At 43.0% G+C, this 144179-nt stretch overlaps 1 protein-coding gene across 1 annotated transcript; it reads right to left on the bottom strand.

Annotated features, from left to right (window-relative positions):
• Window positions 1–39683: 39683 nt before the first annotated feature.
• Window positions 39684–133883, bottom strand: BMP3 (bone morphogenetic protein 3). The gene is made up of 3 exons (XM_069237427.1): window positions 133376–133883; window positions 58998–59896; window positions 39684–40459 (listed from the first exon to the last, which is right to left on the bottom strand). The coding sequence occupies exons 1-3, from the start codon at window positions 133602–133604 to the stop codon at window positions 40268–40270; spliced, it is 1320 nt and encodes a 439-aa protein (XP_069093528.1). The 5' UTR covers window positions 133605–133883; the 3' UTR covers window positions 39684–40267.
• Between the last annotated feature and the right edge of the window lie 10296 nt (window positions 133884–144179).

The raw sequence follows: 144179 nt of genomic DNA, 5'->3' as shown, positions 1-144179 counted from the left end.
GATGCTCATGTAATCTGTTGTTTCCCACCCTATCCAGATTTCTCTCATGAAGTGGATGGACTGAATAGAGCTCTCTTTCATAATTTTGCTAACCAGTTGCAGCACTTGATGGGTTTGGCTGGAAATCTTCAATGATGGACATAATCCCCATAAATGCCACAAATTACTCTTGAGCTAACATTTTGGCCTGTTCACTTCGCCGAATGGATGAAGAGCAGCTGCCTCACACTCAATTCCGACAAGACAGAAGTCCTCATCTTTGGCTTCACCCCCTCCACATGAAATGACTCCTGGTGGCCCTCCGCATGCTCCGAAAGATCTACAAATGGATACCCACCGAAACCAGGAGAAAAGTCACCCAAGCCTTAGTAAGCAGCAAACTGGACTACGGCAATGCCTCCTCCGCAGGAACCACTGCGAAACTCCAGAAGAGGCTGCAACGCATCCAGAACTCCTCCGCATACTTCATCCTGGACATCCCCCGCCACTACCACATCACAGACCACCTGAAAAACCTGCACTAGCTCCCAGTCAACAAGAGAATCACCTTCAAACTCCTCACCCACGCTCACAAAGCACTGCACAACACTGGACCAGAATACCTCAACAGATGACTCTCCTTCTGACTCGGCATCTCCGCTCCGCTGACCTCGCAACCATCCCACGAGTCCGCAGAACTATAACCGACGGTAGATCATTCTCGCACCTCGCCGCCAAAACATGGAACACTCTTCCCACTCACCTGCGCTAGACCAAAGACCTCCTTACCTTCAGAAAACTTCTCAAGACCTGGCTGTTCGAGCAGTAGCAGCCTCCCTCCCGGGTGAGTAGTGCGCTTTACAAATCCCCCGATTGATTGATTGATTGAATAAATGGACGTTGTCATGGCTTTTGTGATACGGCAACTCTTTGTAAACATAGCCTTGATAGTTGGTTATTGTGTCTCTACTAGTGACTTACGAGGAGCAGGTAAGCTGCTTAGGTGCTTTTGGGTGACTGTGTCTGACCCTTTTGCTATTCTGAGGTAGCTGCTGGTGATGACTGCACACTATGAGCAGCAGTCACAGGGCTGCTCCACCTGATGCGGGCATCTTCTCCTTCACCACCAATTTCTTCTCTCTTACAAGTGGCTATCCTTTTTAGGGGCTCTTCTCGCGATTGCATGTTGATTTTTCCAGCTAGCTAGTTGGGCCCAGTACATAAAGACCACCTGGCTTACCACAAAAAAACTATTTTGCTGCAAATCAAGCCCCTTATGTGGTCTCAATGTAAGGAAGTCTCAAACTAAAGAGGGGAGCTTTCTTCTTGTGCCAAAGCCTGAAAAACATGTTGAGGTGGAGCTAGGCAATTTTGTTTGCCTTTTGCTAGGATACTCTGTGACTGCAGTAGGAGTGGTGACTGGTGTTGCAAAAGGTTTTGGGGGTCATTAAAAGATGGAAGCAAGTGGTGTTGGTTCAAAAGAGATGACCTGTATTTCCTGTTTCACTCTCCTCACTACAAATCATCATCTTCTTCCTCACTTCAAAGTCTTTCAGGAATCTTCCTTTTCCCTTGTCTCGTGTGGTGTGTTTTGGTTGGGTTCAGTCCATGTCAAGATCATTAGAAGTGGGTCTTGGAGAATAAGGGAGAAGGCTCTTTTGTTTCCATGTCAGAGATCGTGATGCTCATGTGTAGTCAGCGCTCTGCTTAAATCCTAGCTCCTGAAAATCAGGGGTTGCAGATTATGGTTTCTGTTGTTGACTTTATTGACTTTCCTGTGTCAATAAGTCAATATTTGCTGCTGTGACAAATCAGTTTCAAACTCACTTCTTTCAACGACTGCAGTCACTGTAGTACTGTGAGATATGGGCTTTGGCGGTGGTGTCATCATTCCACAGTGATCCTCCCCACAGCCTCCTCCTGCCCAGAGGAGTGTGCACAAGTGCATTGCATTTCTGGAAAAAGGATGAGGGCTTGATGACGGTGGTGGCACTGAAAAAGTACTTCTCTTCACTTGTCACTTTTTTGGCAGGCACCTCCTTCTTTAGCTTTAGGGCCATCGTCTTTACTTGTATAGGTTAGCACTCAGCATAAGCAGAAGCACTTAGCAAAGGACTCTGGTGTCACTGTCAGCTATTTTGTATACTTCTTTCTGTCTCAGTATTCAGGCAAAATGGTTAGAGAATTGACAGTAGTCTGGAAAGTGGTGCTACATTTTCACATTGGCAAAGCCAATAGGTATTGCCTTGTTGATGTGGCTTTGCCAAAGGTTTTTGCTAATGCTGTGCAGCATTGCCAACAAAAAAAAAGAAAACAGAAAAAAGCACAATGACCCAACCACTACTGGGGGCTGGATTATTCTGTATGTGTGCATGCATGATAAAGCATGTGCACCATTTCACCATGCATGTATATACCTATGGAATGACACGGAACTATATATTTTTTTGACTTACCAGTCAAAGGTGTGGGGCTATACTTAGATAGGTAAATTAAAAATATATATTATTTTGTACAAAATTGCTGTCCAGATAGCAAAGTGGTCCTCCAGCAACTGCCCTCCCCTCCAAAAAATAAATTAAAACGACCACCAGGGGTTGGGAAGCAATTGAGGAGTGGGTGTGGCATAGATTCATTGGGGAGCAGTGAGTAGTGGGAGAGCATGCATGTTAAAATATGCTTTGGAATACAGAGTGGCCTGGCAGCAAATAGCAGCTGCAGGGCCTTAAAAAAATTAAAAGAAAAACAAATATGTACCCTTGACTACATAGCCCTTCACCACAGTGCACATGGACCCCAATCTACAGTGCCTCTGACAGTCCTTCCAGCACCTTCGAAATGATGACTATATGATAGTATAAGATGTGATCCAGATGCCGCCATCAGATGACATCATCTCCATGTTCACAAGGAAAAGACGCCTGTATGTCCAAGAGTGATTCCGGATACTGCAAATTTTGGAACACTGATATTACGCTGGATAACATTTGTTTCAAGTTCAGGGATTTGTCAGTCATACTGTGTTGCTTTAGATTCTAGATTGCCATACGGAAGGAAGTGCAGCATGTATGGAATCTGATTTTATGTCAGCAAACCAATGACAGAATAGAGGGAAGGCATGGAACTCAAAATGGTAAATAAGTTCGAGTTCCATGGACTTTTTAAAATGGCAACATTATAGGGCATCTGGCCAATAAAACATCCATAGGACTTCCTTGTTTACATACTCTTGAACAGCACATATTTAGACATTCCAAGACATTTCAGGCATGATTATAATTTCCTATGATTTGCAGTTGGCTGCCAGAATTTTCCATTTCAGATGTTTCCATTTGGTTTAACATCTGGTCCCTGAGGCTTTACGAACGTTCTTGCTGCTGCTGTTGCTCCTCTGTTGCATGTAAAGGGTTTGTAGGTGTTTCCATATTTAAACAATTGATTAATTACTATCTTTTCCCTTTTATCAAGTCTATGGAAGGTGCCTAGGAGGAGTGGTAGATGTTGACAGTACATGGATACATCCCTTAAAAGGCTAAGTATTGACTTTCATTTAATAGCACATTGGTACTAATATGCCATCTTCAACACCTTTTGTCATCCCTGTTACAAGAGGGTAATTCTGGAGTCAGGTAATTGTTACATATTCCAGGATAAATGGCAGTCATCCTTTGTGTTGTCTATTGGGCAGATTTCATTTACATCTTTTACTGGATTTCCTTCAGTCACAGTAGTCCCCAGTTTCTCAAGATTAGGATGCCATGACCAGGGTATCTTCAGAGCTGGAAAACGTTCTTCTAGGGCTGTTGACACCAGAGAATCAATTGTGAGAAAGTTCTCTTCTGGATTCTAATCCAATAGGACTAATGAAAGATGGAGGGTAGGAGGGTTTAAGCAGTCATAGGGCTCAAGGTAATTGTCCACTAATGGAGGTAGGGCGTTCTTCCAAATGGAGTCAGATCATCCTGCTTGCCCCTTTTCCCCTCAATTGAAGGTCAAAACAGACAAACATGACCAGTGACTACATAAACAGACAGGCTGGGACAAGGCCTCTATCAGAGAATTAGGTAGCACAGGAGATCATCACACATCCAGCATTTCACCTCATGTCTTTAATGGTGATGTGATGTGTCTTCTGAGAAACGAGATTAAGCTTCCAAACCTCCTGAATCACCTTTTATAGTCCTTGGTGCATAGTTGACATTACCCAAGTGTGGTTCATCAAATCCATTGCAGACAAGGGCTTCTGTGTGTGAATTCTTCTATTCTGTTCAGAGCTTTCCCAGGATTCAGATGTTGAAACTGTCAGTTTCATTGATGTTTTATGTATTTGCTCCAATCTTTCTCCTTCTATGAATGATGTCAAAGATCCAGCAAGAATGGGTACAGGTGACTCAATTTCCTCAACTGTTTCTGAGCTTCATTTGGTTCTGTGTAAACAAACCTTTGGATCTCCTTAGGCTTTACCACCTGTCAACTTCACTACTGCACTAATCAGCCTAAACCTTACAAAGTTTTCATAGAGTGGTTTTCTCCACCACAAGGAATGTTCAAGGGTATTAGCTATCTCCGTCCATCAAGGATTTTGGCCTTCTACCCTGTGCTCTTTTAATCTCTTAATTACCTTTTTAGTTTGGAGTAGCCCTATAGGTTCCCATCTCAGTTAGTATGAACTTTTTAAGAGCCTGGAATTCAAAGGGATCCCTGCTAAGATTAGCATCCTCCACTGTTTATGTACAAAGGCCTGCAGTTTGTGCTTTTCGGGATCCATAATCAGATTTGCTAAGCCTCCTGCCTCTGGCTGTTGGGTCCTAAAATGCTACTAATTCGGAGATTGGTTATTCATTCCCCATGTACTCTATAGGGCCTTCTATTCACCCTGAGAGCCCATCTTGAGAGTCTCACCAAGATTCCTTCCAGGGTGTTGATAATGCAGATATACTAATTAGAAATGAATGTTTAAGTAGTTTGAGTAATTAATGTAGAAAAATAATGTGCACATTTGAGTACTAATAAAATGAATAACTTGTATGAAATATAGAAAAACGTATTGAATAATGTAGTAGTATGTCATATTGAGATATATAACTTATGTTTTGCATTATATTCTAGAGCTAACTTAGCCGAAGTTGTTGCCTAGTTTGCCAGGCCTTGTGCAGAAGTCGAATATTAACGCGCAATGTAGAAAAAGCTAATGTGCTGGACTGACCATGAACCGCTTATTGTTTAATAAAATCTGCTCAGCAAAAATCCTGTGTGTGAACCACGAACAGGAGATGATGGAAGGAAAGTGTGTATCCATATCAGTGTAAACCATAGTGGATGTACCTCCCCAAGACTTAAACAATGGAGATACTGACTGGAAAAGAAGATGCAACATTTTCAATACCTGACGAGCCGGACGATGAGGACATCGTACAATGAACCCATCGACATCCTGAGAACTGTGCAATATTAGACTCCATAGATTTGGAAAATTAAGATAATTGGACAGAGTCATAACTAGTGATTATTTGACCAATTAGGAATTGGGGGATAGTCTGGGCGACTTTGATATAATGCTAAGGGGGAAAATGTCAGAACAGATGAGAGGTGTTGGGAAGATGTCCAGAGAGAGAGAGAGACGCCAAGGCGATTCGAGATTCTGTCATTAGGCTCATGCTCTTCAGAGCCTGATGAGCTGCTGATCGATTGATGACCTGAAGACGAAGACTGACTTTGTTGCTGATCCATATCGTGGATAGGTAGCTATGACAATGTGACTGAATTAACTTTTGTGCCTTTTCTTCCTAGGTACCAACTGCGCTGTTTTCATAAGTTTTTCTCTAAGCTAGATGTTTTTTTCCAAATTCATGTTTTAAATTGTTTTCGCATGAAGTCCCACATGCTAATGGTAATCTGGGTTAGGTGAGGTACCTATTCTAGACATTGACAACTATAGTGACAAATGATTGACGGACTGATTTCCTGAACTCTGCTACTCATGTTGATGTAGTCGCCTTTGATCCATTTATTGACCTATGCTACTGCTTTAGAATGTACTCTGATGCAAGTTTTGATTAGATTATGTTTTTGGCGCCTTCTAATGAATTAATACAGGTTTGCTTGAATAAAGTTTGAATTAACCCCGTGACTTAGTATTTTAACTAATAGGGAAATTAAATTGATAAAACGTATATTGAGTTGTGGTTATTCATGACTGAATGTCATGGTATGATGTTATTAACTGCTGATTAATGTTTTGCTTAATGGTTATTGATTTGTGTATTGGTTATTGATGAACATTGGTTACACCGTAGCTAGGATACTACATGTGAATCAAAAGGTTCATCGACCTACACGCGTCCCCTTATAAGTTTACTTGTTAAGGACCAGGCGCGCTAGCAGTTTTTGGTAGCAGAGGATGGTTAGTTTCCTTGGAGAAGTAGTTATGTGGTGACCAATGGTTATGGTGGTAGTTTGAATTAGGGTTAGTTGTTCATTATTATTGTGATTCAGATTTTGTTTTTCATAATGGCAATTAAAGCAAGAATGATGTCCCCTTAAGCCCAGAAATGACTTTCCCAGATCCTGGATCCTGCAAGTAGAGTACGGTATGTCCTCGGCGTTTTAGTGATAATGCGAAATTGGTAGATTGCGCTTGCAAAGGCTTATGCAAATCGCAGGTGAATTGTGACATATGTGAGGAAAGTAGGGTGTCTGCATACTCCAGTTGAGGTTTAGTAGGAGTGTGCGTACTCCGCAGTATGAGAGTAGGGAAGTCGTTGAACTTCACATGTGTGTGGCGCTTTGTGCTAAAAAATTGTCCGCGTGGTTGTTGTTGATGTACGGACCCTGCGTGGTCTAAAACTCCGGAGTATATTGACAAGTGTAGGAGACACTTGGTTATATGTTGTAATCTGTCTCGTTTAGTACGTTGATCGGGTGTGGTCAACAAGACGGTTTGTGAGTTAAGTGAGTAAGAAAAACTTTTGACTGAGATTTGGCGAGTCCTATGTGCACCAGGACAGACTCATTGATAAGTTGAGAGTAAAAGTTGCAGATCGAATTTTGCTTGCGAATATGGGAGACTGAGAAAGAGGAATAGCTGCATGAGCGAAAAGGCCATCAGTGAAAATCCGTGAGGTCTCTGAAGCAATTGTGTACCTTCCTGTAGTAAACCAGCAGGTTTGTTTTTGGTTATTGTTTTTTTTTTTTTTGGTTAGTGCTTGCAATAATTTGCATTAGTTTTGTGTGAATTGGAGATTAGGAGAAGAAGCCGCAAGACTTTGTCGGCCTCAGTGTGTAAGTGTGAAGTCAGAGTGAGCTGCGCTGCGCTGGGATAGGTTGGTTAGTAAGAAGAGTCGCAAGCGGATTGGCAGCCGTCCGTGAGAGACAATTTGGTTGAGAAGGCGGGTGAAGGGAATGCTGGGAGTATAAGTCATTTCCTTATTGAATTGAATAGAAACAACAGAGAAAGATTACATTTTTCAAAGCGTTTAGGAGTGCCAGGAAGGGTGATACATACGTTAAGGCGACAGTGGGGAAGCCTACCCCACAGGAAAATTATCTGGCTTATATCGAGTTGAAGGAGCGAGGTGTCAGAGCTTTAGCATTTCCAGAGCATGGAACGTTTAATTTGAGAATTTTGGATCAGTTGCGGATGACATTGTATGAGACAAAGCCTCTTCCGAGACCAGCACAGTTTGAGGTATTAGCAGTTTGGGAGCTCATAGCGAGACAACAAGAAATCAAATTCCAGAGAAGAATAAGGAAGGTAGAGAAGTCTCTAGCAGAGGCAAGGTGGGATTGGGAACAGAAGAGGTGGAGAACAGCGACATTGCAAGATGTTAAGTTGTTTCCTGCTATCACAGAGGAAGATGAGTCGGAAGGGAAAGAGAAAACTAGCAAGAGTGATAAGAGTTCGTCAGGGAGTAAGAAGAAGAAAAAGACCTACGTAGAAGAGGAAGATTCAGAAGTTTGAGGATCTTATTATTCAGGTGTTGAGAGACCGACCTCCACCATATGCGGTGCATGAGGGGGGTCCAAGTACTAGTTCTGCTCCAACTGCCCCAGCTCAAATGTTGGGGACAGTGTGACCAGTGCAAGCAGATAATGGACAGGTACAAGGGTAGTGCAGAGTGCTCCTAATACAGTGACTACATCGGTAGTCCAAGCACAGATGCACCCACCATCGGTGCAGAGAATTTATCCAGAGATACCGATTCTCGAGACAACCTCAAACCTAGTGGTACATACGGAGCAAGCGGCTCCTAGGCAGATGCTAGTTCAGACTGAGCTGACTCCAATGTTGATGCCTCAGGCATAGCCAGAGGGTTTACCGAGGTTTACACAGTCAGATTTAACACCAGTGATGAATCTGAGCATGGGAGAAACCCTACCACAAAATGCAGGTGTCAGAGCACCACCAGATGCAATATCGCTGCTAATTACTGTTGGTCCAGCTGTAGCATTATTTCTGCAGAAAAAGCCGATTGCAGGAGAACAGGGTGAAATGTCACAAGGCCTCATGAGGAGGGGGGGTGAGAGAGCATGTGCAGGTGGTTTCATCTATGGGTCAGACCTTTGATGGATCTAGGCCACTAATGGACCTTGGTCCCCTTGTTGGGCTTCCATATGCTGTAAATGGCCCGAGTGTAAGTCACAGCTTGAAACTTTTGACACCGCAAACTCCAGGTGCAGTGGTACAACAGGTGCCATTGCTGAACGCAAGTAGTGTTTCATTACATGGACTGACAGCACAGCAGTTAAATGAATGGTTAGATAGTCTGAATACTCCACGAAACACATCCAAGGGTGAAGAGCAGATTGATCGTGTGAGACTGGCTACAGAAATAACTGAACTAGTCGAAGGATCAATGGGAGTGAATAGGTTAGAATACTATACTGAAGAAGAGCTGAGATACTTGTGTCTGAGAATTACGAGAGAAGTGAGAAAAATACATCAGAAATTGGCAGACTTGGCAAAGAAAGGTGACATTGAAATTGAGAAAACAAAGCACTTAAAAAGGAGTTACAGATTAGATTTTTAGGCAAAAGATTTTTAACACATGGGATCAGCAGGGATGGAAGCGCATCGTAAAGAACTATTGCAGAGTGCCCAGATCTGGGGAGCATTAGAGAAGTGGGAAGGCAGATGGGCAAGGAAGAAGGATAAACGAAAACGAGAATCTCAAGAAGGGTCTGAAAGTGTTCAGAAAGAAAAGCATCCAGTGAAAATGTTACCAATGAGGGAGATTCCAGGAGGACAGTTTGTTTATGTTCCTTGGCAAAGAAGTGATATTCTGTCATTCACAAATGATTTTGCAAAGTTGAGGGAGAAACTGGTTGAATGGTATAAGCAGACAGATAGATTTGTGAAGCTTTTGAAATGTCTGTGGGAAGACCTGAATACTCTGTTGGAGATAGTAGGGTCAGCTGATTTGTGGGTTGAATGCAAAAGAGCAGTAGATTGGCCGATGAGTGAACCGGAAAGAGATAAAGTTACAGGTGCACCAACACCCGAAGTGATGAAACATTAATATACTGTGATTGAATTCCTGAAGACGAGAATCTCGCCTAAAAATATTGACTGGCAGAGAATTGACTGGACAGTGCAGGAGGTAAAAGAGTTGATACATGCGTACTATAAGAGGTTGTTGAAAGCGTTCAAGGAGTACAGTGGCAAGGAAGCGATTGAGCCAAAGGACATGCTACACTTTGTGTTCAGGTTTGTGGAAGGATTGAGACCTGAAGTAGGTCAGATGATTAAGAGTCATTTGATTTGTTGTCAAGCAAAGCCGATTGATGAGGTGTTGCAGTATGCGAAATACTGTAGTGATGAAATTGAGTTAAAACAGAAGAAGTTGAAGGAAAAAGCGATGGTGATGCAGATTAAGGCGGCTCAAACAGGAGTGCAGGGAGCTTTAGTGCAGGAGATATCGCAGCAGTAGGGAACTGTTATGTTCCAACCCCAGGTGAGAGGTAGAGGACGAAGAGTCAATATGAATCGTGGTCCAGATTTGAATGTGGTAGTGGTTCAAAATGATGTGCAAGGGATGAAAAAGATGTTGCCGTGTCATTTTTGTGGAAACGTGGGACACTGGAAGCGGGAGTGTCCGATGATGGTGCAGGATGGTGTTGTTCAGCAAAGTGGTGATGCCAATACATTGCAAATTGTAAAAGTTCCAAGAATGAGAGGACTTAATCCGAATTTCCAGAATAACATGAATCAAGTGTAGAATGTTCAACCCACACAGCAGGTGCAAATGCCTCGTGCACAAATGAGACAGTTGCAACCAATGCAGCAGCAGATTCCTATGGTACCTAGATAGCAAATGCAGATACCTCAAGCCCCGATAGAACAGTAACAGATGATGCTTAATTAGCAGGCCATGGGTCAGAGACAAGACAGTAGTGGTGACACAGTGCACCAATTCCCATTACATATTGAGAATGAAATAAACGAATGGATGTGTGATAGTTCGGATGAGTAGCTATGCATGCTTGCAGCGTCCCTAGAGGTAGATCAGAGAGGACCTTTGTGAGAGGAAAGGTGATGGGTCATATGGTCTCATTTCTAGTGGACACAGGAGCTACACGCTCTACAGGGAGAAGTGCAGAAGTTCCGAATTTACCTCTTTCAGGCAGAACAGTTCAGGTTGTGGGGGTAGCGAATAGACAGTTGATAAATCCGATCACAGATCCAGTACAGGTTGGGAATGGAAATTTTCGGGGACTGCATAAACTTGTAGTCTGTAATTCCAGTCCAGTATCCCTACTGGGAAGGGACTTATTATGCAAGACCAGATGTTCGATTAATTGTTTAACCGCTGGAATAGAGGTTCAGACGAATAGTGATGATGAGGAAGAACAAACTTCTGAAACTGAGAATGAAACCACTAATGAAGAATACCCGTTGTTTGAGTTTTTCCCGATGTTTACTGTGAAAGAATTACATGCAGCAGACTTGCAAGGAACAGTTCAGGAAAATGTGTGGGACCTGACAGGTAAAGACATGGGTTTAATAAAGGGAGTGGAGCCAATTAAGATCACTTTGAAGCGAAATGTAGTGTTCCCGCAGCTTCCACAGTATAACATAACACAAGATGTACTGATGAAAGTGGCGCAGATAATTGGAGATTTTTCTAAACAAGCGTTTAGAAAGAAGTGTTGAGCAGTCCATGTAATTCACCGATAATGGGCTTGAAGAAACCTTGTGGGAAAGTACGAATTGTGCACAACTTGTGAAAGGTAAATGACATGGTGGTCAAGTGTTGTCCTGTGGTGCCAAACCCAGCGGTAATATTGTTTCAGATTCCATACGATGCAGAATGGTTCACAGTGGTTGATTTGTCACAAGCTATCTTTTCTGTGCCTTTTCATGACTATAGTCAGTTTCTTTTTTAGTTTCAAATTCCTGGATAGAGTCTACAGCTGGTGCAGGCTTCCTCAAGGGTACACGGAGTCACCGTCCTTGTTCAATCAGATTTTGAAAAATAATTTGGAGTCACTGGAATTGCCATACCAATCGACTCTTGTGCAGTACATTGACGACTTACTGATTGCATCCAAAATGAGGGAAGAATGTAAGTATGACTCGATTGCCCTGTTAAATCATTTGGGAAAATTTGGACATAAAGTGTCACCTTTGAAATTGCAGTATTGTCAGAAGTCAGTGAAATACCTGGGACACCAAATTGAGAAAGGGTCAAGGAGAATTTCCAGATAAAGGATCACAATGATATTGCAGAGAAGTCCCCCGACTTCACAGAGAGATGTCAGGATGTTTCTGGGAATGGTAGGTTATTGTCGTCAATGGATTCCAAATTTTGCTGAGATTGCCAAACCGTTGCAGCAGTTGACACATAAGGATGTTACAGATCCCATTACTTTAGTCCAGGATCAGATGAAAACGTTCACTGAGTTGAGAGATAGTTTGTGCAGGGCTCCAGCATTGGCAATGCCTGATTACACGAAACGATTTACATTGTTTTATCATGAACATGATGCTTGTTCTTTGTCTGTCTTGACACAGGTCCACGGAGGTGCTTATCGCCCAGTAGCCTATTTTTCAGCGACCTTGGACCCAGTTGCAGCAGCCCTACTGGGTTGTTTGCGTGCAATTGCCGCAGTTGGTCAAAGCCTTTCAGAATTTGAGGGAGTAAGGATGGGATACCCTCTGACAGTAATGGTACCTCACTCTGTTGAGATCTTACTGACAAGGACGAAAACACTGTATTTGACTGGTGCCAGACTGAGAAGGTATGAGACGAGCATTCTAGGTGCTCCAAATGCAACATTGAAAAGATGTACAGTGCTGAACCCAGCAACCTTACTTCCAAGTGGTACTGTTGAAATTGAAAAAGAAAAAGACATTGAGCATGATTGTCTTGAGGTAACTGAGTTGTGCACGAAACTCAGACCTGATATCAGAGATATACGATTGGAAGAAAATGACCAAATTGTCTTTGTTGATGGCTCATGTCTCAGAGATGGTACAGGAACATTGAGAGCAGGATATGCTGTGTGCACAATTACAGGCACTTTAGAAGCTTCTTGGCTTTGAGGTGTATATTCTGCACAAGTAGCAGAATTGGTAGCTCTTACTAGAGCGTGCCACGTATGTGCAAGATTGAGAGTTACCATCTACACAGATAGCCAACATGGATTTGGAATTGTCCATGATTTTGGTCAGCTGTGGTTGCAAAGAGGTTTCCTAACCTCTACTGGTACACTAGTAAGAAATGGCGACAGAATAAAAGAGTTGCTGTATGCAATACAGCTACCTGAAGAAATTGCCGTGGTGAAATGCAGTGCACATCTAAAAATACAGGATTACGGGAAATGGACATGAGGATCAAGTCACAAGGTTTTGCGCATTGAACTGTATATCATTCAAAGACAAGTGGGAACTGATGTCAGAAGAAGATAATATGTGTGCAAGTTTTGCATTAAAAGTGATCTATACGTTAGAAGAGTTGAAAACACTACAGAGTAATTTTCACAAAGAAGAGAAACAACTTTGGTCCAAATTAAAATGTGTTCAAAGGCCTGATGAGCTATGGGTTTTGGAGGAAGGTCAGGTAGTCCTGCCAAATAGTTTACTGTCACAAATGGCTAGGTACTACCATGGTCAGGCACACATTGAGAGGGATGCCATGGTACGTCTGTTTAAAATTGACTGGTTCAATCCTAAATTTAGACAGGCAGCAGAAGCAGTATGTCATCTTTGTATAATCTGTCAACAACTAAATGTTGGAAAAGGGACAGTGGTGAATTTGAGCCACATTGCGAGAGCAGGAGGTCCATTCAGCAGAATGCGATTGGATTTCATTGAGATGCCTGCGTGTGGAGGTTTCAAGTATGTGTTGGTGATTGTGTGCATTTTTAGTCACTGGATTGAAGCATATCCCACAAGAAGGAATGACAGTCTCACAGTAGCAAAGTTGTTGCTTAGGGAGTTGATACCACGTTTCAGGTTTCTGATCTCTTTAGAATCAGATAGGAGAACTCACTTTAACAACAAGGTGATTAAACTCTTGTGTGCAGCACTAAACTTTGTGCAGAAGTTGCATTGTAGCTATCGACCTGAGGCATCAGGACTAGTGGAACAGATAAATGTTACCGTGAAATCAAGAATTGCTAAGAAGTGCGCAGCTACGAATCCAAAGTGGCCAGATGCATTGCCTTTGGTGTTGATCCCGATGAGGAATACACCAGACAGGAAGACAGGGCTATCACTCAATGAGATCCTTATTGGCAGTGCAATGAGATTACCAGCAGTTCCAGCTAATGCACTTGTGAATATTACAGATGATATGGTGTTGGATTACTGAAAGGGTCATGCTGATGTGGTTCACTCTTTCTCTCAGCAGATGAAGGCCACTACCCTGCCACCTATCCATGATCCAGGGCACAATCTGAGAGCCGGCGACTGGGTCGTTGTCCGAAAACATGTTCGCAAGACGTGTTTAGAGCCACGCTGGAGAGGGCCTTACCTGGTGTTCCTAACAACTTATGTGTGCAGCACTCCCGAACTAGATTCACACGAGTGATACGAAGAAAGTGGCATGTCCACTGGATCATGAAGAAGAATTGTTGAGAGCACCAACAGTGAAACATGTTGTCGTACCTGGACCAAAAAAAGAACCAAGAGAGCCTGAAATTTATCAAGAGCTTGTGGAAGATGGTTCTATTACCCCTGTAAGAGACGAGAGTGAAGAATTACAGGAGGGTGCGGAAGAAACAATCTCCATGGATACAGCAGGAGAGCTTAGCTCAGCAGGGGTTCTCCCAGAAGCAGGCAGTGCTGAGAAGCAGACAGAGCAAGTGCCAGACCAAGAAGGGGAGGGAGTTGAGACTGATCAAAGTCAAGGTGATCCGACACCTCCTGAGCCTGTTGCAGGTCCATCAAGAGAAAGCACCATAGAGAATGAGAAGGAAAATAGTCCAATTCTGAAAAGAATATTAACAGAAGGATTTAGAAAAGGAGATAATTGGCCTGAATCGCAAGTAGAGAAAAGAAAGGAAGTTGTCATAAATGAAACAATAGAGGAAGAAGTAGATACTACGAGAAAATGAGAATTGAGTGAAGGAGAAATAAGTGGTGATCGAAAGTTGGAAAGAAAGAGAATAGCAAGTCGGCGTTACGAAGGTCCTGAATGGGCGAATGCAACTACTAATGAATGGCAACACAAGTTTATGTCCTTTTGTTTTGATAGTGAGGTTCCGAGTCAGTATTTTGATGTAACTTGAAGGTGAACAAGGAGCTGAATTGTTGAACCAATCTGAAATACCTTCAAGAGACAGTTGAAACTAACCCGAAAGAGACATTGATAACCTGATTTGACATTAAAAACCCGAATGTGAGAAGCTTCTAATATATTTTGTCAAAGAAAAAGGGTTCCTGGATGTGAGACTGAACTGTGAGAGAAGAATTTTTCCCTAATTTGGGGTTTTTACTGCACTTATATAAGGGTTAATCTGCTTTGTGATTCTTTACAGATCATGGCGGAGTTGAATAACCAAGTTAGGAATGCTAGGCACTGTAAATATATGATCATTGGATTGGTGATTATGTGTGGGACTTTGTTTATAGTAGTGATTGTGGGAATGTCTGTTCTTGATGTGAAAGGAGCCAATCGTACTTCTGCTCCTGAGACTACTACACTAACAGCTTTAGAGAGGTTTAAGTTAGATGTTTTGTATTTGCATGACTATACTAATGCTCAAGGAGAACATCTTCTAATGTCTTCTATTGTTTGTTGAGTGAGTATGTTGAGAGGATGGATGCAAGGGATTGTCTTGTGTGTATGCAAATTCCTTCATCAGTAGAGGAAGGAGTTACGTACCACAGTCTTCCACTAATCTACGGAATAAGCTGTAGTCTGCTACTAACAAGGCTCTATAATCAAGAGTATATACAGTATTTTTATTCTAATTATGACTTGGTGTTTTCGTTTGTTCCTATTAGTAGGTATTTGAGTAGAGTAGCTAAAGATCATGATATAGTATTAGTTAGAGGATTCTTTGAGCCTACACTAACATTTGGAATTTACGCGCATAGCAATAATCTCACATGCTTCCTTACACCTTTAGAGAAAATCTTTTTAGGACATACTGATGATAGGAGAAAAGCATTAAAAGAGAAATTAGAAAAAGGCTTAGAGAAAAGGACTTACAAAAATGATTATGCTTACACTACAATCAAGACTCAAGGGAAATTAGCTTTAGATGCATTACATGTAGGGAAGCTTTGTATATATGGGCCAAAATCATGCACTGACACTTTATTTGTGGGGAAGAGTGAATGTAGGCATGTGTTTTTGTTTCAGGGTAAATGGACTTCTATGTTGAATGGTCAGGACCCTGCGATTCCTGGTATCTATTATGTTTGTGGACTTAATGCTTCTTACCGTCTTCCAAGAGGATGGTATGGGACAAGTTATTTGGGGTTAGTTTTCCCAAAGATTTATCAGATAGATGACTTAAAGAAGTTTAAAAAATTGAGTGAATTACATCATAAGCGATAGATGAGGGAATCCTCTTCTGCAGTTGTGGGAGATATATTTGGTGCGGTGATTCCTTCACTGGGAGTCATCCTGAACTCGATCAAGATACAGAAGTTGTCTACTATTATGGATAACATGTTGTCAAATTTTACAGGGGCAATACTCTTGATAGATACTGTATTAGCTGCAGATAGAGCTATGACTCTTCAAAATCGTCTTGCTTGAGACATCCTTCTAGCGAAGGATGGCAGAGTCTGTAAAATGATTAATTCTAGGCATTGCTGCTCTTACATACCAGATAACAGTAAAGATATAAGAGACTTACTCACTATCCTGACTAACTCAAGTAAGGATTTAAACAAATTGAAGGAACCAGGTGTTTGGGAAAAGGATGGAGAGGGATTTGCTTCAGTGGGAAATTGGCTTAGTAACATTTGGAATGGGGTATTATTAAACATTTTACAGGGAATATTAATTGTGATTGCTTGCATATTAGGATTATGGGTTCTTGTAAATTATGTCAAAAGATTAAATTGAAAAGCTCTAAAAACAAGCTCTAAAAATAATCAGAGGAGGGAAGAACAAAATAGAGAAAGAATTTATAGGGAGGATTTGAGGAGAAGGCAAAATGCTGAAGAGACGGAAATGTGAAACTGTTAAGAGTGAAAGTAGTGTAATGTCTTATTTAGTCATCAGAGGAGGGACTGATAACTCAGATATACTAATTAGAAATGAAAGTTTAAGTAGTTTGAGTAATTAATGTAGAAAAATAATGTGCACGTTTGAAAATTTACCCTCGGAGAGCGATCACCAAGAGTCACAAATGTACTAATAAAATGAATAACCTGTATGAAATATAGAAAAACGTATTGAATAATGTAGTAGTATGTCATATTGAGATATATAACATATGTTTTGCATTATATTCTAGAGCTAACTTAGCCAAAGTTGTGGCCTAGTTTGCCAGGCCTTGTGCAGAAGTCAAATATTAACGCGCAGTGTAGAAAAAGCTAATGTGCTGGACTGACCATGAACCACTTTTTGTTTAATAAAATCTGCTCAGCAAAAATCCTGTATGTGTGAACCACGAACAGGAGATGACGGAATAAAAGTTTGTATCCAAATCAGTGTAAAGCATACTGGATGTACTTTCCTAGGACTGGAACAATGGAGATACTGACTAGAGAAGAAGATGCAACATTTTCGATACCTGACGAGCCGGATGATGAGGACATCATACAGTGAACCAATCGACATCCTGAGAACTGTGCAATATTAGACTTCATAGATTTGGAAAATTAAGATAATTGGACGGAGTCATAACTGGTGATTATTTGACCAATTAGGATTTGGGGATAGTCTGGGCGACTTTGATATAATGCTGTGACAAAGGGGGAAAATGTCAGGACAGATGAGAGGTGTTGGGAGGATGTCCAGACAGAGAAAGAGAGACGCCAAGGCGATTCAAGATTCTGTCATTGGGCTCATGCTCTTGAGAGCCTGATGAGCTGCTGATCGATTGATGACTTGAAGATGAAGACTGACTTTGTTGCTGATCCATATCGTGGATGGGTAGCTATGACAATGTGAGTGAATTAACTTTTGTGCCTTTTCTTTCTAGTTGCCAACTGCGCTGTTTTCATAAGTTTTTCTCTTAGCTAGATGTTTTTTTCGAAATTCATGTTTAAAATTGTTTTCGCATGAAGTCCCACATGCTAATGCTAATCTGGGTTAGGTGAGGTCCCTATTCTAGAAATTGACAACTATAGTGACAAATGATTGACGGACTGATTTGCTGAACTCTGCTACTCATGTTGACGTATTCGCCTTTGATCCAATTATTGACTTAGCTACTGCTTCAGAATGTACTCTGATGCAAGTTTTGATAAGATTATGTTTTTGGCACCTTCGGAATAAAGTTTGAATTAACCCCATGACTTAGTATTTTAACTAATAGGGAAATAAAATTGATAAAACTTATATTGAGTTGTGGTTATTCATGACTGAATGTCATGGTATGATGTTTTTAACTGCTGATTAATGTTTTCCTTAATGGGTATTGATTTGTGTATTGACTATTAATGAACATTGGTTACACCGTAGCTAGGATACTCCATGCGAATCAATTTATACGTGTCCCCTTATAAGTTTACTTATTAAGGACCAGGTGCGCTAGCACTGTCTTTCAGTGACAATGGCACTTTCTTTTATATTGTTGGCACTTTCTTTTATATTGTAATTGCCTCTTATACCCGACTGAAGCACTTTGTTTATCAGTAGCATGCTACTCCATTGGGAGTGATATGGACATTCAGCTGCACAGACCAAGCTAGATGCTTGCTGTGCCATGTCTGCTTCATTTACTTGATAAAAGGTGGTACTTCGAGCTGCTCACACTTTGTGGTGTAAAGTGTCAGGACACTGTCAACCTGCCAAGTGTCACTCATTAGTGGTTAGACTAACACAGCTAGGTGAATGTCCACACATCACTGTACTCAATCCTAATGTCATGAAATGATGATATTATACCATTTACTCACTGTGTGACAGGCAGTCAGTTGTGTAAATTATTATTTGTTACTGTTGAACTGGGGACAGTCCATAGACCAGTGTTTCCCAATCTTTGAATTATGTGACAATCTTTTTGTAGTACAGGGAGTGTGAAAGGAGTGGTTCTGCAATGTAATTTTTTGTAACACAGAAAAAAATGTCAATACCTGTAAATGAGCTGTACACATTCAGTAGTTAGGAAAGCAAACATGAAGCACTTCTTTGTAACTCTGAAGTGTGACTGAAACAAAGATTTTAATAGGATCAAAACAGATCACAACACTTTACTTGGTGATGCACAAATGATATTCACTGAAATAGTGTGCAATACAGTTTTATCAATAAAACTGTATGTCTTTGCAAGTTTAGTGGCAATCTGAATGGTAAATGACAGTGCAGTACCAGACAATGCTTTATTTATATTAAAATATCACTTGCCTCTTGTCCATTTTAAGCTAGGTGGGTCATGAAAGTTTGCAATTCTGAAAATTGGGTTGTTGGTCTAAATGGTTTGGGAAGCACTGCAATAGACGTTATCATTGGTTGCAACCAAGAGTCTATGTCGTGACTTTGCTGGACGCCTCATCCTCTCCCTGGCGCTGGTGCAACAATACGGGATGTCTATTACCTGGCACAGAATGGCCCTGCTTGTCCATCAGGAAAGGCACGATGAGCTGGCAAAGCCTGTCCCAGTCAACTGCAGTGCACCACATTTCACTCAGTTACACACCAACTGAAAGTAGGGGAAAGATGTTTTCATTTATAGCACAACACAGTGTAGCAACCATGGGTGCTTCACTGTGTTGCGCTAGGAGGAGAGAGCAGGTCAGCACCATATTTATAAAGATATGGTGCTGCTGCTCTCTTCCCAGGCTCTGGCACTCTTTCGGCCTACCTAATGCCACACACATACACACACCTTTTTGCAGATTGGTGCAAAGGTTTGTATATGTGATGTCTAGTACATGTTTTGTTGTGGAAAGGTACTCTTCCAGTACAAAATACGTTTAGGTGCATTTTAAAACATTTCTCATATTGTATGAGTGCTGTACAGCACACATGCAATGTGTGAAAACAGAAAGAAAAACATTTCTCCTTTTTAGTACCTGCCTTGATGAGGTGTTATTTTTGGTTTGAAGCCCTCTCAATGCTGTTTAGAAGATGAGGTTTTGTGTCAAAAAACATGGGTGGTAGAGTTGAAATGACCCTGTACCACAGTTGGGATGCCCCCTTAATGCAAAAAGAATGCAAACTAGGGCAGAAAGCTCTGTGTGTTACTTTAAGAGCTACTTTCCAGCTCAAAACTTTTTTTGTATGAGCAGGTACATACTTTATTAAAACTTTGGATAGGTGTAATTATGTTTTGTGATTCCCACCACGTTTTGTTGCTATGTCTGCCACAGAGATTTTTTTGTGACCTGGGCCTGTCCCAGAAGCTAGTCAGTGCCTTCTGACAGTCATACAGCAGTGAACTGCTCAGGGTCCATTATTATTTGAAGTAATTTACTGTGTAAAGTCAAGAAGAGTCACATTGGTACAACTCAGTTTGAGTTGGTGGTTGCTGATGGGGACCACCACACCCAGACATTTATTGAGAGCAAGATGGGGGGAAGTGGGATGATGGAGGAAGAGAAAGGCAGAAAGGGAGAAAGCAGAAACCTGCAAAAGTGAGATCAAGGGACAGTGACTGCCCGATAGTGGATTAAAGAGGCATAAGGTCAAGTCAAGACTACACAGCCTTGATACTGGGTGTTGCAAAATTAAATGAAAAAGCCCAGGTCTTCTGAGCAGAGCTTTGGGCACAGGCACTCATTGTTTTACAAATTAAGTACCACTACAGCTATTGTCACTGCTCTGTGTGAGGTAATAACTGACTCACACTTTCCTGTGCCAGTTCACACAGATAGCTGGTCCTGCAGCCTGATATGCTGTCTTTCTCCATTTTAGCATTCTCTTTAGAATACCAAGATTACTTGAGAAGATTGATCTAACACGATTTCAGAGTAGTTTTTTGCGTTGGAAGCCAATCTACTAAAGGCCTTCCTATTTTATGACTTTGTATTAGTATCGATGTAGCTAACCAGAGCATAACCTGAGAAATGCCTGAAAGAGCAAGTATATAAGCATTCAGGCAGTCAAATGTCAAATTGCTCACCTTCGGGCATATGTTTATTTTGTGATAGTGCTTCCAGTGTGGTTGGATAAGAACATGTTTGAATATCCCAAAAGCACACCATCTCCAGTTAGTTACAGAAGAACAAAGTCTGAAGAGAGTCGAGATTAGCTGGTTTAGGTAAAAATTTATTTTTTTATTGATGCATTGTTCCCAAAGTGCCTTAAATAACTTTCCACATTGTAGTGCACCTATTCCAGGTCATGTTAAGGGTTTTGCATGTGTCAGCAGACTCCCTGTGATCCCAAGCTAAAATGAGTGTGCATCTGATCCAGTCTTTGTAGTAATGGCCTGGCACAATTGTAGTGCCTTATGCACTTGTGTATTATATATACACATTTTCTGATAATCATATTAATCTGTGCGTATTGTATTATTTAATAATAGTAGGTGGCTGCATTTATTTTTAGTAAAAGCCACACCTATATTCAAAATGCAATAATTATATTTACTCATGCTAACTGTATTTGTTTGTAAGCCATTTTAACTTAAGAGTGGGCTAAAATGTAAGCAGGCCTAAATAACATGAATTTCATTGTATTAAATGCCTTGCCAGTGTCATGTTGTTTCTCTCCTCTGCAGGTGTCTTATCTGCTCCTGTAACAGGCAGATGGGGCTGATACAATCAAGGTCGCCAAGATGGTTGTTCCTTTTTCAAGAGCTGGGAAACTAAGGAGTCTACCTACTTCTAGAGAACAATGTTTCCGGATTGGTTCATTAGGTGGAAACTGATCAGAGAAGCCCTCTAGAATCTTCTGTCATGGTTACTTATGTGCTGTTTAGAATAACTGAGCAGAGTCTTTGTCTGACTTTGGAGAGAGAAGACTTCTTCTCAACTCTGCTGATTTCCCTGCCTGAGCTCCCAGTTTCATGCTTGAATGATTGTGCTTTTTCTTTGTACCTTAAACATGGATCGCCTGAAATTGACACCTTCTTCACATATTTTCTCCTTGCCACTCTTGATGCTCTACTTACAATATTGAAGTTACTTTATGGAACCTGTTTGGTTGATATTTTGCTTGCTGTATGTGATTCTATTTTGCATCTTTTTATCATACACATATTCAGACTGCATCATCGTATAAATATGTGTGCTCTTACAATATATATTCTTCAACTTTGCTGATTGATTTAATTTGTAATCTGAACTAAATTCCTAATAAAACCCTTAAAGTCTACACACCACCCTCTCTATCATTCTTGCTGAGCCTCATTGGTTTCACTGCCATTGAAATGTACCACTGATGTTACCTCCTTTCTTACACTTCAAGTCAACAATCAAAAGTCCATATGACCAGTGGGAGATTCTTTTTTACCAAGAGATTGAGATTCAAGGATAGCCACTCCACCAATAATGTTTATCATATTATAAATCCATTACTCCAGGCACAAAGTTGTAAAGAAATAATCTTTACTGGATCATCTTCTTATGCCTGAAAATGGGAATTCTGAGAGCTCTGGACTCTGTACATATTTATTTTGGCTAGGTATTGCCAGTCGATCACTGTCTGTTACTGTCCAGATTCTGCATCTGCATAGGACCTTGGGTACACAATGGGGACAATTCAACCTTTAAATATCAGACCTGCCATGCAACCTGTCCTGCCTTTCTAGCCAAAATTATTTTGCATTCTGGGACTTGCTGTTGGAATTTTCCCATTATATGAAGGTGCTTAAAACTCCCAGAAAATTCTGCAAGTGCAAAAAAAGTGCAGGTGGCTGACGGTATCACATATGAGATACATCCAATAGGCAGCAACCTAATAAGGGCAAGGCCCATGTCAACTTGAATTAAGAGGGCTATGCCTATGCCTACGTAGAGCTATAAGAGGTAGTTGGAACCCTAAGCCTTTTCTATCCCCATAGGATTGTTTCTAGGGAGATAACATTATGAAATGAAGTAGGAGAGTGATTTTGTATACATAGCTTCTGTAGTGATGCGGGTGCTTTGAAGCCTATTCTAGACTAATAAATTACACAAAATGGAGTAATGTCAGACACCCCATTACATAGAACTCATGCTTTATTCTACACGTGAAGCAGAGTCACTCAAATGTCACACGCAAAGGCACTGAAATGTCTCATATAAGCCCAATCATAACATGGGGGCTCTCACTATTAGAGCTTTGGTGAGGTGGTAGTCACAGTTGTTCACCGCAGCATTATCTAATAAAGCCACAATGCTGTGGGATTCTGGTGTCTTGTGTGGGTTGCAGGTATATCAAGTATAAATCCAAAATGGCCAAATTTGTGACAGATGTTCAGGACAAGCAATATGTAAATTGACTTCATTTATATTCATTGTATATACAGTTGTCACAAGTGGACATAGTTACAATCTGGCAGGGGTGGGTCCTCATGAATCTGCATTCATTCAAGAGTAGATGATGACTGCATGCTAGTACTTCATAAGTATGAACTGAGGCAAGAGTGGAAATATGGTAATAGTATAATACTCTTCCAGTAACCTTCATTCATCTTAGTTTTCATTTCTCATGACAGGCCTTGGAACTCTCCCGCTACCTCCCCGGTACTGGCCTCCTTGTGTGTATTTTCTGACACTAACAGGAAATGAAGCAGACAAATAGGAAGCAATATTTGAAAAGATAGAGACACATTTTAAAAAGAAGGTTTGTTTTCCAAATAGAAATACTATGTGATGTCTGTCACCTGGGCGAGCGGCTCACTTCGTAAGTAAGAACTATGGTGAAGAAGCCAAAACATGAAGAACAATAATAGGCCCCTTGCCATCAGGATGGAGTTGTTATTCAAGCAGAGCAAACTGCATCAGTGTTGGAGCTTCTTGTGTGATGGGGGGGGCCTGGGCGCCTTCACAAAGTTTTAAAATAGTTGTCTGGATAAAAGACATGGCCACCGGCTGGTCTTCAGCCATCTCATCACATAGCTTAACCCTAACACATCATTTCAATTTTAATTGGAGCAGAATTAAAATGTAGTATGGTATGGCATACTGCTGCTAGCATATGAATTCAGGTGCTTTTCAGAGGAAAATATAAAGAACAATATTACAGTGGGGTCAAAATCAAATGTGATTCATGTAAATGACTTCCTACTAGTTTCCCACAATATGTTAGATTGCATTATTTTAACATTGATACACTTTTTTTTATGTATCCTCTAAAACCCACCTGACAAGTTAACTTTTATTAGTCTATGAATATGTGATCATGTGTATGTTCATGTTTTGTTTAGGAGGGGTACACCAGCAAAGCATGGTTGGACATGCTGATAACATTGTATCCCTAAAGCATTTGAGGTGTGCCGTAAGAGTGTGGCCTATGTGTGTTTTCACTGTCCTCTGAAACTCAAGTCATAGTCCCTCGTTGCGAGTTGCTGAGTGATCCCATTTTGGTCGAAAATGGCCCACAAGCGATTGCAAATGGTGGGTGGTGCTTTATCTGATGTTGTGGGTGCGCTACAATTTCATGGAATTCATGGGGTAATTACGCCTTCTAAAAGCTGGTACAATGCATGCATGAAAAAGCAGAGATTGGTGCAGTAGGATTGGAGTATGTTACTCCCAAGTCTACCTGGTCTTCTTAGGGATCTACCAGTGACCCAATGGTATTAACAGGATCCAGCATTACCAATACTCTGGTTACCGGTAGCACATGCGCAATATTACTGCTTCTTATTTCCAGGTCACTCATAAGGATGGCCATAGCATTTTATAGGTTGGTCGCAGCACAACGGACATGTCTTCTCCTGGGCCAGTCCCTACTCCTGAACTCACATGAAGCACACATCAAAAGTTAAGCACTTGATGCTGACATCAGGGTGATATTCGGATAGTTAAGCCTTTCATTTTATTGGGGTGGGTACTATGAGTACCATTACATTGGACAGTAGTCACACCTGTTGCTTACAGTGCTTTGAAACAGCATAATCTATGTTTAACATAAAAACAAATTATTTCTCCCATATGGAATGTAGAATTAAAGGCTTCTCCTATCAGAAATGGAAGCAAAATTAGACAACTACTTTGGGGAAACTGCAAGCAATATTACTGTTCAGACAACGTGTCAGAGATGTTTTAAGGCATGGGCAAAGTGGGCTTTGGCCCAGGGCCCCAGCCTTTCAGGGGCCCCTGATGGAGCCAGCTCAGTTCTTCAGAGTCTTGCTCTGGTGACCTTGAATAATTCATAAACAGTTTGTTTTAAATACTGTTTTCCTTTTATTTATTTTTAATGCAAGTGATGTGTAAGGGTCTATTACAGACATTTTGGAGAGAAATTTTGTTTATTTCAAGCATTCATAAAAAAGCTCAATTTAGATCAAAATAGTACATTACCTATGAGAAATGGGATGGTGTCAGAGAGATTATTTGCAGTAATATTAGTGAGCTGCTGATGTGTTACAATATTGAAAATACACCTCACTATCCCTGAAAATGATATGTAAACGCACTTAGAATTTGGAGGAGTGTGCCTGTGCACTGTCAGTGACCTGGCCAAAGAGGTCATGAATGAGCTGAAATTGGATCATAAATTCAAAGCTGTTCCGAACAGGGGACCCCAAAATACGTTTGGCCCAGGCCCTTAAGATGTCCCTGATATATGTTATGTTTTAGGTGACCTCATGAGCTGATGAGAGAAATTCTCCTAGGAGCCAACCTTCATGCAGCAGCAGTCTCATCACGGTTTCTTACAAATCAAAAATGAATGACTCCCACAGAGCCGATAATTAACCCTAAACAGTCCACACAACACCTTCAACCTTCTTCTCAAAGTACACACTGCAGGAGGCAATAAAAACACAAAACTCACTTCATAATCTCCTCCCACTCCCAAAACCAACAAAAGGATCTCATCCTTCAGAAAAATCTTTAAGACTCACCTCTTCAGGTTCCACCTTCCAAGTCAACTGTTTTATTTCTCGCCTTTCCAAACGTTTGGCATTGTAACTTTCACTTAAATGTTTAACACGTGGGACCAGAGCTACAAGAAAGTGGCTGATCAGTCCTGATGCGCCACTCTTACTGCGCTGCCCCTGTCCTACCTAACAACACCATGGTTGCTCCGTATTTACAATGCGGTGCACCATGGTGCTCGATTCCACAATAGCGTCATAATTTATGACGCTATTGTGGCGCTTCGCTGGATTAGAGCCATAAATTATGGCGCTAGTGCAGCAAAGCACTAGGGAGGCCCATAGGCTACTATCTGGCCCGTCAGTTTAGCGCCTGCCCCGAGGTTATGTTAAAAATGACGGAAAAAATGTTGCAGTGGAATCTTATCGATTTCACTGAGCCATTTTTTGCAGCCTCCCTGCGTGGGAACACCCCGCTTGCATACATTATACCTGGCACAGGTCTAATGTGGTGCAAGGGGTTACACAGTGGCACAATGCTAGCATTGCGTCACTATGTAAATAAGGCGACGGAGAATGGCCTCCTTAACGCCACATAAGTGTAAACAGAATGACGCTAGCGTGTCGCTAAGAGGTGCTAGGGCATTGTAAATCTGGCCCTTAGTTCCAAGGAAAGCTTTTTGTCACCCTTTTGTCTACCTCCACGCAGTACAAATAAGTAAAATGAAAGAATAAACTGAATTTCGTGGGACGTTTCCATGACAGGGATCTCTTTTTATTTTTTCCACTTCTGAACTTTCACTCCACTGCACTATTTATGCATCTTTTATTGTTTTACGTTCTTTTTTCACTGTCAAGCACATGTTAAATATGTAAGACATTATTTGAATTTTAATGATAGTGTATAAAAGCATTTTATACTAATGATCGAATCCTATTTGTAATGAGAGACGCATTTGACATTTCTGGTAAGCAAGCTGCTTGATTGGATCCTAGAATATTTTTCTCTTGAATAAGATTGATTGCATTGTGCTTCCCAGAAAATGGGGATGACGTATCCACACATTAGTGAAATTTTTATTAGACTTATAATATAAATGGTTAAGACAATACGGTGCCTGTACACGCACAGCAATTTTAATTATTCATTATTAGAGTTCTTTATCATGGATAACAAGAAGGGCAGCCATCAGAAAAATAAAGATAATATCCGAAGTGTTTTGTTCTCCCTAGCATAGTTTTTATGCATTTGGGAATTCCTGTCCATTATTATCAAAGTAACATAATGGGTGGATATCACGTCTAATAATTGCCATGTTATTGTTGTAATTGTGCCAAGAACAGCACATTCTATAATTGCAAATTAACTGTGCCAAAGGATTACACGGACCTCGCACAGCTGTGCGAGGTTCTTTTTTGTAGGCACGGGAATAGAGTAGGTCTCTTCTGGCAGATCAGTGATGCTCAAAATCATCGATTAAATACAGAACGATCGAGCGTTATGTGTCAAATCATATAGCACCTATGATGTTAGAAAGAAAGTTCAGTGCCACCAACATTTTCTCATCATTCCAGAAGGAGAAGGTTTACCATGTTGCATGAAATACATCACATGACAAAAATATTGCATCCACTATATCGACTACCAGTATTGATCAAGGCAAGTAGATGTGGAGTTAAGAACTGTAAATCTGAACTAACCTATATATACGTATCTTGATATTATAGTGGAGGTGATAGTTACAGATGCAGATATTGCTAACCTCGATCTAGTAACAGACAACCTTCCAGATATGCTGTACTGAAGACCAGTGCTTAATTTGTGCTTGTTGTTTCCGGTGCTGAGCACCAGCACTTGTTATTGAGGGCCGGAGATTATTCTTCTGCCTCAACTATTTGTTACGTGCAAAAGACACATATGGGAAGACAGAGGAAGAGAATAACGAAAAGCCTCACAAAGGGAGAAAGTAAAAAGCTGCAAGAGTGAGCTGAAGGGGCAGGGAGTGGCTTTATATGGATTGAAAAGGCCCGAGATGGCTTCAGGATTACGCTGCCTCAGTATTACGTGTTTACACATTTAATTGCAGCAGCCGCGTGTTTAGAGGAGGGCTTTGGACACCGGCACGTTTTTATTTACAAATTAAGCACTGCTGCAGACGTTTATGCTTAGATGACGCCGATGGTGATTAGTGCAAAACAATGCATTTATTGATGGCAAGATGCAAATAAAGTGTCATAAAGATACCAGTAAGGTGCATAGTCAGAAATATCTAGGGTGCTGAGTCATATGTAGCCTTATCTTGCGACGTTTAAAGAGACAAAAACAGTTTATGAATGAGAATGGGTCTATATTTAAGTGTGGGTTTTGACAGCGGTCACCCAGACCTCTGTATTCTACTATGGTGGGGTAATACAGTGGGGTATGGGCCCGCTCTTTTCAGTTATTGCGGTTTTTACTTTTTGTCCAACCTCTATCTTTCACTGGATTGGGACTTTGTCAACCACACCTTGGCTCACTCCTATGGAGCATTTCTCATTTCATGCTACTGGTATTTATGGTGGATCTTTCCTCCTCCAATCGAGTGTTTGCGTTGAAATGGATGAGGGACAGTTTAACAAGAGGATTTTCTGTCAGCTCCTTGACGCTTGGCCCCTTCCACTTCCCCCTTGCCTCTCTCCACATACAACTGCTTTGTATGTCCTGCATCCCCTTCCTATCACCATCAAACCCCTATTGTTCCTCCTTGATCCTTTCTCTTTTCCTTCAGACTTCTTTGTTCACCCACCTACACCTCCCTCACATTCCCCTCCTTCTGTGCGCCTCTTTCGTTCTCCCACCTACCACCCCTCACCTTCCACTATCTTCCCTGTGCTCCTCAGTCCCTCTGGCCACTCATCTCCCCCTATCCTGGAAGCCACCACCTGATCAACACATATCCCTGTTCCTCCTCCTCCTTTCCCGTGTGTTGTTCTTCATCCCTCACAGTCCTGCCCTCGCCCCGACTCCGTGGCCCTTGTGCTATTCTGGCATCTTCCCGGTGGACTTCAGGCCGCTAGGGAGCTGATGGGCCACCATAGTCCAACCTTGAGTCCATTCTTGTCCCCATTCTAGTGGAAGCCTCGTGTAGCATGGGGCTGGTCTGAACATTTTCGCCAGAACCGATTTTGGGTTCCAGTCAACCTTGAAAATGAAAAAGGCGATCTGCAGACGGTAATTTCACATTGGTCGGTGATTCAAGGTGAATTATTCGTTTTCAGCAGTTTGGACTGCTGAGGCAGCGTGTGCAGCGTGGGCAGTGTGTGCAGCGTGGGCAGCGTGGGCAGCGTGGCCTAGCTGTTTGCTAGCTGTTTGCCAGATTCTCTACTTCGCCTTCTGTATCTAACATGCCACTCTCTAAAAGTTGCCTCAATTTTACTAATCAGAGCAAATGTTTTAAAGAGCCATACACGAGTGTAATGTGATGTTTTTTAATATTTCCTTAGGTTGCTGTGACAATTTTCATAATTTGAAAGTATATTACAAGCTTATACACTGGTAGTGAAAGTTGTCCTTCACAGTTTCATCACTTGAAGCCAGCCATAATGACGCGGAACAACATCCTGCCTTCTAACGCTGCACGTACAGTGAAAAAATAGTTTGCGTTACAACATCTACATATGGACAACAAAATATAGGAATGCAACAAACATAAAATAAATTAAAAGCATTTTAAACATTTCTTTCCATATACAAATATACTTTTATCCAAAAGCTTACTGTACAGGCATTTACTCCTAATTCGTCATTTACAGGCGCATGTATATTCATTTTATTTTACAGGTGAAAGAGCAATCACAAAAAATAATCAACAAACTTGGATAATACATATACTATACACTCAAAATAAACTAACAATGATAATGTTATGTGGTGCTGCACAATGTCGAATCTAATGTTTAACATGTATCCAGGGGGTCTGTGGTGCTAAGAATATGCTTTGGCTCACAGCAGACGATAAAAATGTTCCATCCTTACACATTCTGAGATACAACCTGTGGCAGATAAAGGCGCCGAGGTGAAGTGAGATCAAATGACGCGCAAGGAGGCTGGAAGCCGGGTATATATACTTACTATTTACGTTAAAAAAACATAAAGCTGAACAACTGGTCCACACCGAATCCTCCATCACTGGAGACACTTTGAATTCACAGCCACCGGATGAACTGCATTGCTATTAATTCAGTGTATTCCATACCCCTTGTAAACCCCAAAGCATGTTTTTTTCCAGCTATTCAGTAAGATGCTATTCCATATGTATTATTCTCATACCCCGATAAGGTCAAACAAGGTCTCCGACTTTCATCAGGTTCCCAGGCACCTTTGTTGTGTATCGCTGAAAGGGGGTGGATGACGTTTGGTGTATGTAGGCTCAGTCTGGAGCGGCGCCTTAGGTACTTAGAGAGTAGAAGTGTAGTAATGTGTTTACCATATATAAAGAGGTCACTCCGAAATTATTTGGAGAAGGCACGCACACTGTCATTGGATTATGTGCCACCAAGGGATTTGATCCACATCACAGAATCGTGCACATGAACTTGTTACAAATGAAAGTGGGGACATTGACCTCTGAACGTCTATCATAACCTACCGTAGGCAAAAATAACACACATAACCAAACATGTTCTAAACTAAAAATAGATATAAAAGAATACAGAATTAACAAAACTGTATTAAACTCATTTTTATCCATTTAATGACTTAAAAAACAAATGTATCATTATAACAATGCAAGCAAGCAAAATAGGGAGGAAATGTCAGGGCTCAAATTTATTTTAAAGACATGTTCACTCTTGGGCACCACGCCATATCACGCAATTATTTTGTACTTGTTTGCCAGAAATTAGATGTCCAGAAATTTTGGTGTGATTTTGTCTTGTTTTACTAAGGTGGTTATCCTTATTTCATTAATTAACAGTTTTTTTTCTGCCAGTGCTGTAGTGAGGATTTGCAGCATGAAAAGTAGTAACCAAAGCTCAAAAGCTCCCTCACCACGCACGTGCAGGAGCTATTGGTGGTGGGAGGAGGGGGGGGGGGGGTGAGGGGGAGGGGTCTGTTGCCATTTTTTTATGCACGTTTCTTAGTCACTTAAATTTTCAGTTTTGTTCCTGTCTTCGTGATGCTATACGTGGCATTTTACCTGCAAACTTTCCAATTAACCAATTCTGAAAACATACAATATTTTGGCATATGAATCAACATTTAGAAAGCAGTGGCATAAAACAATAGTCGGGATGTAAACCAAAAAGTCAGAACTGATTCTGCCTTATTCCAAGACCACGGAAGCACACCCAGGTCTAGATTTATGAAATGTTGGTGCACGGCGGCACAGCTAGTCATCCTACAGCGCATTCCAGTCCCTTCCAACTGCGCTGGTGCTTTTTTGGCTGCTTATCACCAATGCAGGCACCTTTGCACCATGGTGCAAGGGTGTCTGCGTTGCGGCAGGATTATTTTTGTGCAGAAAGGAGCACCTTCCTCCTTTTTCCTTTTCTATGTGTGCTGCAGAATGTAGCAGACAAAGAAAGAAGAAAATAATGGGGAGAAATGAAGATATTTCTCCTCATTGCGCCTCCCCTGGGGAGACATAAGGTTTTGGCGCATCCCCGGGTTTACAGGCTCTCGTAAATCTGGGGATGCATCAAAATCCATATCCATGGTTGTTGCGTGGGAAAACCCACTGCAACGCACATGGAACGCCAGACTGGCACAGAGTAAGGCAACAGAAGGACGTGCGGTGCCTTGCCTTACTCCACACCTATGAGGCCATTAAAAGCCGTGCAAAATGGATTTGCGTGGCCTCAGAGATATTTTTCAGAGGTTTGCACCACCTCTGCATCACTAAAAGTCAGGCAATGGTGGCGTAAGCCTCTCATAAATATGCCCCAAAGTGTCTGGAAGCTCCAGCACAAACAAATAACTTTTGATCATTCACAGTCGCCTAGGTGGATTCAGAAGAAAATATTTTTCATGCTAGTATATCATACATGACAAGAGGTTACACTCATGTTAAATTTCTAAGAGAGGTTGCTACCTCATTTCTCATGATGAAGACCCTGTTGGGAGACAAATTTGTTGGTGGTTGAAATGCCAACGCAATCATATGTTGACTTTAATTGATGTTTATATTGGTCATAATCCCATTCATCGCATCTTTTTTGGAGCACCTACTTTTGATACCTGCATAGTGACTAACTGTAACAGTAATTAAATAACTGGTTACTCTGTTCTTACACCTGTACAGTTTCTTAGTCTAGGAAGGATGGGCTGATAAGCTTCCTCCAAGGGAACCATTATTTGTTTTGTGAATAGCGCGTCATTCTGTGGGGGCAGGCACCTGGGCTGGACACATCTACAAAATGCCGCAGGTGCTTGTTTAAATTTTTAGTTACTGATAAGTTCCAAGAGTTCAAACTCTTAATATGAGGAATGCCAGGTGAAGATACCATCTCGTAACAGGAACTCTGGCTGCTGGTTATCTCCGCATGGCCATATTTTGTGTTATAAGGAAGCCATATTTAAATGGAAGAAGACTCCCACGGTCATGCTAGATTCTGCTAACAACTCTTATCCAATGGCCTTAGTTATCCTTTGAACTGCCCACCCAAGTAAAATGTTGAGTCTTCTATGATTTGGGATAATTGTTAAAGCATGCAATGCCATCACAATCCACTTCTCAATTGCTCAGAAGGTGGTTATATACAAAACGTTCATTTGCATCCACTTTGGAACATATCAAAGTTGCCCATGTTTCCTCCAGTACATATTAGAAATAATATTTTGCATAACTGTGTAACGATAACGAAGGAAACAAATGCAGCTTTCTTCACTTTTTTAAATGTGAAAACTGAAATAAAGCTTGAGGACAAATCAGTTCGCTATGTTTCTTAATAAACACAATTTATATTACCCTAAATGCGTCATGGTTTACATTTTATGGTTTGTGTGACGTGCAAATTGATGTGCAAGCAAAAGATGTGCCTTGCACATTCTTTGTAATTGTTTGACAATTCATTTTCTCCAGGTTTTCACTGGCTACAAATGTATGTGTAATACTGGATCATTGCCTATTATGCAGGCAGCAAGTGGAGCAAATCTTGCCTTTTAAGGTTTAAGTCACCGCTTGTATATTTGGCCAGTGTAATGGAGGTTTTCAGATGCCAGATTTAAACAAACCATCCTTTTGGATTATTTGGGTATAAATATTGGATGCTGATAGACGAGATAGCTCAGTGGAAAAACAATGTACACTGTACTGCTAAAATTAAAATTCCCAACTTAAGACCAAATGCCCGCTTAAAAGTAGCAACCAACGTAAATCAGCTGCAATGTTCACTATGACAATTCAGAAGCTGCCCAAAAGACCATGGGGGTTATTCTAACTTTGGAGGAGTGTTAATCCGTCCCAAAAGTGACGGTAAAGTGACGGATATACCACCAGCCGTATTACAAGTTCCATAGGATATAATGGACTCGTAATACGGCTGGTGGTAAATCCGTCACTTTTCCGTCACTTTTGGGACGGATTAACACCTCCTCCAAAGTTAGAATAACCCCCCATGTGTCTTCAATAGGGCTAAGTGAAACTATTTTCATGTGGTTAACTGAAATCTCTCCAAGAGAGACACATTATCATCAGTGGTGTAACAAAGGCCACCGCAGCCCCTGCAGTGCGGGGGGAGGGGACACTGTGCTCCCGTGGGCCACCTCAGCACAGCACCCTGGCCTGAGAGCTCTGGATTGAATCCGAAGAGTGGCCCTCCATGAACTTTGCAAGGGGGCCCTCCTCAGGTTTCGTTACACCACTGTTTATGATCAAGAATTCTTATTTCATTAATAATAGCTATGCCTATGTAATGATGCTTTATTAGAAAACCAGAAGACAACAGTTTTCTATAAAATTGAATAAATACAATTAAAGCAGTATAAGTAAAGCTAATTTGTCTGTCAGTTGAACACAGTCAATAGTCAAAGTATGCCCCCAGTCCACTGATATGTTACTTTATGCCAGTTGATATAAAAAACAAACATCTGCAGACATTTATTTATTTGTCAGACCCCTGGGAGAACAAATAAAAAGTGAAAGTCAGACTCTATAATTTATGAAGTAAAATTAGTAATTCAGTTATGCAAAAGCAGAATGAATTGAAGTCTATAGGGCAATCATGAAATAGAATTTCAGTTGTAACTACTGTCTGGTACATTCCCACATTTAATGCAAAGATATTAAGGATGGTCCACACAATTTTCAGAGCCCCATTTCACATGAGAACTAGGGGGAGCAACTTTGTGTTCACCGGAGTTGATGTAATAGATATTGTGACGACTCAAAGTATGAAGAATGTCAAACATCAAGCCTTGAGCTTGTCAAAGTCACAATGACAATGAACATGTACGTGAAATGAGCAGTGACAAATGAGTGAAATCAGGCCTCTAGATTCTTAGTTTTTTTCCTGGAATAACTTGTGTTCCAAATAGAAATAGGAAACAAAGCTCTGTACCAACCATTCAAGCTGAAGAAGCAATAATGACAGACTTTTGAGATATTTCGTTTTGTGGGATTGCCTGACAACCATCCCTCAATGTATCAACGGTATTTATTCATCTATAAAGAATAGTTAGTATACTTGACGATTTAAAGTGTTATTGTTATAATTATTTAAAGCACACACTAAAAAGGAAAGAGGGATAAGATAACAAAAGTTTTTTAAATTCTCAAACAATATCACGTAGTTTTACTTTTGTTTTAAAGTATTTGCAGGGAAACTAAATGCACTAAAAATGCCCGCTCTTGAAACGATGTTTGAGTTCCTTTCGTCTACAGCAGTGTTTTTTGTTGCCGTGCTAACGTAAGATAAGGACAGTTTACAGACAGGGGAATGTTGGAAGCTTGTGCAAGTCCATTTCCTATTCTTATGATTCTTTAGCAGTCTTTGCCTATGAAATGAAAATGACAAGACTTAAAGGCGTTACAGAGGTTGGTAAGAAAAGCAAAACACAGTGAGCATGTCAGAGAGCCAAAGAGTGATCTGAAAGTGTGAAAACCTCAAAGGGTCATATCAATCAAAAACAAGGATTTGCAAACACATATAACAAAATCATAAGTTCTTGTAATAGTAACTGGGAGAAATTGGCACAAGAAGTAACAATAATTATATCTGTACAAGTAGACCAGCTAGAGCACTATTTTTAAGTTGTTCTGATTAGTGGGCTTTAGTTAGTTTAAAAAGGCCAGTGTCCTAAACATTAAATTCTTCTTCTTGGCAATGCTTTTGTGTCTAAAACTAGGTTCCTTACCGTTGCTGATCAGGCATATGTAAAATTCAGGTAGGTACTTTAGGGGATTACAATATTAAGATTATAGAGAGCATCATGTACACACCAATAAGGACATTCCAAAAACATCTGTCTTTTAAAGTAATATATTTTACAATATAAAAACTGGTATGATCGATCAAGAATAAATACAGTTCATATAAAAAAATAAATCTAATATTTATATGACAGCATAAGAAAAATCCAAAGCACTAAAGGCGCATGCCTCGACACAGGGCAACATATCTAAATTATTATGAAGCGGATTTTAAAGAACCTTCCATATACTAAAGCTATACAAATGAAAAGTAAAATATCTCCATAAATATATCTAGGACCAAGAAAAGGGTAAGTAAGTTTGGCTTTCGTACTTTAGCCATCTGTATAAATGTGCACGCTGCTGAGGCTCACAAAAGGTATTTGAAGAGAAAAAGAATGCCTGCTCAATGTACATATTTAGGCAAACATACATGGGAGGAAATTGGCCACAGAGAACTTGAAAGTGCACTCCAATTTCACAGAGCAGCCTCCATTTACTCATAGTATAACTATATTTGGAAGGCACAGCCCTGGTTTCAGATGCACAACGGGGTTAGTGCTGATCATGTGCGGCTAGTATAGTCTCTGCCAAATGCTCCAATCATTATCAAGTATGCATTTGTGCCATTTGCAGTTGAAATGTACGCACTGAAACATACATAACCAAAAGCGGGCTAGGGATCAATGTAAATGTACTCGTGATGACTCAAGATCATGTACAAAGCATACGTGGGAGATGATGGAAGAGTGCTTGAGTTCTCGTTACAGCACGGTCTAAGTGCAGAAGGAGCTGGGACCTTCGCTATGGGTGATGGATGAGGTGCACCTTTGAGAGACAACTTTTCACCAACCCGTAGCATGGGGGTAGGTGTTTCACAGTTGAAGGAAGTCCCCATTCATCTACCTAGCCTGGCCAGTAAATCGAGGTACATAGCAACTCATGCAATGCACAATCAGATACTGGAACATGGTGGCGATTGTAGGATATGTGTAGTTTCAATTGAAAGCATAAATACTGCACATCACACATTTTCCAACATAACTTTGCCACAAAGTGTGCACAAATGTCCAGAATATGTAAACTTAACTACTGCAGGAGCTCTCCATAAGCACACACCAATATTTGTTAGCGCAGCAGAATTTTACTACTGAGCACAAAGTGAGAATCCAGCTTCAGAGAAGAACTTCATCTATAGAAATGTAGATACAAAGATCCTGATTACAAACGGGGGGGTAAATTCCGATCCTGGAGCAAACAGGAGTTCATCAATTGGAATTCCAAGTATCAAACAGTTGCTGTGTTTCCCTGACAAATTTTCTAGTTGCCGAAATTGCCAAGCTCTACTTAGGGAAAAGGCAATAAAAAGGCAAAACATTGATAATTCAGTGAGTTAAATACCGGTTTTCCATGTTATGCAAAACTGGTATTAAAGTAAAAAACTATAGGAGGCATTTATTGGGGGCTGTAAATACCTCATCCCAAACTGGTCTACTTTATAGCATGGTCAGAATGTGCAAATAAGAACAGACAAGCATGCAAGGCTTAACTTGCCAAAAATATATGGGAAATTGCCAGATTTGGATACTAAAAACACATTATAATTGGATTACTCAATTTAAATCATACCTCATGAGTGGTTGCAAGGCTGATTGCAAGAGCCTACACACAGCTTTTAAGTGAGCATTGTAAATATGTGTTTTTCAAGTAGACAGACAGAATATTTTTTGCATATTTCACAGATATGTCATGTTGGATCTCTTACAACCTGGTAAGCCTTTTTTTCCGACTAGCCTTTTCTGAACTAAGCTTGTCTAGTTTACTGTTTATGCATAGTGAGAAACATCAGAATAGCTCGCAGTTCTCCACTCCCAAAAATCACAGACATTTGTTTTGTGATGTTATAGTAATAAAAAAACATTACAAAATGTTCTTTAAGTGGACCAAATGAAACTCGAGCGTTATGTGGAAGTATTTGAGAAATTACAGGATGTCTCCTTCAAGGTGGGCACAAATACACTACTGGTGGATAACTTTGGCTTTGTACCAGAGCATCTCTCATCTCGCTATAATGTGTTGGGTTGCCACTATAGTACGCTAGCAGCAATACCTCAGGAATGAATGACACCATGCGCTTTAACCAACTGCAGTACATCAGAAGACACCGGTAGCCAAAATGTATGTATTGAATTAATGCAGATGTTTCAAAAGTATTACCCCATTGGAGCTAACAATTTAAAATCTACACTTAATGGGATGATATTGTTAGACAATTTGTAAGACAAAATATTTAAGTTAAACAATATTTTTGTCATATAACTATTTCTGTTTCTCCCTCTTTAATTTAGATCACTGAACATTTACTGGGTAGAATGCTATCTACAATGTTGGTCCTCTCATCCGTTATAACACATGGTCTGTGACTAGGGCTTAAAACCCTGTTGGAGGGTACTTATTGACTGGTATAGCTCTCAGCAGTGGGCTACTATGTTGTAATAAAGGATATAAACAAGGTTAGCAGATAATCAACGTCCTTGAGGAAGGCGTGGGAACCCAAAGCATGGAGCATGCTGTTAGAAGCAAGACATGGATTATTTGGGACCAGGTTGCAATGAATATAAGAACTTGATAAATATTGTTCTGCTGAGCTCCTGTTGCTCAAGAATTAGATTTTCACCTGTTCTTGCATACCAGTGATACCTGTAATCTGCAGGGCACTTAGTAAGGCCACACAAAACACCAACTTTAAATCACTGAATTAGATAAGATTAGAAGGGAATAAAAATCATGTTATATGTGCAAGAAGTAGATTACAGTTCATATCTGAAGTAAAGTGGTTTTACTGCATTAGAAAGTAAGGTAATGTTACAGACTGGGGTGCGTAAATATGCAATGTGTAATTTATGATAATGAAGTGTGCACTTTATCATTCTAGGACTTTTTCAGTACTTCACATAACCTTACAATTCATGTCCTATGTGTGCCTATATGTTTAATAAAAGTCAAAGATATAGAAGCTGTGTAATATACACAGGAGCTATATACATTAAGAGAAAGTGAGTCTCCATGTGCATGTGTCAATACATGTGCATAAAGATTGAGTCCAGGTGCCTTAGTAGGCAAGAGAAGCTTGTCCTTAAGAAAAGGGGAACTACATTAGTTATTTACTACTCAATTTACTATGATTATTATCAAAAGTAATTTGAACTCAATCATGAGTCCACAATCAGGTAAAGCAGAGATTAAGATTGCACTGCAAAACCGGACATGCAATCTGGGCAGAGGGAAAGGGACGCTTTAGAGGGGAACTTCTTTTGATTCTCACTGTTCACAGCATATGGACATTCATTACAATAAATGTTCCTACCATCCTTACAAAGACCACTGTTCAATAACTGTCTTTTGAAATTAGACCATCAAGTATAGAATAGCACTGATGAACTCTAGCCATAGAAAACTGAGCAAGCTGATGAACTGAAATAAGGGCAGTGCTGGACCAAAATGTTAACAATGAATCTTCCTTCAATCTGAAAGTTTTAATTGAAAGGACCACATTCATCCTCAAAAGAAAGGTCAACTCACCAGCAATGTGCTACTCCTAATACCACACCTACATTCCTTGATACCCCACGCCAGTGGTTTTCAATTTGTGTTCTGTGGACCAAGGGGGTCTGTGACTATTTAGACATTTAAATAATATTAGCAGATTAATAATGTATTCATACATGAAAAGCAAAATATAAAACTGAAAACTTTAAAACATGTTGTAAATGTGAAGGAAATTGAAGGCTAAATATTAAATCGGTATTCTTAATTTGATTTATGGGAGCACCAAAGTACAACAAACAGAATCTAGTATAGAGAACTCCTGGCCTCAACAGAAGCACTGGCATGCACCAACCAACAAAACAAGCATGCAACAGGAGCAACAACAAAAAAAACAAAGTGGCATGCTAGCGTCAAGCATATTGATTAGTCTTTCAGAAATTAAATCAAATTTTGTAAAGCTGCAAACTTCCCATTAAAATTTAGATTTTTTTGTTTGGATTCAAATACATTTTTTGTAATTTCTGTATTTGTTTGACCTATGCATGTTTATGTATTTGTGTGAATGGTTTTGCGGTTCAAATTGTAGAAATTCCATAGGCCGTGATCACCAGCTTCGAGTAGTGATTAAGTGGGGGGCCCGGAGAAGCCAAAACACTAACAACCACTGCCTTAGGCCCACCCAACGTGCACATGAGTATGCCAGAGCTCTAGCCTTCCCTAAACTAATCCATAGAGTGCCTATTTCACAGAGTTTATTAGCCACACACTTTCTGAGCATCTGGAGTCTGTTGCAATCTACCTTCCATGCATCCCACAGTGCTAAGAGGCAACACTAATGGCAGATATACTTTATACAAGTCTCAGAACCGTGACATAAAATACATATAAAATAATGATACAGGTAACCTTATCACACAGTACGGCAACTACAGCTAGTGGGTGGACTTGCTACAGTTAAGCCCACAATATAACATTTCACAAACATTTACCTATGACTGTGTAGAGGCCTTGTGGGAGAGATGCCTGTATGTTATTTCAGCACAGGCTTTGCATTCACTGATACACTTTTGTACTTCTATTTTAGGCATCATAAACACTAATTTGAAGGTCCTCTTCTAGTATCTGGCATTCCTTGTGGTTTAATTGTTCGGACATTTTTCTTTGAATCTTTTCTAATATACAAGGAAAGCAACACATTCCAGAGATGAATCATAAAGTCTGTAATGACAACACCTCCCCATTGTATTTAAATCTGTAAATAGTAATGGACACAAAGGAAATATACCCAAATAAATGCATGAGCACTGAGTTATGATCTCAAGAAAGAAGTGTAAATCTGACAATATGTGTTACATGTCATACAATGCAGGACAAACATTTGACACACACGGTTTTGTTGAGTTACTCAACACACATCCGGCAGCTTCAGCTGCTCCATTTACATGTACCCCTTCAAAGTCAATGAAGAAATGAGAAACCAAAAGCCACCGTTCTTATCTAAATCTTTTTAAAAACTTTGTACAAAAATAAATCAATGTGTCCTTCAAAACCTTGAAGCAAACATTTTCTTTTCATTGAAAATCCAAAGAATTGACTGTTTTTCTTTCAGTTTTATCCAAAGCCATGGTCAACAATATAGTCTTTTTCAAATCCACAGCATGCAAAGTTTGTATCTGTAGCTTCTTGAGATCTTAATGTTTGTGTTTTTTTGTTTATAGTTCATACATCATTTGGATTGGAATGCAGAAGTGCAAAAACAGAAAAAACTGAAGAAATGCATTTACACAGCAGGTCCACTCTCAGATATTTTATCTGCATGCGCAGGACTCGACTGTCATATTGGGGTAGACCTTGAGTACCACGTTTTGATTTTCATCGAAGAATAAGATGCTGAGAGAAGACATTTTTTCAGGAACACAGCATGGTTCCGGGATTCCAGGCACAACACCCACAGCTCGCACTATGCTCTGTATGGTAGCATGATTTGATGGCTTCAGGGACTGAATTACAAGAAAAAAGAAAAAAATTAGAAGATTATTATGATCAGCCCATAGCTTAACTGATCTGACAACCACAATTGTCCAGCAACAACCTAGTGGAAATGAAAATGAACCAATAGTTTCCACTGGACCGATTAACCACCCTGCGGATATTTTCAGAATTCATGAAGTGGTATGTATCAAATGGCAGCTGATAATTTTCTTACATGGATTCACTATGCCCACAATTGTCTTATCTTAAATATTTGTTTATTTTCTTTATTTCATTGAAACTATACTTTGTATTCAGTCGACATTCTATTTGTGGATATATTGGTGTATATTTTTTGTTTTGAGGATTGGTAATATACAGCGAATTTATATTTCATTTGAGGGGTGTATGTCATAATATCAAGTCCTCAAATACCTAAGTACAGATGTATTGTGGCCATAACATCGACTCCAAAATATCGCCAAGGTAAATGTAGATTTAGATTATTAGCTCTGTTGTGATGATATTTCATGAGCTGATATTATGACCTTGTTATACCTCTGGATCAATATTTCGACTGCAATATTGTAATTTAATGTTCAAATAACACATGGCACAACACGATCGATTCAAGGCCATTTGCAACTGAACTCGGATTTTCACGAGGATCACTTCATAAACCAGTGTACTTTTGTGCATCATTTGCATTAACTTAACATTCCATAAACTAAAACTGTATGACTGGCACTTTAAAATAGTTGTGCTCAATGTATGTCAGCGAAAGTAACAGCTTCCAAGACAACATGAAGGCATAGGTAATTCTGCAACACAGCAATTTTTAACCAAAGGCAGGAACAGACTCTAGGCATGTATACTTTTGTTTTCCTTTCCAAAACGCTGAGGTTATTAACAAGTGGAGAAAGCTGAAGATTCCAAAATGATATAATATTAATGTTTGTATGAGAAATTGCTGTTCTTTAATACTAACCAGATACCTATATACAAAACAAATATGGAACAAACTAATTAAGTTATATCAATACGTGCAGGCCGTCCTGCTAAATATACTTTTTTTAGGTCGAGCGCGCAAGCGCTCTGGCCTGTTGTAATCTATCTGTGGTCTTTTAACCACATCCACTCGTTCATGGGCTTACCGTTCAAAAATCTTTTGTTATCATTGGTAAATGCCTTATGTTTGTTCCTCCTTGGGGCAGTTTTGTTAACGCCTTGGCCATCGACCCTGTTACATGGATAATTGCATGTTTACAGATATGTTTGAGTTACACAGGGTTATATGTCCCCACTATGTTGAGGGCTTTATGACATATTTTACACCAGCTATCATGGCACTTTCAGGTAGAGAAAAGGGCGGGCTATTACCCATGGTATCTCTTTCACTTCTAGGCAGTTACTAGGACAAATTTAGTGTTGCCCCACTTCCGTTTGTGGATGGAGTGTACCTAAAAGAAATTCTTGTTAATTATTATTATAATAACTTTGATGCCAACAATACTAATATTGTTAATCCCCTGAAATGAGAAATTGAGGGTTTCTGCTGTTTTATTATTGTGAGTGGGAGACTTTAATATTCTATCCTGTGATCGGTCTGGTAATATCATGTGCAGTATAATAGATCCCCTTTAAAATCTCAAACACATTTTATCCATACCTTACATGTTGAAGCACTATATTTGCTCTCTTCTAAAGATTGCCTTCAGTCTGATCTCGACTCACTTACCAATAACCCATTTTAAATCCAAAATATATGGGGAGGAAGCACGTTAGAATAACTAATTTTATTCTGTTTTATGATGATTTGTTTAATTTCTTTTTTGAATATGTTGTCACAGAGAAAGTGTTCAGGGGCCATCATTTACCCTCAATCTCCTACATCAGACTTTCTTTAGTTACCCCCAAAAATAAGGTAGTCTTGCAAAGATGCAAGTACATAAACCCAAATTATTTCACAGTATCATCATACACAACAAAGCAGAATGGTTTAAGTATCTGGAAGAGAAGTGTTGAAATCTTGAGGTTCTATAGTATATTATTTGACTCTATTAGGGAGCTTCTAATTGTCCCAGTGCCATCGCGCAAAGCTGAAACTTTATAGATCAGTGGTTCCTAACCTGTGGTCTGGGCACCTCGGGGGTCCACAACTGCTTAGAAAATTAACTAATATTAACAGATTAGGTCCCCAGCTTTTAGTAATGGCTCAGTGAGGGGTCCCCCAGTACCAATAATGATTCAGTGGGGGTCCCCTGGTTCCAGTAATGATAAAGTAGGGGTCCACTGAAGTCAAAAGGTTGGAAACCGCTGTTATAGATGGCTTGATTCACACTGTTCACAAACACGCAATTATTTAATTAAAGACATTCAAATGGTGCCTAGGGCGATGGATCTTGTTCCTAAATGTTGAGTAGCCTATAGGAAGGCACTTGGAAGTAGAAAAAAGGCAATTCGAGATGATGTATGAGTCTTTAGTAGCTGCCATATCCCTGAAAGATGCCTGAGAATTCTGTCAGGTGATCAATCATCTGTAGTTCAGTAACTCCAGAGAGACAGTTCTCGAAATGGTGATTACACCCAACACCTGGATAGACTATAAGGTGATACCTCTCCCCCAGATAAATTGGCTGTTGCTACGGAGAATTACAATATGGGACAACCTAAGGCTCTTGATGCTGAGCGGCATAAAGTAATAGCTGCTGTAAGTAGGTGCCCAAAAGGTGCAGCTCCAGGTCCTGATGGGGTCCTTGCAGATTTATAGAGAACATTATATTGTAGCCACCGTTTGTAACAAATGTCCTGAATGCTTTTTGCAGAAAGGGCCCTTTGAAATTGTGGTCATATACCACAATGGTGCCCATCTTTAAAAAGGTAAGTAAATGTAACTCAAAATGTGATTGCCCTATATTGGTCATCAATTCAACCACAAAGTTTATGTGCAGGATTTTATTCAAATATCATGAAGTTTGGCTCCATGATAACAATATTATCTCAGATTTACAGTTCGGCTTCCATGGTGGTCTCAGCATTGTTGAGCAGTGCCTTAACCTCTATCTATTAATAAATAAACACTCTGTAGCTAAGATGGATCATTAACCTAGCCTTTATAGACCACAGATTGGTATTTGAACATGGGAACCGCTCAAACCTCTGGGCCATTATGTTTGGTATGGGGTGGAATCCAACATTGTCAATTTTATAAGACAACTGCATGTGTTAGGTACGGCAATAAGGGTGAAACAACAAAATCAATTAATTTGGCAAGGGGAGTGCAGCAGGGCTGAGTGTTGTCACTATTTTTGTTTACGTTTTAAATTAATAAGCCTGAATGTGGCCATCCCAACATTGAGACTTGTCAAGTCCGTGCGCTACTCTATGCAGATGACTTGGTGATTACTGCCGGAACCACAATTGGGATTCAGAAACTACTCAACCAATTAACAATTTTTATGCAGAACTGGAGCTATTTGTGCGCCAACTGAAGCCTCACATAATGGTTTGTGGCCCAAAGAGGAATAAAAATAAGCACTTTATGGTTAATAATTGCACAGTCACACCTGTATCAACCTTTCCATATCTGGTGGCTCTATTTGATGACATCTGCACCTGGAATCCACTGGGACGTACTATGACAGCAAATCTTGCGAAAAGTGTGGAGACACTCTAAATTTGCATTCAAATTAGGCCTAAAACCACTTAAAGAGCTAGTGGTGGAATATCAAGGGGAATGTCTATCAGGTGCAGCCTATGGCTCTGGTTTAAGGGGAAATAAGGACTACCCCACTATTAAAATAATCAAGAATGGGTTTCTCAAAAGACTCTTGGCAATCCCTCAAAGTATTGTAACATACATATGCCAAGCAGAATTAGGCGTCGACTACATATCAGACTTCGCCATCCCCTACTTTGAGTGTCAATTTGGACTAAGCCAGAAACCAGCTTTAACCATAGGGGACTGTCAAACTGGAGGAAACTAGATTATGTGATGAAGTTCCCATGGCTTGCTTAATTATGTGATGAAGTTCCCATGGCTTGCTTACATAAAAAATATCAGCTACAGTCTGGATATCCCTGAATCGTTTAGCAATTCAGAGGCTCTCTTACTGTCTAGCCTCTTGGAAACATGCATTAAAAGCACACATTCTGTCCTGGTGTGGATATACTAGGAACCACCCTGAAAGTGACAAAAGTATGGTATCATACTGTAGGCATTTAAAATGTAGTCTGGGTATGGAATTGTCTCTCTTGGGTCTCTAAAAACCATCAAAGAGGTCTACTCACTAGACAGACACTGAACACACTGCCTTTTATAGTTGTCATCCCTGAACCAGTTATATAAGCACCATTCTGGCAGTGTGCCCATGTGATTCTTTCTCCTCTCAGACTACATTACATTTTGGCCCAGATGTACAAAGCCAGTTTGAATTTCTTAACGGTCTGGATCACTATTTCAGGCCGTTAAGAAATGCAAAATGGGTTTTTCAGATGTACAAAGCCCTTTACGGAATCGCAAATTGCTTTTTCCACCCTGTAGAAATCGCAATTTGTGATCCTTTGAATAATAAATCGCAAATAGGGATTACCTATTTGCGATTCCTATTCAGATGTACAAAGCATTTCCTAAATGTGAATTGGGCATTTATAGGAAATGCAATTACCTTTGTCTTCAAGTCTATGATAACCATTCGCACTTTAAAAAAAAGCACCCCAAAATGCTTTCTTTTTTGAAAGGGCAATAGAGCACACAAATGCCTCTTGGGCATGTGTGTGTTCTTCATGTGCACCACTAATTTTGGGGTGCATTTCCGGGGGCCTTTTGCCCATAGATATTCTTAGTTTTGAATTTCACAAATAGCGATTTCCCAATAGGAAATCGCTTTTTGGGAAATGCAAAACGGGCCCATTGTCACATATGGCATGGGATTTCTTATTTGCAATTTCCTAATAGAGATTCCTACTTTGTAGGATTCGTTATTAGGAAATCAATATCTTGGTAAATAGCATTTGCATTTCCTAAATAGCGACTTCTATGAAGTAGTAGGAGTTTGTCAGGATCTTAGTTCTGAGGCGACTTTATGTTTATTCATGAGTTTTTTTATGGTAAATTTTTTATATTTGCCTATTGTACGGCTTTTTATCCTTTTTTTTAAAACATCTGATGTGGAACGTCTGTATTGTGTTGTTATCTTTGCATTTCTCTTCTATGACCTAAACATGGCGGGATAGAGAATGAACAAAGAGGGCGGATATGTCAGCTCTTCCTAGCCTTCCATGCCACAGTCCTCTAAGCAGGTTTGTTTAATTTTCTGGGGATTTTGGAGAACAAGTAGGAAACCATGGAGTGTGAACATCCTGTGCACCCTGTACCTTGCTACGTTACTAAGAATGCACAATGCAAGTTTGTACAATGATAAATATCTGATTATTGCATCATTCCTGTCACATTCAGATTTTAAAAACTGGCACTGTGTTTGGACACTATAATCCTTTGATGGTTGTCATCCTTTTACTATGAGAGCGTAAGCTTTTGGTGACTCAAAATCGGGGTTTGCTATTGGATGCAGCTCTGAAATTCCTAACGAGTAAAAAAGGCCCTTAAAGTGAAAATAAAAAATATGATTCATCTGTAAAGCAATGCTAATGAAATAGCAACAGCTGTGTTAGCATGCCATATACTCCGACATAAATTATAACTATAAGTATCATATTCTTTCAGTAGGATATGTCAGTCTGCACCTCCTTTTTCAGATATGTAAAGAATTCTAAAGTCAAGAAATGGTAATATAACATAATAATGTATAGCCTTGGCTTTACCCAAAGTTCAACCGCTCACCACCATTATCCCAAGTGAAATTCGCAACCTCCACATCTGAAGAGTAACTGATTACGTTTATAAATGCACCATCTTCTTTGCCCAGTCACAGAGTCCAAATGGGCCAATGTGCTGACAACACCCAGTTTTAGCTGAGACATTCACCAACTCAAAAATATCTCGCTCTTAAGCAAGCATAGACCTCAAGGATGCAACTAAAGTTGAATCCAATCGAAACAGATATTTTCTCATTGCAGATGATCTTTAAAAAAAAAGAACATTGAGGAAAGGTCACTGCTTTCATTCCTCATCTTGCCATAGACGTCAAACTTTTTTGTCTCATTAAAAATTCCACATGTATTTAAACAGTACGTTATAAATACTCACTTGTAAACTTTAATTAAATCCCATACAATGATTTTACTATTACAGACCTGCATTTCATCTTCTGTCATCAAACAAAAATATGTTCTACTTGCCTCCTTTTTCTATTAGTTTTAATGTGGCAACATCATCCCTTGAGGTTCCTTACCAATGTCTCATGAATGATGGCGTCCTGATCTTGGGGCTTTCAATTAGTATCCATGAGCCTGTAACTACATCCTGTGTCCATCCCTGTCACTTCCAATTCCCAGTGCCAGATTCTGGGTAACTTTTATAAATAAAGGCAAATGTGTCCTACCACCAAATCGCCATTTTCGTGTTTTATTGATAACACAGTTTGCAACCTGTCATTTTTGAGTGAAGCCGTGAATCTTGCCCCATAATATTTTTGTTTTGCCCGCCATTTGTAGAGAAAAAAGAGCCTCGAACTATATTCCACAGCTATGTGTTATTTCAAAAAGCAGTGACTTGAAGTTAGGAAAATAAATGTGGCAATCCACCATGTTAATATACACAGTATATCTAAGAGGAGAGCAGGCGTGCACTAAAGACCGTGCTAAACTTGTGCAGGTCCTTGCAGATGGTAGGCACCAGCACTCTGTTCTTCATAAGGACATATTTTCTTTATCAGGCTTTGAACTAGAGAAAGGCAGGTAAGGGAGAATTAGATGGTCGTTCACTCCCCCTAGACCCCAGAGTCAGTTAGTGTTGTGTGTGGCCGGAAAAAGATATAGGTTTTGCAAACCGTTCATGGCCTCACTATGATGAGTAGTGAATTCTGACATCCTTCACCAGAAGGGCTCCGTGTATAGCCAGCAGCTCCTTTGTTATCTATAGTGTGACCAGACTACGGTCGGGGGGAAAGGGAAACTCTGCAATAGCCTATGTTGGATATGGGTTTTAATGCAGCTTTCCACTGTGACTTTTGTTGGGACTCCTCTTTCAGACTTAGTATGATTGAACACTCCCACCTCCGTTTGTATCATCACCTCTGCTTTGCATTGGCATGTTATATGCACTAATCCTTTCAAAGGGAGACTGTTGGAGCTCATTGAAAAGGGAATCCAGCACGACCTCTAGAAGGTCTGTCCCTTTATTCCAATTTCGTACCCTGAGGGTTCTGAAAGAAGTTGATTTTGTTTTTAATATTCTCAATTTTTACCAGCAGCTGAGGTACATGTTTCACCAGACTGCTAGAAAATGGAGAAGGTATGTCTTGCCCTGTCCATTCCATGCTCCTACTTCCTACAGAAGCCACCTTTTTGGTCTTTGGGTGCCATAGAAACAGGAAGAACCAGCTGTTAAACAACCAGGCCGACAGGTTTCTTCTAAAATAGGGTAGTCTGGATTCATGCCTAAGAGATGGTGGGAGGGAATTCCACAAAATGGCACCTCACTAGCTAATAGCTCTGCCTCCCCACTGTGCGTTTGTGACCTTTGGGACTCACAAGAAAAGTTTAAAAAACTAGCAAAGGCAAAAAGTGGGAAGAAATTGCATGTTGATGCAAAACAGAAGGGCGAAGAAGTGTAAAAAACTAGATGTGTCAAGCAAGCAGATTTCTTTTTTTAAAAACGACCTGGTTTCTTGTCTGGTAACACATACATCCATGTAGCTCTTAATTCTTGTGGAGAAATGTTAATGCATCGTAGGTTCTGAATGAACTTTCCTGTATTTCAAAGCTGGATGAAATCATTCACGCTATAATGTTAAGGGAAAGATCCAGAAGAAGTAGAATGTGTCGAATAATAAGGGAATGGTGAAAACAGCACTTGTTACAGTAGAAATGAAGAATGCCATCAACAATTCTGAGCCACCCCGAACCACGATTCCTAACTGTGCTCACAAGTGTGGGGCACGTGTTGATAGGAGACCAGAGAATCACATTCCACCTATTGGGAGAAATATATGTCATTAGGCTCTCTAAGTTAGAAAGATTGGGTTTCAGACCATCAGTATTCAGTCAACTAGATACCCAGTCGACAGCATTAGTGATCAAACAAGACTCCACTTTCCCTTTACCTCTGATATTACAAAGAACCTGGGTTACAACTTCACACACTCAAAAGGCAAAGCCTAGCCCATGTAGCAAAAGAGATTAAATGACAAAGTGGGAAAGTGAGGAAATTCCCAAGGCATGAGCACTGGTGTGGATGAATCAGAAAAAAACGTTAATAACCTAAAAACAATTTGATAACAAGAGGAAATCTAATGAAAAAGCAGTTTCCTGTACATAAAGGTTTTTTAAGAAAAATCTTATTGTTATCTGTGTTGAATGCTACTGATAAGACACTGCTATAATTGTCGATATGACACGTCGTCTTATAGTGCCACTAAGACATGTTCTAATTCGCAAATAGGCTGAAAGCCTGACTGTAAAGCATGGTCTAAGAATTTCCTAGACAAAATCTTGAAGTTGGATAGTAGCCATCTTTTATAGCATGTATGGACTCAATGGAAGCAGAGATAATGGCCAAATGTTGGCTGTTTTTTCCAATTCACTAGTTCCTGAGGCGAGTCAAATTTTTCTTAACCTCAGCTATCCTCTTTCATACAGATTCCCGTGTATTTGCCATGTGTGGTTTTGTGTCAAAACCATCCAGTTCTGATGCAATTACTTCTGCATGGTCATCACCCCAACCAGCAATTGTTCACTCCTGGTCAGTCCCTGGCATCACTTCATTTGTGCAGGGGCTGACAACCTTATATCTGTAACCACAACTGTGGATAGGAGCTAAGAGATATGTAGAGGAACAACTTGTGTTTCTGCTTTCTGGTACCGACCATCAGTCCTCTCTTTTGCCAACAGAAACAACTGAAGGTGTTCGAGTTGAACGTTAGGTGAGTTTAACACTCACAAAGTATTGCACCCTCCTCAGGATTTGCACTTAACCCTGTCATTAATCCCATTGTTCCTTAACAGTGAATCTAGTCTATTCCCAACCAGGGGGAGAACACCTTCTCATCCATCTCCTGCCACATCACTCTAGTCCTGCTGAACATACAGCCAACACAGTGGATACTTAAAGACTCTAGAGTGTTATGATTCCACTCACCTGCCTCACTCTCCATGCAGTGCTGGCTTCCCGCCACAGGCCTGGATGGAACTGGACTAGGCGAAGGGCTAAATCAACCAGGCAGGAGGGCTGGAAGGAACTGGACTAGGCGAAGGGCTAAATCAACCTGGCAGGAGGGCTGTAATGTTCAAGCTTAGGGCTCCTTTTTAAAAAATACTTTGAGCACTAAGTTATCTTCGGCATTTATTATGGTGGTAAGTGACTGTAATATCCGTTTATGTCGAACCTGAGGGATATAGGGGTTTTAGGCAGTGGCTATCCCCTTATGTCTAGAGCTCATTTAGAGCATTATCAACAGGGTGATAGCTTAAATACCTTGCTGAATCAGTTCAACCTAGTTCTTACTTTGGAGATGATGTCTTTGTCTAGAAGGGACATAAACCCCACCTTTACAGGCACAGGATGTGAGTCCTTTATTGATTTTATTTTTGTTTCAACTCTTCTCCTCTCACATGTTCCCAAATCCTGGATCTCAACAATCCCTTTCAGTGATCATAACCCAGCATGTATCTCCCTCTGTTGGTCTCCCTTGATTATCCGCCCTCGGGTGGGGGCTACAGGTGATATCAAACCTGTAAGTCAAGGGAGGAGGCTCAAGTGGTCCCATATAAACCATGAGGACTTTTATAAGTCCCTGTATTTTAGATGCAAAAAGGAGTTTTTTACCTGTGTATTACCCGCAAGTAGTCCATGCGACATTCTGAGGTCCTTTTCGGAGATCTCTAAATTAGTGTCTGGTCTCCTGGAAGTGCCCATGATGTGACAGTGCCATACGTTTTCAAGATGGTTTGACTCTGGTTGTTCAGGAGGCCCTAGGGGAACTTAAGTGTGTGCTGAGTCAAAAGCCTAGAGGTCCTGCCCTGGCAAGAACGTGTTGTGAGTATAAAAGGAAATAGGCCAGGCGTAAGCATGATTTAAGGGAGGAGGCTTGGGCAGACTTAACTGATGCAAGCACTTCGAATAGCAGTTCTAAAATCTGGGGCATTATTAATAGACCTTTATTTGCCCCCGAATTCGCAGAATCCCATGAGGCACACATTACGGAAGACACTTGGGTGGCTCATTTTGAAGACACTACCCTTCGGGATTCTGTGGTCAAGGTTGTTGGCCGAATCCTCCTGGAGAGACTTTCGGTGTGGTTCGAGGAGCATAATGTGCTGTCAGAAGCCCAGTAAGGGTTTTGTGCTAGTAGGTGTACTGTGGACCAGTGTTTGAATTTATACCTGACAGTAAGAAAACAACCCTGCTCCCCAGGGTTCCATTCACTTGGGGTTTATGGATCTTTCTTCTGCTTTTGACTAGGTTAACCAGTCAAAACCGTGACAGATTATGTTGTCAACGGCTATGGAGCTGGATATTGTTTTGTTCCTAAGAGATCTTCACAGGGCACATTACTCTAAAGACTTACAGTACTCCTGTAGTTTTTGTATCAATAGAGGAATGCGACAGGGTTGTATTTTGAACCTCTTTTTGTTTAATTTATATATTAATCGTCTTGAGCAGGCCCTGATGGATGGGAAAACTGACTGCCCATTGGTGGGTTTGCGTAGTTTACCAGTTTTATTATAGGTGAATGATGCAGCTCTAGCAGGCCCTGTTGCACTCCTTTGCTAAGTTCCTGGAAGGCTTGGACTTATCATTTAATCTTTTGTGATCATAGTTGTTCCTCACACCACTAAATCCCTATGGTTCATCATAAGACCCTGTGCCCTCCCTAAGACTAGAGAATTTTCATATTTGGGCCTATTGTTTGATCCAGCATTAAGTTGGAATCCTTTAATAAAAAAAGTATTTCTCATGTGCACTGCTGCAGTTTTCAGTTTTGCTTCTAGGTTGGCCAGTAGACCTGTTAGGGACAGCTTGCAAACCTACAGTGCTAAATGTTTATCAAAAGCCACCTACAGGAGTGAAATCTGAGGATATGTCAACCATACTGAGTTGCAAGTGGTGGAAAATATGTTTTTGCGGCTGTTGCAAAGTTTTCTGGAATGTACTCCCACTTTGTCGGTGCACAAGGAATTAGGCATAGGATACATTTCAGATCTTGTAGCTTTTTTCCCTATCGCACTTTGGTTGAATATCTGGATAAGGCCACAAATTAAATTAAATTAAGGAAGTTCTGAAAGATTGCCTGTCTCAAAATCATGCACTTTTTATCCCCTGCCTCAAGTATATCGGGGACGCCTTCCAGAATTTAGACAAGGGTGATCTTTTCAGCTCACCAGAGGGCATTTGTAAGGCTGATTTTACTTGAATCAAAGAGTGTTTTTTTAGACAAAGGCTTATGGGTAGAGAGGGTTTGGAACTTGCTAATCCTTGTGCCCGTCAACACATGTTGAAGACAGTGTTAACTACTGAACCCTACCTTCTCTGCGTTAGGAATAGATACAATCGTTTTTGCTAATTAGATTTAGATTGGATTTACTGCCCCTTATGCTGGTTTATCCCCAGGGCACGACTAGAGGGCATAAATTAGAAGCCAGTAACCACAACAATAGGTCTCCACAGGACACTTTGCATTTGACTATGTTCTGCTAATTTTATGTGTTTGCCCCAGAAGGCTTATCTTGTACCTGTTTTAAAAAGGGCAGATTTCTCAAAAGTCAGGCCAGCTCTCATGTACTCACAAATGCTGTTGGGAGATATTATCCTGAGTGTACTCAGTTTTTTTTAAGTTGCTGTGAAGCTAAGGAACATTATGGATTGTGACCTTGATATGCTTTAAGATGTCTATGATGTGATGTATAATTGATTTTGCACACCCAGAACAGATTTTAGGCATTTGATGCTTGATGTTTTTTTAATGTCATGTTTTTCTCATTCTATTATTGCTTTTATTGGAAGCTTTATTTTATTGTGTCTGCTTTTATGGTTAGCACACTCAAAACCGAATAAAGCTAATTTGATTTGATTTGATTTGACCTTGCAGAGTCATGCCCCATTTTAGATTTCCTTTGCTTAAAAAGGGGGACAGGGCTCAGCATCCCTAAGATGATCTCTGGGGTGAGACAGAAAATTCAGCAGCAATGTATCCTTTGGTTGAAAAACGTGTCCTCTCCTTGTAACCTCTTCAACCGTTCCCCACGTGGCTGGGGTTCAGGGCACCGGGGTGGACCCCACATCCCTACAGCAAAGCAAAACACACCCTGTGAGCTCCATATGTAACTCTTTGAACCGCTAACATTGTGTTAACCCTTTTCATTCCACAAAGTACATTTGAAAAGAAAATGATAGACACCAATTTCTTTGATCACTTTAAAAACCCTATATTTTCTTGCAGGACCCCCCAATACATACTTTGTCTCTGTCGTCTGTTCCAAAATGTACCTTGACTACTGTCCTTCCTGGTAATAATCAAAAACTCTTCAACCATGATCTATGAATCTGAAATCACGCACCTGGGAGGCACATCACATTTCAGTTGAAACTATCCTTTTCAGTAATCTCCCCATCTGTATATTGTGCAACTAAATGCACTACACCGAAAAGCTGGTTCTTGGGGATTCCTCTTCAGCCCACCCTAAACTGTGGAAGAGAGATTCCTCGGTCTACTAGAGGAGGCAGGTGGCTCTTTGACAACATTGTCTCCAATCTGACCCCATTGTTTATCACATGTGCTGGGGTGCATGTAATTACAAACGGCATCAGTTCCTGTTTGCATCTCTCTAAATAGCCATTGCAAATGTCTGTTTCTTCAGTGTCCAGTCAAACAGACTTGTCATGTTTGCTAACCCTGGAATTATTTCTGCCAGTTTAAATTCATCATGGTATAATTCAAAGAACAAATTTGCTCACACCTAACACTACGTAAACCCATTCCGAAGGCTGATCAGAGAAGGTAAATTATGCAATGCCCTGCATCCAATCCAGAGATGTTAACCTATCTTTCTTTGATGTAAAACGCGTGGGGTGTTCCCTTTCACAAGTGAGACATCTGAAGGTACGTTGTTATGGCAGATCCTCTGTAATGTAAAATGCCTTCTTGGTAACAACATCGCTTGTCCTCTCTGGGCTCTTAACTCTCCTTCTGACAAAGTTAAAACCAAATTTTCAAATAGAAGTTCCAAACCCTAATTCATGCTTCACTTACAGGTCAAGAAGGAACATCCTGGTACTGGTGTGTATGGTCTTCACAGCTCCATTAGCTTATATTGTCCCATTAAAACTCTTGCAAAATAAAGTTATGAATGAGTTTAGACACAGCACTTGCTCTAGATCTTTTAGTTCAGCTTAGGGGTGAAAAATGAGTCATCTCCTCACACACGCACAAACAACATACAGATCATGACTGACAGAATCAGGTTTTGGAACGTTTACACCTGCATGTGGAACATACAACTCGTGCGTTAACAAAACTTGATAAAGCACACATTCACCTACGACACTAAATAATATCTCTTCAAGCAATAACAAGGGGAAGAGTACCAATGGCTTGTTTTTAATATTGTATTTCAATGTAGCACAAAGTTGAGAAATGAAACTCTTCCACGGGGTGGCGCTAGAGCAGAAAAACGACATCCATCTATTTTCTTTCTTATACACAGTTGTCCTGAGAAGCGTTGCCGAAACAGAGTGCAAAACGCGGAGGATCGTAGCAAAAGACATGGTTAGTTACACATGCAGGTGCAGTACCATTTAAGGCCATAAAAATTAAATAGCAGCACTTGAACTGAACTCTGTTCTTTCCCGGGAGCCAGTAAAGTTGTTTTAATAAGGGTGTCACATATGTGTGGATAGATGCTTTGCAGACTAAGCATGCTGCTTCGTTTTGCACTGCTTGTAATCTAAGAAGATCTTTTTTAGGAAGCAGAGTAACACAAGCATGCTGGAATTTCAAAAGTATATAGTTGGGGCTGGATTGAGAGTGTGATAAACAATATGCACTCAACTTCAGTGGAAAATTGTCTGGAGTAATTATGCAAATTGGATGTTGAAAACCATCCTCAATATATACTGCGGTGCAAGTAATGGGATATTTTCCAGGAAGAGTAAGAAAAAAGGAAAACAAATCTGATCCATTTGCACCATGACCCAATTTAGGATGAAGTTTAAACACCTCAATCAAATCAGGATTTATAAAGCACGGCTAATCACCTGGTATGGTATCGAGGCACTTGCAGATCCCAGAGGTTTATTCGAACAGCCAGGTCTTGAGGGCCATTAGGAAATCCGGAAGTGAGGTGATGGTCCAGGGGTGCATAAGGAGGCTGGTCCAGGTTTTTGCTGCGATGTGAGAGAAGGAGTGTCCTCCACTTTTGCTTCGACAAATGGGGGGAGTATGGGCAAGTGAAAGCGAGGCAGAGTGTAGTCTTCTCGATGATTGTATAGTCGTTGTCACCGAATTGTGATTTTTATAAATCCCAAACATGTAGCTACATTCTCCATAAGCATGCAGATCTGCCAACTCACATGGTGCACACGCAAATCACCCAATATCACTTCCTTTCACATGGTCATCTGATAAGGAGCCAATATCACATTGCGGCAGACAATGTGAGTGGGAAATCCCTGCAGTGAGTGGATTTCTCACTCATTATGAGGAGGATGAGAAAAGCTAATGTTCATCGAGGTTTTGCAATCAATCTAGGACATCAGCAGCAACCTTGGAAACTTCTGTTTGTTTTTTAAGGGAGGTTATTTAGAATGGCTCTCAGTAGTGACCTGCACAGCCCTCTCAATGGCCTCACACCTCAAAAGCACGCTAATGACCGGTGAGGTAATGGGTCCAAGTTCTCCACTCCCATTGCAGAACCCACCTCCTCCGAGCTCCTTCCTCTCACATGGTAATTTTTTTGGGGGGGAAGGTGGCAGGTCTGAAACATGACAGATATCAATTACTGCTCCCTATTTTCTTTGTGACTTGGCCAAAGCAGGCATGACACTACTGATTTTTGAAGCCAAAAATATCTATATTTCAGGTATCGCTCGCTTAAAATTGCCTCTGCTTCAATATATGTAAATAAGGGAAATACATTATGGGGAAAACACATTCCCCTGATTTAAAAAAAAAAAAAATCCCACTTTCCTGCTCCAAAATGTTGGTGAGTGTGTGCACCCCTAAGATGGTGGTGGGCTGTGGTAGGCTACACCACACCATGTAAGTGTAGTGAACGTTCATGTCTTGGGGATGAATTTTCTCTCATATCATCGCACTCTGAGAAATGGAAAGCTGGAAGAAAAAAACGGAGATTAGAACCTCCTATCACGAGGTTAAAAACAGGTGCCTGCAGTGAATACATTTTTCCTCTGCTCCACCATACCCGTAGGAAGGTTATACGAACTCTGAAACTGAGTTCGCAGGGCCCGCCTCTTATGTCAGTTCCATAAGACAGAGAGCAGACGCGGGGAAAGCCTCTATTTTTTAACTAGCTGATAGATCTGGAAAGGGTGTAGGTTGCACGGAACGAGAACCTGTCCAGGCCCGGTTGGTGGTGCACCTGCTAAGCTGTACGTTCTTGAGAGACGCGCTGACCTGTTGGGCCGCGGTGCAGACGCGGGCGGGGTGAGGGATGACGTCGCGACGTGGCTTCATTCCTGGCGAGGGAGAGGGGCCCGGCCAGTGCTCTGCAAGGCATTCTGTAAGTCAGCACACACCACTGGAGTCCGATAATTGAAATCAGCGCGAGGGAAGGGTCAGGAATTTTAGAGGAGGAAAACGAGACCCAGCTGCTGCCGATTACCCAGCAGGTTGTTAACTTTCGCAGCCACGCTATTCGGCTCTCAGGCTGCACCCAGGGGGCGGGCCACTGAGAAGGGTGGGTAGAATTTGGGAGAAGATGGAATGCCTGAAGTCAAGAAAAACACCAGGTTTCGCTGCAGGGCTGCAACACCTGCGACGTGGACAAATGCCATCTTTCAATGCCAGGCCTTCAAGTTAACTTATGCCAAGTGCAGTTCCAGTATGCGATGGATACCAGTAACACAGATTGCCCCCAAAATTCAACCTTTAACTCCGACAAGGCTCCCTTTAAATCTTTTTCTTGCAACATCTGGTTTCTTGTAACCTATGATTCCCGAGTCGGAGAGGATTAAAAGCTGTATGGAAATTGTAAAATGACATGCTACGGTTATTTTTCAAAGTTTGGGCTTCCTTAAAGACTGTTTTTTAACTCTGCTAGATAACGTCTATCTTGAAAAATTGTAAGTACCTGAAATTGCACTAAAGTTTTCCTTAAGACATGAACCACTCCAGTTGACATCTCAGGTTAATGGCTTCCAAAACTACAGGAAACAAATGACCTTGTTTTTTTAAAGGGAGAGTGGTAAAACGCTGGAACACATATCACACTGCTCTTGCGTGGTGTGTGGTTGGGCAAGATGAGTAGTTTAGCACCTGAGTAGAGCACGAGCAGAGTGCTCGCTGTATGAAGAGAACATGGATTATGAGCTGCTTGGTACTGGAGGGGAGGTACCAGGGCCAAAGTTAAAGATTCTTGCTGGTCCACCTACTCTCCAATTACCAAGCATCAAGAGTTTTAGGACCCAGAGTAGAGAATAAGGGGCTGAACCTGGATTTACTGGGTTCAACACCCCACGCGATCCCTGATCAACGTAAATTTGGTTTCACTGGATGTGTTCTTGAAATCAGTAAAAGCAGAATTCTGATGGAACTCCGATAGACTGTTGAGCAGTCTATATCCAAGGCAAAGCATCTTAAACAAATTGTATATGGAGAGTGGTGAAGTTTGTAGGTGGAGCATGTTGTAGGCAGGATTTTCCACTTATTAAATTGTGTACCTGAACACGTTGTATCTGACGTGTTGCCCACTTTGGGTGTAGAGATTGGTATGCATCCAATACTGAATGTTGCACATATCACATGTGGAGTGTGGTAGTGATTAAATATTGTCTGTGGCTCAGACTGCAACTGGTACAGCACATATTACATTTGGGAATGGAAGAAATTGCCTGCATGTTGTTGCAAAGACTTCATGTGGGTTGTGGAGCACATTTATAGTGGAAGATGGAAATACTTCATGTGACACACATTGCATGTGGAGTATGGCATGGATGAAATGGAGCAGAGTGGTCCAGAGTATATGTGGTGTTGGGCTGAAGCAGACAGAACACTTTAGTGTGGGAATGATTGCAATTATGATACAGTGCAGACTGTACAACGAGTTAATGGCTGAAGCAAACTGTATGGAGGAAATTATATGTGTGGCCTGGCACTTACTGCAAGTAGAGGTTGACAGCAATTTGATATGCGCTGTGCCCCAAACCTGTGACATTTACTTAGAGCGCACTCTTTGGTCTCAAAGAGCTGCTGAGCTCTGCAGCCAATTATTAGTTAATGCAGTTGCTACCATAGCAGAACTTAGCACGTTTCCTATTCTACTCTAGTGTACTGTGGCCGCATGCCCTGCAGCAAGACCTCTGGGATTCACGAGGGTAGGCTAGCCTGTTGTTTTCTTCAGTTCCCTATCTCGCTAGTTTCAGCGTTGGTTCCTCTGGCCCACGCTTTTTAAAGGGTCCCATGCCCTTTACTTATAAGAATAGGACATGGGGGGAGTGGAAACCTAAACAAAATCCCTACAGCATTTACTAATGGATTTTAATGCAAACCTATTCTATGTAGTAGTGACAAGGCATCTAACTAGCTAATACCCGTACGCATATGATAGCAAATGCTGTGATTGTGGTGTTCTGAGCTCCACAAAATATTCTAAATGCTGGCCCGTGTAAGTAGGTGCACACATGCATGAGGTAGCAGGGTTCCTAAGTACCTGCGCAGCTATTATCACCTGCAAATGAAAGAGACAGGTGCTTGCTATGGCAGCCGTGAATTCACGGTGTGTGCACATCATCCCACACACTGCATTACTTAATGTTGAGCTGCTCAGCCTTCTCTCCCGCATCTTACCCCGAGGGTGGAGCTTAAACATGGCTACTTACATGTAATCCAAACACGTATTTACTTTATAACCGCGCAATATATTTTCATGTCCAACTTTGCTTTCTTTTTACTGTCACCACTGATTGAAAATCTACCTGCCATTTCAACTTAGAATGAACACGAACACATTTATTTGCAGAGCAGTTACTAATATTTGGGCCTTGAAAAAACAGTCTTACATTGAAACCCAAAATGCAACTTGATAATACTCATTTCAACAGCCACTGTAACAAAAACATTTAACTATGATGATTTGAATGATTAACAGCAATACTGTTTGTTTCTAGTGAATTAAAGTATGTGCACAGCTCTCAACATTTGAACTGTTCAACAGAGAAATGCAGAGAAGGAAACAGATTTGAAAAATACATGACAGATATTTCTACTGTACCTTTGGCATGGGAAACTGGCATGCCCCAGAACAATAATACGCATCAAAAGACTTGGGTGAAATTATCCATTCACTCCAGCCGATGTCAGCAAAATCAACTTTGAGGTAGCGCCGAGCACAGTTTTTAGGCTCATTCCACTGCTTCCTCCTCGCCTTCTTCAATGTCTGCTCATCAAACTGGAGCGTCTGGCTTTTCTGACGGTTGCTTTTCTTGGGCTTCTTCTTGCCCTTCGTCCTCTCCGCAGGCCTTGCTTGTAGGGATTTGTAGGGTTTCCGCTCCTCCCACGCCTCATCCTCATTGTACTGATACTCTGCCCCTGGGAGCTCATTGTTCTGCAAGGGCAAAAGGACGTCTGTTGACCGTCTCCTCCTCCGCTCAACCCCAACTGTCTTGGAGGGTTGGCCTAGCCTCACTGGGCCAACGACCAGTGCATTCCGATGCCCCTGCAGACTGGACACCACACTGTCTGGCTCAGAAATGGCAGAGTCATTTGCATACACCAGTATGTATGGCACCTGGCTGGACGAAGGCCTTTTCCATGCAGGGATTCCTGGGGATGTGATATTTACTCCAATCAGAAGCTCATGCTCCTGTTTTGCCTCACGGAGGACCTGAGTAATGTCCTTCCACTGCCAAGGTAAGGTGGTCGACATATTTAAAATAAAATGGCCAAGGGCTCGGGTTTGGTTCTCCTCAGAAGCGAAGCCCCAGAAAGTAAGAGCTGCTTGAACCCCTTGTTTCCTGGGTCCATGGCGCTGGCACCCACCAGAATGAGAACATCTCCACTTTGCATTCGATGAATCCCCAATATGGTAATGCAACGTAGCAGACAAAATATTTTCTGACTTTGTCAATGATGTCAGATTGAAAACGTGAACTTCTTTTCCGTCAGCATTCCCTGAAATAAATATGAGAGATGTCATGAGAGAAATCACTCTTTAATGTTTTTTGTATGTTATAATTCTGTTCATCTAACCTGTATGTTTCCATGCCCCTAAAACAGGTGATCTAAAAGGGCTTCATTATCTCTGTGCTCAGTTCACAAAAAAACATAAATGTTCATGCAGTGATGTCCTTTTGGATGTACTTCTACTTTATTTTTCAGTTCACAAACATTTGAAGTAGCATCCCTGAAGTTAGTATATTCGTCTTCTTACCTTGGAGCGGGCGTTACTCCGGTGCTTGGCTGGAATAAACTATTTCCAGGTGAAAAGGGGGCGGACTATTATAGCTTGTGTCTTGACACAAATGGACACTTTTATGGGCATTCACAAACTTAAAGTGCTGACCAGGTTTTGTAATACCCACTTCCCACCCCTCTCGTGGGATTTACTACTGTGGATGTCTCCGTACTTATGGCACCGAAATCTGCAGTAGTAAATCCATTACTGTCTTTCACCAATGTTTTGTGAGTTCCTGAGAGGAATGAATGGAGGTATTTTCAGTTGCAAACGGATATTTTATTTAGTACTAAATTACATTTTATCATTTAATGTGATTTCGATGAGAATCGACAATTTCATCTGATCAGGGAATTCCAAAAGTTATTATAATTCTGTAAACCAAACAGATTAGTCACTGACAGTATAGTAGGGTTCTCGTTCTGTAAACTGCTTCAGGTTATTAAATCGCTAGGTATACTTAAGGCTCTGGAAAATACATGAAACAACATTTTCAACTAGAAGCTGGAAGAAAGCATCCTAGAGGTGCCTGGTGTGGCATTGCTTTTGAACCCTACTTGTTTATGTATTACTACTGTTCTGCACACGCACTATAGTATAGCACATACAAAATATAGGGCCAGGTTTAAGAAAAGTGGGGTTACATTACCTATAGCACCACTTTTCTTGCAGCCCCCTTGCTGCCACCATGTGTGTGCCATTTTGTGTGTGTACAATACGGCGCACCATGGCGCAGGGTAGGTGGCAATAGCATCATAATTTCTGACACTGTTGATGTACTGTTTAGGGTTAGTGCCAAAATTTGGGCGCTAATCATGAACAGTACATAGGGGCACATTGAAAACAATGGCGTGCCCCCTTTTAACACCTGCTTTGAGCAAGAGTTAAAAATGCCATTTTTTCAGCCCCCCTAAGGCCCTTGCAAACATTATGCTGGGCGCACGCAGAAAGTGGCGCAAGAGGTTACAAAGTGGCGCAGTGCATGCATTGCAGCACTTTGTAAATTTGGTGGGCCGATTTTGGCCTCGTTGGGCCACATTAGAGTAAAAAACATTACGCATATCCTGATGCCCCATATTACTATGCCATTGAAATTAGACAGTCACGTTAATAAAGAGCATCTACGTTACTGGGCTCCTTGTTGATTGCTCCTAAACTCTTCAAGACAAGTGATTGTCCACAAACCCACATGCAGAACGGCTCGTATGAGCATGTTTGTGCGCAAATATATATAAGTTCCGGGACCCAGGGTTTTTTGAGGAGCAACTGGTGGTGGTGTTAGCTGCCACGGTTGCCAAATACCAAGGCCGATTTACCTTGAATCTACCATGTGTCTTTTTTTCACCACCCTCCCATTCCTATCACTTTATCTCACCTCTGAAGGTTCTTTTGCTTCATTGCTTTCTCCTTTTGTCACTGTTTCCCTATCTTTCTCTTCCTCCTCACTTTTTTTACTTTTTGTTACTCTGGCTCAAATCATAATGAAAAATGAGCCTGAGCCTTAGAACAGGTTGTTGGGGCCCACCACCTGCCACCACTGGTACAAATTAAGCACTGTGCACAGCCTGCAAATTGGAGTGCAGCACCCTAGGAAGCAACCTGTATACATTATTTATCCTATTAATAATATGTTTATCAAGGCAAAGGGTCAGTTTAGTAGTGTCATCCCCACAAGAGTACTGTAACATTCAAATCTCAGTCCTTCCATTAGTCATAAGTTCTGTACTCTAAGCACTGTTTTATCAAAGTATGTACTTTTATATTTATTTTGTTTATGTACCATTTTTGTAGAGGTTCTGGACCCACTGGAAGGCACTTCGATGGGTCAGAGGGCTGGGTGAAAAAGGAGGGGAGGAGACCTGCAGCTTTACACAACGCTCAGTAGTCAAAGGCTTTCATGAGGAAGCTGGTCTCGAGGGCTCTCGGAAGGGGAGACTGTCTAGTTGAATCTATGGGATCTATTCACAAAGGCATTTGTAGTGCACAAAGTAGTACTCCTGTACTACTCTTTCACATACTCTTATATTCCTTGTAAATTGGCTCTTAAGAATCTTAAATGGGAATAGAAGGGGAATATTCATATACAATCACAGTACATAAAAAAGGTCTATGCCCTCTTTGCACCTTGACTAATGGAAAGTTGGATGTTCTTTGGCTGATTCACAAAGGAGTGTAGGAGTATGTAAATGAGTACTCCTATAGTACTACTTCTGGCACTCAAAAGTACTTTTCTGACTCTGCCTCTTTACATCTTTAGGCAACAAGCGCTACCGCATGGAAACACACAACACATATGTGTTAGACCTATCAGTTCTTGGCGTGGTTTCCCCTGTCTTTTGGCTTCTGACCTTCTGTTTTTGATCCTGTGTGGAATTTCATTTTTGCTGGCTTTAGGAGTCTGGGCCCTTTACCACTGCCGACCAGTGCTAAAGTGCAAGTGGTCTCTGTCTAAATTGTTTTGGTGATTGGTTTATCCAAGATTAGCATATCTGATTTCCTAGCAAGACCTTAGCAAAGTCCATTATGTGTGCCTAGGGCCTGTAAATCAAATGCTACTATTGGGCCTACAGCACTGATTGGGCCACCCACATGAGTAGCTCTGTAAACATGTCTCAGACCTGCCACTGAGCTGTCTGCAGTTTTAAACTGCCATTTCAACCTGCAAAGTGCATCCACTTGCCAGGTCCAAACCTTCCCTTTTACTACATGTATGTCACACCTAAAGTAGGCCCAAGGCAGCCCCATGGGCCAGGTGCAGTGCATTTAAAAGGTAGAACCCGAAACCGGTCCCAGGATGCTTGTTTCTGGTCCAGAGAGGTTCTGGCCTGGCAGTTCGGACGGGACTGTTCCCATAGGGAACAGGGTCAAGACTGATTTGCATATGGCTGTGTCCAAACTGGGGTAGTGTGGTGGGCAAAACAAATCTCTGTGATTGGTGGTGAATGTTTGCATTGTTCAGCATTCCATCCATCTGTTCTTTTTACTTTTAGAAAGTGAGCATTTTCTTGCTTAACCATTCTGTACCCCTGCTTGTCTGCTGAATACACGTCTGGGTCAGGATGACAGTTGAGCTGCTAGTGCATTCCCTCTAGACAGTCACACAAAGGGAGCTTAGGCGTGCCCTACATATCCTGATGGCCCATCACCGGGCTAGAGTGGTGGGAGGAGACAACACTTGCACTTGAATAGGGCTGTGTCTGTCCTCCAACAAAGCAATCTCCAACCCCCTTAAGGGTGTCTGGGGCCAGGGCAGGGAAAGGCAGGGTCTTGTTCACTACAAAGACTTCTCTTTGAAGTTTGCCTACTTCAAAGACAGAAATGGGTATAAGTACTGGACCTCTGACACCACATAGGTAGAACACATCTGGACTGAGGACATTCTGCCAGGAGGAAGAGCTGGATGCTGTAGGGGGGACTGCCACTCTGCCTGTTGCTTTGTTGTACTGGCCTGCTGCTTGCTTCATCTGTCCTGGGAGTAAAAGGAATGGATATGGCTTTCCACATCCTGGTTCCAAAGGTTCTCTAAGGACTTGGACTAAGCTTGCCACCTGTTATGAAGTTTCAGGGACATCAAGGGCTTCACCTGCTAGCATCTGGGCTCTCTTGCTGAGAGTCCTGGCTTGCCAAGTGGTGCCAAATCCAGTTCCTGGGCCCTTGGGAGTGAGTTCTGGTGCAACAAGGAAGAAACGAGTACATGGACCACCAGAACAACTTCGGAACCAGTGCTGTTCTCTGACCATACGCTGCTGCCTGCACCAGAGCCTTGGTGCCCACTGAGTACATCAACTGTGACCTCCAACACAGGCCTGATGCAGCAGCAGTGCCTCCAAAGTCCCACCACAGTGTGAATCCAGAGTGCCGTGTTACCGATGTCCGTAGCACCTGACTCCGCCACAGCACCTGTGGCCCTGCGGTGTGATCGCAACACTGCAAAGTCAACGCCTCGCATCTTGACCTGCTGGATTCATCTGCACCGCCTTGCCGTATGTAATCGTCTCCTCGCCGCCATTGCTGTATCACCTCCCATGCAACCATAAGGAACTGACGCCTCACCTCCCCGATGGCAGTAAGGAACCAATGCTGCACCGGTTCCAACAACGGATCACTTCCCTGACTCTGTGCAACCTCTTTGTTTCCTCATTGTTTTCCAAGTTGCTGTAACCCAAGTCTATATGACTCCAAAGCCGGCCTGTGTTCCCTAGCAGGTAGCGTCAGACTGTTGGAAGCGACTTTGTCAAGGCACTGTGTTAGCTCCAGTGGCGCTATTGTCTTTCTAAGTGCTATACTACATTTAATCTTTGAAAATGTGTATCTTTACTTGTATATGTTTGATTTTTGTCATTTTGGTCTTGTTTTACTGAGATAAATATTGGCTATTTTTTTTGTGGTGTTTTAACGGTGTTATTGTGTGTGTGTGTACATATACTTTACACATTGCCTCTGTGATTAGCCTAACTGTTGAGCCAAGCTACCAATGGGGTGAGCAGGGATTATCTTAGCTGTGTGACTCTCTTATCCTGACTAGAGGGGGGTCCCCATTTGGACAGGAAGCAAACCACGGTCAACTAGAGACCCCATTTCTAACAATATGCCATCATGCAGAGGTTGGCAGCACTTGTCCTCATGATGGCTAACAGTACTGAAAAAGCATTTGGCCTCATGCTTTTCTGTCCCCAGGGTACCCCTATGTTAACGTTTGTTCTTGTATTAAGTAAACCATGTGATACTTTCATCATAGGTGTCAGCAGTGCTATGTGGCCTGTTCCCTCTGAAAGGTTTTTCAACTTATGCTCCAAGATAAAGCCCACTGGGTCTCTTTTCTGGCAATCCCTCCAGAGTGCAAGATGTTTCATATTATTTTGATGACTTCCAAATTCAATTTTTGAATTGTCAGCCAGGCAACAGCGGGGAGATATCCTTTCTTCATGCACACTTGTAACAGAACATATGGTAGTGTTGCATGCAGAACAGCTTCTCAGGTGCGCGGGTGGTGTGTGCTGCTGACGCACAGGCAGTTTTGTACTTGGCAAAAGTGAGGTCAATATGGAAGGTGTTTTTTGGGAAACCTAAAATATGAATCTACACCAGATGCAAAGAAGCCTGAGTTTTTATTTCTTTCATTTAATAAGTGTACTTTTAAGTGCAATTACTTAGTTAAATGCTGGGGTCAACTTGCTTACTTTCTGTATTTTGTATTTTTTAAGTACTTTACCCCAGCAGAAAGATATTCATACGGTATGTTATAGCTTTAATCACTTTTTAATGTTTTGAAATTGTCATGTTTTTTATTAACTCAAACAATAAATATATTACCATATGTGGTGATGGGAAAGCTGTGTTGTGGAAGCTGATAGTTCATATAGTTCATATTTTGGGTTTAGCTTTTTTTACTGCCTTACACATGCCTGTGGTGGATTTAAAAGAAGTAGAAAAGGAAAATAGTGACTTATGGGATAAAGCAGGGATGCAAAAAGCCTTAGTGATATAAAGAGACAGGAAGTGTAGGATGGAGGAATAAAAAGGCACAAGGTCAATCAAAGTTAGGCATTTGCTGTGCACTGCAGGGTTTGGCTGCCCATAAAGGGTAGTTGCAGTGCCTGGCTGTGGGCTCAGCCTTTTGGCCAAACCCTGTTGCTAATGGCACTGCAAGTGTTGCCTCCTGCTGCAGGTTGGGCAGAGGGCCTTTGCATGGGGTGAACTCCCTGCTGCCTTCCCACTCACACAGCTGAAGTCTGTGCGTGGAAGGGGTTAGCCGTAAACAGATGGTGAGGTCTAATGAAAAACTGCATGCGGAATTCGATAAAGACACCTCCTGCAAATCAAGGAGAAAACAAAGGTTTAAGTGAAGTTATGGTTACCTTTGGTTATAATGATATCATTTGAGATACCATTAGTGATGTTATCAGTGGTGCCATTTAGCAAGTCACCTGTGATCTCATATATGCGGTCATAAGCAGTGCATATTTTTAGGCTTTCTTGCCTCCAGTGGTTGCTTGCTCCAAACGGAGCTGTGCTTGCATGCAGGTGTGAAACCCTGGTGTCACAATGTTTACCACTCTATGAGTAGCAGGCATGCATTCCAAGAGTTCTTAATTTGTCCTATTCACTTGATGCAGCGGTCAGTGTTTCGCCTCCAACCTGGAGTCTTTCTCAAGAAGAGTGTGCGCCTATCCATCACTACAACATTTCTAACTAGACCTCGTTGCTCTTTTACTTTAAGGCACACACATCACACATCTCCACTTTGCCACACTTCCCTTGTCTTTTGCCACCTCCTTCATATAGGCTGTCCTTCTTAACCATTATAGCTGCTTTGTTTTATTTTCATAACATGGTACTATTAACTTACCTCTTATCAATTGTTCGTTGAAGAACTCATGTCCCTCGTCATATGTGGCCCTGTGTATCACATTAAAATTCACACTAGTTTTAAATTTCACCTCACACAGCTTCATTGTCTCCCAACACATGTGCCAGATATAACTTCCTTGTGCATCCACTCCATTTTGCAAATACCTGAGTAACCTTTCACCCAGTACCCACACAGCATTCATTAAAAGTCCCTTTCCTTCCCAGCCAGTAATCCAAGCGATCTAACACCCCTAAAAATGTGCAAGTATCTTCTACAACTGCATCCAAAGTATAGGGGGTTCATGTGCATCCTGACAAAAGCCAGCCTGCCACACACTGATGAGAAACACGTATTCAATAGTTGTAGCAGCACACTGCACAAACACTCCCTGAACCAGTGCTTAATTTGTGCTTGTTGTTTCCGGTGCTGAGCACCGGCACCTATTTTTGAGGGCCGGGGCTTATTCTTTTGCTCCAGGCATTTACTGAGAGCAAAAGACACGTATGGGAAAGACGGAGGAAGACAAAAATGAAAAAGCGTCACAATGGAAGAAAGCAGAACGCTGAAAGGGTGAGTTGAAGGGGCAGGGAGTGGCTTTAAATGAATTAAAGGGGCCCGAGATAGCTTCAGGATTCCGCTGCCTCAGTATTCCGTGTTGCCACATTTAAATGCAGCAGCCGCGTGTTTAAGAAGGCACTGGCACGTTTTTATTTACAAATTAAGCACTGCCCCGAACAATATAACCCAATAGTCTTCAAACTTTTTAATGCCACCCCTCTTGTAAAAAACAAAATGAACGGGCTCCCCCAGAATGACAAACATATTCTCAGAATTATTGTACGAAACTATCAGCTCTAAACATTTTCAAATATTCAAACATCACAGTTATGTTCAGTTATCTCTTTAAGAATGCAACTAAAATATGTTCACAATAAACCTAATGGCAGCATGGACTCCCTAAAAGTGTAAACGTATTGATGCTTTATCAGATATGGGGTAGGGATCCTGAGGGTTATTTCAAGCCTCCCATACACTCTCCACACTCTGCCCCCCATTCCCAGGCAGGACAAAAGTGGAAACAAGACTTTACTTATGGCCCATTACAGAGTTGCCCACTGACAGTGTTTTCTTTAATTAAAAATGCAGCTATGGTTTAAGCATGATGTTTGTCTCTGTTTGCTAGCAGCATAATAAATGCTCCTCTTGGCCACAGCCTGGTGCCCTCCTGAGATCAATTCAGGCTCCTCCAGGGGGGCCGTCATCTAGTGTTAAGACCGATGGTACAACCCATCATACCATACAAAGTGAGGTGCTCTGGTGCATTATGTGCACACTGTCAATTTGGGCTTCAACCTGTACATGACCATTGGAAACAAATACACAACCTCCCCACCCCTGGCAACAGTTTTGTAATAGTTGTCTTATTTTTCCAGTGCCGCACCAAGAGTGCCTCCTGAATGCTCTTTGCCGCCAGTTCTTGTGAGTGTCAACGTCCAAATTAGTCTTTCTTGTCCTTGTGCTTTTTACACATTTTCAAGGTCTCCGGAAACACTTCTCTCCTCTACTTAATTAGCGGCTCCCGAGGGCAGGAGCCCGAGTAGTCCTCTCCTACATACATCTCACCATAGAGCCATAAGACTCTAGGCACTCTACTCCATGCGCTACTGCTTCACACTCTTGTGGCATTGCGGCGTGAGCCGCCCCTACCCCACATCCTGCTGTGTCTTCCTCCAACACTCCGGCCTGTCCCATATTTTGAAAGACACCTCCATCTGTGTGCACTGCTCCGCCAGTTACCCCCAGTGTAATCCTGCCCTCTCCCATGCCCCCTTCTTGCAAGGTCAGTCACACCTTGACCACAGTCAGGTAACTCATCTGCAGCACTTCTACCTGACTCGACTCCTTGTCAAAAAGTTGCAGTACGGCCGCGAAAATGAGTTCAACAGCATGCAGCTGAAGACGTCTAAGAACTGAGAAAGTGTCACATATTACAGGGACCAAAAATACTGCACGACAATCTCCACCTGCTGTCCCCATACCACCCAAAGGAGCTTTTCAAATGACATTAAATACAACAGCATTCTACAAGCACATAACCCAATTACAATACACTTTGTTCAATATACTGAAGTGAAGGCGAGAACTGGAGGCACTCTTGCCAGTTCACAAGACCATGCATGACAGGTAGATCCTCATGAACTGCGAGAACTGAAGTGTTCCCTATCAGAAGGTGACAACCCCAACCTCACCCCAAGCCTCCTTTCCACCTCCCCTTTTGCTTGCACCAGACACCAAACCTGTCACATTCTTTACAAAACCACCAGTAACTACCTTGCCATACTGCAATGTCTCTGTCTTCAAAATATCATTGCACTCCTAAAACAAGCATTTGAAATGCAACAGGTCTCGCATTTCTCTGAGTTAGAGCTATTAGCAGTTGTAAATGCCCAACCGGACTTTTCTTGCCTCAATAAATGGTAAAAAAATAATCAGGCTGCTAAACAAGCGAGATTGCACTACGAAAAAAAGAAAAAAAGTAGTCCACAACCCGGACGGAAAATAGCGAGCCTCGTGTGTTTTCAGTACTTGGTCGCTGCGCTCAAGGAGGGCTAACCACCGGAAAAGTCATGACCTATGCATGCCTTCCACTAATGAAAGCAAGCAGATTTTAAAAGGCAACCCCACGAACCAATGAAAGACACTGACATGACATGGGCGGGGCTCCAAGCCCTTTTCTAACTACTACAGGGTTGCGCAAGCGATACGCATGCGCAAGCGCATTCTACGCAGGCTCCACCCTAAAAATGGTGCCAAAACCTGTGATGTTGGGAAGACCGGAAATAAAGATGAGGGTGTGTTACTCGCAGTGGCAAGCTGGATATATGACAGAGCTGCTCTTGAAGTTCATCAGGATTAGTGCGTGTACACAGCAGACTCCCTTTTCCTTTTCACCTGTACGTCGTCATGGAATAAGGATGTGTGCGTGCGTTAACGTCATGACCACTTCTTAACGAAGAGCCTCCTGAGAAATGACACTACTGCCACTGATCTAGGGGATTCCTATGCTTGCAATGAATCCTTCCGAGTATTAATGCTACTCCCACTTTTGAACTATGGGCTAAATGCCCACTTAGGGCCCAATTTAGAGTTCAGCGGATTGGTTACTCCATCACATATGTGACGAATATCCCGTCCGCCTTATTACAAGTGCATTACATCCATGGCACTCGTAATGAAATGGAGGAGATATCGCTCACTTTTGTACGGGGTACCTCCCTAGTTAATAACAAGTGAAATGTAATCTGGCATTACTTGTTTTACCAGGAAACTGAGACATTCACTAAATAATGTCCGTTCTTGGTGTAGTTCACTCGCGTTTGTTTTCCCTCCATTACATAGCAGCATGCAGTCAATGCATCGCTATGCTATACATTTTTTTCGGTATTTGGGAACTAAACCGACTGACAATATTACTTCTCTGTCATTCAGTTGTATCAGCCTTCTTGCTAGTCCGCTCCTAATGGAGAAACTCGTTATATCTTCCACAATGTCACTTAAATCAACGTTTCTGATCGTCCAATCTTCTGTTATAACGAGGAGGTTCCCCTCTCACCTTGCAGTACCTAAGTCATCTTGAGGGTTAGTGATCTAGATATGGACAAGGGTTCCAGACATTTGGGAGTAGCCTGGTAAAGGTGTCGGTGGTACAGCTCCACCCTGGAACTACTTCCATTAAGATCTTATTCGGGAGAAATTTGTCACAGCGCCTTCCAGTGTTCGGGCTCCCTCCCTGGTCGAGGCGCTTCTCTCTGTTGTCTGTCTGCTCAGCTGTCTACTGCCAAACACTTCCTAGAGCTGTTTTGTTAGAATGGAACCATCTAGCATTCTTTGAGTGACTCAGCTCAGGCTGCTCGTAGAACACGCTTTCCTTCTCACGCGTGCACGCACATAAGTACACAACAGTCACAGGCAACAACGGAGTAAAATATTCACAACACAGCACACTATACAGGCACAAATACCGAGAAAACTACCCACAAAAGAGAACGACAGCCACATAACCTGGGTATAACAAAAACCTGGGGAGCCTGGGTATAACAACATGGTGAGTGCTAGCAAGGGGATCGTTTGCAGAATATCTGTGAATAAAGAAGCTGGATGTCAAACGGAATAAAACCGACAAACATACCAACTTGATTCAACAATTCAGCTTGTCAGAACAAAGAAAACTACACAGACAAAGGAAAATAATTACGTATAGACCATCTGTGCTCACTACGCATCCGGCCAAGTGCTTATTTTGCATAAATGGCACAGAGCTAGGGCCTCTCGTGTGCTAACAATGCATAAGTAAAGCCAAATTAAACAATACCTTCATGGAATATAAGGGAACTGGGTGTGAAAGATAATATAAGGCTAAGACCTTTGATTCTGCAGTTTAACAAAACCTCATACGAGGCTATTTAACAACTAATGTGAAACTTGCATATTTTTTTTCGTGATGAAAGTCCGTACCACTGTCTCGATAATGGACATGTGCTATGCCCCATCGCCATCATATTTCCATTGGAAAATAAACTACTAAACTTGTTAAAACAAAAGCACCATTAAAAAAAAGCTATTAAGTTGCACTCACAATTTGGGGAAATTAAGTGAAAAATCTTTGGCTACCAGAAGGTGGAGCTATTTTCCCATAATTCGACAAAGAACTCCAAAACTCTACTGTGTTGAGCCGTTATCTGTCTGCTTCCCATCAGTTAAGAGCCATCAACCATACAGCGGAACATAAAACGAATTTTATGGCATTCACAACACGTACATAGTTGGATAAATCACCTAAAACGAAATTCGATTTAGATTATTTATGTGTTTGTTGGTGGTCCTTTTGAAAACCTCAATGTTGCGACGGTGGGATTAGCCGAGGCAGAAGCACTTCAATGTGTTTTGTTTATCTACTTACTCCTGATATTTCTAAAAAAACCCTCCCTCTCCCAAAAAAAATGGTATTCTAAACTAGGCTGTTCTGCCGCCAATATGGTGGTTGTCTCTAATTGTCCTCCTGCCATTTTGGTCACTGGTGTATGTAACACAAGTTTTTAGGTGTCAGAGGAAAGACAAGCAGACACCAAGGTCATACTCATCAAACGTTCACAAAACGCAACACGGCATGACACCTTGCTGCGCTACTGCGTGAAAGACAGAGGGCAGCAATGCGCCATAGCTCTCAAGCTATGATGCATTCCTGCCCTCTGCCTGCGTTGGCCCACAATCAGCAGCCTAACGCCAAAGTAGGCACCCTTGCGTCATGGTACAAGGGTGCCTGAGATGTAGGCAGGATTGTTTTTGTGCAGGAAGGGACATATGACTCCATAAAAACAATCTTCAGAGGCATTTTCTCTTTCTATGTCTGCTGCAGACACAGCAAACCTAGAAAGAGCATTTTGATGCACTCCCAGGTCTACCACTAAAGGTAAATCTGTGAATGCTCCAAAATCCATGGGTGGATGCATGGAAATACCAATACTCCAACCATGGAATGCCTTCCTGGGGCACAGTAATGCAAGGCAGCAGTTTGCATTACTCTACATTTATCAAGCCATGCAGGGCCACAGAAGGTGGCCTTCAGTGGCTTGAAAATCACACTTTAGTGTTGCATCGCCCTTGCACCGCCTTGCGTGACACAAGGGCAACGCAGTACTATGATAAATCTTGCCCAAGGTTGCTTCAACTTTTTTTTCTTTGAGCATAAGCTGCATAAGATGCAGCTAATACACTATACCAGGGCCTACATTTAATAAAGCTGCACAGGCACTCAAACAGTGCTGCACAATTTTGCACTGCACACTTTTTCACTGCACCTGCGGTCCTTTTTTATTGGTGCTCGACCAGTGCCGCATACATTTGCCCTGCATGCTTTTTCACTGCACCTGTGGTCCTTTTTTGCTAGTAAGTAAACTGTCATAATACTTTTGGACACTTAGGCCCAGATCTACTCAGGGTTTGTGTCACCATTGAGTTACACAAGGTGACACAAGCCCCTGAGTTAGATTTACTGTGCTACGCAGAGCTACCTCGTATGATATAATGAATTTGGAGTAATGCAAGGCAGCACAAGTGGCGATTTTGCGTTACACTGATCTGGGACGGCGTTCCATGGCTGGAGCCTGGGTGTTTCCATGCATCCATCCATGGTTTTGGGTGCATTCCCAGATTTACCAGCCCTGGTAAACCTGGGAATCCATCAAAATGCTACACCTTCCCAGGTGATGTAATAATGAGAAATAGGTTTGTTTCTCCTTGTTTTGTCCTCTTTCTACATGTCCTGCATCTTGCAGCACACACAGAAAGAGGAAAATACTTCAGAGGGTTGTTTTTTTGAGTTACAATGCACCTTCCTCCATAAACACAATCCTCCCTGTAGCCCAGGCACCCTTGCACCAGGGCACAAGGGTGCCTTCGTTGGTGCTTAGGAGCCACAAGTGTGCCAGCGCAGAGAGAGAAAGCAGGAAGGTGCCATAGTTAAGTAAATATGGCGCATTCCTGCCCTCTCCATTTGACACAGAAAGTTGTCTTGCTACATTGAGCCCAATATTAGTAAATCCGGTCCTTAGTGCATTGCTCATCTTCCTGACCAAGGCTGTGCCAAGCTGTTCCTAGCTGAATCTGAGAAGAGGGAACATCACACACACTGACATGCACCAGCTCACTGATTCACTGAATACAGAAACACATGGTATCACATCTAACAAGTTTTTTAGAGGCAGATCTAGGCTCTCCCACTTGTGCACAGAGGGAGAAGCAGTGGTGGCTGGTGACATTTGAAAGTGGTGGGGGTCTAAAGTTAGGGGCGAGTTTTAAGTAGCGAGCGCTGAGAACTGTGTGTCCCCATAATAGAGGCCTCATCGCACCCATATGCATGGAATAACGTACAATTGAAATACATAACCACCGCCCTGTGGCTCTGCAGAGAGGCCAATGAGTGGATGGCCATGTATTCTGAACCCCTTTTTTACCCAATGACAGACCCTGTGAGAAACTCGCAGTGCCTTCAACCAGAGCTCTCAATAGTGCAAACAAGTGGTGCTCCTCAGTTCATAATATGTACTGTACAAGAGTAAAGTACATGTGCTACATGAAAAAGTACCGAAACAACATCCTGGAGGTAGCGAACATTATTTTACATTATCCTGCATATTGACCGAACCCATATTAACCCGGTGCAATTGCTGCAAGGTCAAGGTCAAGGCAAGTAGCACAGTCTGGCCTTTACCTAACCCCTGCAGCATCAAGGTGGAAGCACACAACCCTTCCTCTGATTGGGCCCAGGCTTTCCCACTGCCCCAGACTCCCCCCCCCCCCGTGCATCCCATGCGAGTCCAGGGGCAAGTGTTCATAAAATCAGGTCTTCGGCCCGGGCCAGATGCTATTGCCTGCAGCAGACAGGCCTTCGCCTGCTCCATCACCTGCCTTGGGGTGAGCAGACTATGCGCCCCTAAGATGGCTCTAGCCTCCTCTGATGGTAGGTGCACTGGTCGCCACCAGCTCCTTTCCTCCCACCCCACAGCTGAAATTGCACTGGCATTAAGATGAAGATCAGAGCCACTGCCAGAGCCCGGGTGAGTGCGCCTGCGCACACCCACAGCACCACACGACTGAGAGTTACTTCCTCCCTACTGACCCTACCCGGTCCTGGCTGCCCTAAACCCCACTGGCTCTCCCACTGAGATTGTGCGCCTGCTCTGAGCTGGAGGGAAAATTACAGCACATTTATTTTCGGAATCAGTGAAAAAGTACCGGACAGAGACTGGGTATTCCTGGGTCTGCAAATCTCATAATTGCTGGATTTTGGTGATTTATTCCATTATTATATCCTGTACCGTTACGTATATTCGTTTCTGTCTTTATGCACCTATAGTATCCTCGACTCGACTAATGGTACACTTATTTTGAATTGGCCGGGCTTCATAATGTATACTGAGTGAAATCAAATACAGGCTTTGCAGCAATTAAATAATGTGTATCGGAAATTCTAATTTAATATAATTACAGTTTCTTCAATAAATGTTGTCTCCTTAAGAAGACGTTCTTTATTATAAAATTAGAGATATAGGTGGCCTCTCAATTACGATCTGTCTAGCAGTATTGGACTCATTTTTTCTCTAATACACTCTGCATAAACTGAATTACATCATTCAGTTCGAGTTGCACGACACCAATGTTGTAGATGCCAATGTTTGTAGTTAATTAAATGTGATGGATTAATTAGTCATTCTATCACATCGTATCTATGTAAACAACCATTACGTTTTTATATGTAGAAAATATATAATTAGGAATTACATAATGCATGGATTGGGACTACCAACTAATGTCATTGTTCTTTTGTTTTCTTTGTCAAGGCATTGTAAATGAGCACTCAACACCGGGATCACTAATAGACACCAACAGTGTCTAGTTTAATGTGTTGCAATAATTTGATTATGTGAACACTTATAGTGACTTTATCTCTGAGTCTCTATGCAAATAACCCATATACTCTTATGTACAAGCATAGAGACGGGGACTATTAGTAGGTACTACGTTGTGCGTAATTAAAGAAAGCGATGCATTGATCTGGCCTAATGGATGTCAACACTATTGATTCTTTGTACAATCGGAATCTTCTTTTGGATACGTTTGTGAGACTACTGGACTTGGAGGTGTTTTTTTCAGCTGAGACCATCAATCTAATAGAAGTAACTATATGTCCGTGGGATCCGTCTTTCTTTAAAAAGTTACTTAGTTATGTTTGTTTAGTTGGGTGGATTCTAATGCACATATGGTTATACCTTTCTGCCAGCACAGATATACTCTTGACCAGTTATCTACATATTTTGTGCTAATCAGAAACGGACTACAAATTCCTGAACGTACTAATAGGTATTGTACAGTACTGTAGGAATATGCACTGGGCAGAGGGCCCTTTCTCCTTTTCTCTTTTGCTTCCTTCCTATAATTCACTCTTCATCACACTCAGGCGAGTTCTGTAGAATTAAAATTTTCACTTTAACTGAAATCAGATACTCTCAACCTTAACTATTAATGAATTGCCAGAATCTCTGTTTCATTTAACTTGTGGATTTCCAATACTCTGGGACTCCTTATCTTCTTCATATCATTTTTCTTCTATCAACCACCTTCGTTAAATGATCTTGGTTTAAATTATCACCTTTACGATGAACAAAGAATCTCTGACGCACTTAATAACTTAGCACCTTGGGTGGTGGTCACACATGTTGAGCTTAAGTTCACGGTTAACCTATTGCCTATGTCTTTCCAGCCTTGAAAAAGCCCCAGGTACACAAACAACCTAGGGGGCGAAACACGCGTTGGCTGTTTCCTTAGAAACCTTTTGTAACAAAAGACCTCTGGACTTACAAGGCTGTTGTCTTTGAAGCTTTTGTAATAAAAAGATAATTGGACTTACTGATATGACACCATGTACTGATTGATCTAACTATGTGTGAAGATTGGATCCTTACGTTTGATTCAGGGTGGATTCACCAATCTCTTTTTCTACTATATGGAACTGACTTGAGGAAAAGTGGTCCATACGTCATTTGGGGACCCACAGCCTTATGAAAATGGCCATTTTTTAAATAGAAGAAATTGTTGGACCATTGGAGCAATATATTAGGCGACTAACACTTGCGCCATGGTGGCACCAGCCTTGAATACAGCACTTACAACTACAAGGGACTGTGATTACATACATGCCAGGGAGTGCTTTAAATAGTCCAGTACTCGCAGGTACGGAGTACCTGTACTTTTTGATTTTGAGAGGGAGGGTACCTACACTTCTCAGAAGAGGTGCAATACTTATAATTGGACAGTTCCGGCACTTCTTAGAAGCACGCAGGTACAGTGGTATACCATACCTGCACTTCTATTTTTCCACTTCAAACACAGATACAAGGCATGTTGCTGACAATGCTCTAACATGAACCTTGCTATGTTCAGGAATCACACCATATTTCCAAAATTATATGTGTTTCAAACAGTAAAACACACTAAAATCCTTAAAAGCTTTTAATATTATCAGTAAAGCTAGAATGCGTTAAGCATGTGATATTGGACTCTGTTGAGGGCTTTAATCGCTGTTAACATCCCTTGCTGAAGGTGCTACCCACTGTTGGTTGCAATCCAACAATTATGGGCCAACGATGGGGTGAATACAAAGCAGAAAAGCAATTAACAGCTGTTAACACTCAGCAGCATGAAGATGATTTGACTGTGAGAATCTGTCCCTTCAATCCCACCCACTACAAATAGTCAAACTAACCAACTCTTTCTTTCTGTGCCTGATTCAGGCTTCAGCTGAACTTAGAATTCAGGAGAGCAGCAACACTGAATGCCACCTAATTTTAGACTTTTGTTTGTCTGAGCCAAACTCAACATTCCATACAGGTTTCTAATATAGACATATAACCTGACTTAGAGGACTATATGGGCCCATGATGAGGGTCTCTTAGAGAGGACCAGGGGCCATATGTACTAAAGCGTTTTCCCATAGACACAGAATGGGAAAATCCCTTTGATACATCTGGCCCTAGGATTTTAATTGCCTGTATTGCCCATTGCTGTGGGCTATAAGGCAGCTACAACTTTCTGCCCCTTGCGAGTTGATAATTCTAATTAAAAAAGCCTCCCAGAAGATACTAGGGGTTTAAAAACTCCTGGAGCTCTAAAGCTTCTAAGTCTTTGTTCCACAGTTCCTGCTGTGCATGTTTATCAATTTTTACCACATTCAAGGCCACACCAGTGACGGTCAAACTTGGATAGTAGAAGCCGTGAAAGGAGGATGAACTTAACCCTTGAATCTCCCTCGGCTCGGCCACATTGCTTGCCTTCATAGAGCTAAGGGGGATGCACTAGTTGAGGAGAATTCCCTTCCCCATCTCTCCTTCCGAAGCTCCAGTGACACTGTGAACCATGGGAGGAGGGAATGGGGAAAGCTTGCTGCCTTCCCTTCTGCACAGCCCCTGCCTCCATTATTCCCCCGTGCAATCCACTGTGCCGGAGAGCCAAAGGAGAGGGAAAGTCAGCAGCTGTAGATTGGGACATTGAAAAGTTGACAGCAGCAGCCCTCTACCATGGTTATATCCTGCTGCTGCTCCATTTTCTTCGCAGAGCTGTCAACATTCCTATGTTCTATTAGTTATTACTTCAATTTATTCACTTCCAATAGATCCCACTGACATTAATACACACCATTTGAAAATTCTACAGTGGCTGTTAGCAGGAACACTGGCACATTTTTAACCTCTTTGCATCATAGATAAGCCATTTTATAGAAATTGGCCTACTGTTTAGGTCTGGCAAGACGGAGCAGCTGGTTGCTAGATCTATAGTTACTGATTCTTGAACATACACATAGATTGAGCTGTGGCTCCATCTAGAGAAATATTTCTCCTTTACACCATGCAATTGGGTGCTGGGTGTATCATTCCACCTCCTATGGCTTGCTTGCATTGCAGTGTGAGGGAAACTATTTTACATTTCAAACGTCTGAAAAACAATTAAACACAAAAGTCTTTATTGCAGAGATGCACTATATACAGAAATCATGTTTTTTGCTTATTTTCACCACAGCAGGCTTTTTTAATGTTTTAGCCAAAACTAAGGGGCCGATATAAGAGCCCCTAGCTCCTCCTTGTGCCACATTAGCATCATTTTGCTAATTTGGCCGAATGAGGCCAAAATCGCAGTGCCAAATTTATGAAGTGGCACAATGCATGCATTGTGGCACTTTGTAACCCTTTCCACTACATTATGCCTGCACCGGGCATAATGTATTCACAAGGGGCGTTCTCCAGTTGGTGGAGCTGAAAAATCAGCACAAAGAAATGCCGTCATTTTTTTCAGCACTTTTAACGCCATATTAGAGCAGGCTTTAAAAGGTGGCACAGGATTGTTTACAGTGGGCATCAATGGGTTTTGCAGGATTAGTGTCAACATTTTTTACGCTAATCATGCAAAGCTCCAGACTATCTGCAAACATTTTGACTCTAATCCTGCAAAGCTCCGTAGTAGCATAAAATATTTTGATGCTAGTTCCCCTAACTACCGCCATGGTGCGCCGTATCTTAAATACAGCGCACACATGGTGGCGTTGGGGGGGTGCTAATGGGCACAAGAAAAGTAGCGCCACTTCTATTAAATAAGGCCCTAAAAATGCAAGCCAAGCTATTGATTGTTCCAATGTGTGTTTCTCCATCAGTCCCTTGGTGCTACCATACTTTCAGAAGCCATGGATGTGTAGCCTTTGGGTCCTGAAGGTCAGCCAATGGAACTCTTTCCATGGGAAAGTTGCGTAACCGATCAGCCATGTTCACTTCAGGACTACTTTGATGACTTGGACGTTCTGTGAGCAACTCTGTTTCAAGTATTCTTTTCAGGGCACTCTAAATCAATATTGAGTTTCATACATTGTTCTAGCGAAATAGCGGCCCAGAATATTGACCACCAAAATATTGTGAAACTAAGAATTCATGAGTGAGTATAGATTTGCATTATTTAACTCCAAATCCAGGCATGTAGATATGCAGCTGAGAATAGTATATCTATGTATCTATATATATATATATATGTATATATAGATATGCATATATATATATATATATATATATATATATATATATATATATATATATATATATATATATATATATATATATATATATATATATATATATATATATATATATTAACTTCACAATGTTTTGGCAGCCGGTATTTAGACTACGATATTTTAGTACCACAATATTGTTGTGCCTGAGAGGCAACTATTTTAAGATGCTCCCTCTACACCGGAAGTAACAAAGGTGACATATTTCAGCAGCTCAATATTGTTGTGCATGACATACAACTCTTTCCAATGCTCCCCCTGCACCGAAAATCACCAAGGTGACATGTTGTTCCCAACAAACTCCACGGCCATCTGCAGCATCATCATCAATATCTCCAACAGTATCTCTCACAGTCCATCCATGTCCACAGGGGTTGGTTTACAATCAAGGTCAACAAATACAGCTTTCACCCTCTCAGCTTATAAAAGGAATAACATAACAAAAAGATAGCCCCCTTCTGCCTTTTATGGGGATACCATACAGTCTGTAAAGTACGGGAGTCTCAGGGGTCCTTCGCTACACTCTGCAGGGGGCCCACTGGACAGCTCTTCCGCGGTCAATCATCGGCCCACAGCGCATGCGCAAATCAACCTTAATAATGATGTATGTTGGCGATTTAAGCAAGTGAATCATTTTCTTTACACCAAGGGTAAATTATTAACAGAGATAATAGGTCAAAGAAATATTGATTTGTTCAAAGGTATGTTTCTTCTTTGCACGGCAGAACTGAGTTGGATGTTTTTGAAAAAAACAGTATTAAAACATAGTGCTTAGTAAGGGAATGGGACAGAATGGAAAATCTCCACGGAAAACACAGGATATAAGAATATGCGAGGTATTTATAGTCGAAATTTGAACCAATGCGCTGCTACCTTTCACCTTCAATCAATACTAGAGACCTGTGTACAAGTCCGTTCATAATCAGATTTGATCATTTGCGTTAGGCAGATAACATGCCGCTGCTTTCCAGCAAACACAACGAGGCCCAATATCTTCTGTTGGTTATAAAATGTATGTAGAGGGATTGTACAAGCCAGGATGAGGGATGAGCTAAATACTTTTCTCTGACACATTGTTTCTGATTTTTTTTCTTCTAAAATACTGTAGTGTATTATTTTTTGTTGATATTTACTAGTCAAACATAGTTAACCATATTTATCTTTTTTACACTTCTTACCTGGAGATTCCATGATTTTTTTCCTTCAAAACGATGGTTGGTTTTTTAAACATTCGTTTTCTATTCGTACAGAAACACTTTGAACTCCGAGCTATCTGTACATTGCCAGTCTTCAGTGGCCAGCAACAGATAATAGGGCCACCCACACCTGACAGCAATCTGAGGCTGTAAGATGAGGAGAGCCTCCCACAACATATGGCATAAACATTTTCTGACTCGATCTACTCAAAATGTTGCACTTCAAACGTATAATTTATTACGAGGTTAATTGAATAAGACACACAAGCGAATGCGTTGGGTGAATATTGTTAGGTTTGCCCAGGCTTATCAGCGCCATTTACTAGTCCTGCAATATGTGCAGTTATTCCCCTTAACACCTGATAAATAACAATGCCAAGGGTGGTGACATCTGACAAACTCATAATTCCAAAACGGAGGCAAACAGGAGCTTTCACAGTTTCTTTCAGCTAAGGAGGCAGTCATAATCGAGGCATTAGAGGGGATGTGTTCATTTACAACACAAAATGTTAAAGTCCTTAAGACAGTTATTCAACTGGAATACATTGAGTGTATTATCTATGGTTCCTTCCTTGGAATCACATGCAATAGTTTGGAATCTTTTGCTAAATCCAAAGAGATCATGTTATCACCAGACGTATAACAGAATTATCAGTAGATCCCTTGACAAACAATGTAAGACCATATTTGAAGTGTGCTCCTTAAGGATATAGGACTTACCCACTACCAATTTTCAGATCAGAGCTTAAGTGCCAATTACTGATTCTGACCAATTAATTTACTTTTTGTTAAAAACAAATACTCTGCACATATTTATCCAGTGACTGAGCTAAGTTTATACATATGTCTACCTTAGGATATGGGCAAGTACATGCCCATTGCTGTCTGCTTCCTGGAATAATTGGCACCAAACCCCAATATGCTGCATCAGTGTAGTGATGTAATCAAACAGTACAAAGCCAGCTTATTTCTTGTACAAAAGTATTTTTTTTATTAACAACTTTATTCTAATGGGAAAAATCTTATATTTTCAATTTCACCAACGATCCCATAACGGAAATAATCCTAGCCCCCCACCGATGTTTCACAAGTTAATTTGCTTTCTCAAATTCGATACTTTATTTTAATCATAACAAACTTATATTTAAGTGTGCACTTCCTGTCAGTTATTGTAGGTCATATGAAGCAAAATTAGTCTTTACTGTTGCACCAGCAATGTATATGTGATGGTTATAGGACTTATCATGGCCCAAATATCTAGGTATATTATCCAGTTAAGGCAATCCTCATAATTTTGTACGTGCTTGTGTCTGCCACGGTTCCTGGTGTAATTTCATCCTAATAGTGTATTCAGCCCTCCTCCTGTCCTCTAACACACTATGCCAATCATTGTCATGCACACTGTCTACCGCACAGCGCACCGTCACCCTTAAAAGGCTAGGTAAATCCTTCGTGAAATGAGGAGTGCCAGTATTATACCAGTTTCTGTAACTGAAGGTCCAGTCTGATTGATCGCTGGAGTTCATGAATTGTTAAAACTCCTAAGGAAGTCAAAGGCTGACACAGGAAGTCAAATTCAGGCAGGGCAAGTTAAGGACATAGGTTAGGAACAGCACCATGCACACGCTTCAAAAGTGCAACAGAAATATGTTGGGATCATTCGGAAACCCAAACACAATATACATACTCCTCTTGGCCTCATTCTACTTACGTGTCCACACTGAAAATAATACATTTCATTTCTACAATGGAGCGAATATATTTAATCAACTTTACTTATATTTATCAGCAACCAAACAGATATATAAAAGGATAATGAGTAGACTTACTCAATGCTCAAGAGGGATATTTATTTTGTGTTTTGGCTTCCAAAAGGTCCAACCCCGATTTTCAGGTCATATAAGGACTAAACCCCATTCTTGTTGATGTTATCATTTGCGTAGCACTGAAACTCCACTGAGGTAACAATGCAATGCAACTGAAGATTATTTACTTCTCTTGACTTGACAGATGTGTAGTGAACCCATGGAGCCACAGGAGCGCTGCGCCGGATTTATTTTGTGCCGCAGAATGTTCAGCGAGATGGGCCTCTGTACCATGAAATGTGGAGGTGGGGGTGAGGTAAGGGACAGTATGAAGGCACTAGTGGGGTCTGTCCAGATAGTAGGGACGGCTCAAGTCCTGCTGCACTGTCAACTGGGGTAATACCTATGTATTCCCCTTCAAAAATTAGCACGACCAAGAAAGGTTGCCTTGGGAGGTGAAACACTCTAGTAGGGACCCTACACCTTTAAATAATTAGGAATAAGCATGTACCACTCAAAAAAGGTGTTGCTAGAAGGTAATTCGAAAAGAGAGATGTGCTCACTTTCTTCTTAAATTGACTTCTGGATGACATTGGCACTCTCAGTAATGGGCCTCGTTGCGATTGCCAAAGTGATCCCTATACTGCTTTGCTAACCTGTCCCTCCTAATACTGCAAAAACGTTTCTGAGCTTAACGCCCAACTTGGTAACTTCATTTTGGGAAATCATGCGTCGAAGAATGGCCTTAACCTAAATGAAAATCCCCACAGTGAGAGGTGGTTTGGGTGCACCACATTTCCAGGGTTACTACCTGGCAGCTCAAATGCAATGGGCAACACACTGGTTAACAGACTTTCATTTAATAGAAACTGGTTATACTAGGGCACAATTTCAAAATGACGAGCCAATTGCAGCTCTATTTGCCATAACCTGGGCTCACAAACAACTACCATTGTTGGTTAACACTGTACTGGGGTGCCCTAAGCAGGCCATTACCGACATAAGACCAACTCTCCCATGCACGCCTGCACTAAATTTAAAGGGAATGACCACAAAAGGAGGTGTCCTCATTGCAAGATAACTGATAGCTTGGTAAGCAGTAGGTATTAGCACCATTGGAGACCTCTACGTGGACCACTCTCTTTACAGCTTCTAATCCCTAGTAGAGAAGTGTGGTCTGAAAACAGTCACCTTCCTTCTTTATGGGAAAATACAACATGCAACCCAACAGTAATGGGATTCTGGGCAAACAGAACTCCAGACACATACAGTGGTTCAAGCAGTGAACACTATGGAGAATAGGAGAAGATTAACAAGTGCTCTAAAGCAGTGGTTCCCAACCTTTGGACCGGGGACCCCTGGGGTTCAGTGAAGCCTCCTCAGGGGGTCCATGACTGCTTAGAAAATTAAATGATTTTAACACATTAGTTCCTCAGCTTTCAGTAATGACTCATTGGAGGGGTCCCCACATTCCAATAATGATTCAATGGGGGTCCCCGGGTTCCAGTAATGATAAAGTGGGGGTCCACAGAAGTCAAAAGGTTGGGAACCACTGCTCTAAAGAGCAATACAAAACATGGAAACCTCTCTTCAGGCGTTACAGAATAAACGAAAATTGGACATTGGGTGGGACTTACAAGATAAAGAAGGTTAAAAAAAAAAAAAATTAAAAAGAAGTATAACGTAATGCCTGCTTTAACTATATCCAATTTAATATCTTAGGGTGTACCTGACGCCACAAAAGCTGAGCACCATCTACTCAAACATATTCCTAGTATGCCCAAAATGCAGTCATCTGCATGCTGACCTCAGGCTATGCTGTGGGAATGAGTAATGATGAAACATTTTTGCGCAGAAATACTTTCCCACCTGACCACAGTAAAAGGATGCACAGACCTTGACCAAGTTGAGAGCTGCATACTAGGGATCTTTCCAGGGGTGAAAAAGGCCAAGGTTACCACTAAGTACCTGGACCTCACATTTTACTAGTGAAAAGAGCATTAGCAATGAAGTAGAACTCTCCACACACGACCAGCATGGAGGAAGGAACTGAAATGGTGGACTACAGCAGAAGGGGCAGCACCATATGGAGAGCAGGAGCATGCTCTTTGAAAACTCTTTGGGAAGAGATATTTCCAATACACAAAGACAAAGAGGGACCGGATAATGTGCTGAGACTAGACGTGTAAATAGATATGGAGCCCATAATAAGCAATAGCGCTGAAAGCGAAGGGCCTGCAACAACAAAATCAGTCCAATTGCAACATTCAAACAACAGATACTGTCAAAGATGAAGAATCAAACATAACAACACATGGTGAACCGGAAGTGTATCACAAAACTAAATTTGCACACACCCCATGGTACTACTTGCCATGACAAACAGTACAATCAAACAGAGAGAAGCAGACTATAAAAACATAGAACAACTACATTGTCTTAGACCGCCCTGGGGAGAGGAACAGAGGTGAGATAGAAGGAGGGCAGCTAAGTTAAGTAAAAATGTCAAAAAAATCAAACAGTGCACATGTATATTGATGGAGACAAAAAATGTAAAATAACAAAGCTTTAATGTACCGGGGGTCAAATTACAATTAGTGCCCCGGGGGCGAAACAGGTGTGTGCACCCTGTTTGAGCGCCCCTAGGGACCAATAGAAAGGACCATAGATGTTTGTGCAACCTCTCCTGTAACACTGATAGTGCTGGCGCACATGTAGCACCAGACCTAGCTTTAGTGGGCGTTGCAAATGAGGGAATCACTCTGACTCTGCACCCGCACCATATAATGGACCCAAGCGATGAGGCAAACATGCACATAGGAAGCGCACTGACAGTGCACCACAAAAGGTGGTAGAGTATCAGTGTGCCCCCCTGAGGACAGTCCTCTGTGAAGGAGAACTGGGGTCACAGGACCCCCCCAGACAGTCTACTGCAGACATGTGCAGTAACTTACTGCACCCGCCTGCAGAGGGATCTCTAGCCCCTCTTTAAAGTGCAGGTTGCCACCTGCAAGTGAAACACAGAATGGCTTTGGAGCAGCCGCTCTGTATTTCACTGAATTCCCTGCCCCCCCCAGTGCAACACAAATTCATAGCTGCTGTGCAGGCAGCGCATCATAATAGGGCGCACTGCCCCTTTTGCGTCCAGTGCTCCTGTTTAAAGGTGTGCCATGGCACAAACAAGGACAGTGCATCCTATCAGTATAACCTTTTACCTGTGTGTCATTGGAATTATGCCTACTGGCTCACTCATTTAAAGTTGTCCTACATTGGTTTGGTATGTATTGCTGCCAGCAATGTATGTGTGGTGTACATGTGCCAGATGTATGTATGCCAGAGAATGGTACTTTATAGGGTTAATGCAGTACTGTGCAGTGTGTGTATGTTATAAGCATGTTCTGGGTATATGCATCCCTGTGAGTGGTACAATACATGAAGGATGTAGTGCTATGCAGTGTGTGTGTGGTATATGCATGTGCTGGATGTAAGTGTGCCTCTGAGTGGTACATGAAGTATGCAGTGCAGTGCTTGCATGCTGTATACATGTGCTCGGTGTATGTGTGCCTATGAATGGGGCAGTACATAGCTCACTCTGAGTTACATTTTGAGAGATCCCGGGTTGCATGGTGAAACAAGAGGGTGTAGAGGAATCCCCCCGAGACAGATTTGTGTATTGATGCATTTCTGTACGTTGGGTGGGACACACTGGAGAGAGGGAGAGAGAGACCTCCCCATGTACACTTCAAAGGGTGCTCTTTGATTCAGAGAGATCAGAAGGAAGGGACCTGGGCATATCTCTGGAAAGTGATGGGGCTGATAAGAGAATGACAAAGCTTAGGGCTGAGGCCCTGGACTGTCCTTTTCTTACACATACCACTGTGGCTAGCATTCAGGTGTAAATGTCTAGTCACTCCTACGGCCAGTTTTTGTGAGGCTATAAGCTTTGGAGTCACTGCAGCTGTGACAGGCTGCTTTCTGGGGGAAGAAAGGGCAGAGGGGTGGGCACTTCAAAAGGAAACAGATCCCCAAAATAAGCTTCAAAGACTCCGACTCTTAATCACCTTTGATGTCTGGAAAAAGACTTAAAGATGGGGAGCTAGAGACCCTAACAAATGTCAGCTGTCAAGCAGCCAGTCTGGATGTGCGCGGAGGAGAAGCTCTGCAAGACTTCTGCCTGTGATTAGGACTGGGGGCAAGTCTTGCTAGTCTCCCAGCTGGTTGAGGGAACATCACCTAGAGAATCTAGGACCACCTGCCCTGGAGCACTAGTGTCTTCTGCTTGCCAAGATGATTGTGACCCGTGAAAAAAAGGAGAGTGCTGGAGGGAGAGAGATCCAGTGTGGAATCCTGTTGAGTGGCTTCCCTTAGCATGGTGTGGTGAGAAGGCTGCTGCATCAATCTGGTCATTGCCCCTTGTGCAGGGAAAGAGAGCAACCCTCATATACCAGAGGAAGTCCACCGTGAAGTGAGCCGTGATCATCACTGCGCCAAATGGGTCATCGTCCATACGCAGTGAGGAGCCAGCAACCCCAGATGCCAGGAGCAGGCACCATCAAGAGACTGCCATATGGGGTGGGCCGTCACCCGTGTACGGTTGAAAGCCGGTGAGCTCATATGCCAGGAGGGACCAATGTAAAGAGACTGCCATGCTGAAAAGGCTGTAGCTCTTGTGTGGTGGTGAGCTGCTCACCCCGTATGCCAGGAGGGGCTGCAATGAGGAAATCTACCGAACTGATCAGGATGGAGCCCATGTGCAATGCAGAGATGGTGACCCTGTATGCCAGCGAGGGCCACCAGGACCAAGTATGAAATGTGACCTGGTTGGGATTGCCACTGAATACGAGAGGCCACCCGGGGATCACAACATGACCGAGAACTAGCATTGGTACCTTTGCACTACACCCCCACCCCATTCACCATGAGAAGGGCCAAGGAACTTACCGAGCTTAGAGGAGCCATGAAGAACCCCTGGTCACTCCAGCAGCATGACCATGTGTGCGGAACTTGAAGATCTCCGAGCACAGCCCCCTAGGGCTTCATGCAGAGAACTTGCCAGAGACCGCCACTGCCGCTCCTGTGCACATGAAGGGGGTGCACACAGAGACTCCGGTTGTTCCAATCCTGCAGATGTGGGTAAGACTGATTTCGGGCCAGTCGGCCCTGGGGGGAGCTTGCTTGCCAGATAGCCTGAGTCTGAGTGGGACTCCTGAGACTCAGACTACAAGTGAGGCTTCACTTGAATATTTCCTGTAGTGATGGGGAATAACTGCTGTCGCTAGAGCAATGAGGGAGTGGGCCTCAGGGAACTGCCTAAATAAACACCACAGCCCTGACTTCAGGGGACAGTGGAAGTTGTTTGTGGATGTCCTATTTCCCTTTGTGTTAGTAGTCGTAAAAAAATACTACTTTTTTCATAAAAGCTAGTATTTAGCTGGACAATCATTTAGTGCTGCTGCTGTGCGTGTTTTGAGTTGTGAGCCTTTGTTCACCCTCTTGCATCCACCTTGGACTGCTTGCCTCACGCTATTACTGAGAGTCAATTGTTGAAGGGATGCTTAGTCCAGCTGCTCAAGGTCCACAGTAGGCCGGAGCCAGGGACATCAGGATTAAAAGTCCTCAGCCCCCAATGGCTGGGCCTAGCAACTCCTGTTTGTCCCATGGTCCTCTGAAAGGGGTTCTGACACCTGTCATGGAATGTACAAAGTGCAGGCGTGCAATTGGTAACTATAGTTTACAACTGTTGCAATATGTGTTAAAGGACTATAAAATCAATTTTAAAAAGCTGGACTGAGTCCTCCAAGCACATTTCCTTACTTCACCCAAAAGCACTCATACACTAAGGATATTGTCAATATTGACCAGAATCAATTTTAAATCAGTAAACTAATTCGCCATCATCTTCCCAAATGTCTGCTACTATTCAGAGAGGCCTAAAAATAATCTCCACCCCACGGAGGAGCACTGAAAGATTGAAAATTGAAGAGAACAACAATATTCTAAAATAGGTATGCATACCAACAAATGTCTCTTAATTGTCAATAAACAGAAGAGAACATGAGGCTAGAAGGCAATCTGTTTGCCATCCTCCCCGCTCCAAGGAACACTTCTCATGCATCATTAATCTGGAACATGTCCACTAACATGCGGTGTGCTTGTCATTAGGAGGAAGTGTTGACATTTTTATGGACTGCTGCATATATCCCCCGGGTAAAACGGGTCGCAGTAATCAGCCCTTTCGTTACAGGACCATCGTTAGCCATCGTTACATTAAATATTTCATAAAATATCAAAGCACGCGCAGCTACTACATTCGTGCAGATTGAAGCCTTTTTCTATCTGAGTGACTTAAAATGCCACAAGCATCTAACAGCCATTTAAGTCTCATAATAACGAGTTTCTTGATACAGTTCCTTGTGTACACAGGCATGACGTGATCAAAACAAACGTCCTGGCTCTGGTGCTGCCCGGCTTATCGCCGTGTTTGCCTTCTTGGGCAATTGTTATCCTTCATCTTTCTTATCCCGGTTCTTAGGAATGACGTGACAATATTTGCTGCACACTACGACCTGGATTGCCTTCTGTTTGACGCAGGGGCCTTAGCGATCAGTAGTGCAGCAGGTGCAGTGAACCGGGGTTGAGAGGTGTTGTGGGTTCGAAGTTAAGGCTATATTTACTGTTCGGCCCGTGGACAGCGGAATATTTGCCTTGGTTGCACCAAAACCCACGGCGCCATTGGTACGCCGATGGTTTGACGAACACGAAAACTTACTGAGACTGCGGGCTCCGTCTTCCCCTGTCAGGTCTGGACAAACGCCAGGAGACGAGAAACACAGGTACCAAAAGCCGTAAAAACACACAACTTGAAAGAAAAGCGAAATTGAAGAAAAAAGCATGGAACAAAGCTATGTGGTCAGCGCGTGTGATTTGGGGCAGCGAGACAAAAAGGTGTGTGCAAGAGTTGTTGAATGAGCTTGTGGAAAGTTAGATTCGTGCACCTGTCTTCATAGTTCTACCCCATGGTCACAGGTTTGAATCCAGACATATGCGCTCAAACTTTTACCTTGTGAGCCCAATAAAATGACAGCCAACGAGATGGGTAACAATAAACATGTTATTCTTTTCCAAAATGTCCCTCAGGTGGAACTTGTGTTTAACAAATTCATATGTTATGTTATGTCATGTCACACAGGAAGTGACCACTCTATCTAATGTTGACCCTGTCACATTTTTTTGGTAGAGCTTTGTAGATTTAATGCCGTGGGAGCAAAATACTGGTCGCAATTTGTGACCAAAACTTTTGCGACCCGAAAAGAATATTAAGAACAGACCTATGTACTAATGGATTCAGAATCACAGTGGTTTAAAATCCAACCTATCTCACACGTGATACTGATGCAGGATGCAAATTCCTAGTCACTATAATTGGAGGCCATGACAGGGTGGTGACCTGCTGGGATCAGCAGAACACCCTGGGCTTGATTTAGATCTCGGTGGAGGGGTTACTCCATCACAACCGCCACGGATATTCCTTCCACAGAAATTTAAATCCCATTATATCCAATGGGATTTAGATTTCAGTGGTTGGGAAATCCGTCACCGTTGTGGCGAAGTGACCCGTCCTCTGAGTTCAAAATTAGGTCCCTTTTTAATAAAGCAAACATTTTTTTTACAGCAACTCGTTTTATTTAAAGGAAATCAAACTGCATGTACAAAGAAAAGTTTATCTTCCTTAAAATTTGTTTAAGAGGAGGCAGTGGTTCTCTGGACACATTCCTCTTTTTAAACATTTTTTTTACATTCACAAAGGAGACAGAATTTCAAGGGGACCCTTGCCTTTTGTAAATGGGTTACCACCTCCCTTAAGGTGGTTGTTAAAAAAACAAACAATGTTTTACATCCAGATTTCGGTCAGAAAACATTGAGACATTTAACACTGATTTGGTATTTGGAAGGAATGCAAACAAATCCAGAGACTGAATGGGTATTCATTCGGAATCCCATGTTAGAAATCCCAAAAACATTTGTGACTCTTAAAATGGGATCAGTAAATAAAAAAAAGCATTTTAGTTGAGCCAGACCCTGAATCTGCGCATTTGCAACAATGAAAATACTTAGTACATCTGGCCCTAAATTCTCAAAGTTGAGAGAATAGGGTGGGGTGCCAGCTTGTCGCAATTAAATAGGCAACATATTTTAAAACCTTCATTTTGCTCAGGAATGGACTGACAATCCTTGAGCAACTCGAGCTGAATGTACCTCGAGCAGTCTTACATGCTGTGAATCAGACTTAGAACTTTCTCCTTTGGAGATGCTAACAAAAGGAGAATGTAAACTCTTACAGTGAAGTGGTCCTGTGGGATTGGTGGAACATCCCTGAAGCAGCAGGGGAGCAGTCTCTTGGTCTTTAATACAGAAGGGCCCACCCTGCATTAAACCTACTGAGACAATGGTCAAACTGCCCTTGATGACACCCCCAGGCAAGGAATGCAACATTCTACACAACTGTCATGTAGGTAATGATGGAGTGGTCTGTTCACAGTATTGGATGTGCACAATTGAGCATAGTGGTAATGGACAAGAGTCCCACCTCACTTCATGTCGTCAAGGATAGTGCTTCCAGTCCTGAACTTTTCAGCTACAAATCACTGATAGCTGGTGCGGTAGTCTAACTAGATAGTTCAAAGGAAGAAAACCAAGACACACAAGCTCAGGACTAGAAACCGAGTCTGTGAGGACATGGAGTGAAGTGGTCACTGTAGTGGGGGGTGACATCTAGATTTCTTCAAAACATTTTAAAGCATTGGTTACTAGACACTGACTTTCAAGATGACAAGTACTATTCATTAAGTCACATTATAAATATGTGCCAGAGGGAGGGTATAAGGTGCCTGAGATTCTCCACCCCAGAAGGCCTTGTTTAATTTAAGGTTATGCCCTCCAAATTAAATAGTGTGCCCTTATTTTTTATTCACTTGGTCCTTTATGTGTTGTCCGACCTGGAATACTTCTGCATAGCCTACTGGTAGGAAAGTGCAGTATTTAGCAGTTAATTGGAGAACCATGTGAATAACCTAGAGCTGCTGTTAGTGAAGTTGAAACAGGGCCAATTCGACCACTGTGGAGTGACAGATTGGGCAATGCTCTGTGGTTTGTCCTGCACAGTAGGTGGGGAGTGAAATTTAGAAGTGAAGGTACAAGCTGTACTGGAATGGGGGCTTCTCATAACTCAGATTCAGGTGATTGCTTTTCTGGCCTCACTGGATATTACAGGAAACATATGCAAACTAGGAGTCCATAGCTGCCTCTTTCACAGCCATGACATTCAAACAACAAGACAGAAAGAGATCTGGACTGATGAGTGTCAGAAGGTTTTCGATAACCTGAAATCTGCACTGTGCAATGCACCCATTCTGGAGATTCCTGACTACAGCCAACTCTTCATCGTGCAGGACAAAACATCTGACAAGGGAGTTGGGCGGATCCTCGCTCAGCTCACTGGAAAGGGCAAGGAGCATCTGGCCCCTTCCTCAACAGGAGTTTACTGCATAGGGAGCAGAAGTGAGCTGCCACTAAAAAAGAGTACTTAACACAGTGTGGGCTTTCCACAGGTGCAGTCTTTTCTTGTTTGGAAACAAATGTATTATCCAAACCAATCAACCCTTAAGTGGGGGTGGATATGATGGGAGAGGATCCCAGGTTACTCTGGTGGCCAGTCTCCTTGCATTTCATCACACACTACAAGGAATGGGAATGCAGATGGTCTTTCCCACTGGTTCCCACAATCCAATGATCAGGCTTCTACAGTAGTGGAGTAAATACTACAACATTTGGAATTAGGATTTGAGAGGTGTCTGCTTTAACAGAGAAAGGCTCCCTGCATGGCTCTGGAGAGTGTGCGCCCTGGCTTGCATTCTTTATAGTAGGCTCTGTAGACTTTTGAATCTGACACAGCACCCACAGCAATCATGCGTGTGCACTGAAGGCATTGATCCTGATCGGGACTGTGTGGACTGGAAGGACACAACTTGCGCGTTGGCATTCTAGAGTATGACTACCATCAATTCACTAGGCTGTAGATGACTGAGGGTGATGGCACAGGAAAAGGCTGTCGAGGCAAGCCTAGCCTTTTTACCTACTGTCATCTCCTAGATTAGTTTGCCAATCCAATATAACCAGGTCCTTCACTACATTTATGTAGGGCATGGAAGAATCATTGTATGAATTGTTTCTGGGTGTTTAAGTTGTGCAAGAAGGTGGTGTAACACAGATGGCTGTGGCCATACAGAAATTCCTCTTGTTTTATTAAAATGAAGTAGTACCTATATTAGAAGGGTGGAGCGAGCTTCAGACAGCAATGGGAATTGCAGGGCTCATTCTGACAGTCCAGAGATCTTTTGTAATGTGTCAGACTCGGGGGTGCAGAGAAAAGGGTACAGATTGCCCCTCCTAGGGAGTTTCTTCTGCCCTGCCTTTTCACCCCAGTGTTCACTGGAAGGGATTCCCATCATAGTTTGAGATGTAGTTAAACGGGACAGCCTCATTTCCCTTTACATCCCTGTTTTGGGTCTTCCTTGACAGGAGACTCCTAATTCCACCCCAAATTCCAGCCTACACCTAAAGATAGACCATGGCTGGACCAGTCTTAGTGGAATAAGCAAAAGGCAAGAACTGCTGAGAATGGGTCTCAGATTTGAGTGTTGGAATACGCACCTGCTTTGGTATAGAGAAGAGACAGAAACGTCCAGACAGTGTACAAAGATTTCTCTACCAAAATCCAGGGTCTGCATACACGTTGTGGCTGGAAAAACTCACTGTTCTCCAGGGGTGGCATAATTATTGCCAACTCCCCTTGCCAGGTTGGAACTAAAATCCTGAGGACTTTGACCAAGACTACCAGGAGGGGCTGCCTGTACCCAAGGGAGAGAGCTAATCGACTGCTCGTGAGCGGCTCTTCCATAGAGGAGATGCAGAGCAGAAGGGGAGGGGCTACATAGGAGAAAGGTTGGAAGGAACCCAAGCTATCTACTGCAACATAGGGAAGAGCCTGCAATGCTCTAAGAAGGTGAGGCCTGGAAGCTTTGTGGTGTCCCCACAGCGTGTTCCAGAGTGCTGGGAGAAGTTCTACACTGATGGATGGGCCTAAGCCAAGTCTGGAGTACTCACTGCTAAAACCAGGGATGGACTCCTCAAGTGTTTGGAAGGTGGGTTTTTGTAATTGTACCCTTAGAAGAACCCAAGTTGTAAGAACTGCTGAACCACAAGTACAATGACCCCCGTTGCAGCCTCCTCTGCAACTGGTACTAGCACTGCTGCAATACCCAAACCAGCAATCACGGGTAAACTAGTCGTGGACTGCAGTGACAAAGGGGTGGGCTGGGAATAAGACAGTGCCCTCCTCACTAAGTAGGGTAAGGCTGGGTTCACCCCACTAACAGCAGTGCTGCCATACAAACCCATGGATATCGAAGGCACTGTCTGCGCTACCTGAGTTGAAATGGGTAATAAGCAGTGCTTAATTTGAGCCTGTGGTTGCCAGTAGGGCCCACTGGCACTCATTTTTGTGGACGGCACTTATGTTTCCTCATCAGATACTTATGACGAGGAAGCGAGGGAAAAACACACAAACCGGAAAGGAGGCAGAAGAGAAAGACACAAAACCGTCACAAAGAGAGAAAGCAGGGACTTAAAAAGGTAAGATAAAAGGGCAGGCAGTGTCCGGACTTGGATTAAAGAAGCCTAAAATGAATTCAACACTATGCATTTTTGATATTTGGTTCACCAATATTTAATAGCGCCAACTGCCGTCTTCTGAGAGGAGCTTTGGGCACCAGCACTAATTCTTTTACAAATTAACCAATGACAAGAAGGTACTGTACAACCAGGGAATATACTGCATGGGTGAGGGAATAACCCACACTACTGTGGTGTAAGAATTTACAAGTACTAGCCCAGACCTCATCGACATTGCTACAGACATCCTTTGTCCTAGAAACCCACCCAGGAAAAGTCCCAGATACTGTTGTCGACTTTGTGCACTAAGCACAGCTTTGTGACATCTGTCCCACAGGTACAGTCTAATCCGTTTCCCCAATAATTGCTAAGACTATAACAGAAATATAGAGTATTGTGTTATGCGTGAATACTAATGTTCTTATTAAATGATAAGTACTGGCTAGAAATTGATTTAATCACCTTTACTGGATGGATTATTCAGTTTGGAGTCTTTGCCTCACCCCCACCTCCCTGAGTAAGCCTTGGACTCCTCTAATTCACTTCTCTGAGGGACAAGTGTTAAAGGTGTGTCTTTGGTGCTTAGTTTTGGGCTGAATAGGAATGTTAAAAGGCTCTGATATCACAATATAATCCCCGTATCCCTGATTGGTCTGGGAACTCCTGAAAAAACTCCCTTCAGACAGTTGTCAGAAAACCATAACTTCTAGATTTTTTCTTAGTGCACAATTCTCCTGGAAAAACTGCAGAAAAGTATGTTGAAAGAAACGCCTGAAATAGGAGAAACAACTGTGGGAATCGATCACTAAACAAGCAAAACAACAACCTTAATTTGCATAAGAAAACAGAATCCCATAACAACAAGGCCTTTTGGAGGTCTCTGATCTTTTTCACGTAACTGCCATGCGATTTATGTTCATGTTTGACAGTACACCACCATTTAAGCCTGACCACTACAAGAGGGTTTTGGACGGTTCTCTCCCCAAGAAAATGTGGGAAACAATGGCAAAAGTGGTGCATTACACAACATAGTTTTCATTATAAATTCAATTGTATGAGCTTTTAAAGCATAGTAAACGATGACTTTACAGTGCAACACCATCCTCAACCACTTACCCAATTATAATTAGGCCTTTGTTCACATGTGTGGGTTATATGTCTAAATAGGCATATAAAACATCAAAGTGCAGTTAAGACTCCCTTTCAATGCGTCACACTATCATTGTGCATAAAGAGACAATGTAGGCACGGTGAAAAGCAATTTCGGTATTGATGTATCAAAAAGGAAGACTATGGGCCAGATGTAGCAAAAAAGCAATTTGCGACTTGCAAATTGCGAGTCCCTGCAACTCGCAATTTGCAAGTCGCAAATTGCTATGCAGTACGGTGTCTCAGACACCGACTGCAACTCGCAATGGGGTCGCAATGACCCACCTCATGAATATTCATGAGGTGGGTCGCAAATTGCGGCCCCATTGCGAGTATAGGCACTCGCTAACATGGAGGCCTGCTGACGTCAGCAGACCTCCATGTTAGCGACCTGCTTTTAAATAAAGCAGTTTTTTTTTTTTGAAATGTAGCCCGTTTTCCCTAAGGGAAAACGAGCTGCATTTCAAATAAATCCGAAACCTTTTGTTTCGTTTTTTTCAGGGCAGGGAGTGGTCCCTTGGACCACTCCCTGCCCTGAAAAAATGTTTTGGGGTCCAGTCTCAAACTGGAAGGGGTCCCATGGGGACCCCTTCCAATTTGCGAGTGGGTTACCATCCACTTGAAGTGGATGGTAACTGCGACTCCAAGTTGCATGCCACTGCGACTCGCAAATAGGAAGGGAACACCCCTTCCTATTTGTGATTCGGAAATGCATTTTGCGAGTCGGTAACGACTCGCAAAATGCATTTCTGCATAGGAAACACGCATTTGCGAGTCGCAAACGGCTGATTTTGCCGTTTGCTACTCGCAAAGTGTTTCCTACATCTGGCCCTATGTTTGTTAATCATGGTATCCTCTAATCACAAAACAATTTGGATTGCTGTAATTTACAATTCATATATTCCTCCATTATGGAATTGTTAGGTAATTAATACAGGAAAGCCTGAAAATGCAATTTAGACCTTCACGCTGGCCATTTATTGCCCCCAGAGCCCTCGAGGTCTGATCTGGAAGACACAGTCTCATTGCAACAGTTTGCGGGCAGGGGCTTCTCGCTGAGAGAGGTTCAGGGCTGGCTTTAGCTCTGCCGGCTGACAGTGTGACAACCTTTGTTGGGGCCCCTCAATGATTTCCTCACTATCACCCTCCAACAGGGCCCCTCATCTCTCCATAACCCCCTCTCATGTGTATTTCAGTGGTTTTATCGTACCTCTCATACCAGTGCAGCGTGTAGGAGCAGTGTACATCACACACACACATACAGATCCAATGAATCATGCATATGTAAATCAGTGTATAGAAAATGACACATAAGACAAAGAGGAACTATAAGTTGTAGGAATCACACGTCATTTAGAGTGGTATGCACTTTTTAAGAGCGCTTGGTCTGGAGAAGCATAAACTCAGGATTAAAAAAGTACTACAGTGGTTGGAGTAGGCTTTAGCAGTAAGAATTTATTTCTCCCTAAACAAACCCTTTTTAGAAACATTAGGATAATGAAAGACTGGGAAAAACATATCTTTCTAACCTGTACGATGCGGGTTGGATGCAGCTATTTGATGGCAGTTCATAGCTCACTGTACTATATTACGATTGTAAATTATGAACTGCAAACAACATGAGGATTTCTGTGACAAAAGCAGTAACTCACTGAGCTTTGCACATAAAATACAGTTCTGTGACCTCCATGGAACACATAATTTGGAGGAGATATATTAAGCCTTTGCCCCTACTTTAGATGAGTCAAAACTGCCACTAAACAAAACTTTGATGCTCTCCAGCAGGAACATCAATCACCACATATATCTTGACACTTTTATTGTTGCCTGAAAACTGTGGGATATACAAGGAACTTAGCAGCAGGTGTTTTTTAAACATTTAACAATTTTTAAAACCCAGTTTCTCCAGGAGGCTGGAAGGGTAGTGGGCCAATACTGTAGCTCTGCTGCAAAATCGGCCCCCAGTAAGAAAAACGGGTCCCAGTACACAATACCAGCCCCACACCTTCCAGCCTCCTGGGAAAATACCTGATGTCCAGCCGGCCATTCAGCCTTGCTGAACTGTAAAGTCACAAATACATGTGAAGATGACACAGCGCACACATAGGGGTGCAGAGCTAAGGTTTTCATACTAGCATAGATGAAGTGCCGCCCATCGATGGCCAGCACATTTGTGGATGAATCCCAAATTCATAAATAGATGCTCACACAATAATGTTCTCCTTGGCTGAAGCTTCCTTTGACCCTAGTTTGCAGACCATGCCCGGCGAAACTGCAACAGTGAGAATGTGATCTATTTTTAGTAGACTCTTTACAAGTTGTATTATTCTACATGTGTAACTATTGTTGACATGACTTTTACAACGAACTACTTTGTTGTACGTAGGTATGGAATAAGCAAGTAATTGTTGTAAATAATAATTGTATTTAATAAATGAGATAAAATAACTCGTTTGCCATTCGGCTCTACAAGTGAACCTTTATAAGGGAATGTACTCCTGAAGAAGGAGCAAATTGAGACCACCGAAATGCACCGAGTCTTGTGCTGCCTTTAAAAATTAACTTGTGTGCTTAGTGTATGGAATGAAGATGACAGTGATATTAAACAGGAATTTTCAAATAGGGTAATTACTGGAATTCATCCGATATTCTTATCAGAGAGTGGTTAATTTATGTTTGTTGCACTAAACTGTCCAATTTCATCACTGGAGGTACAAGATTGCAGGATTTGTTATATTGCAGTGGAAGGTTAGTTGGGCCTGGGGAGTGTGGCAGGGATTCTGAGTGAAACTAGAGTGTGCCTCGCGAAGGTAGACGCTCTGAATTCAGCAAGGGGGAAGTGGCACCATAAGCATGGTGACAGCCACTTTCTAAGAAGGGTTTGTGTGGGGTTTGGACTGGTAGTGATGTTACAGGCTTATTGGTGTCTCAAACCTGCATAGTCAGAGGGAAAACGAAGAAGTAGCAATGCAGTATATCACAAGTCACACATTTTCTACACCATGGACTAAATGTATCAACACTTGGAGTAGGTGCAAAGTCACCAAAAGTGACATAAACCAGCGCAATGTGTTGACCGCCCCAACGCTGTTCTAATGTAGCAAAGGGTTGAAGACACAGATCTTTAAAGAACACTAAATCGTGATGAATTTTCAGTCTACAAACCTGACATCTCTCCTATCATGTGCTGACTTTATGCTTGTCTTTGACCCTGTACAGTGCTCCACTGACTTTTTGGCTAGGTCTGCATTATACAAATATATAAACATACATACATTTGAGATCTATTTTCGTGTGCAAAACTTTTTTTTGCACTGGAAAGTAGCCCTAAACTGCACACAGTAGCACTTTGCACTGCTTGGTACTACTTTACCTCATGGGACGCCCCATGGGAGGTCAATGAACATTCCTGCGCAACCACCCATGGTTTTTGATGCAAAGCCGTATCTTATAATATTTGTAGACATAGATTTACACCAAAAAGTACAGCTCATTGAAGAAGGCACAAACAAGGAGAAATGTTTTAATTTCCTAAACATTTACCACTTTGAATGTATGCTGCACTTTGCTGCACACATACTAAATGGGAAAAGGTTTTACGTTAGTCTAAGCAAAGTCCTTTGACCTGCAAGGGGCACCCTTCCAGTATAAAACATAAGCTAGACTCATGAGTGTCCCTTTGCACTGTGATACATGTAAGGCACAAGGTAGACTGAAAGTGCACCAGCCCTAGTGAAGGAAGCAGCATTGCCATATCTTTGTACATATGATACTGTCCTGCTCTCTCCTTTTCATACAATGCTGCGCATCCATGTTGATTGCTGCATTGTTTTGCGTGAAAAATAATAATTTTGCCCCTACGTGTTTTTTCACAGAAAAAAACTATTTCGTAATTTCCTCATGTTTGTAAATAAATTTGGATTCAAATTTAACCAGGCCACCAGACTCTTAAGTGTCAAATTGAGCCAAGCTAAGTGAATCCTGAAAGCTGTACCTTAAAAGGCACCAGCAGCTAGTGTTGAGTACTAAAAGAGTCCAGTTATTTGCAGTGGGCCCAGAACTAATGAATGTCAGCAATACAGAGACTAATGGATTTTGACACTTTAGAGAAGACAGCTAGGCTCATGGTGGATGAAAACAATGGATGTGGACTGGTCAATAGTCCATGATAATTGATCAGCAGTGTTGTCTTACACACACATTTACTTTAATGTTTCTGTTGAATTCCTGCATAAAACATTTTGCTTAGTGGGGGAGGAGCCAAGATGGCGACCGGGAAGGACGCTTGATTAAGAGCTCCTCTCGGGCTCGCCACGTAAATATTTGCGGGGAGCTCCTGGGGCGCCGCTGTCGCAGCCCTGTGGCGGGATCCGCTGCTGGGACCGCTCTTCCCTCGCTGACGGCTCCGGGCGCGATCGAGCGGCCGGGCAGAGGGGCTGCCGCGGAGCGGATCGGAGCCGGGAGCTGCGGCCGCCATTTTGCCGGCTGTGTCGGGCTGGATGCGGCCTTAAGGACTGGAAGAGAGGTGGGTGCGCGGAAGCGGGAGCGGCCCATCTCGCGAGGGCGATAAGCCCATATTTTGCTTCAATTCCACCCTGGGAGCCCCCCCCCTCCTCGTCCGCCTATCGGCCGCCGGAGTTTCCCCTCCCCCCCAACCAGGCGTGGGGGAGCTCCAAGGAGCAGCGGCGGTTTAACGGCGAGGACTGCAGGGACCCCAGGTGGATGTCCCCGCAGCGGCTGGAGACGAGCAGAGAGACGCGCCTCCCCCTCCGCAATAGGCCCTGTGGGACCACAACTACAGGCCAGGGGCGAATTTGTTACACGAGCGGGTCGGGACCCGCTCCCTGGACTCCCCAGCTGCTACGGGTGGTCACGGGCCCTGTCGGGCGGCTGTGAGCTCGGCCACAGCAGACGCGCCCTCTCCTGGAGGCCGCTGGCGCCGTCTCCCCTTGGGGTGGGGTTCAGGGCCAGATTTGGAGGTCCTGACGGCGAGACGGACGTACGGCATCTGCGGGGACCGCTGCGAAGGGAACTGGGAGTCACTGCCTTCGCCTTGCATTGACTACCCCCTCCTGCCCGCGAGGGGGGATGAAGGACGGGAGACGAATCCTGTCGTGGGCCACTGGGGGTGCCTCCCTATCTCATAGCTGATGGCGTGGAGCGCCCGTCCCGGGAATCGTCTCTGGACCTGCAGCTGGATATCGAAGCCACCACAGACGTGGTTTGTGCAGGGTCGACCAGGATCAAGCTAAGCCATATCCTCGGTTAAATGGCGCCGACCTGCACCACAGGGTGGAACAGTGCCTAAAGAACCGTGCGAGCCCGTAACACACTAAGTGAACACACCTGGGAAAACCACTCCTCTACTTCACACCGAAAGAGGACCTAGAGCCTGGAGCTGGCTGCTGACCGGGGGCACGGGGCACGCACGTGGACCCAGCGACGGGAGGTACTAGACCGCCTGAATAAGATCTCATTAAGAGAACCACCAGCAGGGCCAAAACCTCATAAACTGGAATCTGCACTGACGTGGCCCCGTGGGGACATATAGGCCCTCCTAGCTTGCAGGGCCCAGAGAAAGTAGGTGAGCGCGTGATTCTAGGTGGAATCAGGCCGCAACAGATAAGTCAAAATGGCCGGAAGACTCAAATCAGCTAAAAACCAGGATCGGAACACGCTAGGTCAGGCACCCGGAGATCAACAGCATACGCCCTCTCTGCAGTCGTTGGAGTCCACGCTCATGTCACATTCCTCGCAATTCGAGAAAATACTACAAGCAATCATGGACACTAAAACCTCACTGGAGACCAGGATAGACACGGTATCGCAAGACCTGAACATCCTCAGAGTAGACCATGGCAAACTATCTGATAAAGTGAAGACAACGGAGGCGGTGCTAAGTGAACTGGCCCCCACGGTAGCGGATAACCAAAAACAAATTCTCCGTCTAGATGCAGAAGTAAAGTCACTGCTGAGAAGAGCAGAGGAGGCGGAGGGCAGATCCCGTCGCAACAACATACGTTTTCTTGGTTTTCCTGAAAAATCACTCAGAGCTCCTGCTGGAACACTGGCTAATTAAAGAGGTCCTGAATGGAACCCCATCCAAATTCTTCTCAGTGGAAAGAGCATATAGAACCCCCGGACGCCCCCCGGCACCGGGCCAACCTCAGAGACCGCTGATAGCCAGGTTTTTAAACTTCAGGGACCGGGATACGATACTCCAACAGTTCCGCAGCAAAGGCCCATACAGGTATGAGGACTCGACTGTTTACGCTTATCCAGACTTCACTCAGGAAGTGCAAAGGCAACGCAACTCCTTCACCCAAGTAAAACAACGCCTCCGGGAGTATGACATAAAATACGCATTAATGTTCCCCGCTAAATTACGTGTAACAACAGATGAGCGCATTCATGTGTTCACCTCACCGGAAGATGCCTGGACGTGGATGCATGCCAAAGGCATCTCCCAACCCCGCGAGGCAGCTGGTACCGACAAGAACTGGTCAACGACGAAACCTAGGAAATGATCCAAAAGGCACGCCAGAGGTCAACCCACGGTGGAACAGGCTGCAGAGAAGAGAGCCAGAGCCATTAAAGAAACCCCCCTACTAACTCAGAATTCCTTTGAGACGCTCAGGACCCAGCCAGTGGAAGGCTCGGAATCTGACTCGGTCAGCTCGGACTCTACATTAACGGAGGCATTGAGGGGCCCGGAGCTCACCCCCAGGTCCGCAGACACACTCTGAACAAACACTACTGAACTATCCCCCCAAGGGGGACCAACCGCCACGGCCGGAGTACAGAACTGAACTTTGCGACTTCCTCCTGAAGTGGGTGGTCACATCACCTGAACTTATGTATCCTTGCACGTTTGCTCCTGGAGATAACTCCTTTATTCATATTGTGCGCTGCAGGCGGCGTGGGGCAGGGGGGCGGATGGCTGTGCCCTGGGAGTGCCCCAAGCCAATTGCGGACCGTGTCTGCAGAAGGATGCGAGCCCTTAAAATGAGCCGCATCCGGATAGCATTATTGCTCCCCCGCAGTTATCCATACGGATACACCTTAGCACGCACCTAAAATGGGTGCGTAGCCTGTTGCAAGTTCACAGTTGGGGTTGGGATCCAGTTGGGGAGGGAAAGAGGGTAACTATTAGTTTGTGCACTACCGGTCTGCTCACAACACTGGATAAGCGCCCGGAGGTGAGGGGCCCGCACGCGGGGGCGACGGAGGCGGAGGAGACCCAATGGGCCTTCCCGGAATACGGGGAGCAAGACATGCACTCACAAATTGAATATGGCCCAATCCACAATCCATAGCACATACAAATATGACATAGTCACTTGGAACATCAGGGGACTGGGGACTCCGGGTAAAAGGTCCAGGGTGCACGCACGACTCAAACGCCATGGCACACATATTGCAATACTACAAGAGACTCACCTGCGGGACCCAGACCTGCAGGATCTACGCAGTAAATGGGGAGGTCAGATTGTGGGCACATCCTATTCAACCTTTGCGAGCGGGGTACTCATATGGATAGCAGGGAATGTCCCTTTTATCCAAACATCACACAAGATAGATCACGAGGGCAGGTATGTGGTAGTGGACGGTAAGCTAGACGGCAAACAATTGTCAATTATAGGGGTATACGCTCCCAATAGCGCACTGCCTGAGTTCCTGAGCACACTCACTCCTGCGTTATTAACGAACCCCGAAACACCCGCCATATGGGGAGGTGACTTCAATTGCACGCCAGATCCAGCATTGGACAGGTCAAATCCCCCCACATATTCAACAGTCATCAGACACCTCAGCCGCCCATTATCGATATGGGCTAGTAACATGAGCCTTCATGACATATGGCGCATGAAACACCCACAACACAGGGAATATTCATTTTATTCAGCACCACATAAGGTACACACCAGGATTGACTTGATGTGGGGCACCCAGGAGATCTGCACAGGGACCAGTAGAATAGAATACCTAGCCAAGACACTATCAGATCACTCACCGCTTAAAATAGTTTTGGACTGGGGCAGGAAGCGCCAGGCTATCCCAACGTGGAGGCTACAAGCGGAAGCCTTACACGACCCTGCGTTTGCAGACTCACTGAGAACAGCGCTGAAACAGTATTGGGAATTAAACACTGGCACCACAAAACTAAGAGCAATGGAGTGGGACGCACACAAAGTGGTGATCCGTGGACATTGTATTTCCACTACATGGGGGGTGAGACGCACACTCCATGCAGAGGTTAGCAAGCTGGAGCAGAAACTAAGAGCACTAGAAAACGCAGTTGCCCGCAATGAAATGCCATACACGGCCCTGAAGGAAACGCGCGCGGAACATGCAAAGGCTGATGCTACATTACGCCTTCACGATCACAAACACCACGTGGCTAGGCTACAGTCGGAAGGCGACAGATCTGGTAGGCTACTCGCATGGCTGCTGCGGGAGGACCAGCGGTGCCCTCCGATCGGGGCGATAGGAACAGGCGCAGGCGCAATAGCTACCACGCAGGTAAAAATAAATGATGCGTTTAGGGAATATTATACACAATTATACACCAAAAGCACATCATGTACCATCCAACAACTTGAGTCCTTTCAAGCAGATTCTCCCCTGCCCCAACTAATGCATGTCGACAGAGAGACACTGGAAGCCCCCATCACATTAGGGGAACTCAATAAGGCTCTTGAACAACTACCTAGGAATAAAGCCCCAGGGACAGATGGCCTGCCGTCAGAATACTACTCCACTTTCGTGTCACACCTTAACACACATCTCCTAAAAACGTTCGAAGAAGCAGGGACCAATGGTATCCTGCCTCCCTCAATGAGAGAGGCAATGATAGTGGTCCTTCCAAAGCAGGGGCGTGACCCCACTGACGTCAGGTCTTACAGACCTCTCTCACTGTTGAACCTAGACTGTAAGATACTTGGCAAAATCCTGGCTAACAGACTAGCTCCCTACATGCATATCCTGGTACACGGTGACCAGAATGGATTCATCCCGAAACGTAACACCTTCCTAAATATTCGGAGGCTGCTCAGTGTGATGGGTGACACCCCCCCGACCGCACTCGAGGAGGTGGTGATATCGCTCGACATAGAAAAAGCGTTTGATACATTAGAATGGGACTTCCTGTTTGCCACTATGCAGTTACTGGGTATCGGTCCAAAATTCACAAACTGGGTACGCATTCTGTATACTGCCCCACAGGCTAGGGTGAAGACGGGAGGAGTAATATCAGAAAGCTTTCCGATTAACAGGGGAACAAGACAGGGCTGCACCCTCTCCCCCCTCCTATTTGCCTTAGCGATGGAACCACTAGTTGCACGAGTCCGGGCCAAAAAAGAAGAATGGGGGGTGTCAAGGAACGGCACTCTCCACTCCATATCATTATACGCACATGATGCCCTGATATACATACGCAGAGTGGAGGAGTCGCTGCCCCCAGTGATGTCGCTGCTGTCTGAGTTCGGAAGGGTATCTGGTCTAATAGTTAATTGGGGGAAATCCTGCATATTCCCACTAACCATCTGGCCTCCTGCGAGGCAAGAAAGTGCCCCACCAGGCCACCTAAAATGGTGCTTCGACACATTTAAATACCTAGGAATCAACGTATACCACAGGGCGGAAGATCTAAGGAATGGAAATCTGGGGAAAGCGGTGTCCTCTGTTAAGAGTTCAATACGCTTCTGGAATAAATTACCACTCTCACCACTGGGTAAAGTAGCTATAGCAAACATGCTGATATTACCTAGACTGCTGTACTATTTCGCGGCCCTACCAATCATTATCCCCAAAAGCTTTTTCGTCGGCTTGAACTCCATCCTGCTACAACTGGTGTGGGGAGAGGGTAGAAGGCGGGTTGCACTTACCACGCTGCATCATCCGGTAGCAATGGGTGGACTGGGCGCCCCAAACTTTGAGCTCTATTCTGCGGCCGCACAGCTGCAGTGGATCTTAAATTGGCTCCATAGACCTAGCTCGGCAGAAACTATATGGTTGCAATCCCGACTCCAAGGCGCTCCCATACTAGTTTGGTTGTTGGATAAGCAGACTAAAAGCACATGCACAAACCCGCTGATGATAGTGGCACACACATACTGGAAGAAGTATATCCAAAAGGGAGTTAAAAAACTACCCTACTCACCACTCCTCCTGCTGGATAGGCTCCCCGGATGGGTGGAAGCCGGCTCATATTCACCTACAACTTGGTTAGATGCGGGTATAGGTACAGTAGGAGACTGTTTCGAGGAAAGGAAATTAATGACCTTCGAAGCTATACAGGCCCTTACAGAGATCAATCCGGGGCAATTCTTGGCATATCACGCGATATGCCATGCAATCAGGAAAACGTGGGCATCTGGCGACGTACAGCCTGATATCTCAGTCACCCTGCATCACATGCTGAACTGGGACCCCCAAGGAAAAGCAGTCTCAAACCTTTATAAACATCTGAACAGACCCCCGGAAGATAACCTGCAGAAAGCTAGGGAGAGGTGGAACACCGTATTGCCCATTCCGATCTCAGGGTCGGATTGGCCAAAAGCTCTGTGCCACACACGTGAGGTCTCAAGAAACCTCAGATTCCGATATACACAGTTCAATTACCTACATCAGACATACCTGGCGCCGGCCAGGATTAAACGCATGTTCCCCGGGTCGGACCCAGCCTGTCCCAGATGTAAAACACCAGCAGCACAGTTCTATCACATGGTCTGGGAGTGCCCGCGGTTACGGGGGGAATGGGAAGGGGTGGTCACAGCCTTAGCGGAAATCACGGGGCTCAACCTGGACACGAATCCCAAATCCTGTCTACTCGGATTAAGGACAAGGACGAAAAGAAATAAACACTTGCACAGGTTTGTAGATCTAGCGTATGCAATGTACAAAAGATTGATAGCAACAAACTGGAAGGCTCGCAACACGCCTGACTTAAAAGTCTGGCTTGCTCTTACGCTACGTTGGGCTCGAGCTGAGCATCAGGTATTAACAAACTTAGCTCGTAGGGGACTGCGACAGGCGGGCTGCGAGGCCTGGGGCGTGTTAGTGTCTAGGCTAGAAGCCAAAAATGATGAAAGACCCCCCTGAATCACAGATAGCTGTATCCACCTGGAAGGCCGCGGGCCCCGACCCCGGCAGAAAGGCAATACTACACCTGGGGACGCATACATATCCATCATCAATGCCTCGCCAACACTGATAGCTTAGCAGCCCATCCCCCCATGCAAGCATGCCACAGCACCAAAAGGCCTGCATACTCAACCAATAGACACCAGCGCTAAGATCTACTGTGCCATAACCCTCCGCCTTGTCTCCCCCCCCCCTGTTTCCTCTGCCCCCCGACCTCACCCGTGTGGACACGAGGGCCCCTGTCGCCAATGGCAATAGAACCACATTGCAGCTGAAAGCTTTGCCCTACGGGGTGGCAACCTCGGTAGTGATGGGCAGAGTTAGCGGACCGGGAAGTGCACTCAAGTTCTTAGAAGTTTGTTATATATATTGACCTTATTATGGGAGAGCCAGACGACAGATTGTAACCAATGACAATTTGCTATCAATGACTTTGTATGTCAGAAAATGTATGGCTTTCGTTTTGAAAAATCAATAAAAACATGTTTAAAAAAAAAAAACATTTTGCTTAGTCACGGCAGAAAGCTATTATGATTTGTGATATTGAGATCAGATTCTAAACAGGCCTATATCAAATATCTTCGAATAATATAAAATTCTTGTTATCATTTTTGTAAACTAAACAAAAAAAAATTGGTCCAAAATTGACCTTGTGACAGAATTGTTCCAAACCTAACTCCATTTTCTAAAAAAAGTTATAATAATAAAGTTGACTTTCACTCTAGAATGCACATTTAAAGTGACTTTTATGACTTCTTCAGAGTTTGTGTTTAACAACTGGAAGTTTTTGCTGCATTATCATCAAATCTTCCCCTTATCAATTTTCCTGTTATAAGGATAGCATCTGATTAACAGTGAGCATCTGGCTTTTCATGATGTTGTCCGCACAAACATCTCAAAAAGTACCAGTGGCTGACTACAACAAATGCAGACCCAGGGGACAAGGTTGTCCTAAATTGAAAGCAATATGACTAGATCCAACCAACCTCAAAACCACTCCACCAAGGCTTTCAGACAAGGAGTAAACTTTAATGGCAAAAGGACTCAGAGACGCAAAGAAGTTTCCTTCTTAAGACACTTCATCAAGAATAGCAGACCCTTTGCAAGAAGAAATTGAAACGATAGAGACAGGGGGTTGATACCATCCTTCAAAAACATGGCCCCAAACTTTTAGATTCTCCTAAAATCAGACATTAGAGCTTTAAAGAGCTTTTTAGAAAATATTTAAAAACCAGTGAGCTGACTGATTGCATTGGTTAGGAGCCAGGAATGGAACTAACCATCACCCAACATCACTACCATGACCAATAATCTTCCTATTGACTTTCCCAGGAAATTGTCACAATCATTATTTGTGAAATCGGTGACTGCATCAGCAGCCAAACTGACTATTTCAAACCCATACTGTCGCCTACAGTCATCCCAGATGATACTGTATATCAACTCAAAAATATCAGCACATTACTGCTCAACTGCCTGTATATCAAAGCACTCTGTAGTGGCTGCAAGAAAGCACGGTTGCCTTCATAAAAAGCCCTTCATGTGAAATAGAGTAACATTTTAATTTTGATAGAGATGGGGGGCAAGTGGTTCTCTTACAGTGTTCACATATCCCTGCATTTAAAGCCAGCATTTTTTAAATTACTGTCAAATTATTTCCAACTACTAACAAAAAGTAAAATTCTGAAAAATTCTGAAACCCAGTGCCATAATCCAGCTACTTCATCTGTAGAAAAAACAGGGGTGCATCAGGGGAAAAAGTTCATATTACTGAGAGATCCTATGACAAGCTGACAGTGATAGGTTTGTTTCTGGAATTAACCTATTTTAACACAAGATTCCAGCAGAACAGGTTGTGGTGTTTTTGTATTCATCCCACAATATGGAAAATGGCTGAATCAAAATCACACCTTAAATATCAATTGTCGCAAAACTTAGGCAAGATCATTTGCATTACTGACACGGTCAAAGACAACAACATGTAACATATTAATTGGCAGAGTTCCCACAGTTACGCATGTTTACACTATTGAAATTTGAAGATCCAGCACTCTCAGGAGCACTGATTAGACTATTGGGCAAACTCCTTCATCTTCTTCAAACTTCAATTCCTGAATAACAGATGTGGGAAAACCTCCTTTAGTTTGCAAATGCTTCTGAAACTCCAGTTAAAATGTCTGTCACTTTGTAAGATTCCGACTGATGAACATCTTCCAGGGAAAGTAAAAAATGTACAAATTAGCCCATCACTAGTTTTCTCCAGCACTAACAATATTAAAAATAGATCTCATATCTTACAAATGTGTATGACTGGAAAGCATTAAATGTTTGATTGCCTAGTTTACTCACTGTGGATAGAGTATGTATTTTCTGTCGAAAGAATGAAATCCTATAACAATTCTGTTTTATATCCTGGTTAACCACTGGAACCAAAATGTGTGTTGTTAAATGTTCAAAAATCAGAGCAGCCAATCTAATTAACCTGACTAAATCTTAAATATATTTGTGCAAAACCATCATTTTTTACCCACTTCTTTTGCCAGATATAATAAGGGAGTTAAATGAGTGGATTCTATGGTGAGCTTTGGCAATTTAACCTTCCTTTTTGGTGGGGAACTGGCAAACACTGAAACTTCATTTACAAGCTTCTAGGAGGTTTCCCTGCCAAGGACAAAAATGGTGGAAATACAGCAATTGTTTTCTGTACAATGTCCCTAAAACTGCAAAAGAGCTATTGGCATTAAGGGCAGTTAAATAAACACTATGGGACAGATGTATATAGGCCTTTTGCATTTCTTAATAGGCCGAATGGAATTTCGGTTTAAGAAATGCTAAACAGCCTTTTCCTATGTACCAAGGCCTTTAGGGAATCACCAAATGCAATTTCTACCCTGCAGAAATCACATTTTGTAATTCCCTAAATAGGAAATTGCAAATAGAGATTTCCTATTTGCGATTTCTTGAAACATGTACAAAGAATTTCCTAAATGCAAAATGAATATTTAGGAAATGCAATTACAATCGACTTCAAGTTGATGGTAACCATGTGCAATTTAAAAAACCACAGCAAGATGCTTTTTTTAAAGTGCAATAGAGCACACACATGCCCCTGGGGCATATGTGTGCTCCACATGTGCACCACTATTTTTGGGGAGCACAAAGGGGTTGCCCATACCTATCCTTGGTTTTGCATTTCTGCAGAAAGGAAATCGCTATTTGGGAAATGCAAAACCGGACCATTTTCTCAAATGGCATGGGATTTCTTATTTGCGATTTCTTAATAGCGATTCCTAGTTTTTAGGACTCGCTATTCAGAAATCGGTATCATGGTACATGGCATTTTGCATTTCCTCAATAGCGATTTCTATGAAGTCGCTATTTAGGAAATGCAAAATTGCATTTTAGTACATCTGGCCCAAAGACACAATTTCGTAGCCTATCTGTTGTATGTAATCTGGCCTTGGAATGCCACTCAGCAGGTATTCCATCAGTGAGGTTCAAGAACACCTTGGCAACATGTTGAGGGGAGAAATGACTGAGCTGTTGAAGGAGTGTTTGTCTGTGTCTCTGTTGATGGAACTAAAAGCTTGAGCATGCACTTCTGCTTAGTGTCATATCTTAACACTATCATTTAAAAAATCTATATATAAATATCCTTATTCGATCATTGAGAAATGGTCATAAAAGATAAAATACACGCGGATAAAAATCCAATGAATAACTTTAAAAGGGAACACAGATTCGTGTATCCATGTGCTAAATTAAACCATGCCATCATTACATTGTAAACGGTCACAAGACAAATCCTCATGTCTGAAAGAAAATCGCCTAGTGCAGCTAATTAAAAAAAGAATCATGAAATCAGAGCCCATATTCAAAATTGCTCAAAGACTGATAGAGAAGAATAAAATAAAATAAGCAGCATATAGACTTGCAAATGGAAGATTATAGACTAAAGGATTTACTTTACATGTGTGCATTTACCATATTTAGCATACACAAAACATACAAAGTGGGTTTATTCTGTACCAAAATGTAGGATTTAGGAACAGGTTTTAAGTATTTTTTGTTACAAATTCATAATATTTACAAAAAAGACAAAGGTGTCCAGGGATTGAATAGAAGACTCATCACATGGGCAAACTAAAATAGACACTTTATCATACTGCCCTAGGGGAAATCAAAGCAAAACCTGATGGTTCCTAGCTGAAATATGGCTAGGAGAGCTGTTTCTCAGAAACCTGGAACCCAGTCCACTAAGTTTCCAAATAAAGTAATGTTTGAACCATAGTGCAACCCGGCAGGTTCCTTAATTCCTCTTGTTCTCTACAAACCACCTGGGATTCTGCAATTAACATTTTAACTTTCTGGATATCTGCTTTCACAAGAGAGAGTGGAGATCAAAATGATTCGCTCCACCCTAGGGTTTTGGAAGTGGTCTGCAATTACTTTCACCAAGAAATGGACATAGCCTTTTCGCACCTAAAGCAATCTAAAATAGTCTCCCTATTAAGAGTTGTATGACTATTAGTCCAAACAGAAACCCACAGTATTAGAGGGGTAGCCTTGATCAGGTTAGATACATGCATAGTTAAGGCCAAATTCGTTGTGCAAGAAAAAGTGAAGTGTGGAGGGGGAGGCCAAGCAGGCGTAAACAAAATCTATTCTTTTCCACCTGGACCTTGGTGACATCTTGGTAACCCCAAATACCAGAGCCATACGTGAAAACTAGGAGGCACTTCCACGTATATACCTCTAAAAGCGGCTTCATTGGCCTACTACCTACACGGTGGGCAAGGTCAAACAGCGCTTCTACAGAGTTGTTAAATCGCTCACAGCAGTTTGCTACACAGAAAAGCCAGGAGCTTTTATGGTCAAACTGGACTCCAAGATAAGGAAAATTAGCAACCTCCTCTATATGTCTACCCTTTGTCAGAAATGGGCCAGTTTTGACCAGTTTCACACTGCACACCGTGTATTTAGATTTGGTGATTTGGTGATGTTCAAGTCAAAACCTAGGTTACGCATGTGGGCAACAAAACTATTAATTGGTGCCCTCAAACCATGTGTTGTACATGATATCAGAACGGCATTGTCCGCATAAAGCAGTGTCAGTAATAAAGTTGTGTTAATCTTAGGTAGATTCTTTCGGGGAATCTGCAATTTTGCATTTAGTCCATTTATGGATAGGAGGAATAAAATCGGGGCGATGACACAGCCCTGGCGGTCGCCACATTGTGAATCAAAAGCATCAGCACATTCGTCATCCAGCCCATACGTTACCAAAGCAGTTACCCTACAATGCAGAGCCTGCAAGAAGACAAGGTCATCATCCAGCCCTATCTCCTGGAGAACTGACCACAGTTTACTACAACCAACTCTGTCAAAGGCACTGCTTAGGTGCATAAGCAGTATCCCCCCTTTATGATAGTATATTTACTGACAATTAGGTGGAGGTTGAGACATTGTTCTACTGTGCCAAGTCCCTCTCTAAAAACATATTGCACCGGAGAGAGCACGTGATTACAGGCAACCAAATTCTTGATTCTCCTTAGGACAATGCGACCAATAACTTTTACAGTTGAATCTAACAAGGATATTGGGCGATAGCAATGGGGATCTGGCCTCCACCCCTTTTTCAAAACAGGAGCTATCACAGCTGAATGCAATGAGCTCAGGCGGCCACTAGATGCATCTGAATTTACCATGTTGGTTATAACAGGAACCCAGAATTCTAAATTGTCTTATAAAGATTCATCAGGATCCCATTGGGTCCTGGTGCCGTCTCAGAGGGGCTTGGGCTAATTGCCTCATACACCTCAGGTAGGTCAAACCTAATGTTCAAGTGAAAAACTAAGGTTGGCTCCTCTTGGACACTAACTTGGTTATTTGAATGTGAATCAATTACTTTAAAGTGCTCAATCTATCGGTCAGCGCTAATGTTTGTCCCCATCCCATCAGTCATGGGCTATAAAATTGTGGGCCCATTAACGATTTTCCAGAACCCCAAGTGTCTTTGGTACACAGGGCTAGGACTAGTTTGTCCCACATTTCCTCTATGAAGGCCCTTTCCTTTGCAGCAATGGCCTTTTTATAATTGGTGCAACAAACAGCCAGATAAGGCCCATCTCTGGAGAGTCCTTCTGGCAATCTTTCAATCTTTGTGAAACCAGGACGGGTTCCTATTTATGCCCACAGAATAAGGGCAGGACAAGGAGTTCTTGATACTGTTATTCAAAGTGCAGAAGTCTAGAACGACAGATTTGCAAGGGCAATCGATGGACAGATAAGCCTCTAAAAAGAGTGAAAGATTAGATTTAACCACAGAGGAAAGAAGGTTAGTACAATCTACACCACGCCACCTGATCCTTAGTCCCTGGTCATTTATGGTGATGCCTGTAATTCCACTGGGGGCACGGGTAGTGCCAGTCCGAGGAAGAACAAATGTAAGCTCAAGGTGGTTGTGGTCGCTAAAAGCACTAGCTGGCACAGATGCAGAGATGTTGTGGCTACCCAGAGAAGGGGTAATAAATATATAATCTATAATGCAACCCAGGCCCCAGCCCGTAAAGGTAGGGCTACTGCGTCAGGAGATCTCTGCAATTCCATTTTATTAACCCAAATTTATTATGTGTTTATAGAGCATTTCTCCCCTAACTTCTATAGTACCAGCAGCAAAGTTGTTCTAAATAACTTGAGAAGGCTGAAGCACAGTTTGATTCAAACCCATCTTAGCGTTGAAATCTCCTCAATTTAGGATTTAGAACTTGTGAACAGAAGAGAGGACCTTCTTAGTAAGCAGAGCACGGCATAAAATAGGCTTTTGAATGCTACAAGAGCTGCAAGAGGGGCCAGCTGGTGATAAAAATGTATGATCTAGAAATTAAAATTATTGGCAAGGAACACCAAGGAATCTGAATTCCAGCATGTTTTATTGGGACAGGAAGGACCATGCAGCCACAGGTAGTATGAACAAACATCATTAAGCCCCAGCTGGCTCTACCCCTATTCCATTTAACAGCTGGAACACAAAAACTCTGATAGCCATCTCATGTAAGTGGCTTCATACACCAGGTTCCCTGGAGCATAATGAAACCAAACTCTTTAATATAGTAAAGCCACCCCTCGTCCCCCAGCTTTGACATCAAACTGGCCACATTCCAGCAAGTCAAATTCAGTAAACAGCATGTAGCGTCCCCTCCACCATCACAGCTAGAAGAAACAATGGCATTTTCATTAGCACTGGCCAGGACAGGACTAGCAATCGAAGGGGTCTCAGGGGGCTTCAAGTAGACGGTGCTTGAAGCAATAATGAGAAAAATATCAGAACTCTGACAAGTTGATCCAGGGAAAGGGCCTTCGTTAGAGGAAATCAATGGACCCACATCTTCTGCCGACTTTAATTCAATGGGATACAAGAACAGTCAGTCCTTCTCACTAAAGTCCAATAAAGGGGCGAAGCGATTATTTCCGGGACCAGGGCAGCCATTAAAAAGGGAAGGGCCTTGCAAGCTTAAGGGCACTGTTAGATTCTTGCTCATTTGTAGGTGCCTGTAAAACAAAACAAGGGGCAGAACACTGATGCCATTAGCCAGGAGAGATGTCTAGCAGTACTGATTCAAAATCCATTTTGCGATTGCCAGAAATCTGAGATTAATGATAACATATTCCCCATGAGATGACTTTGCTGAGGGATGAATCCATGCCACCCACCGGACCATTAGAATATTATTATAACCCTGGATATCAAACTTGAATGGTGGACAAGCCAATGGCACCCTTTGTTTTTGAGCTGGGCAGCAGACTCGGGTCCGACAGTTGCGGGTCATTGCTGAGAACAATGACAAAGGGACAACAAGCAGACAACAAGCAGAGGGGAGGTTAAACTGTGGCAATTGTAGGCCAAGGGCTTTTAAGCGAGGAGGCAAACCTAATGCTCGATCGTAAGGTGCCTCAGCCGAGATAGTGTTGTGTTCAACACCCCAGGGAGGATGGTCCACAGGAAGAATGGGCAGTGGTCTCAGTTTCTGTGGCTAAATGTGATCGAGACAACCTAGGGAGAGAGGGGGGCTTGGTTGGTTGTACAGCAGCGATCGAGGTCTTCGGCGGGAACGCTCAAGGTAAAGATGACAGAGTTTTGGAAATCTTGCAGACTTCAAGCTCCAACTTCTCAAATTTCTTCCTTAAAGGAGCCAGACAGTCATTAAAAGCAGCCATGATTTTTGTCTGAAGCGAGGCCCAACTGAATCACTGACAGCCCCGAAAGAATTGGAAGCTGGAATGTCTGGAGGGCGAGGCGGATTAGGCAGACTTAAAAGAGAGCCATCAGCTGTTGAAGTAATACCCCTAGATTTTCTCTTGTGCTTGGCAGCCTGAGGGCACGTGAAGGACTGGTGAGCTGCCAGGTCTTCAGGCGAGCCAAGTGCAGGAGCTATGGATGACACCTCCTCGGGCGCCAAAGGTGTAGCAGACCCCACAAAGCCCCCGAGCTTGCATTGGGAGCAGAGATATTGAAGGCTGAACTGGCGAAATTTAGAGATATGCATCTTTCAGCCAAGTCTATTTCCTTAGAAATGACGCCCACCGCTCAAGCCAGGAAAGAGTCAATAGTTGTCTTGGTATGGACCTCAGGGGGTTTGGGATTCAGAGCCTTCTTCTTACCCATAACAATAGCACAGATAACCAGATAGCCAGAAAAAGGAGGGTTACGAAGAAAAACAGCGAGTGCCATTTACTCCCTTGTTGTTAAGTTCATCAGGGTTTTGGTGAAGTCAGGAGTGTTCCAGTTAACAAAGCAAGGGGCCAAGAGACAGGGTCTGGCCTGGCCCCATCCGGACGCCTTTGCCCAGGCACGCCCCTGGCCGCGTCCCACGTTCCTCCCGTGACGCAGGGAACAGAGAGCACTTTTAGAGTGATGGCCATCAGGAGCCCCTCCTCCTCAGGTTACTGCGTTCTAAGGGATGTAGTCCCATCCCAGTCAGGGAGAATCATGCAGAGAGCGCTGCAGCAGCAGCGTTTCATATAGCTTTTCTATATTCCATTTCATGGAATGATTCCACTCTTCTTCTTTCAAATGAGTTCCTATTCATATCGTTATGAAAGACAATCGACATGAAAGTGGCAGGGTAGAAAAATCTAACTTTATGCATATCTCACAGTCACGGGCTTCAGACTGCAGTGCTAGGAAAATCTACAGACTCGCGTAGTAGAGCAGGGAAGTTGCACCAATCTGACATGCACAGGGTATAGGCTGTAGCACTGATTATAACATAAAATGTCTGTTGTGCCCCCTCACCCTCAAAAACAAGGAATGGCTCACTGACATTATCCGAGGGTTAGCCACAATAATGTCAAAGTGCCTACAATATGAAAAGAATGGACACTGTGGGATAGCTATAACAAAGCAGAGTGTCCACAATTTGAAAAGTGCAATATTATGTCAACTGTGGCACTATTTTTGTCAGAAATGCAAAAAACAGGACCAGAATTGCATCATAATACATTCTCACCATTATCCAAGTAATGGTCACAATTACGCCAAGTGTTCTTACAACATGCAGAACACAACAATATTATGTGAGGGCCATCATTATGTCTGGGCTAGCCATAGTTATCTCCAGAATGTCACCAATATGTCATGGATCAGTATTCTATACCAGGGTTACCATGATGCCATGGATAAGGACAGTCATTTCAAGGGTGCTTTCAATTAAGTTGAGGAAAGCACAAATACACCAGGCCCATTATTATGGCAATAACTGTCATACTTCTGTCCAGAATATCCCCAATAACTCAAGGAGAACTCCTCCATGATGACAGATTACACCACAAACATATCAGGTGTGCACGCGATATGTCACTGAGAGGACTATTGCAACAGGGTGACCTTTATAGGTCAAGGTGGGGGTTGTAACTTACACCTTGACCAACATTTTGCCACAACATAGCCCCAAAAACGCATGGACATAGATTCTTATACTCATAGGCATGCATACAAACACAACCACACACGCACACACATGTTTGCAAGCATGCATACAGATAATGAAGAGCAACTTCAGGTTGCTCACCCAACCCTCAATGTACCTGCTGACAGGATAGGCAGTGGTGCTGCATGCGATGTAGATGTGTATCCAGCGCCTTCCACGTCTCCACTCCAAACGCCAGGCACTAGAATCAATGCAGCAGGAGTAACACATGGAAGGTGTGATGAGTAACAGCTTTGACTTGTACCTCCGATGACCCTGCCTTCCTGCGAATGTCGGTTGTTACTTCAAATGAATAAACAGAAGGCTTCTATAGAATGTACTGGGGTAACCTCCTTTTTAAACCTTGAACACTCTCTGAAAGGAGTTTGTACTCTATTCATCTTAATGGCACCATCATCTTAAATACTTCACATGACTCGCAATTTTGAAGCAAGAGTTTTGCTTTTGTGACTGATAAGACCTTCTGCCAGAGCCTAAGAGAAATTCTTCATAATTAGCTACAATACACAAAGCACATTGCCGAGATAAGCAGAATGCCATACACCTCTACAGCCATGCTTATAACATCAGTTTGAGTGAAACCACCCCTAAGTGGGTCAGCCCTACATTATGCATTATTCAACAATCTGCAATGCGAAGTTCTATGAATGAAAACATCCACACCCTATAAATGTCCTCGTTATACCGAATTTGTCTACAGCACTGTATTAAAACTATACAACATGTGCAGGAGCCTGGATATCCACTGGTGGATGATCTACTGTCAACACAAGCTTTGGCTTTTCTCACCAACTTTATGTAATAGGCTTTAGCTTCATGTCGCAACCTACTTTGAAACATGTCTCTGCAATCCAATTGAGTGCGCTCAGTCTTTACCTTGTTTACTACTTGCACCCTAAACACGCACAACCACACTTGCCTCTAGGGCTTACGCTATTTCTAGTCTATGCATTAATATGTGTACACACAGTAGCTCTATGCTGTATATTATGATAGTCCCTTGATTCATAACTTTCTCTTTTCAAATAATGTTTGGGTTTATGAAGTAAGGTGAAGAGCATTTTCATGAAAGATGTAATCAGTGATGTCATCAGTGATGTCACCAATGATGTCTTCTGAGATTTCATCAATGGTCATAAATGATGTCTGATAGCATGTCATGAATGATGCAATATGTGAGGTCTTAAGCAGTGAATGGCAAGAGCACATGTTATAGTTAGCGCACTAAGCAATAATTGCCAAATTTCAGTGTTTTTTCAGATTTTAAATCATTCCAACACCTAACTATAAAATCACTTTAACCATTGTTATTTCATTTTTTTTGTCTGTTTCTTTGCATGAGCTAATATCTTATTGACATACCTAACTATAAGGCCACTTTAACCTTTTTATTCAGTAAATTTCTGGGTATTTTTTGTTCAGCTTCAAAGCTGATCGCACGCCCAATTCCTTGGTTAACATGCAGCCAATGACTCTGTTGTGCATGGCCTTCGAGTGGGGTGTTGGCCACCTGGGGCGGCCACTGGCCAGGCCCTTCACCCAACCCCTCTGCAGGTGCCCTACCCCCACTTTGCATAGCTTTCAAAGTGTCAGTGTCCTGTTGGGTGTACCGAATCTGCAGCCTTTAAATCTAGTCCACAGACTAGCAGCAATTTTTGGTGTCATTTAAAATTAAATAACTAACATGTTCCTACATTTACAAAATCCTAAGAGGCATGCCCTGGATCCACATTCATAAACAAGCTTTGACAAAGCCAATAAGTTTCGCACTGACTGAGAGTTTTTCGGCTATGTCAGAGCTTATTTTGATGCCGTCAGTGTTTTTTTGTAAAACCTTATTGATGGAGAAGCTCACCTATCAATACAAAAATCAGCAAAATGGAAAAGTACATTTGGCCTCAAAAAGCATCCCTTGCCTTAGTACTACATGACACTTAAGGGACCTACTTTGTGTGTGGATGTACTCCCTGTGAAAGGGCATTGAATGTAGCCAATGGCTGAGGTGGGCTGACCCACCATCCTGTATTTTTTCCCATAGGTGGTGGAATAAAAATGTTGATGACACAATATAGGTCCTTTACGTAAATATTTTATACAAGTAAAAATATTAAGTAAGCATATTTTAGATTTAAGTACGTATATTATAACTTTAAGTATATTATACATATAATTGTATTTTTTTTAATGGTCTTAGTTAATGCCAGACCCAATTAGAGAGGGCATTCATTCATAACTCAACTTTTTTTCAGTGCGCCAGGTCTGGGGCTCCTCTTGCGAGACTGCAAACCTAGCACACCTAGGAACAAGGACTATACATTGTGATGCCAGCAGATGTCCATAGACTATTTTAAAGAACATTTACAGGTGATCACAGTCCACCAACTAAGGTAACCATGCTCATGAAGAAATGTGCATTTCCTTTGAAAAAAGACTCAGAAGCACCATTTGCTGTTTCATTATAAAAGAAGAAGAAAAAGCACGCACAAAAAACAAAGACCATTCCACCATTAATTGAAAGACCCTACATGGATGCTCATTTGAGGTTTGCAGCAGGATGTAGCCAAAGGCAAAGCCATGCGGCCAGCCTACTCTGTGGATCCAGAACAGGTCCAGAGCACAGTCCAAGCCCTCTGGGCTACTGTCACCACTGCTGCATATGGCCTTAAGGCTTGCACAGCAGGGGTTTAGCACAGGACATGGCTATGAGGCATACTTTGTGGCTAGCCTTAACTGTGCAGGCCCTTTGGCAGCGCGACCTGGCGATTGGCCATCCACTGCATGTTGCGTCCAGGGGCTGGCCACAGGCCTGCATAACAGTGGTTAAAATGTAGTGTGTCAGAAAAAACATACAAACTCAATGAATAAAATGTATAAATGTTAAAAACGGTGTTATGGTTCTGGCTCACATCTGTCAGTTATCTATGTACCACGCACACTGAAGCCACACCACCAGTAAGAGAACAGAAAGGTAGATGAGGTAAGGTATGGCATCCATTATGTATGTTGCATAGCATAACTGGTGAATTTCTGAGTTTTTGCATGTTTGAAACAGAATTATTTTCATAATGCAGAGGTATAAAAACCCATATGTCACAGAGCGAATCCACTCTGCAGAGGTCCACCATTGTCAGGGCTACTAGAAGTATTCACCATGAAGGACCACATTATGCGGCAAGGTTATCTAAACTATGTGGCCAAAAATGCAAATTATATGGCACATTTACTGGCAGTTTTATTTTCACCCATCTGAGCAACAAACAAAAATGGTTCTGAAATCTGCACATTATGAGGCAATTTGTGAGGCAAATGCAATAAGTCTACAGTTATGCCATAAAATTCTGCAGTCACATAATGACATAAATCCACTGACCCTCATCATTGTCCATTGTTTTATCAACAAATTATTCTAATTCCATTCAGTGTTATACTTTTACGGAAACAGATTTTCAATTTAACTACCCCAAATAAAACATGAAATATAAAAAATACTGTATGGGTGATGTACAATGGTCCTTTACTGCCATCTAAGGTTCTGGTGACATTTGCAAACCACTCTGCCTTTGGCCTCATGGTTTATTGGCTAATGGTGTCTCCAGAATCACATACATATTAAACATTGGCTAAGATTCAGTGAACAGAAAACCTAGAAACCAATTAAATATGCCAGCTATGGTATCTGGCATTCATATGGTTCTTCCCATCATTGTAGCAGACAGCTTGGGGCAATGGGCCAGCCATCTTCAGCCACTGGTTCGCTTCACTGTGAGTGACGGCATTCTGCTCTCTCACAAGGAATGCATCTAACACACAAAATAGTTCTCTTCAATTCCGGGGACTACTATGACAATGTGTGCATTTTGAGACCAAAAAATATATATATTCCACTCTAGCCGTATACATATTTTCACTGAAAAAAACAAAGATGAACCGATGTTATAAGTAGGTGAAAATATCAGTTAAAACATGCCATTTTAAACTACCAAAATCATTGAAATTAATGAGTTATAATTATCTCAAGTAAGTATAACTCATGCACTAAAGTAACTATAAATCATGCCCCCACCATGTACAGTGTAGTCATCAATGATGTAATTTCAAATGTTGCAGTGGTCTTATCAATAGTGTCATAGAAGATGTCATGAGTGATGTAATATGTGAAGTAATTAGCAGTGCAAAGGGAGGGGGCAAGTTATAGCTACCTTAATCCACGAGTTATAGTTATGTGAGACAACCATAACTGGTGAATTTCAATGGTTTTGTTCATTTAAAATTATGTGTTTTAACTGACATTTTCACCTAAATTTAACATATTTTTAACCTTTTATTTTTTTCGGGGAATTTCATTTTTTTTTTATGTAATGTAACATATTATTACAATTCCTAACTATAACATCACTTTAATCCTTCTGTTTTTCAGTGAATTTCTATTTTTTTAAATGTAAAGTAAGATGCCCATTGCCATGCGCGGCATGGGGTTGGATGTAGGACCTGGCCTGTGGCCAGGCAATGTGCCCAACCCCCACCCCCACGGGGGCCCTACACACCATAGGTTTTTTCAGTGAATGTATTTCTTTTTTAATATAAAATTAAATGTTACTAACACACCTACTTGTACTTAATAGACCCTTCACTATGTAAGAAGGCGTAGGAATGTGGAAGGAGTGATCTCTCCTTGAAGAGCTGCACAGAGGGGTCAACCTCAGTGTAGTAGTGGCTCGCCCACCTACATGGGCTTGGTTGCCTGGAGCAGTGTTTCCTTGAAGAACAGCTCAAAGAGCACACGCTGTGTACAATCGGAATTTACCCAATTAAAGGGACTTGGGTGCCTGAATGGGTTTGTCTCTACACACACTCTGAGCACAGAGTGCAAACTGTGCATAGTAGTGGGTTTGCCCACTTAATGGAGCCCCGGTCTCTGGAGAGAGTGGCCCCTAGGTATAGTCTGCACACTGAGTGCAGACTGTGCGTAGTAGACGCATGCCCACCTAGTGGGGCTTGAGTCTCTGGAGGGAGTGGCTCTATGAACAATCTGCATACTGAGTGCACACTGCATGGTAGGAGCTTGCCCACATAAAGGGGCTTATGCCTCTTGAGAGAGTGGGCGCTAAGCACAGTCTGTGAACTCACACAGACTGTGCATAGTAGGAGCTGGCCCACTTAATAGGACTTAGGTCTCTTAGGGAATGTTGTCTAGGCACAGTTTGCACACTGAACGCTGACTATAAGTAGTATGGGCTTGCCCACCTAATAGGGCTTGCGTGCCTGGAGGGGGTGAACTCTACGCACAATCTGAGCACTGACAACACACTCTGCATAGGAGGGCCTTGTCCACCTAATGGTGCTTGCATCTCTGAATGCTGACTGTGTGTATCACGAGCTTGCCACCTAATCAGGCCTGCATGTTTAGAGGGAGCGGGCTCTTCGCACGATCTGCGCACTCAGCCAAGAATGTGCTTAGTAGAAGCTTGCCCACGTAATGGGGCTTACGTCTTGAGGGAGAGAGCTCTAAATACAATCTGCACACTCAGTGCTGACACTGCATAGTAGGGGCTTGCCCACCTATTAGCTCTTACATGTCTGGAGCTCTTTGGGCTTAGGTCTCTGCAGAGAGTGGGCTCTAAGCACAAACTCCACACTGTGCGCTGACTATACATAGTACAGTCTGGCCCATCTTATGGGGCTTGTGTGTCTCGAGGGAGTTAGCTCTATGCATAGTCTGCATATTGAGTACAGACTGCGCATAGTAGGTACTTGCTCCCCCAATAGGGCTTGCATCTCTTGTGGGAGTGGGCTATATGCACAGTCTGCACACTCAGCTCAGACCGTGCATAGAAAGGACTTGCCCATCTAAAAGCATTTGCATTTTGGAGGGAGTCTGCACACTGTGTGTCGACTGTGCATAGGAGGGGCTTGCACACATAATGGGGCTTCACAATGTATTGGGAGTGCAGTCTCTATAAAGAGCTTTGCACTGCCCAAAAGTTGTGAAGGACTCCCCCTCCCCCAAAGTAAGGGCTAGGAGTTCAGAGTATCCTATCCCTGACCTCATATGTCCTTATTTTTGTATTTCTCAGGACCATCCTCAAGTCCTGCAATGATGGCCCCAAAATTGTTCTTCATGTTGTAGCCAGCCAATGAGATTTCATTTTTTTTCTGCTGGAGTCCTGTCACAATAGGCATTTATAAAACTTTGAACCTTAAGTTCTCTAAAACAGTTGAGCAGATTTACACTAAATCACAAAAATTCTTGGTACAGAGCTAGCTTTCTGCCAAACTTGGTTTAATTCTGTTCAACCGTTTTTTCCTGTATTGTCCAATTTCCCCTAAGAAAATTGCATGGGCGGGAAAAGGTTTTTGGAACCCCGCCAATGCCAGACCTATTGGCTTTGAAAATTCTTGTTTTTCAAGCGCAGGTTGCAGCATTCCTGAAGTTCAGATCGCAGTAAACAGCAGGTGTCACTGCACCCAGCTGGATGTGGCACTCATTTTATTGACCTCGGGATAGGAGAAGGCTTACTCAGCTTGCTAGTGGCTGAACCTGTGACCTGTAAAGTGCACAGAGACATCTACAGCAGACATATTAATCCACTGAACGGTTTTACCAGCACGTAAATCATGAGAGCAGCTAAACTCTAGATATTTCCCTGTCCTGCCTCCTTGTCCAAATCTATCATAACTATAAACCAAGGGGTGAGGGAAAGTCCAGATGCTGGCAATGTGCAAACCGGTGATGGCTGCAGTACTTGGGAGTTCACAGCTTTCCAGGGAGGCCATAACCCCGCCCCCCACGCCCCCTCCCCCTTCCTGCGCAGACCTGTCTCCGTAAGATCAAAGAGGCCTCTGTCTTCCCAGCTGCAGGCTTCACTTGCAAATGTTAGCTTAAGTGTGCTGCAAGGAGAGCTGCCTAAAACTCGCACCCAGCCCTCTCTGAATTCTGTTTTTATTGCCTGACAGAAAAGATTAATTTTGCGCACTTAATTGCTCGGATATCAAAACAGCTGGCTCCATTGCACTGCAAATGTACAGCTGGGGAAGATAACGCCTCTTTTATACCAAACGTCTTGCTTTTGTGCCGTGTAGTACTCTGCAACTGTTAAATGTGAGGAGAATTGACAGCCTTTTAGTCCAATGTTCTCAGAAAATATCAAGGTTTTAATTTCGACCTACACCTTTTCGACTCCACAATATTGTGAACCTACATATCCTCAAGGTCGGTAAACGTCATCGAGCTAAAAAAAATCTATTATTCCCTTTGTGTGCTCATCTTGTTGATATGTTGGTAGTTGACACTCTAGTAGGAATATATACAGGTCGGTATTATTAATGTCGACATTTGACATACAACGGTATGGGTCAGTCAAAACGATGCATTAAAGGCTAAAATGTTTACATTTTGCGTTGTTTGCCAGTTTTAGTCAGTTCCTCTTTCCTTTTGGTGCGGTGAGCACTTTTCACTGACCCTGAAAGAGTCAGAGCAGTGTTTGCTACCACCACCGACCCTCGTGGCATGAAACTGCATCTAGGCCACCACCTTTGTAAATGGCTATACCCACCTGGACTTGCCTTTATGCCCTGGATTCACGCTGACCTTACACACGCTTTAACAGGTCCGCTGGTGCCTTAGCCCCCGGTGTTGGCTTTCATTCACAACAGTTTCATTTGCCACTACCTTTGAGAGTGTTCAGAGTCTTGCCACTACCTCTTGAAACCTGACATTTGGATGGCCGCACTCTATGCCAACACATGCTTGTTTTCATCTATACACCAGAAAATGATTGGAGGTACTGTTACCTTATGTGCAAGATTTTTCTTACACAGTGTTTACCATGATGAAGTCCCGATAAAAGGGCCTAAAAGGAGCGAAACGTCTCTAGTCTCCAAGTTCCAACAATAAGAGAATATCTGCGGTTTGAGACTTATATCACTTCTTATAAATGCCCGTTTACTTTGACATTCACTGCCATTATATTTTCTTGCCAAACATAACTATATTGTCTCATCTAAAGAACGTAGCGCTGTATAAAACGAAGTGTTCCAGTGGTGCAATTGGCGCTCTGTGCGTTAATAGTTGAAAAGGTGCCAAATACACTTATGTGGCCCCTTTCTGTAATACAAATTGCGCTGGCGCTACAAGCGTGCTGGCGCAATCTCAAGGTGGCTTCCCCCATCCAACAAGGAAGCACTGTGCCTGTGTGCCCATGCCCTCTTACAGATGCGGGTGCGGAGGTAAAGGAGCTGTCAGAGGGCGCAGTGACAGTGTGCCACACTGAGCTGGCACAAGGGCGACCCTTAAAAGGGAGAAAATGGGCTCATTGAATCCCCACGACGATGCCCCCCCTGCAGCAGATGCAGTCACTCACTGCACCGACCTGGAGGGTGATAGCCCCCTCCCTTTGAAATGGTGCACAGTGGCTGTCTGCTCAACGAATGGTGAACTGGCAGCTTCAAAGAGCCTTTCACCGATGCGCTGTCCCCAGGGCACGTGCGAGTACATGGCTGTGATTGGGGTACGGTGCAATGACCCAGTATGCAACTGCCACAAACTGTTAAAGATGCGACATACCTCACACCCCCACAGTGCGCCCTATCAGTAATGCAGGCCTTGTTACGTTACCGGAATACCTTGCTACATACTCAACTGTGGAGTGCAGCCCCTTCTAATAATCTGCTCATTTAAATGTGTCAATTGTGCTTGCTTTTTCGTCAGACACAGTACATAGCTATTATTTACCCTGGCTGCCAGTGTGTTTTTGTGGGTTAAGAAGAACCCTTCAAATTGCATTATACTTTGCTTCAGACCAGGCACAAGATTTGGTATGCCCAGAGCAAAACATGTTGGCGGTGCCCCAAACCAAAAATATTATCAACCTTGGGAGGATGAAAATCTTTCTGACACATGCCGCTCTGCTGTGCGCAACTAATGAAACCTGGCTGAATTACGATGTTGAGTCTGCTGGAACAAATTAAGCGGGCCAAGCCAACCAGGCAACACATTTGTTAATTTAGCCCTAATTCTTGCCAAGTGTAACATCGCAATGATTAGGAGATCTAACAAACAGACAGATGTCAATAAACAGCTACGTGATGCCATTAGATGGACACAAGGTGAACTAATGACACTACAACCTTATCAACAGAGGAATTTATAGTCCACTGCACCAACGTCTGATTCACAATACCCCACAATTGAGATCCTTCCACCTCCAAGGTTCCACCGCCCAAGAAAACCCACACAATCAATAAACAAATACAGCAATATGGGAGCACTCAAAAGGCAGTCAAAGACACCAAACAATTCCTAAATGTGCAGTCACAGGTTTGGTCTCCACAGTCCACATATATGCCTTCTGTATTCAGTTCATTGATTCCAGGAAACTGGTTTATATTCCAAACTATTTTATTCTTGCATCTTCCGCAATAAATGTCCATCCCAGCCAACGCGTTTCATCCTTACCACAGGACTTTATCAAGGATCACAATTCTCATAGTTCTTGTAAGGACCTCCATATCAACAATATTATTTAATTCATTTTTTTAGTATTTTAGTGCTGGTTGGTTGCTTGAAGTTAGGATTACATTCTCAACAGTGAACAGCTAGGCATCTTCTTCCTTTAACGGGCTTCTCGTTACAGCAGTAGGGCGCAAACTAAAAGAATGTGTTTCATGCTGTTTGAAATGGCGTGCTTTTAGTTTGTGCTGTACTTGTGTAACAAGAAGCACGTGAAAGGAAGAGGCTGTCTATTTGTTTACTGATGAAAATGTAATCCTAATTTCAAGTAAGCAGGCCCAGACTAAAATACTTAAGAAAATAGATAAATAATATAGTTGATGTGGTGATCCTTTCGAGAACCATGAGAATTGGGATCCCTAAAGAAGTCTTGTTGTAAGGACGAAACGTGTGAACTAATTACACTAATGGATGAGAGCAGGAGAAACATAAAGGAACCTTTAACAGATGCATGAGGCACAATCTTGTTGGCATTAGAGGCTAAATCGGATGCAAGACCATCCTGAACATAGAAGTCTATGTATGAAGACTAATTTGTTGCACTGTTTAGGTGGCACAGAAAGCGAAGGCATTGTGAGGTTGGCAACTAAGAAACCACCATAGAAAGGCTGTTATGGATTGGGAGGGATGGGGTGTTTTCTTTTTGTTGTTTATATGCGTCTACTGTGACATCATACCAGCAGCTTGGAGCTGATGCACAACATGGGGCATGCATGGAATGATTTAAGCAATGTACGGTAGAGGTGGTCTTGACGACATACTGCCCAGTTTGCGGTAGAATATCGTTTCTATAAATTGTGAAATGTCTGAATGGACTGTTGGCATCTAAGAAAAATATTTGTTTTATACCTTGGAAGAATAAAAAGCTGAGAGACTCTGTAAGCATTCATTTCTGTTATTTACAGTTTGCACATAGGTATCTATACAGTAGGTATAATAAAGAATGCCAGTTGTGCACACAATGAACAAACACAATGTGCTTAGGAACATGTGGATGGAACACACGCGATCGATCCCTCTCTCTCTCTCTATCTATATATATATATATATATATATATATATATATATATATATATATATATATATATATATATATATATATATATATATATATATATCTGGGATAAGCGTGCCATCACGAATAGTGATCAAACGTAACCAGTTGCAAGGCACTGTGCATTCTACCATCAAAATGATCCCAATCAAATCAGGTATTATGTGATTGATGTGATACCCCTGATAGAAGAAGTGGGGATTGGGTGAGAGCACTAAGGGAACTTGAGACAAGGTGCATATTAAGTCTCAATTGTAAAGTACTGAATAGTCTCAATTATGACGAAGAGTTACATTCCTGCCTCTGAGTTTTCATAATTTTGACGACTGTGTATTTTCTCATATGGGTAGAATGCAATCAAATGTAAATTGTCCATATTCTATGAATTCTTTTCTATTTGGCTTTTCTTTTCTTTACCTTTTGCTTTAATTTTCCCATTATTCTAAATTAGAATTATTGTACAATTTTGGTTTAGTTCATTGGTTTAGATGGGCAATCTCCTATTAAAGAGGTTGCCAACATTGTAAAGATAGTAAATTGCTCTGGTGACTGCCCACTTGGGCATAATTCCAATATAATGGCCTTTAAAAATGGAAACTGAATGCTGGGATCATTGATCGATGGGATTTTAAAATAATACTCGCAATTTATTGTGGCAATAAACAAAAGAATTAAGATAATCTATTGTAACTAAAATGAAAGTGGTTACAATTATTATGGAATGTACAAGAGTGATTGTAAGAGAATTATGTGGTGTTTGATTATGTGAAGTCCTGTCTCCAAAATGAAATGGGACGTAAGTCTTATCTTCCTTTTTATGATTCAGATAAACGTAAAAGTAATGTCATCATGCATGTGTGTCATGTGATCAAGGCCGCTCTGGTCAGCCGAAACGCGTTATGGAGGAAGAACAATATAAAATACTGCTGATACTGCAAAGGTGTCTGCTTCGATCTCTCAGGAAATGAACAATAAGATTGTTGTTGGATATATACATATATATCATTGTGTGTGTATATATATATATCTATATATATATATATATAGATATATATATATAGATAGATATATAGATATATAATTTTTTTATGTGATCACTGAAAGGGTTTCCACAAAAGAGAATAGCTTTGTGCTGTAACTTCAATTGCTAAATGAAAACATAGACTGCAATGTCACCTATGGAAAGAGGCCTCATTGGCTTCAGAAAAGAATGTCTATTGTTTAAGCTGAAAAAACACGGTCACAGTCTGACCTTGTTGCCTTCGTTTTAGTTTGAGGTATTAATCCTCTCCTAGATAATCAACTCAGCGTGGGACCAGCCTAGAACATGGCCCAGAGAAATTGAATCAGGCTGACCCTCTTTTGACTGTTGGGACTGTAGAATTTCAATTTAGGTGTGTAATGACCACAACCAAGACTACCAGTGAAATAGGTAAAGATGTCTGTATATTTCACTTAACAATTCCAGGAAAAGGGAAGCAATATACACAAAGCACCTAAACCCTTGGCACCCATCACCAGGACACCCACTGACTCGATGCCTCCCTTTTCACAAATTACTTCTCTGCTGACTACAATGACAACCACCACATTGATAACCATCACTTTGGGACCCAAAAGTTGAACAACAACCACACAGATATCCACCTCATTAACACCCACCACACGATGAGCCAACATGCACCACCACCTTCACACCCACCACAACAATATAACCACTTCAATCCTTATCAATTGGACAGCCACCAAAGTGACTAACAAAAATTTGGTAAAAACAATAACCACTATCCTCCCCTTTGACACCTCTCTATTTATTACCCACCACATTGACAAGTAGCAAACTGACAATCACTGCCTTGACATCCACCACCTCAACACCCACAGCCACATCAAAATCTACCAATTTGATACTCATCATGTCAAAATCCAGCTTGTTAACTGCCAACAACCTGATAAACACCACTTTAACACCCTCCAAATTGACACTCACAGCTTTAACTCCCATTACCTTGATATCCACAACCTCAGCACCAGCATCTGCAGTACTGACACTTCAGTGCTCACCAGATCTGAAATCTACTACTGTCATGCCCATCTATTTGGCACAACCATGAATACCACCCACTGCATTGCCCACCTCGACATCCACCATCTCCACACCCAACACTTCAACGCCCATTAAGTTGAAAGTTCTCATGCCAATATTCACTACTTTGACACAAAAGGTCAACAAATCACTACATAGAAATCTACCACTCCATCAGCAACCACTTGGAAACACAACACTCTAAGACCCACTATGACTACACTCACCGCAACAACACCCATTTTTCCAACCACCACTTGAGTCATCAACCACCACTTCTGATGATTTGAGGCACCCATGGAGGCACCAGTTGCCTTTCTCAAAATCAGACAAACTATGTGATACAAAGTAACCCAAAAAAAAGTGCAGTGTGCTGGAAGCCAGGTGGGTCTTTTTATATGATCAAACCAGGCAACAAACACTACCAACAGTAACAGAAGCCAGTAACCCAAAGAAAAAGTAACCAGTAGCATGTAAGTGAGCCACAGAGGAGGGCCCTCATTCCCAAGCTCACTTCACTCTGTACACATAACCAAACGCAAACAGTGGTCTACAGCCTGGCACATCACATCTGGGCTCGGCCTGCCTGACTGCCAGCTCCCACCAGACCCTGGCTCTTTGGCACTGGCTTATAATCACCATCTAGCTAAAAATACGAGACTAATCGGACATGTGAAAAGCTTCCCCGGTCTCCTGCCTAGCTCCTGGAACATCATTTCATGTAAGATGTGTGTATAGCGCTGATCGACATCCCATAGCATATTCAAAGCGCTTCCCGAAACATGAAAGGAGAAAAGGGAACAGAAAACATTGAAACACTGCATTGGTGCACTGGTTGTGTGGACAGATAACAGATGTTGTGTTATGTAATGTCTCATCTGTGTAGCGCTTAACAGTGCCGCTTCAAAATGCTATGGGAAGTATGATTGTAAAGAGAGGGGCTGTTAAGTAAAGTACATGAGAGTCAGTATGAGGGCTCGAGGCAGAGGGGTAAAGGAACTATAATGTTCCTCAAAAGGCAGTTATAACGCTTTCGCAGCAACGACAGGAACCCATCTTCTAGAGTCTATCTTCCTATAGAGACTGCTATAGAGGCAGTGCCCGAAGGCTGGAACTTGTCTTGGCACTCGACGAAAAAGTAATGTTCTAACTCAGTTGGACTCACTTTACCTACGTGGGTTATAGCTGTATCGCTCAGGCCCTGCATTGGAGCTGTGATCTCTAGATCTCAAATATCTCAGCAAGCACTCAACAACTGCGCTATTTTACCAAATGCAAGGCAGGCGGAGGCCAAAAGAGGGGCTCCCTGCCGCCTTTGCCTGATGGTCCGTTAGGCCCCGTCCCTTCTGTGTGTTTTGGGCCGTCCTTGTACCACACAAATGTGCTGGTGCCCAGGGGCGGCACCGGACTCTGACTAGGCACAAGTGGCATCGCTGGTTGCTTTACTGACACCGCTCAGTGCCAGCTGCGAGCACTCTGGGGTTCTTGAGGGACATGTATAGAGGGGTGGGAGGTGTTTAAAAGTAAGCAATTACCTCACAGCTCTCTGACAGGCGCGTAGGAGTCAGGCGATAAATGCAGCCTGGGTGAAGGGCTACGTGTTGGGGAAGTGTGTGGTGGGGGCGGGGACGGAAGCAGGTTATCCTGAGACGTCAGCTTGTGAGCAGTGGTCGCGCTGTGGTCTGCAGGCCGTGTTTACAATGAGAACCCCCGGGCTCCGTTGATGGATGGCTTTCTTTTTAAGGGCCTGTACTGTACCCGGTGAGAGTTATGAGGCAGGTGTCACGCTGCCAAAGTGGCGCTGACCAGAGATCATCGCTCTCCTTCGCGCCAAAACATCCATGAAGTGTGTCCGCATTTACTCGCAGCCCTAACAGCCATGGGTGTTTTGCAATCAGTGGTGCAACAGGTGCAGTCGCACCGGAGCCAACCGGTCTGACGAACACCCCATGCAGCCCTGGTCTATTACGACTACCTTGCTACCCACACTGAGGTACGGGAGTCCGTTTCCTCCCTTGCATGAGGACCCATGACTAGGGTGTCCAGATCTTGAGGAGCCAAAATAGGGACATTTTCGAAAAATAGAAGAAGGACGACAATATTACATCAACAGAGTGGAGTGGAATGGCAGTTCTCATCAACATAGGAACACAGAAGAGGCACTGTGAAAAGAAATAACATTTATTTTTTCAGCTAGCATCATACCTGTTAATTAAATGCCTTACTTATATCAGCTGCTAACCAGCACAGCTTTAGAACACCTGAAAAGGTGCCTTTCACTGTTCTCAGCCGCCCCTTCGAAAAAACGGGACAGTAGCCAAGTTTGCCGAAATCTGCCGGTTCAGCTAGCGAAAAACCGGGACTGTACCGGCAAAGCCGGAACGCCTGGTCAACCTACCCATGACGCGCTTGCTACGCCGCAGCCACCTCTACTGAACGGTTTAAACACATGGCGGGAGCCAGTGTGTGCCAACAAACACCACCGGGGAGGGACGGCTCTTATCGTACAATTGGAGAAAGGCAGTAGCCTCTTTAACAACTAAAATAGCCCCATCCATTACCAAAATCCGAGGTTGTAATCCCTTGCTACACGAAATCCCCTTCATGCTCCGAGGCACCTGCCAGCCCTCTCTAGGGAGCTGATCGCCAGGCGCTAGTGCTCCAAAAAACAGACTTGGCAGACACCTGTTCAGAAAGAAATCGAGGCAGCAAGGTGCTGGGTCTCGGGGAATGTGAGGAGTGGAACCATGGGGGAGGGGGGCGCTCGACCTCCGCGCTCTCCTCTGGACACTAGAACATCTGGACCAAGAAGTATGCAGTTTTTTTTTACGACCAGAAGGCCCTTCATAGGAAATCATTAGTTGGAAAAGGAACACGCAGGAAAACATATTAACCTGGAAAAGCATAACACACTCATACAGGCAGACACACAGATGCACACGCCCCCAGACACACATAATTCCACAGACACACTCCTAAAGTACTCAAATGAAGATAGACCGAACCACACGCACAAATGTATACGCAAACACGCATGCACACTCATACAGACCCACACAGTTGTGCACTTATGGAGACCCACAGAAACACACAGACACACACTTACACGTAGCATGCATGCACACACTCGCAAATACCCAGGGCATGCAGAGGTGCATAAAGACAGGCATGCAAATATTTAGGGCCCTATGTACGAACACATTTTCCCATTGACACAGAATGGGAAAAACCCTTTGATACATCTGGCCTTTATAGCCACCAAAACAGCATGCGCCAAACACAAAGATACGCCAAATACAGTGACTTACAAACCTACGCATGAGCACCCCCCCCCCCCCCAAACACGAGGCACATACAGAGATACACGCTCCGAGCAATGACAGAAGGCAGGTACACACATTAACAGGCGTGTGATGCAGGGCCTCCCTCTCCGAGAAGCCGGCGCAGAGTGGGTGTTCCTCGCCAAGATCCCACGCCGGCCCCCAAAGAAGTTAATACAGTGACACGGGCCGTGAGTCCGCTAGTAACTCTTAGGGTGAAGTCAGATATGTCCAGCATTCCCCGAATACCCGTGACTCTCCGCCACGGATTCGTAGCACATGCATGCACGCAGCCCTGTGCGGTGGACGTTGTTTGGCGAGCGCGCGTGTGTCTGTGTGTGTATGGTGGAGCTCTGTGTGAAGAAGGGTCAGAAGCAGCGCTCCCATCTCGGGCATCTCTGCCGGTCCGCAGGGTGACTGTTCAAGAGGAGTGGAAGGGGCACAGGTCCGAGGTTAGGTTAGGGCCAGGGCAGCTGTCAAGATCCTGCACACCCATCTGAGGCAGGGTGGAGTGGATACCCGGTAGAGGGGAGACATTTACCCTGTTTGTGGGACGTGGGGGTGGGGAGGGGGGAGGGCGACGGGCTTGTTGTACGCAAGTCTGCCCGCAGAGAGATGAGAGGTGGTGTGGTGGAGGTTTGGACGTCTGAGCTCAGCAGGTGCTTCGGCAGCTCAGACACTCACGGGGATTCCCCCAACAGGCACTTGGTATCCTCCTATATCCGGCGACTCTGAAGGAGTTCAATCAGGAACAAAGTACGAGACGAGGTACATTCCCACCCCTGAATGTGATTACAGAAAACCTCAGGCACGCACGGTAATCCTGCAGTAGTCATAGTTTCATTATTCATAAACTCTTGTGATATCGCTCTTACGACCCCAGTAGAGGTACCTTTCTGGTCCTTGAAGACATCGTGGCAAACGGTAGATAAAGTGATTGCTCAAGATCACTCAACTTGCTGAAGTGAGAAAGAAGCTGGGATTCAAAGGTATTAGAGGACTGCAAAGACTCCAATAGGTTCGCGTTGCAGCTTCTTTCTCTCTTCAGCAAGTGTGCGTATGATCCTAGAAATAAGAGCAAAGAAGTCTGCCAAATACTTAATCTGTAGTATGATGGGTGACCTGACCCCCTCCCCCGCCCCCCGGCTAGCCCTCCGCCCCGCACACAGGTGGCCCGGTCTCCTGCAGCGCTTACCGCGGTCGGGCAGGGCTCGGAAGCTGCGCACCGTGTTGCCGTCCTGCAGCTGCCTCCGCAGTCCCTCGGGGCCCTGCTGCTGCCGCCCCCCGCTGTAGCGTTGGTAGAGCCGCAGCATGTGTTCCGACACCGTGTCCCCGGGGGGCAGCAGTGGGCCGGCCCGCGGAGCGCCCTGCCCCAGCGCGGGGCTCAGGCACCCGATGCAGAGGCAGAGCCAGGCCAGCGCCATCCCGGAGCCGAGGCCAGGAGTCCCGCGACCGGCGCAGAGCAGAGTCGCCAAGTGCCCGAGTCTGGCAGCGGCGCCTCCTTCTCTCCTCGGCGCTTGGTGGCTTCACACTGAAGGATGCACAATGTCACTGTCACCCTTGGCTGAAAGTTTGATGCACTTTTTGTAAGTTTGCTAAAGTTGGGCTTCCAGTGGTGACAGCGCGCCAGTGACACACGGTGGGCTCTGCCCGGCTGAACTCCTGGCCGCGCAGTATTCCTGGTCCCAGCGCCGCTCCCTCTCGCCGTCTGCGGCCGGGCATCGCTGGGATAGTGCTGGGGGCGGCTGTGGGAGCGGCGGAGGCTGCACCTCCACGGCAGCCAATGGCAGGGCCGCCCGCTCCCGGCTCGGTCCCCTGACGCCCCTCCCCGCGCTGCTGCCGGACAGCGAGCCCCCGAGGCACCTGCCCTCTCATTGCAACAGCACTGGCCGTGTGGCAGGATGTGTGCCTTGTAACCAGCCCTCCCGTGGGTTATTCGGAAAATCAGAGGGGTTGGGACATCCAAGTAGTCGGTGTCTAGCTGTTGGGTGTCTGAAAGGACTTTATTTGAGATAAATTGACAGCGATCTTTAAAAGATGCTCCGTTATTAAATTAAGGAAGTTCCCTTATGGTGTTTGATACATCCAGGGTTAGTCCATGTGTCAACATGTGTTATCAGTGCTTTAGGTTTAAGATCTCTGTTATTGATTATGGATATATCCAACAATACAACAATCTCCCGCCTACATTCAAGGGCCGGTAGGGAAATGTCAATCAAATTCAGCAAGATAGTGAAGAACAGAGGTATCTTGTAAGACAAGGGAATGGGTAGTTCAGGGTGCAACACAAAGTGACGACTGTTGATAAACCTGAGACATCCAAAAGAGTAAGAGGAAGGGACATGAATAATAGTGGGGACAGGAGGCTGGTCTCATGCAATCAGTCCCCATCCAGCTGGGTCTAACCACTGTCACTATGCGTCAGGCAAAGAATACGCAAGTATGATGGGCACGTCAATTCCCGGGATTCATCCAAGAGTCAACAAATACAAGGCTCCCATGTCTTGACAAATAGTGGCAGCGAATGTGTCACAGACACCATCAGTTTCTCCAACCCCAGTAAGTCCCATAGTTTATGGAGTCAGTCTGTGAAGTTTGGAGTTTATTCCAAACCCTCTTGCGAAATAAACAGCCATGTCGCTTCTGCCAGCGTAATGGTGTGGCCTTTACTAGACTTTAGAGGGTATATTTGTGAGTTCGGAAGCCCCAATAGGTCGTACCTGGGGAATCAGGGGATGTCTGTGTCATAGATCTCATCTTTCGCTTTTAGTACGTCCTGTCAAAAGGAACTGGTTTTAGGACACTGCCACAGTATATGAGTAAGGTTACCCGTCTGTCCACATTGTCTCCAGCATGCACTGTCACTCCCTACTTTCCAGCCAGCAATCCCTGCCGGTTATAGTACCAATAGTGGGCTATCTTAAGGAACAGTTCCCTACTAGACGTGTTAAGCGCTGAGACGCAAGCGTGGTACAGTATATCACGGCACTCTCGGTCCATGAAAGTGCGTTCACATTCCACCTCCTACCTACGTCCTGCAGAGGTTTTGGTCAGCTGTGGTGGTGTGATCAGAAAAGCGTATATATCAGATAGAAGCTATTTATCAGAAGTACATGTGTGCAGCCACTTCTCAAACTGAGTAAGCAGTCTGCCGAACTGAGGGCAGGGGTACCCAGTGTCCATCATCTATGTTGCTGTTGTGGGCTGTTGTGGGCAGCCCATAATGTGAATGGAGCTGGGTGAAGTCCATAAGTCCATCAGCGTCAAAGAGGTCGCCTATTCTTTTACAGTTAGCCTCTTGCCACATATTGTAGGAAGGGTCAGTCAGAGAGGGCAGAAAGGCCGGGTTCCCTAATATTGGTGTCTGGGGTGAGATAGGGGTGGACAGGCACCTCTGTGTTTGTACCCAGTCCCATGCCTCCATTGGAGCTCGCATTACGGGGGAGATGTATACTCCAGGCTAATGGTGCTTTCTTAGTATCCCTGGCACCTTCCAAATGTGCACATCAGCCATCGCCTGATCAATAAAGCAACTAACTTTTTTAGTGCTCGGGCGGGACCATTCCACCATGTAGCACAGTTGAGCAGCATAATAATAGCTCATGAAGTGGGGGACTCCCAACCTTCCCTCCATCTGTGGTAAATAAGCCTGCAATTTCGCCATCCTCGCCCTCTTGCAGTCCCAAATGAGACTCTGCAACTTATCCACCTCTGTGGGGTATGCTGAAGCGGCATTGTCTGCATACCATATAATACCTTCGGTAAAAGCATCATCTTGATTGCTGCCAAATGGGCCAGCCAAGAGAGGCCACAACCTTTCCATTTAGACAAATCAGAGCGTGCACTCAACATGAGCGTGGCATAGTTGTGTTCCACCGTGGATGCAGTTGTGGGATGTATCTGTAAGCCCAAATATTTCACCCCATGTAGCACAGTTGAATGGGAAGACGACCTCCAGCAAGGTGCTGTCAGCCTCGGGCATGGTGAGGTTCAAAACGGATGATTTATGTAAATTCGTTTTAAAACCTGATATCTCCCCAAAATTCGCCAGTTCCTCCATGACCGCTGTCAGTGAGACCTGTGGTGTCAATAAAAGAAGAAGAACATCATCCGCATAGAGTGCAAGTTTATGCACCCTGCCCCCGCAAAGCTATGCCCGAAATGTGCAGATGACTGCATATCCGTTCAGCAAAAGGCTTTTTGTATTGGGCAAATAACAGTGGTGATAGGGGATCGCCCTGACGTCCCCTAGCGATAGAAAAGTGTCAGGACAGGGCAGAGTTAACTCGCACCATTGCCTTGCATGATGCATAGGTGCATTGAACCCACTTGCAAGAGCACCAGCCCAATCCACAACGAGCAAATACTACGCAAAGGTAAGGCCAGTGTTCTTGATCAGATGCCTTCTCCGCATCATTGGACAGGAGGAGGGCTTATCATTGCTTTAAAAGGGCAGGTAGTGCCTGGGATTGAGTACCTACACTTCTTTAATTCTAAGGGAGAGTACCATGAACGTCATTGATGTGTCGCTAGGAGATGCAGCTGCGACCCCTGTCTCGCCCGTTGCGAAACCTGAGACTGCCTTAGCGACCCCTGGTTTTAGAGGTGGCAAATTTAGTGGCAGTAAGACAGTGGCATTTTGTCCTTATGGACATCAGTTAGGGCTCCACTCTCTTTGTTTTCGGTCACTATTTATTACACTGATAGTGCATAATAACATATTATTCACTATTTGTGTAAAAACAATAAATATATGCTCCTCCATGGCAGCTGAGGTGAGTAAAAATGCTTTAAATGTATGCTGTATGCATCCTTGTGGGTGAGAGTGTGTTTATGTGAGCGAGTGTGTATGTGTGTGTATGTGTAAGTATGTACCTGTGAGTGAAAGTGTAGGTCCAAGGCCACGTGCTGTCCCTTCCGCTACCCCTGGCATTTTGGTGAATTGACGACCATTGAGAGTACCTGCATTTCAGCTCTGCTACAATATATTAATTGGGAGAGTACCAGCACTTCTCAAGAGCAAATAGGTACTCTGAATACAGAGTTCCTGCACTTCTGTATTTCCATCTTAAGCACTGTGTGTTGTCAGTAGTGGGCTACAGTAATGAATGGGCTGGTAAGTCAAGCCCTCAATGTACCAAATCATTCCATGAGCAAAATACCAGAACGCCGTGTCTGGTAGAGCACATAGTGAAACTAGGGACATAGCGCCTCTTCTGCACATCAGTTCTGCCCCATTCTTGGCAGCACGGGTGGTTTTGCCCCATCTGACCGCTACAGTTACAGAACGGTACTAAAGGAATACAGTCTTCCCTCAATATTTCTGGTATACAATTAAATCAGTGAGCTTTCTGAATATTGCATCAAGACATATCACACTATAACGGAAATGCACCTAAAACAAGTCAGACCTATTGGTTTTGCCAAAGCTTATTAGTAGTGTCAGATAAATGAGCAACAACAATGATTTTTTTGTGAATAATTAGAATTAAAAATGTTTCAATTCTGAAAATCTGAGACTATCTTCACTCCAAGATCCACACAAGTACAGATTCTTGTGAATGTGACACTTTAGTCAAGTATAACATGAATTGCAACTGCCTGGCATTCAAGACACAATGTTCCATATCTAATTCTAGAACAGAACCCAGCACATCTCCCCCCTCACAATGAGACACCCAAAATAAACATGTTTAGAAACATTAAGAAAGGGAAAAACATTAAAGATCACACATAATCACACAGCTTCACTAGAGGTTTCCTCTCTAATGAGGTTCTCAGGTACCTGTCAGTGGAACGTTGAGAATGTATGGTCAAATCAGCTTCAGGCACGGGGGCCTGTTTTGGAAGAGACAATTTTTCTATGTTCCACCACTTTTCGTCTTGAAGCATTACTCATTTTTGCTTGTACCACTTTTTTAGGAATTGAAAACTTGGAATGAATCATTCACTACACTGCCAGGTAATTTGATCCTGACCCAATCCCTGCTTTTAAAGGGAGTTGACGTTTTCCCTTTGCTATGCACCCGTGCTTCTTGTGTGCCTTATCACAACTGTGATTTACCGACGTCAGCTTCTCTTCAGACGCAATCAAATTACCCAATGAAGGACGCACCAATTAAATAGCAGACACGCAACCCCAGCAAACCCACAGAAGGGCAAAAGGAGAGAGAACAGTGAACGCTTTAGGTGGAGTGCAAAAAGCCCACAGTAACTCATTCAGTCCTTTGCACCAATCAAAACTATTGGCAATTGATATGTGCGCATTGTCCTCGATTACTCTGTTGCAACTCTCCACCAAACAATTGCTCCTGGTATGATATAACAGCATAGTTACATGTGTATACGCCAACGCACCAGAAACCTTCCAAACGCATTAGAGTTGAAAGGTACCCCATTGTCAGTTATTTACTCACCAGGAGCCCTTTAGGACAGAAACAAAGTTTGCAAAAACTCAGTTATATTCCCAGTATTGGCAGACATTGCAAATTATACTTCAGGCCAACAAGACAAGTATTCAACAACTATGATTGCAACTTTACTTAAGTAGATTCACAGGACTAATGACATAAATGCCTAGTTTAATCCAAGGTTTGTCTGGGAGAAACTGACTCAATAGGGTCTGTGAATAGTGACTTGGGATTTGTCATTAATGACACAAGCAAGGCACTACCTCACGCACTGTTCAACATCTCTATCCATTACCAGCCACCAGAAATTGTTCTTAATTCTCTTTTTCATAGCTCTTATAACCACATGACCCTCGTCGACCAGCCACAAAATTTTGGCACAAACAGCACATGAAATCACTGAAAAAAAAAACGATCACCTAAACATACCACTAGAAACAATAAGCTCAGTGAACACATTTAAATGACTTAAGAGACTCACTTTTATTATGCTCAGGCCTCCCTTTGATAATAAGTTCCATTACGTCTAGTAAAATATTGTCACTCAAAAAGGCAGTTTTCCACTCACTTTCTGATATACTGCCATCCATAGAAGTAGATGTCAGATCAACCATGCTAAAATCCTCTTCTTGCATATTTTCCACCAACACTGATTCAATCGAGGACAAACAAAACAGGCAATCAGCAAAAATAAACCATCCCATATTGGCTAGCATCAATCACTGTCACACAGACCTCATGCGTGTCAAGAGGCTTGAGAGAGATGGAACTGGAAACATTAGTTTCACAGCACTGAATTCTCTATAGACTTCCTCACTCCATACACATACATGTTCCATTTTTCTTAAGTATGGAACAGAAATTGTACGTTGTTTCGGTGTATTTATGAATACATTGGGCATCAAATTCCAACATTAAAAAAAGATCAAAACTGATTCTTGTTCTCTAGAGCAGGAAACTCTGCATGAGCACTAACCAAGCCCTTCTTAGGTTCTGTGTGCTGAGCAGATCATTTATAACCAAGATAGTCTATGTAGTCCACTGCAAACTTGAATTTACTTGGCTTCAAATCAAGCCTTCTCTCATTCAGAATGGATAAAACATTTGACAGAGACCTGTCATGAGACTCCATATCATGAACAAAAAACTAAATAATGGCCTAAAAGTAACTGACATGAGGAACATACTTCAATAAAGCTTCAACCACACAACCAAAGGCATTCCGTTAAATCTATTTGTCCCTTTGGGAGTGATAAAGGATGGTAAGTGATGGGAATCACAATGCAAAATTACCTTGTGACACACAGATGCCATGTCTAAGGTTGAAAAAACTTCAGCACCCTTGAGTGTGCTAAGCATTTCAGTAATGTTAAGCAGAGGACATCTGTCCTCCTAAATTCTTGCATTCAGGTCTCTTAGGCCTATGCACATCCTCAAAGACCTGTTGGCCTTCCTTGTCAACACCACTGGAGATACCAACTCTGAACTCTGTATTGATTTGATATTTCCTTAACCACATAAGTCCTCCATTTCTTTTTTTAACTCGCCCCTCTTGGAAATAGGTACACCGCATACCTTGTGTACCATTGGAGGAACATTGTTTTTCAAAATAATTTGATGAGTGAAACCGGGAAGGTGTCCAATTGTTTCTACAAAACCATCAGGAATGGCATTGACCCAAGCACTTGCATCTATGGGCAATATAGATATACACTCTTTCCTCAACATCACATTTTGGGGTCTAACAATTACCAGATTTGTTTTTGTCTGAATCACCCTAAAATACATGACCCATCTGTGATAACATAAACCATGCCATGGGCAATGTTAACTTTGAAACTCAACATGACATTAAACTCACCTATGACCTCTATGACATTTCCACCATAAGTGATAGGTTTAACATTTACACTCCTAAGTGTAAACCTTTCTGACTTTTTCTTTCCTATCAGAGTGAAAAAGGATCCTGAATCAGTCATCATTGCGAGAGAAATTCCTGAAACACCAATTTGACAATAGGGTATTTTGATAAATGTTGAACCAACATGTAATACGCCATCACTTGCACATACGTTTCACAGAATTGGCACCAACACAAAACCACATTTTCATCTTCAGAATCAGATTGTGTAAGTGTAACTGAACTTGTTTTAATGGTGTTTATATTCTTAGATGGACTTTAGCAACACAAAAGGACGACGGACAGAATGCTGAACAATGCAAACACTTACCCCCAGTCTCAGACCTGAGTTTAATACATCGTTCCTTTGCTCACCATGCCATCCCAGTTTGGACTCAGCCATATGCAAATCAATCTTGACCCTGTTCCTCATGAGAACAGTCCAGCCCAAACTGCCAGGCCAGGTTCTCCTTGGGCCCGAAACAAGCATCCTAGGACCGGTTTCAGGGTATCATCCTTCATCAGCCAGACTTGCTTGAATCCAGTAGCACAGTGAGCACAGACCCCCCATCTAGGCACACCCCTCACACTTAGGGCAAATTTAACAATACAAAAGGAGAATGGACGGAGTGTTGAACAATGCAAACACTCACCCTCGGAGTCACAGATTAGGGTTTAAGCCATTGTTCTTTTGCTCACCATGCCACCCTAATTTGGACCCAACCATACGCAAATCAGGTTTGACACTTTTCTTCATGGGAACAGTACAGCCCACACTGTGAGACCCAGTCCTCTCTGCACTAGAAATGTACATCCTGGAAACCGTTTCAGGGTATCACCTTTCATCAGCCAGGCTGGCTTAAATCCAGGGGCACAGTGATCACAGGACCCACGTCTGGGCATACCCTTCACACTTAGGGCAACTTTAACAACACAAAAGGATGACGGACGGAGTGCTGAACAATGCAAACACTCACCCCCAATCACAGATCTGGGTTTAATCCCTTTGTTCTTTTGCTCACCGAAGTTTGAACCCAGCCATATGCAAATCAGTCTTGACCCTGTTCCTCATAGGAACAGTCCAGCCTAAACTGCCAGGCCAGGTCCTGCCTGGACAGGAAACAAACATCCTGGGACCAGTTTCATGGTATCACCCTTCATCAGCCAGGATAGCTTGAGTCCAGTGGCACAGTAAACCAGGGACCCACGTCTCGGCATACCGTCCCCCCTTAGGACAACTTTAACAACACAAAAGGATTATGGACAGAGTACTGAACAATGTAAACACTCACCCCTAGTCACATATCTGGGTTTAATCCATCATTTGTTTGCTCCTCATGCCACCCCAGTTTGGACCCAGCCGTAAACAAATCGGTCTTGACCCTGCTTCTTATGAGAACAGTCCAGCCCAACCTGCCAGGCCAGGTCCTCCCTGGACCAGAAACAAGCATCCTAGGACCAGTTTCAGAGTATCACCATTCATCAGCCAGGCTAGCTTAAATCCAGTGGCACAGTGAGCAAGGACCCACATCTGGGCATACCCCTCACATTTAAGGCAACTTTAACAATACAAAAGGACGATGAACGGAGCAATGCAAACACTCACCCCACTCACAGATCTGGGTTTAATCCATTGTTCTTTTGCTCACCATGCCACCCCAGTTTGGACCCAACTATATGCAAATCAGTCTTGACCCTGTTCCGCATGAGAACAGTCTAGCCCGAACTGGCAGGCCCAGTCCTCCATGGACCAGAAACAAGCATCCTGGGACCAGTTTCAGAGTATCACCCTTCATCAGTCAGGCTAGCTTGAATCCATTGGCACAGTGAGCACGGGACCCACATCTGGACATACCCTTCCCACTTAGGGCAACTTTAGCAACACAAAAAGATGATGGACAGAGTTCTGAACAATGAAAACACTCACCCCTCTCACACATCTGGGTTTGACCCATTGGGTTTTTGTTCACCATGCCACCCCCCTTTGGAACCAGCCATAAGCAAGTCAATCTTAACCCTGTTCCTTGTGGGAACAGTCTAGCCCAACCTTCCAGGCAGGAGCCCCCCTGGACCAAAATCAAGCATTCTAGGACCAATTTCAGAGTATCACCCTTCATCAAATATGCCCCTAAGTGGTTAGGGTATGCCCAGACGTGGGTCCCTTGCTTACTGCGCAACTGGATTCAAGCTAGCCATGGCTGATGACGAGTGATACTGTGAAAGCGTTCCCAGGATGCTTGAATCCTGTTAAGGGATGACCTGGCTTAGCAGTGCAGGCTGGACTGCTCCCAGTGAGAGCAGAGTCAAGACTGATTTGCATATTAGCTATTTCTATGGCTTTGTCCAAAGTTAAATTCTCAGTTGTTAACAATGTTTTTTTAATCTTTTTGCTGTTTGTCTTCACCACACCATGAACTCGCAAGAAGCTACTAACATTCTCAACGCACCCACATAGCTTTAAATAGGTTAGTCGGGTAATCAATGCCTCATATAAAATGGATGTCTTCTCATAATGACATTTTTTTCTCTTAAACATGTTCCTACCATCTGAACTCAAAGAATGACACAACATGGATTTTTTTTCTTTTGAGTGAACACTTCACTCTCAAATTCTCTCTCCTTTTACTCTTCCCACTCTGCTTGAGGACGGGCAGATGTTGATAAAAATGCTGGAAGGGGTACAGCATTCTGCTGTATTATTGATGGTGGAAAGAAAAGAGCAAAGTAAAATATAAGGGAAAATACAAAGATTTGAGGTTGGATTGTAGGCGCTCACATCTCTGAAAAACACCACTAGCAGCTAAAATCCGAATTACCCACATGAATATGTTACCAGCCAATCAGAAATGGAAACAACAGACAAAAAATATGCTTAAATGTGTCATGTGATATTTTAAGTTGTCCCTCACAGGTCTGCAGATCATGGTAGAACACCGTATCCATATAAGTTACAATAGCTCAAACATTGAGAATGTACTTTAGGCTTCAAATTATGAAGATGGGGTTTGCGTATCAAGCAGAAAGCCACACTTATGTTTTTTATAGCTTCGCTGCCAGAACGTTTTCCAAAAGTACAGATATATCTCTGATTTGTCTCTGATGCTGTGCGGTGGAGATACATTAAATGTGAACGTGCAACATTCTGGAGCAGCGTGATTGTGGAAGCACCCTTACACGTCAAGAACAGGGGAGAGAGGGCCCCACTCAACCTTTTACCCCAGAGGGACAGGGCACTGTGTAATGTGAATCAAGAAGAATGTAACCCCAGGGGGAACCAAGGTTTATCCAACACTCAACACACTCTACATCCACTCATTCACTCCAGTGATAAGCCTCAATAAAGGAATATCTAGTAAAATAATTTATTAGATAATCCCATTTAAAATACGAGGTAAAAAAGTGAATAAAACCTAAAGAGACCCAACAAACAATTACTACAACACAATTAATATGTGATTTAAGGAATGGGAGACAAATGACAAGACATACACCCTAGTCTATCATCTATTGCTGTCCTACAATTGGTATAGACTGGCTATTAGATTTGTGCACACAATCTATAATCTATTATGGGCCAGTTCCAATGGGTCCAGCATTCCAGTTTGAGTCAACGTGTTTCAGTGGTTTCTGAAAGTCCTTCACCACCTTCTTCAGGACGATAGTTTATCCTCCCAATATAATCCTTTCAT

Source organism: Pleurodeles waltl, chromosome 1_2 (genome assembly GCF_031143425.1).
Source record: "Pleurodeles waltl isolate 20211129_DDA chromosome 1_2, aPleWal1.hap1.20221129, whole genome shotgun sequence".
Lineage (NCBI taxonomy): Eukaryota > Metazoa > Chordata > Amphibia > Caudata > Salamandridae > Pleurodeles > Pleurodeles waltl.
Note: the sequence above shows the minus strand (reverse complement) of the source record. Positions and strands in the feature narration are given on the sequence as shown.

What these genes read in the sequence shown, in the direction of transcription:
- BMP3 (XM_069237427.1), bottom strand. Translation starts at nt 133,604, where the DNA reads ATGGCGCTGGCCTGGCTCTGCCTCTGCATCGGGTGCCTGAGCCCCGCG. An exon ending in CCGAGCCCTGCCCGACCGCG is followed by an intron (nt 59,897 to 133,375) that starts GTAAGCGCTGCA and finishes TATTTATTTCAG; the next exon opens with GGAATGCTGACGGAAAAGAA. An exon ending in GCCAGTTTCCCATGCCAAAG is followed by an intron (nt 40,460 to 58,997) that starts GTACAGTAGAAA and finishes CTTGTAATTCAG; the next exon opens with TCCCTGAAGCCATCAAATCA.